The 107,420-nt window shown below is 55.5% G+C and overlaps 5 protein-coding genes, 1 long non-coding RNA gene and 1 pseudogene across 13 annotated transcripts; 2 read left to right on the top strand and 5 right to left on the bottom strand.

The window, feature by feature from the left end:
- The first annotated feature begins 2,398 nt into the window (after positions 1 to 2,398).
- LOC133054727 (uncharacterized) lies at positions 2,399 to 3,907 on the top strand. The gene is made up of 2 exons (XR_009692499.1): positions 2,399 to 2,879; positions 3,045 to 3,907. It is a non-coding gene; the product is annotated as an uncharacterized LOC133054727 (long non-coding RNA).
- A 2,787-nt stretch (positions 3,908 to 6,694) lies between these two features.
- Positions 6,695 to 12,900, bottom strand: EMC10 (ER membrane protein complex subunit 10). Of its 4 annotated transcripts, none has more exons than XM_061139962.1 (8): positions 12,688 to 12,900; positions 11,680 to 11,752; positions 10,649 to 10,758; positions 9,732 to 9,836; positions 9,167 to 9,348; positions 8,918 to 9,011; positions 8,023 to 8,109; positions 7,690 to 7,809 (listed from the first exon to the last, which is right to left on the bottom strand). In XM_061139962.1, exons 1-7 carry the CDS (start codon positions 12,826 to 12,828, stop codon positions 8,023 to 8,025), a joined length of 792 nt encoding a protein of 263 aa, XP_060995945.1. In that variant the 5' UTR covers positions 12,829 to 12,900; the 3' UTR covers positions 7,690 to 7,809. The 4 variants fall into 4 exon arrangements, with proteins under 4 accessions (XP_060995944.1, XP_060995946.1, XP_060995945.1 ...); XM_061139964.1 differs by having other exon boundaries at positions 12,715 to 12,900; XM_061139961.1 differs by lacking the exon at positions 8,023 to 8,109 and having other exon boundaries at positions 6,695 to 7,809.
- A 112-nt stretch (positions 12,901 to 13,012) lies between these two features.
- GARIN5A (golgi associated RAB2 interactor 5A) lies at positions 13,013 to 18,593 on the top strand. Of its 2 annotated transcripts, none has more exons than XM_061139982.1 (5): positions 13,013 to 13,203; positions 13,415 to 13,533; positions 13,889 to 14,019; positions 17,615 to 17,870; positions 18,393 to 18,593. In XM_061139982.1, the coding sequence occupies exons 1-5, from the start codon at positions 13,161 to 13,163 to the stop codon at positions 18,447 to 18,449; spliced, it is 606 nt and encodes a 201-aa protein (XP_060995965.1). In that variant the 5' UTR covers positions 13,013 to 13,160; the 3' UTR covers positions 18,450 to 18,593. The 2 variants fall into 2 exon arrangements, with proteins under 2 accessions (XP_060995965.1, XP_060995964.1); XM_061139981.1 differs by having other exon boundaries at positions 13,013 to 13,230; positions 18,393 to 18,589.
- A 659-nt stretch (positions 18,594 to 19,252) lies between these two features.
- On the bottom strand, positions 19,253 to 54,451 carry LOC133054670 (myosin-binding protein C, fast-type). 4 transcript variants are annotated; one of them, XM_061139885.1, is made up of 33 exons: positions 54,322 to 54,434; positions 53,304 to 53,331; positions 51,703 to 51,775; positions 51,205 to 51,416; positions 50,689 to 50,839; positions 45,769 to 45,838; positions 44,562 to 44,642; positions 43,955 to 44,041; positions 43,651 to 43,799; positions 43,237 to 43,354; positions 42,152 to 42,200; positions 41,905 to 41,964; positions 39,755 to 39,948; positions 39,374 to 39,506; positions 37,726 to 37,850; positions 37,196 to 37,301; positions 35,909 to 36,081; positions 33,709 to 33,874; positions 32,406 to 32,512; positions 32,128 to 32,157; positions 31,040 to 31,179; positions 29,801 to 29,960; positions 29,601 to 29,705; positions 28,985 to 29,173; positions 28,374 to 28,508; positions 26,639 to 26,806; positions 26,395 to 26,483; positions 26,079 to 26,274; positions 25,705 to 25,844; positions 24,337 to 24,496; positions 23,896 to 24,032; positions 20,692 to 20,878; positions 19,253 to 19,381 (listed from the first exon to the last, which is right to left on the bottom strand). In XM_061139885.1, the coding sequence occupies exons 3-33, from the start codon at positions 51,766 to 51,768 to the stop codon at positions 19,371 to 19,373; spliced, it is 3,894 nt and encodes a 1,297-aa protein (XP_060995868.1). In that variant the 5' UTR covers positions 51,769 to 51,775; positions 53,304 to 53,331; positions 54,322 to 54,434; the 3' UTR covers positions 19,253 to 19,370. The 4 variants fall into 4 exon arrangements, with proteins under 4 accessions (XP_060995868.1, XP_060995869.1, XP_060995870.1 ...); XM_061139886.1 differs by lacking the exons at positions 50,689 to 50,839; positions 51,205 to 51,416; positions 51,703 to 51,775; positions 53,304 to 53,331; positions 54,322 to 54,434 and adding an exon at positions 46,055 to 46,445; XM_061139887.1 differs by lacking the exons at positions 19,253 to 19,381; positions 20,692 to 20,878; positions 23,896 to 24,032; ... (23 more) ...; positions 44,562 to 44,642; positions 45,769 to 45,838 and adding an exon at positions 47,486 to 49,435 and having other exon boundaries at positions 54,322 to 54,451.
- Positions 54,452 to 55,152: 701 nt separating this feature from the next.
- POLD1 (DNA polymerase delta 1, catalytic subunit) lies at positions 55,153 to 77,765 on the bottom strand. The gene is made up of 27 exons (XM_061139890.1): positions 77,673 to 77,765; positions 71,175 to 71,380; positions 70,708 to 70,821; positions 68,558 to 68,704; positions 68,348 to 68,473; positions 68,094 to 68,262; positions 67,937 to 68,018; positions 67,723 to 67,852; positions 67,086 to 67,252; positions 66,454 to 66,558; positions 64,611 to 64,751; positions 64,421 to 64,531; positions 63,241 to 63,432; positions 63,055 to 63,143; positions 62,855 to 62,971; positions 62,554 to 62,667; positions 62,103 to 62,250; positions 59,405 to 59,500; positions 59,152 to 59,289; positions 58,080 to 58,255; positions 57,698 to 57,850; positions 57,458 to 57,560; positions 56,596 to 56,728; positions 56,402 to 56,515; positions 56,045 to 56,097; positions 55,867 to 55,964; positions 55,153 to 55,336 (listed from the first exon to the last, which is right to left on the bottom strand). The coding sequence occupies exons 2-27, from the start codon at positions 71,377 to 71,379 to the stop codon at positions 55,231 to 55,233; spliced, it is 3,327 nt and encodes a 1,108-aa protein (XP_060995873.1). The 5' UTR covers position 71,380; positions 77,673 to 77,765; the 3' UTR covers positions 55,153 to 55,230.
- Positions 77,766 to 80,474: 2,709 nt separating this feature from the next.
- On the bottom strand, positions 80,475 to 86,811 carry NR1H2 (nuclear receptor subfamily 1 group H member 2). Its single transcript, XM_061139925.1, has 10 exons — positions 86,654 to 86,811; positions 86,403 to 86,541; positions 85,827 to 85,888; positions 85,624 to 85,746; positions 85,014 to 85,304; positions 84,660 to 84,931; positions 84,298 to 84,477; positions 83,533 to 83,632; positions 81,012 to 81,220; positions 80,475 to 80,764 (listed from the first exon to the last, which is right to left on the bottom strand). Exons 3-10 carry the CDS (start codon positions 85,867 to 85,869, stop codon positions 80,618 to 80,620), a joined length of 1,365 nt encoding a protein of 454 aa, XP_060995908.1. The 5' UTR covers positions 85,870 to 85,888; positions 86,403 to 86,541; positions 86,654 to 86,811; the 3' UTR covers positions 80,475 to 80,617.
- A 1,289-nt stretch (positions 86,812 to 88,100) lies between these two features.
- LOC133055131 (aurora kinase C-like) lies at positions 88,101 to 91,621 on the bottom strand (annotated as a pseudogene).
- Between the last annotated feature and the right edge of the window lie 15,799 nt (positions 91,622 to 107,420).

The raw sequence follows: 107,420 nt of genomic DNA, 5'->3' as shown, positions 1-107,420 counted from the left end.
TTCTCTGACACACACACACGTTCCTGGATGAATCTCCCCCACACTGGTTTCCGTTGCTCACACCTTCTTGATAAGGCCTTTCTCTTCAACCTCTCTTCCTCCGGCCTCTCCTCCCCCGTCCCCATCCTGACCATCTCTACCTCCTGTCCGTTTGTCTGTCTCTCCCCACAGACCCGCCCCCAGGCTCCTCTCACCCCTGTCTTGCACCCTGATCCTCAGTTTCCCCCTCTTGAATTCTCTCTCTCTGTCTCTCTCTCTCTCTCTCTCTCTCACACACACACACACACACACACACATGCTGCTTCCCCACCGGCCCTTGTTTCTCTTCCTTAAACCGTGTTCCTGTCCTTCTTTGGGCTCCCCTGGTGGCCCAGATGGTAAAGAGTCGGCCTGCGATGCAGGAGACCCGAGTTCAACCCCTGGGTCAGGGAGATCCCCTGGAGGGGAGCGCGGCAACCCACTCCAGTGCTCCTGCCTGGAGAATCCCAGGGACAGAGGAGCCTGGCGGGCTAAGTCCGTGGGGTCGCGAAGAGTTGGACAGGACTGAGCGGCCCTCTCACCTCTCACTGAAGCCTCTCCTGCTCTCCCCTCTCTCCCCACAAGGCTCCTGCTGCCTTCCCGTCCTGTCCTCGCTCTTGCTCCCACTCGGTTTTCCCTGCATCTTCTTGTTTATTTGGCTGCAGCACGCAGGACCCTTAGTTGTGGCGTGGGAACTCAGCTGCAGCAGGTGGGATTGGTTCCCTGATCGGGGATTGAACCTGCGCCCCCTACACTGAGAGCTCAGAGCCTCAACCACTGGACGCCCGGGGAGGTCCCTCCCCGTGTCCTCTTTTCACTGGTCTAGTCCTCCGCTTTCCTCCCCCCTTCTCCCCCCTCCCCACCCCGCTCCTGGCATTGCCCTTCCTGCCACCCTGTCCGCACTCACGCCCTCCTTTCCCTGGGGACAGCTGCCCACAGCCCCCTCCCGAGCCCCTCAGCTGTCCCTCCTGGTCTCTCCCTCCCACACCTGCTCCCGCACATCTGGGGTTGGCAGCCTCTCCTCCCTGCCCCGCCCCGGCTCCTTCCGACTCCCACAGCGGGGGAGGCCCCTCTGCTGACCGCGTGTCCCCACGTGCTGGTGGTATTTTTATCCTGTCTCGGAACACACGGTCCTATGATGAATGTTTCACAGTTTACGGAATTCATTTCATGTCCTGCCAGGTCCCAGACCGTCAGCTGCACGTGTTCATCCGTCTGCAGCTCAGCGTTAACCAGGACGCGGGACACACGAGGTCCCCTGACCTGGCGCCTTATCGCTCGCGGTCGGGGAAGTGGCAAAGCTTCCCTTCCTCCCTGTCCCTCTCTCTCTCTCTCCCTGTCTCTCTCCCCATCTCTCCCCTTCTCTCTCTCTCTCCCCATCTCTCCCCTTCTCTCTCTCTCTCCCCATCTCTCCCTGTCTCTCTCTCCCCATCTCTCTCCTTGTCCATCCCTATCTCTCTCTCTCCCTGTCTCTCTCTCTCCCTTTCTCCCCATCTCTCCCCCCCCCCGTCTCTCTCTCTCTCCCTCTCTCTCTCCCCCTGTCTCTCTCTCTCTCCCCCCATCTCTCTCTTTCTCTCCCTGTCTCTCTGTCACTCCCCCTGTCTCTTTCTCCCTCTCCCCCATCTCTCTCTTTCTCCCTCTCTCTCTTCCCCCATCTCTCTCTCTCTCTCTCTCCCTCTCTCTCTCCCTCTCTCTCTCCCCCCTCCCCATCTCTCTTTCTCTCCCTGTCTGTCTCTCCCCGTCTCTCTCTTTCTCCCTCTCCCCCATCTCTCTTTCTCCCTCTCTCCCATCTCTCTTTCTCCCTCTATCTCTCTCCCCCCATCTCTCTCTTTCTCCCCCTCTCTTTCTCTTTCCCTGTCTCTCTCTCTGTCTCCCTGTCTCTCTCTCCCCCCATCTCTCTCTTTCTCTCCCTCTCTCTCTCTCCTTCCTACTTTCTACTTGCTCCCTTCACCCTCTCCCTTTGCTCTCTTCCTCTCCTAGTCCTCACCGTCTCTCTCTCCCTTCCCTCTCGGGTCTGACCTCCTCCTCCCCCTGCTTCTCCTCTTTGTCTCCCCTCCCCCCGTCCCTCCTCCTCACCCTGTCCCTCCCTCCCTTCCTCCCCCCTCCTCTCCTCCTACCCCCTCCTCTCCCCGCCCCCCCACGGCTCCCTCCCCACCTGTCTTCCCCTCTCTTCCCGCCTTCCCTCAGGCCTCGCTCAGTCCCCGTTCCCCCCACCCCACACCCCCCTGCTGTCCCCTCTGAGCGGCCCCCCCTCTCCTGCATTTCCTCCCCTCCCCCTCTCCCCGCTTCCTTCTCCCCCCGCCCCCCCCCCGGCTGTCTCCCCTCCTGTCTCCATCCCTCCTCCCCGTTGCCCCTCTGAGCGGCCCCCCTCCTGCACTTCCTCCCCTCCTCTCCCCTCTCTCTCCTTCTCCCTTCCCGCCTCCATCTCTCCTCTCCTGGCTCAGTCGCCTTCCCCACCCGTCCTCTTTCGCTCTCTGCCCAGTGGCTCTTCCCTACCCCTCCCACCTTCCCTTCTCCTTCCTCTCCCCTTTCCGGATCTGTCGTCTCTCTCTCCGTCTTGGGAGGCCCCTCCCAGCCCCGCGTCCTCACCCCGCGGGCTCCCAGGGCCGCCCTCCCGCCCTCCCGTCCCAAGGTTCCCAAGTTCTGAGCTGACGGCCGAGTCTCCAACCCAGGGATCCGGGGGCAGGGCTGTCAAGCCGGAGCCCCCGAGCTGGAAGCACCTACGTGACACCCATTTTCTCTCTCTTTCCTGTCCGCCCCGGACTCTGGAGGCTGCCTGGAGGGATCAAGTCGGCCCCCCGTGAGGGGAACGAGGAACGGGCTCAGAGGCTGGAAGCGAGCTGCCTAAAGACACCCAGCACGTAGGTGGCGGGGCGGGGGCCGGGTGGGAGGCCCTGCAGTTGACGGGGAAATCGGCGCCTTGACTCTGCTGAGCCGTGGACCCGGGCCTGAGCTTGGTGAGGACGGGGCGGCCTCCTTCCCGCGCCGTTCTCCTCCCCAACCCTCCACCGTCGTCCCTTCCTCAGGCGGCGTGGAGCACACCGGCAGCTGGGAGGACTTCGCCCACCGCCGACTCCACCGATGAGGAAACAGGCGCCAGGCGTGCCTGAAGACCAGCATCCGCCAGGACGGAGACCTCAAGGGAGCCCCGACGGCGTTTCCAGAGGACCGACGGCGCCCCCCGCAGGGCCCTTCTCTCCGCCAAGACGGCCCAAGTGGGTCGGCGAGAGGCCCCAGGATCGATCACCGGAGAGGCTCTCTCGGACTGCGGTCGTCCATCGCCACCTACCGGCGGAAGACAAAACTGCAACCCAGCTCTAACAGACACTAGGACTGGTCGCCCCAGAGGAGGACAGTGCCTGGGGGTGAGGGGGGGCCTGGAGCGGGCGGAGAGAGGATTTGCACAATTCTGTAAAAATAACTCTTCTACGCCTAACCAATGTATAAACATCATACTCAGCAAGCTTCTTGGTATGCCAGCTTAGAGCTCCAACTGCATGTGTGTTTCCAAGTCATGGGTGGTGGGTTCTCTCCTGCATTGCCATGGAGACGCAGGTGTCAGGGCTTTGCGAAACGCAGGAGTGGGATTCAGTTTATACAATGTGCTGGGGAGCCTATTTCTAGGAATTGGAATAAAATTGAGTTTGATTCCTCTACCATGAACTCACTGAATGCAAGGTGGCTGCAAGGAAAAGTGAATGGCTGACAGCCAGCCAAACATTGGTCCCTGATCCTCACCTGGAGTCTCTCTGGCTAAATAAATAAACCTCTAGAGTTGTTTGCAGATACCACCTGCTTCAATGCACAACTTGGGGTGGCAAACATTCTTTAAAAACACTAAAAATCAACCTTATATTAATGTATTTTAAAAGAATACTTGCCAAACAACTATCTTGTGTGTGTGCTCAGTCACGTCCAATTCTTTGCAACTTCACGGAGCCTGCTGGGCTCCTCTGTCCATGGGCTTTCCCAGGCAAGAATACTGGAGTGGGTTGCCATTTCCTTCTCCAGGGGCTCTTCCCCACCTAGGGATCAAACCCATGTCTCTTTCATCTCCGGCACTGGCAGGCAGGCTCTTTATGGCTGAGCCAGCTCTTCTCAATAACCCAGATGACAGTATGAAGGCCTAGGTGGGGGGAGGGGTTTCCCCAGTGCCAGGGAACAGGTGGCATTCTGTGGGGCAGGAAATTGGGGAGAGGCCTTCCCTCCACTGAGTATTCACCTTGTGGGTGCTCGCCTGTTTTAGACCAGACCTCAGGAGGCTGGGGTGAGGAAGCCAGAGAGAGAGTGAGGGCTGAGCTCGTGGGGGACCGAGAGGAAGGCATGAGGCAGGAGGAGGAGGGGTGGGGGCGTGGGGGTGGGAGAGGAGGGAAGGTGTCTGCAATCTGGCCTGGGGGCATCTAAGTGAATCAGGAACCAAGGCTGGGGTAGTGATTCACGAGGCGGAAGAGGAGACCAGAGGACCTCACAGGCCAGGCTGAGGGCTGGGACTCTGTCCTGAAGGTGCTGGTGAGCCAGGGAGCAGAGGCGGCTCTGGGTCGAAAAGCCCTCCATGAGGGGGAGGGCCTGGAGGGGGCACACTGGAGGCTGGGGAGGGGGTCCGGGTGCAGGAGGAAGAGGCCAGGGCTGGGGCCACAGGTGAAGGGAGGAGGCAGGGAAGAACAATGGGTAGGTGGTCCAGCCCTCTGGGCTGAGGCTGGGGGTGGGCGTGTCCAACTCTGCGCATGCGTGCTAAGTCGCTTCAGTCGTGTCTGACTGTGTGACCCATGGACTGAAGCCCGCCAGGCTCCCCTGTCCAGGGGATTCTCCAGGCAAGAAGACTGACATGGGTTGCCATGCCTGCCTCCAAGGGATCTTCCCAATCCAGGAATCAAACTTATATCTCTTTATGTCTCCTGCATCTGCAGGCGGGTTCTTTACCTCTAGGGCCACCCAGATTCCTGGGTGACACGGACTCCCTCATTGGTCTCCGGGGCACAAGGGGGAGGGGCCTGGGGTCTGGAAAACCTGGAGGGGAGTCGGGGCTGGAGACGGGCTTGGGAGCCATCAGGAAGGGTTGCTCCCAACCTCCAATGTGAACGGGCGGCTGGTCTATGGAGGTGGGGCTTGGGGGGGTCCCACACACGAGTGGGGAATCAAGCAGGCACACTGGGATCCCTGCAGCACCCAAAGGTCCATCGACAGGAGACCAGTAGGATCCACTCAGAGCCAGCCATGAGGTGCAAGGAGAACCACTCTGTATCAGACATGGAAACCTCCCTGACTTGTCAGGTGGTGGGGTGGGGGTGGGGAGCTGGGGTAACGTAGTTTTGCAAAAACTGTGTACATAGACTTGCTTATTTCTCAAAGGAGTTTCTACAGAGTCAGGAGCAGGAGACTGAAAGCTCGGGCTGCCCTCCAGAGCAGGGAAGAGGTGCTGGGCTGGGGTGAGCAGAAGGCTCTGTGCATTGGATGCTACAGAATCCTTTGGGTTTCGTTTGATATCCCCAGATACCCTGATCAATCAAAAGAAAACTGACTGCACTCTCCAGGGACTGGCAAGACCGAGAAGAGAAGTTTAACCGGGACAGAGCCCCAGGGAGCCAGCACCAGCTCGGACACTGACTAGAACATGCCACAGAGTAACTGCCTGCTTGAGAGTGGCTGAAAAAGTCTAAGAAGGAAGTAATCAGATAAAGACCTCAGATCTCAGGTTACTTAAAAAAAATAACAAAATGGTCCAGCAAATGACTGGCAGGAGATCACAGCTGAGAACTAAAGGATCAAGAGCTCTTCATTTGTGAGCACTGCCCATGAAAGCGTCAGTGACAGAATTCACATGGAGCAGGAGAGATATCGGGGCAGTGTCTCCTACCGGTGGAGAAAGAAACGCCAGTTAGAGCAACTCGGGGATGCTTTCAGCACTTAAAGCTACCAAAAAAGTGGGCAAACCAATAACCCCCAATGTTGGCAGGTGTCCCAACCGTCACACTTGAAAACACAGGGGCAGTGTTTCTCAGGCCTCTTGTCACTGGGCAGAGGGGTGGCTGGGCAGGGTGGTGGGCTCTGAGCTCCTGGAGCCGGGGGGAGCCGCAGCAGGATCAGAATCCAAGGGCATCAGAAGACAGAGGGCACACGGAGGTCTCGGCATCATCAGATGAGTCACAAGAGGAACTCAAAGACATAAACACCGCCATGGAGCAAAGGACGAGCTTGGCTCTCAAAAACACCAACTGCGCCGCCACGGTCTGCAGTCCTGTGTTTCGGTCAAGTGTAAATTTTGTGAAAAAAGTAGGTGGAGGGCGGGCTGAGTGAGCTCAGTGTCCCTTTCTGGTGGCACATGGAGGACAGGGCCACTCTCTGGACACAGACCTGGAGCACAATGGCAAGGAGAGGTCAGTGTACAATCCCCAACTTACTACTCTGGTTACAGAGAGCGGCCAACAGCCTTCCCCGCTGGCTGGTGCCGGCAGTCACTCCAGGAGGGAAAATTACCTGATCGAGTCATCAGGGACACTCCACCAGGCATCTTCCTTGGCCATTTGGTCTGCTCACAGAATGTCTCTAACCTATTGTAATTCTACTTTGAGTCATGCGTCCGCGGGAAGTCAAATTCACACCAGGGACAGGCAGGTGACAGCCTTCGATGTCACGCTATTTATAACCACATAAAGCAGGAGGCAAGCTGAACGCTGAATATTTAGGGCTCGCTTTAATAAACTGCTACACACACACACCCCGTGGAGCCTGATGTCACTGTTACCATGACAACGGCGGCCATTTTTTTGGCATTTCTGAATCACACACCTAGCCACCCGCAGAATTCAGTAGCGCCTGTACATCCTGACAGTCTCTTAGCCTAGTTAACAACTGCACTTGCCTGTTAAGTTGCAAGCTGCAACTTTCCCAGACGTTTACCTATTTCAATTATGTTGTCGATGTTTTTAAATAGACAGAAGGAGAAAGGGAGATAAATGGCAAGGACCCAGCAAAGTCCCAGGGCAGCGACCAGCCGGGAAAGGGGTTCTCTACATCATCTGGGCCCTGACTCCGCTGCACGGTAGTCCGCTCTGTTTTGACTTCCAGCATCACTGGTTCAAGCCCCAGAGCCTCTGGAGGGCCTGGCGTCCTAATAGCAGGAATTCCCAACTCCCACTAGAGCCGTGGGCAGATACAGGCCAGAGCAGGGGGAGCAGGGCTGTGTAGACAGAGTGAAAAGGGGGCGCCAGGGCCAGCCCATCCCTGCTCTGTGCCAGCTCTGGGCTTTGGGGAGCCCCAGGGTGCCCTCAAGACCACAGAGAGGAGGCTGGTGTCCCAATCCAGTGTCAGACAAGTGAGGGGGACCCCCTGGCCTGGCGGGGTGAGACCAGATAAAGGCACAGAGGCCGGAGAGAACCAGGCATGTTCCCACCACACAGGGCTTGGGGTGCGGGATCAGGGGACCGGGAGCGTGGGCTCTACACTTCGGTGGGGCCAGGGGGAAAGGTGGGGTGCAGCAGGGCCCAGAACCCAGCCACCCCCCACAGTAACTCCAAGCACAAGAGGGGAGGGACACATGGGGAGGGGGCGCCCTCCGACCCCCACGGGACGGGGAGATGGTCGGGTGGAGAGTCCCTCCTAAGATGACCAAGGGAGCGGGCACGCTGGGCAGGAAGGGTGTGCTCCGGGAGGAAGAGGGCGGGCGGCACCTCGGCCCCGCGCCCCTCACCGGCCGCTGCCTCCGCCACCGCCGCCACCGCCACCGCCCTGGCCCCCCGCGTCCGGTGCTCCCGACATCATGAGGAAGAGGACGACTGGGACGATGTACATCCACTGTGAGCCGGCGGCATGGGATGGATGGACGGGCGGACAGAGAGACAGAGAAGAAAGGTGAGGTCAGCGGTGGCCTGGCCACCGTGGGGGAGGTGGGCGTGGCGTGAGGGGAGGCGTGGGGGGAGCGGGCCCGGGTCCCCTACTGCACTACGGGCTGGGGGAGGGCTGGGGGGCTGCGGGGAGCGGGGAGGCGGGAGGGGGTTGGGTCCTCACTCAGGCCTCGTGCGGCGGCGGTGCGGGCCCGGGGGCAGCAGGACGCAGGGCTGTGAGCAACACGGCCCCCCCCAGGATGAGGTGCCACTGAGGAGGGCGGGGACGCAGGTCAGGGCCAGCGGCGGCTGCGGCGTCCGGCGGCCGTCAGGGAGAGCGGGCCGGCCGGGCGCGCCCGCGGAGGCCACGTTTGCCCGCAGCTCAGTGGGTTGGCTCTCCTGACCCCAGGAGCGACCAGTACGCTACCTGAGGCCCTGCAGACTTGACACCCGAGGCCCGGAGGCCCCAACCTCGCTGGCTTCCGCGGCCCCCTGCCCTGGCCTGGGGTGGGACGGCCTCCTCCAGCCCCAGCGTCACCAGCACCAAGGACCCTCGGCTCGCAGGCTCCCAGGCCCCTCCCCGGCCTGCCTGGAGGACACCTCCCCAACTCCCTCCTTTCTAAACCTGTCCCCTTAGATCTCGGCCTTCCACCCCGCAGCCCCCACCCCCAGCCCAGCTCAGGCCCCCTCTCCTGTCCTCTGTTGGCATGGACCCCGCCCCTCCCCGACCACGCCCCCCTCTGCACTCCCTCCAAACGGGACAGACTGACACTCCCTGTCCCTGGTCTGAGCCCGGCCCAGGCACCCAGGGAGCTGGCCCCGGCTCCCCTCACTGCCCAGCTCCGGGGCAGGCTGTTTTCTGAGACCGGATGCCCCGTGACCACCGCCACGAGCGGACAGAGGAGGGCGGGTGCGGGGCTCCAGCGTTCAGCCCAGGGGCCAGGGAGACGAGCACAGAGACCAAGCCGGCCCTGCATAGAGGAGGGGAGCCGAGCAGGACGAAGCGGGGCTCAGGATGGGAGGGAGAGGGCCCTTCCCCAGTGGGGAAGGGCCCCAGGGGCATGCAGAACCCCACTCACATATTTAGCGAAGAAGGACTTCTGCTCCTGGGGGTTCTTGGCCTTCTGGGCCTGCTCCATCTCCAGGCGCTCAATGAAAGCTGCTGTCTCAGGCCTGGGAAGGTAGGAGTAGAAGCAGAAGATGGGATGAGGCGCCCGCACCTCCCCCACCCCCCAGAGGGCCCAGAAGGGTGGCGGGAGGGGCGGGGTGGGAGGCTGGCCCGGCCCAGAGGGGCCTGGTTCTGTCCCCTTCCCTCACCCCCTCCTCACCCAGGCGCCGTGACCGGTGGCTGCAGCTGCACGGAAGTGTTGAACAGCTCCAGGTCCACGTCCTCCACCTCGTGGCCCCGGCAGCCCCCAGGGTACGTCACCACCGACACGCCCACCACGTTGCCGGCCACATCCACGTGCAGGGTCAGCTGGTCCGAGAGATGAGACTCTACCAGGGAGCACTGTGGGCAGAGGGGAGGGGGCTGAGAGGAGGAGGGCCAGCAGGGGCTGCTGCCCAGGCTTCGCCCACACCAGCATGCCCCCGCATCCCACGGGGCCCCGGACACATCTTTCAAAGTCCTCCACGCAACCCCCTCCCACCCCACCAACCTCAGGTGGAATCAGCAGCCTCTCCAGCGCCCACAAGGCCCTGAGCTGCCCCATTGGAGCCCCCGCCAACCGGACTGCCCCTCTCCAGCCCAGGAGACCCTCAAAGGCAAAACCAGGTCCGAGCCTTCCCCATCCTTAAATGCTGGGCCACAGACAATGGAGGCCGAATGGTAGGACCTAGGCTGGAGCGGTTGGGCGAAGCAAGGATGGGGCCCAGTCCTCGTTGCTGACTCACCGCGGGGACAAAGGAGGAGACGTAGCCCCCGGCTTCTGGGCCATCAGGGGCCCCAGGCCGCCGCGGGACCCGGACACGGTATAGGCCGTTCAGCGCTGCCACGTCCTGCAAGGGCGGAGAGGAGGAGGTGGTGGTGGGTGAGGCAGCGCCCAGCCCCCACCAAGTCTGCACCCGCCACGGAGCCCCCAGCCAGGAAAGCCCCTCCCCGATACCTGGCCCAGCCAAGCCCAAGACTCCTCCCACTGGCCTGCCCCACTAGGCAAGGGGGGAGCCGGAGGGAAGACCACCAGGAGGAGAGCAGAGCCAGGCCCAGCGAGGGAACAAGTCCCCAAGAATGCTGCCCCCAGGTCTGGGTCCAGTCCCACACCCAGACTCCTGTTAATCCTTTTCTTCTTTCTTTTTTGGGGTCACGCCAGGTGGCTTTTAGGATCTTAGTTCCCCAACAGCGGATGGAACCTGGGCCCACTGCAGTGAAAGCGTGGAGTCCTAACCACTGACGCACCAGGGAAGGCCAGGGACTCCCCAGTTCTATGAGCTGCAAATTCCCTCTGGGGGTGACAGGAATCACATGGGCACCGTGCTGGTCCAGGCGGACGTCACCCTGCTATCTCCCACAGGGAGGGCACCCAGGGGCCCGCAGCGGCCCAAAAGAAGCCTGTATCCCCCACCACCCCCACGGCTCCATCTGTCCAAAGGGGCAGAGCAGCAGTGGCCTGTGGCAGCTTTTGTGAGCTTCCCCCCAAAGTCAGCTAGCTGGCCCCTCGCCTCTCCTTCCTCCCTTTCTCCACCCTGCTGTCCAGAGCCCCACCTGACCCCGGTACCTCCCCACACCCTCCCCAAGGAGGACCCGGAAGTACGCATGCTGTGCTCCGAGGCACGTGCCCCCCATTCCAGCAAATCCAGGGTCCCCTCCTCACCCGGAGCCGGCCCCTTTCCTCCTCATTGAGCTGCCGCTGTGATAAAGACAAGGTGCCGTCTTGCTGGTTCCAGAGCAGCGAGCCCCGCTTCCGGAAGTGGGCACTGTCATCTGGAGGGGGGGAGAGGCACACCTGGACTCAGCGACCTCCGGCCACCACATCTGTCAACCTCGCTGTGACCAGGTCACCTCCCCACCCTGAGCCCTCATTGTTCCACCTAAAAACTGGGGACACCACCACCTTGTCTTGCCCTCCTGCATCCCGGGGCAACCCACAATAGGTGCCCAGACCCCACAGCTCCTAAACCTGGCCTCCAACTTGCCAGGTGACCCAGGGTCGCTCACATAACCTATCTGGCCCTCAGCTTCCCCAGCTGCAGATCACAGGGTACAGAGCTTGGGCACTCCCAAGGCCAGGCTTTCTTGGGCAGATGGCAGGCTCTGACTGGAGAGGTCTGCAGAGGGTCCCAGCTTCAATGGTTATCATGAACGCCCCTCACCCCAGAGTCTGGGGCCTCAGACTGGATTATGAACCCCTGGGCCGCACTGACATATCTGGGAGTCTGGATGCATTAGTGCATTAATGCAGTTTAAGCTGGGCTTTAGAGCAGGTCCTGGCTCTGCCATTCACTTGTAAAAGGACCCTGTCTGGTGTCCCTCTGCACCTCGGTTTGCTCTTCTGGGAAATGGGGCTATCCCTACCACCTCCTACTTTGCATGACTATTCTGAAGATGTCTGAGTTAATACAGGAGGAGCATCTACCAGGGCAGGGCACGGGACAAGTGGTCAGGAAAGTCTGCTCTGAGCTTATTACCACCACAGTGACCTTTCTGACACGGGCATTTGTCTTACCAGTATAGAGGTATTCAAAAGCAGAGCTTCTATTCTTCCCCCATCCAACTCCCCCGTGTTAATGCAAACACACTCCCAAGTGCAAAGCTGTGAGTGAACGGATGACGTGTATCACATGGGGAGGCACCTGAATTCACAGGGCAGTGACTAAGTGTCCAGGTCAGGACGCTGTGACTCACCAATCTCAAATGAGTGCTCCAGTAGCAGCCCCACGGTGCCGCAGCCCTCGCCTTCTCGACCTTCCACCCCCACCTGTGCGTGACAGAAAGGGACCCACTTAAGGACCATCAGAGTCCTCAGTCCAGCAGGATCCAGGAACCCCAGGACACACAGACCCGTAAGCTGCTGGAAGAGCCTTATTTTCATACCCATATCCAAACACTGATGCATGCTCACGATTCCACCGGAATCTGACCATTTCATGAAAATTCATGATCTGGACGGGCCTCAGAAAACCAGAGCCTGCAAACCAGTTGCCTCATTTTCAAGGCACCTACCTCCTGGCCACTTTCACGCCTAGCATCATAAATATTCATGAGTTAAAGGATATCCTTCCCAAGCTAATATCCAAGTGACCTCGGTGTCACCTTAAGCCTCAACAGTCACGATGCCGCCATCAAGCAAATTTAAGATTTCAGGCCTTCCTTTTCTCCAACTCTCCAAATTTCTCCAACTTCTGCATACTCCACTCTCCACCCTCAAGCCTGCGCTACCTCGTTCCAGATTTTAATCCTCGAGCTCAACATTCCGCCCACCCCACGTGTATGCGGGAGACGGAGCTCCTCCACTCTCTCGAGAACCCCCTCGCCATTTTCATTTTAGCCGCCCCGACGTCTGATTTGCCAAGATTCCACCCGGGCCACACATCCTCAAGCATATTCATGACTGCGGATCCCAAGCGTTCGAAAGTTGAAGTTCTTGCCCGATCTCCTCTTTGGGTGCAGCCGAGTTTTCACCTCACCGATAGCCTAGGGGCCAAAAAACCCATCCGAGCCCCGCCCCCTTATGCATATTCATGAGTTAGGGCCTCTCTAACCTCACGCTTTCTCCCAGGCCTCATGCACGCGCAGGACTGCAGCCTCGCTTTGCACGGTTTTCATCTCGCCTTCCCTCCCCGGCCCTGCGCAGCCCCGTTCCCACCTTAACCGACCCAAAGACCCAAGACCGCGATCTCCGGCGGCCCTGACCTCTGTGCAAAGCGAATAAGTACTCACTCCCCGCACAGCGGCGCCGGACCGGCAGCCACTACCCCGCGCCCGGCTGGGCGCTGCTGCCGCCACCAGCAACAGGAGGAGCACTCGAGTCGCACCAGCGGCGGGGACAGACATCTCGGGCCCTTCCCTCCAGCCCAGAGGCTGGAGTCAGGCGGGCGCCGCGGAGCACGCCGGGAGCAACGGGCCGCATCCCGTCGCCCGTGCGCCTGCGCCAGCTTCTTGCGTCTGCGCACTAGCGCCCACCCGCTACCGGTGCCTGATGTCGCTGGGCGACCGCTGCTCCCTCTGGGCGTCCGGGTACCGCCCCCTCTGGTGACGTCACAACCGCGGACTTCGACGTATCGACGCCGTCCGCCTCGCTGTGACGTCACAGAGCCCGCGGCCCCGCCCTCCCGTTTTCTCCATGGGCACCGCCCTCCGCTCCACCCAAGGGGCGGGGCGTTGCGATGAAACGGGGGCACGAGCCTAAGCCGGCCTTCGGTGGAGCAGGTGAGGCGGGACCGGGCGTGATGGCAGGTGAGAAGCGGAACAGGGCCTGGAGGGGTTGGACCAGGTGCGGGAACCAGGTGAGGGATGGGGCCTGCGATGCGGAGACCGGTAGCCGGGAACCCCCTACCCTCCGCGCGGGGCTGTCCGCCCTGGGTAGGGGACCCCTACCCAGCCTCTTGGAATATATCTGCGAACTTCGCCGCTTCTGTAGAACGCCCCCTGGTTCCACCCTGTCCCACGGGCCGGCCCGGACGGCTCCAGCGCCATCTCCTCAGCGGCGAATTCGACCAGCTGCGAGACTTCCCCATCTTTGAGAGCAACTTCGTGCAGGTGCGGAGCCCCAGAACCCTCTGCGCCCAAGCCTGGGCCCCGACCTCCTGACGTAGGGAACCTCTGCTCACCTTACCGCCCATCTCCTGACCTCCACACCCCACGCCCGCCAATACCTCCAAACCTTTAGTTTCTCTATGACTGCTAACCTTTGATTCCCTCAGTCCATGTCCCTGACTTCATACCCAGGTGACTCGACCTTTGACCCCAAGATATCTGATCCTCTTCTTGATGGTTAACTTTCTTGGTTCATGCCCCTTAATCCTACCAAAATTCCTGACCTCTGATCCCTCCCCAACCCTGCTCCCCATTTATCCAGCTTCTAACCTCTGTCGCCACCCCTCCCCCGGCCCAGGTGACCCGGTTAGGAGAAGTTGCCAACAAGGTCACCATGGGAGTGGCAGCCTCCAGTCCAGCCCTGGAACTCCCAGACCTGTTGCTTCTGGCGGGCCCTGCCAAGGAGAACGGACACCTGCAGCTCTTCGGGTGACTGCCCCCACCCCCAGCCTACACTGCCTTCCTCCCCAGTTCTGGGCACCCTAGGTCCCCTGAAGCACCTCCTTTCACCCGGATGACCCCCAGGGCCAGGAGCCATGGATGGCTGCCGGCCCTCTCTGGGCTACTGGTCCACCCAGGAGAACAAACACAGGGCCACCCACAGGGATCAGCAATCAGGGATAGATGGACATGAGGGGGACAGCCCATGGCCACGCCCTGGTAGGGGTCAGGAGAGCGACCATTTATGCAGCACCTACTGCATGGGCTTCCTTGGTGGCTCAGATGGTAAAGTGACTGCCTGCAATGCAGGAGACCCGGGTCTGATCTCTAGGTTGGGAAGATCCCCTGGAGAAGGACATGGCAACCCACTCCAGTACTCTGGCCTGGAAAATCCCATGGATGGAGGAGCCTGGTAGGCTACAGTCCATGGGGTTGCAGAGTCAGACACAACTGAGCGACTTCACTTTCACTGCATGGTATGCTGGGGCCCTTTAACCCCATCCTCAAAAAGAAAAACTGAGGCCCAGAGAGGGGAGCCGTTTGGCCAGGGTCCTAGTGTGAGTCAGGGGTGGCCTGGATTGGAACCACCTGCTCTTCATGACCAGCCCCCTGGATTCTGGAGCTCTCAGGCCACTCTCTCCACACTGCCCCTGCAGGTCTTTGTGTTTTGTTTTGATTTTTCATTGAAAAAGTAATGCAAAAACACTCTAAGGTACAAGACACACACAGCACAGAATACATCTTTCTCCCATCCTAGGCTCCTGCCTCCAATTCCAGCTGCAAATACCAAAGCATTTACATGAGTAGAGTATATTTACAGAAACATTCTGCCCGTGGCTTTCTTTTTTTTTTTTTTGATTGCATGTGTGCTAAGTCATTTCAGTAATGTCTGACTCTGCAACGCTGTGGACTGTAGCCCACCAAGTTCTTCTGTCCATGGGATTCTCCAGGCAAGAATACTGGAGTGGATTGCCATGCCTTCCTTCAGGGTATCTTCCCGACCTAGGAATTGAACCTGTGACTCTTATGTCTCCTAGCACCACCTGCATCTCATAGTTAATGAAAGAAACGGGGCAGGGAAAGGGAGGGGAGGAAGGAAGGAAGAATGGAGTCACATTATCACAAACACACACACAGACACACAATCCTTTGTTTGCAATTCTGAAATCCAAAAAGATTTTTTTTTTTTTTTTTTTTTTTGCAACTCATTCAGTGGTATAATCTGATTCTGACCTGAACGAACTTGAAGCTACGTACAGCCTTTATTTATCCTCCCTGGATAAGTTGAAAACATTTCACAAAGCAGTATTCTGTTGTCAGAACCCTGTACTGAGACATTCTCTACCACACCTCCCTTTTCTTTTCAATATTAATTGTATCCCACCACTTGAGTCACAACTTGCAGTTGGAAGAATATCAAGGTTGGTGCTGAGAAGGGGTCTTTGATCTCCTTGTAACCTCCTTCAGCACTCTGCCTTCTCCCACCATAAAACATACCACGGAAGTAACATCATTGAGCCTGCTCTGCCAACTCAGCCTCTAGATTCACCCCCCAGCCCCTCACTTCTAACCAGCTTCCAGCCCTGGGTGATTCTGTGCTGGGATGGACAGGTCCTCTTTTGGACACACCATTCAACAAACTCCACCCCCTTGGACACCAAGCTTGCATCTGCCTCTTGCTGAGATAACCTAATAAGGAATGCCCTTGAAGGAATGGCTGCCTTCAGACAGCTTGGGTTCAAATCCTGGCTTCACCCCTTCTTCTCTGCCTTTGGCCAAGTTTCCTACCTGTCTGGGTCTCAGTTTCCTCACCTGCAACATGGGGATAAGAGGAGAACCCACTTTCCAGGACTGTCAGGGGATAAACTGAGTAAATGTTTGGGAAACACTTGGAACAGCACCTGGCACAGAGTATGAGCTCTGAAAATGTCAGCTGTTATTCTTCCATTTGGGGAACGTAATAACAGATTGAGTTGCCTATGAGGGACACGGATGTGTCCTGTGCCTGGGGGTGACCACCAGTGCAGCAGGCAGGGGACATCCATGCACAGCCGGGAGGGTGTGAAGTCAGTTTCTGGAGATACATTGCTGGGCCTGAGGAGGGTGGTGTGTAGCTACCCAGTGTTGTTAAGAACCTTGGTAAGACTGGGGTTCAAATTCTTGCTGTGTGATCTCTGCCAAATTACCCATCCTGTCTGGATTGTTTCCTCTGCTGCCTTTTTTGGACATTGAATTAGGCTGGGGGCCTAAGTGATTCATGTATTCGTTACTCAGTGAGCATTCATTGAGCACGGACCGTGGGTCAGCTCTGGATATGAAGGAAACAGCAGTGAAAAAAACTGGACCAAACTCTCTGCCCTCAAGCTCACCTTCTACTAGGAAGGCAGACAGAATAGATGTCAATTTGTCCAGTGGCTGAGGTCTGTGGAGACAGATCAGAAGGGGGTGAGGGGTGGGCATGGGGAGGTCAGCAAGGGCAGATGTGGTTGTAAATAAGCAGGAGGTTGTAAACAGATCTTCTCCCTGAGAAGATGCCTCTTGAGAAAAAGGGGCACCCCTTCCCTTGAGATGAAGAGGCCAAGCCATGGGGATGGTTGGAGGAAGAAGATTTTGGGCAGAGGAAACAGCCTGTGCAAAGGTCCTGGGGTAGGACCAAACCTGGCAGGTTTATGGACCAGTAGGACCAGTATGGCTGGAGACGTTAAACCGGGAGAAAGGGCGGGAGGGGAGGACAGAGAAGGCACAAAGTGGAACAGAGCCTGCAGAACCCAGCGGTCAAGACCAGGACTCTGTTTCCTGTGAGCCCTGGGAGCAATTTGAGCTAACTCTGGTGTTGATTTGACTCTGAGGTAAAGAATCCACCTGTAATGCAGGAGACGCTGGAAACACGGGTTTGATCCCTGGGTCAGGAAGATCCCCTGGAGGACGCAATGGCAATCCATTCCAGTATTCTTGCCTGGACAACCCCGCGGACCGAGGAGCCCGGCGGGCTACAGTCCATGGGTCACAAAGAATCGGACACAGCTGAGCACGCCCCCATTTCACCCGGGTGTTGATTGGCGCCCTCTGGCGGCAGTGTAGGAACAGACTGGGGTGAAAGCGGGAAATTGTGGAGACTTAGAAATGGTCGGATTTTGAGTATTAATATTAGTACATTTTAACGGTGGAGCCATCAGGACTTGGTAAGATCGGTTAAAAATATCAAAAAGACGGATCAGGAGCGACTCGCACAATTTCTGGCTGAGCAAGTGGGAAGATATAGCTAAGACGAAGACGAAGAGGAGCAGGTTTTGGGTTGGGCTTAGGTCAGGAATTCAGCTGTTGGAAGTTGTTTCCGATGTCGATCCAACATCTAAATGTTAATTTCAAGTAAGCAGCTATCCGAGTCTCGCGTTTAGGAGGAGGAGGACCAGCGGGAGACACAGATGGGCTCCGTGTCTGGACGAAAGTTTGAGATGGATGAAATGCAAAAGGCAGAGAAAGTGACAAAGGACTCCTTCCGGGGGCGGAGAGGGGCGCTGGGGTGGGCGCTGCTGGCGCCTGGGAGGGTCAGATGCTGAAGCCGCCCCTTCCGCCTGCCCAGGCTGTTCCCCTTGCAGTTCGTCCAGCTCTTCGTCCACGACGAAAGCCGCTGGCAGCTCAAGGTCAAGTTCCGCACCGGCCGTGCCTTCTACCTGCAGCTGCGGGCCCCGCCCGAGAGCCGCGACCGAGAGTTCGGCCAGTGGGTGCGGCTGCTCTACCGCCTGCGCTTCCACTCGGCCCAGGGAGCCGTGCCTTTCACCCAGGACTACTCGGCGCTGGAGGACGAGGACGAGGACGAGGATCTGACGGCGGGAGAGGCAAGGAGGGGGAGGGGCGTGGGCGGGGCTGGGGGCGGGACTCCTGGCTCGGAGGAGGAGGAGGGAGTTGAGGGGCTGGATCTGGGATCTGAGAGTGGAGGTGACCCGGGGCCCAGACTCCTGAGTTCTGAAAGGGTGTGCTGTCTCTGCTCAGACTTCAGGAGGCTCTCAAAACAGAGCAAGGTCCGCAGGGCCTTGATGCGCCAGCAGAGGTGGCGATGGTTTCCAAAAGGGGCATTCCCTACCCAGCTTCCCTCCCCTTGACCTAACATGCTGGGATCTGGAGAGGGAATGCCTAGGCCTTGAAGAGTTGGCCAGGCCAGGGACCAGTTCCCCGGAAGGCCTGGGGAGGGGAAAGACACCGGTCTTCGAAGGTGGGGTCACTGGAACCTATGGGGCCCCTTCCTTGAGAATCCCCTGCTCCCCACGTCTTCCCAGAAAGTACCAAACGCCCACTCACCCATCCCCCGAACAGCAGATACATCCACAAAGCATCTGAGACCAACTCTCTCTTGTACCCAGCTTCAAGACATGGAAGCCAGACTTGACCCACAGATGTCTGAACTCTGGGGACTCTGACTCCTCCAACGTTCTTTGAGGTCACCAAAAGACCAGAGATCAAAGTGTCCCCTACCTTGGGGCCGGACAGATGAATTAATATTAAAGTTACTAGAGATCGGCCACTTAAGAACCAAGAAAACCGGGTCATGAGCACTTTCCCCATCGTCACCAATTCAACATGGCGGAAGCAGCTCTTTCAGTAATGGCTGCCTTAGCGTGGTCTCGGGTTCATGGTGTCTGGCTCCGTGGGCCCCGCACGCACCATTCCAGCATGTCTACTCCATAAGGGTAGCCCCCCAAGTCAGTCCTTGGCTTCCTCTTTGACCTACTATGGCTGCCACTGCAGCCGGCCCGCCTCCTCCCGGCTCACAGTGGCTCCTCCCAAGAGGGCTGCCTCCACAGGGCCTTGGGTCCCCGGTGACTGTGCAGTTGCCATGGCAACGTGGTGAAAGTGAAAGTCGCTAAGTCGTGTCGGGCTCTTTGCGACCCCATGGACTTAGTCCATGGAATTCTCCAGGCCAGAATACTGGAGTGGGTAGCCTTTCCCCTCTCCAAGGGATCTTCCCAACCCAGGGTTCGAACCCAGGTCTCCCGCATCGCAGGCAGGTTCTTTACCAGCTGAGCCACAGGGTCAGCAACACGGTAGCCTCCCTAAAGTAGCTGTTCCAAGATGGCGGCCTCGACATGGTCCCCTTCACCAGGGCTGCCTCGCGGTAGTGGTTGCCGCTCCAACCTGGCTGCCCCACCGCCCACCCCCGGGAGACTAAACCTACAGGAGGAGGAAGGCGGGACCACAGACTCAAGAAGGACAGACACACGGGTGTCAAGACAAGACTACCATCTTCTCACTTATAATTCGGGAAAGGGAAATGTCTCTGGGGAAGTCTGGGTTAGGACTCAGCAGCCAGTTAGTTATCTTGTTAGGTGGAGGACAGAACTTCACTGCGGCACTGTGGGGGGTGGAAGAGAAGAGGGTGGTAAAAATTCCTGTGCCCCCTGCCCTGCCTCAGCCTCTGCCCTTTAGATTCACTTGGCCAGCAGCAGGGGGTCAAATTTTCCCTTCCCCACCCAGCGGACACCAGGTTAACCCAACTGCATCGAGCCCTTGATTCCTGTAGTTTTGAACTCCAAGCTGGCATGTTCTGACTTCCGAGCAGCTGCTAGAGGCCAGCCCCCACTGGAATCCTGAAGAAGCCATATTTCTGAGTGGATTCAATAGTTGATAAGGGGACAGCAGAACACTAGGAAGTGGGTCAGCCCGGCAGAGCGGTGCTTTAAAATGACAGGCAGGAGGTGCATGAAGAGTGGTCCCTTGTCTGCTGGGCTGTCATCAGAGCCGGGGGCGTCACGGCCGGGGACGGACCCTGGAGGCCCATGTGAATGGCGGCCGCCTCCGAGGGACGTGGTGAGCAGCCTCCCCACCAAGTCTTGACTGGTGGGTGTTTGTTGGACCAAAGCCGGAGACGGGAGAGGGAACGGCATGTGCAAAGTCCCAGGGGCAGGAGACAGCACAGCTGGTTTGTCCAACCCCAAGCTGTTCGGTGTGGCTGGAAAATGGGGGGCGCGAGGGGGGACCTGAGGCTGGAGAGGGGCTGGGGGTGGCAGATTCAGGACCATGACACCAGGATGAAGGGTCCCAGGGCCGCTGGGGGAGCCCTAGGAGGGCAGTGCGCAGGTCAGCTGTGGTACAGAGCGCCCGCTAGGGCCGGGAGGTGGAACTGGAAAGACAAGGCTGGGGCGGAATTCGGGAAGAAGAGGGCAAAGGAGGCTGAGGCTGTGGGGCAGAGAGGCAGGGGCCGGAGGCACAGAGCCTGGGGACAGGCCGTGGAAGGGGGCTGTCTTCCGGACTCTCCCGGCCACCCCGGCCCCGGCCCTCTGCCACTGTCCATGACAGACGGTTTCGATGCTGTGTCCACACACCTCCCCAGCTGCACTCAAAGCCTTAGTGATCATTTGCTAAGCTCTTCTCATCCTCATTCACCTCTTATTTGTCCTTCAGCTCCTCTGGAGAACCTCAGACTCCCGCCCAGGCGGGGTCAGGTGCTACCCGCCACCCCCCCCCCCCCGCCAACACCCTGTGCTGCCTCTGTCCCCCGCACATGACTGTGTCCCTGCTGGGGTCTGAATCGGCTTCCCAGTCGTCCTCCTAGAGGGCCCAGGTCTGCCCCGCACCGTCAGCTTTGTAACGGCCGTGGATGAGGGTCAGGCGGGTGGAGTATAAGGGTACCACTGCCCCCCCCCCCCACGCCCCCAGGCTCACCTCGGACTTCCAGCTTGCACTCGGCCAGGGCCTCCCCCAGCTCGTTGACGGCCCGACACGAGTAAGTCCCCGAGTCGAAGGGGGACGGGCGGCGGATGTTCAGCGTCAGGACCCCCTGGTGGTTAGTCATCACGAACTTGGGATCTTCGCGGATCTCCATCTTGTTCTTCATCCAGACCACCTTGGGCTGTTGAGCGGAGCAGACAAGGAAGCCACGTGACGGAGGGTCCCCTGCGCGTTGGCACGACGGGGCCTCGGAGGCAGCGCGGAGCCTCCCTTTGGCTCTCCCAGCCCCTCATTTTGACTGGCGGATCGTGGATGAGTCCCTCCTCTCTGACCCTCAGTCTCCCCTTCGGTAAGAGCAAGAGCTCCCCCTTGTGGTGGCACAGGGCCCTATGTGATTTGGCCCCATCGGTCCTCTGCCCTCACCTCCCGCCCCTCCCTCTCTGTCCAACCCGGGGGCGGCCTTGCTGTTCCTCAGATCGGTCAGGCCCCCTGAACAGCACCTGCCTGTCTTTGAGGTCTCCGCTCCCAGGTCACTTCCGGGTCCTAGACTGGTACAGGAATGCCTGCTTTACACTCTCACAACCGCCTGCGTTTCCCTAGCAGACCCTCCACCCTTTCTAATTTTCTTAAGTAACTGATTGATTGGGCTGCCTCGGGTCTTAGTTGTATCACGCGGGATCTTTTGCTGTGATGCGGGTACTCTGATTTCGGAGCGCAGGCTCGGTTCCTCCTTGGCAGGTGGGACCTTAGTCCCCCAACCGGGGATCGAATCCGAATCCTCGTACCCTGAATTGTAAGGTGGATTCTTAGCCCACTGGACCACCAGGGTAGTCCCCACCCTTTATAATTTCATTGTCAACCAGGTGGCACTGGTGATAAAGGACCCGCCTGCCAGCTCAGATGTAAGAGACCTGGGTTCCGTGCCTGGGTTGGCAAGATTCCCCTGGAAGAGGGCACAGCAACCCACTCCAGTATTCTTTACCATCCAAGCCCCCAGGGAAGCCCCCATTCCTGTATTCTTGCTTGGAGAATCCCATGGACAGAGGAACCTAGCAGGCTACAGTCCATAAGGTTGCAAAGAGTCAGAAATGACTAAAGCGACTTAGTACGCACGCACGTGTGATTTCAGAGGAATGGCCATCTTCCCCAATATAAAGGAACTCCTTGTTCAATTCACCAGTACATAGAGAGTCTCTGAAATATGTGTGTTGAAAGAATGAAAGAATGATGTAAATAAGCAAATGAAGTGAATGAATGAACTGAATAAATAAATGAATTGGTAGGGGAATAAATGAATGGAATGAATGAACAAATGGAGTTAGTGAATAAAATAGTAAACAGCAGTGATGGAATCCACAGTAGTCCTACCGGGGCTGATGCTAAAAATTGGAGTTAGACCAGAAGACAGCAAAATGTGTGAAAAGGGTCAGGCAGTCAATGATTTAGGCTTCCTGAGCTCTATGGAAAGAGATGGGAATATCAGACCACCTGACCTGCCTCTTGAGAAACCTGTATGCAGGTCAGGAAGCAACAGTTAGAATTGGACATGGAACAACAGACTGGTTCCAAATAAGAAAAGGAGTACGTTAAGGCTGTATATTGTCACCATGCTTATTTAACTTATATGCAGGGTACATCATGAGAAATGCTGGGCTGGAAGAAGCACAAGCTGGAATCAAGATTGCTGGGAGAAATATCAGTAACCTCAGATATGCAGATGACACCACCCTTATGGCAGAAAGTGAAGAAGAACTAAAGAGCCTCTTGATGAAAGTGAAACAGGAGAGTGAAAAAGTTGGCTTAAAGCTCAACATTCAGAAAACTAAGATCATGGCATCCGGTCCCATCGCTTCATGGCAAATAGATGGGGAAACAATGGAAACAGTGGCTGACTATTTTTCTGGGCTCCAAAATCACTGCAGATGGTGATTGCAGCCATGAAATTAAAAGATGCTTACACCTTGGAAGGAAAGTTTTGACCAACTTAGACAGCATATGAAAAAGCAGAGACATTACTTTGTCAACAAAGGTCCATCTACTCAAGGCTATGGTTTTTCCAGTGGTCATGTATGGATGTGAGACTATACATTTGGACTATAAAGAAAGCTGAGCACTGAAGAATTGATGCTTTTGAACTGTGGTGTTGGAGAAGACTCTTGAGAGTCCCTTGGACTGCAAGGAGATCCAACCAGTGCATCCTAAAGGAGATCAGTCCTGAGTGTTCATTGGTAGGACTGATTTTGAAGCTGAAACTCCAATACTTTGGCCACCTGATGTGAAGAGCTGACTCATTTGAAAAAACCCTGATGCTGGGAAAGATTGAGGGCAGGAGAAGGGGATGACAGAGGATGAGATGGTTGGATGGCATCACCGACTCAATGAACATGGGTTTGGGTGAACTCCAGGGGTTGGTGATGGACAGGGGGGCCTGGCAGGCTGCAGTTCATGGGGTCGCAGAGAGTCAGACACGACTGAGCGAATGACCTGAACTGAGCTCTATGGTCTCTGGGCCAGAGACAACACACAAACTAGTGTGAACAGCTGTGTTCCAGTAGAATCTTATTTAGTAATGTGAAAGCAAAAGAAAAAAGAAAAAAAAGCAAAGAAAAAGAAAAAAAGGATTAAAAAATCTTATTTTGAGAAACCAGTGGCAGACAGATTTGGCCTGAGGGCCGTAGTTTGCAGCCCCTGGTCTAGGTGGGCCCTTGGGAGTTCAAGACTGCAAGTATCTGCATTCCCAGACAGCAGCCTGGAGATTGGATGGGGCAGGAAGATAACAGGGAGCCTTGAAGTGTTAGACCCCCTCCACCCCAAAGATTCCTGTTTTTGAGGGAAGTCGAAGTGTAATGAGCTGAGACTTGCACTCTGGCTAGAGGAGAGAGACAGGAAGTGGGTTAAAAGCAAGCAAATCCTGGGGCTTCCCTGGTGATCCAGTGGTTAAGACTCCGCACTACCACTGCAAGGGGCACAGGTTCAATTCCTGGTTTGGGAAGCTAGGATGCCCCATGCCACGTGGCTCAGACCAAATTAAATACAAATAAAGGAAACACTTTTCACTAAAAGTGAATCCCATGAGCAGAGGAGAGAGAACTCAGGGAGGAGGAGCCCATGCAGTGGGAAGGCAAGAGGGCTTCACCTTGGAAGGTGAAGATGTTCCCCAGGGTTACACACACACACACACACACACACACACGGCACCTTTGGGTGGCCTCTCACGGCACAGTTGAGAGCTGCAGCGTAACCAGCCACCACCACCCGGTCTAATAGAGGCGTCAGGAACTTGGGGGCCGTTCGGAAGTCGTGCTCCTTGAACTCGGGCAACTTGAGGGTCATACCTGGGGGAGGGGAGATGCACCTGTGAGGGACTGACCCGGACCGTCCCCGACCGCCTCTCCAGCACCAGGCGCCACCAACTCTGAATCCAGGAGGAGAATCAGAGGAGTCAACAGTCTGTAATAACCAGCATGGGAAAAGACTGAAAAATGATGAGTATACATATATGTAGAACTGAATCACTTGGCTGTACCCCTGAAACTAACACAACATCGTAAATCAGTGACACTTCAAAAAAAAACCAAACAAACCCAGAGATAGATGGGGGACGCAGGCTGGACCCTGAGTGGGTGGGGGTGGCCAGACCTGTCTTGAGGATCCGGGCTGTGTTCTTGGAGACGCCAGGCAAGTCACTGAGCCCACAGATGTTTTCGGTGTAAACTCGGAAATAGTACTCATTGCCCATGATGAGATCGGACACGGTGCAGGAGGTGTGCCGGCTGCGCTCATAAACCGTGAACCACTCCTGCAGCGTGGGGGACAGGGGAGGGCCGGGAGAGTCAGGGACACAGACCCAGGAAGGGCGTCAGGAAAGCAGACGCCTCGCTCACAACCTGCCCTTCCCAGCAGTGCTGTTCACAATGACCGGGAGGCAGGAGCAGCCCAGGTGCCCATCAGCGGCTGAACAGACAAGCAAAACGTGGTCCATTCCAGCCAGGGACTGGTCGGGGAATCCCCTGGAGGTCCAGTGGTTGGGACTCTGTGCTTCCACTGCAGTGGGCGACAGGTTCCATCCCTAGCTGGGGAAGCAAAATTCTGCAAGCCAAGTGGTGTGGCCAAAACTAACCAAACAAACAAGGGAATAGCACCCAGCCATGAAAAGCACGGAAGCACGGATACCAGCTACAATGTGGATGAACCTGGAAAACATGATGCTGAGTGAAAAGAGCCAGACACAAAAGCTCACAGCATGTGACTGTGTCCAGACGTAATGCCCGGGATGGGCAAATCCACAGTCAGGATGCAGATGGGGGGCCGCCAGGGGCTGGGGGGGGTGGAAGGGGAGGGACTGCTCGATGGACACGGGGTATCCGTTCCAGGTGATGAAAATGTCTTGGAATGAAATAGAGGGGGTGGTTGCACAACATGGGGAAGATGGGAAATCCCACTTAAAAATGTATGTGTGCTAAGTTGCTTCAGTCATGTCCGATTCTTTGCGACCCCATGGACTGTAGCCCACCAGGCTCCACTGTCCAAGGGGATTCTCCTGGAGTGGGTTGTCATGCCCTTCTCCAGGGGATCTTCCCAACCCAGGGACTGAACCCAAATCTCTTGCATCTCCTGCATTGGCAGGCGGGTTCTTTACCACTAGCACCACCTAGGAATTTTTGCTAGGTGAATTTTACCTCAATAAAAAGAAACAGAAAACCTATTAAGAGTCCAGGCTTTCACTGCTGTGGCCCAAGTTCAATCTCTGGTCAGGAAAATAAGATCCCACAAGCCACACGGTGCAGCCAAAAAGGAAAAACCTATTATGCACCAAATCTCAGCCAAAAGTCTTCCCTCGCGGCCCCGGCCCATTCTCCCGGATCTCTCAGTGCCTCAGTTTTCCGCAGCTGGGAAATGGGAACAGCACACCTGCTGTGACTATCTCCCTAGCTTTTCTCCCCTTTTCCTCAAGCCACCCCCCCCACCCCCCCCACCCCCACCCCCCCGCCCGGGCCCCACGCTCACCATGGTTTTCTTGTCGGCTTTCTGGACCAAATACCCGGTGACCTCACTGTTGCCGTCATCCCTGGGGGGCTGCCACTCCACCAGCGCGTTGGTGCCCCACACCTCCTTCACCATCACGTTCTCCGGGGGCCCTGCCTTTTCTGGAAGGTGGGTGGGCTGTTAGAAGCCAGCCCAGGCATCTCTAAATGTCCAGCGCCTCACCTCCTCTGGCCCGCCCGCCCATCCCCACCCCTGGGGGGTCTCGGGTTCCCCGCCCTGGCGTCCCGTTTGCATTTCTTCCCCTTCTGCCCCACCCTCCTCCATTCCAGCCTCTCCCCTTCCCAGCGTCCGGGCTCTCTCTCCTCCCCTCCCCTCCCCGCCCGCGGGCCGCGCACCCACAACGCGGATGCGGATGGTGGCCGTGTCCTTCATGTTCTCGATCTGCACCGTGAGCTCGTACTCCCCGGAGTCGGAGCGGGCCGCCTGGCGTACGAAGAACACCGTGTCGAAGTCGCTGGTGCGCACGTGAACGTGGGAGGTGTCGAGGGGCGCCCCGCCCTTGGTCCACACCACCTGCGGCCGCGGCTTTCCCTGCCCGGGGAGGTGCGGGGGTGGGGGGGCGTGTTGGTCAGCCTGGGTCCGACCCGCGGGAGCTGACCCCTCCTCACCCCTGCGCCCCGCTCCCCGCCCCCGACCCGCAGCTCAACGCACCTGGAAGGGGATGACCAGGTTGAGATGCTCCCCGACTTTGCGGACGTAAGTCTGGCGAAGGTGGCGGGGTAGCCGGATTTTGGGTTGTTCTGAGGGTACAAACCCAGGGAGGGGCTCAGCGCCGGGCAGGGGTGCGGGGGGACCTCCCACGGAGGCAGAGAAGGGCCGACCAGGGGGCGGCCCTAGTGGCCACACCAGCTTGGTCTTTCGAAGAGCAGGGCCGGGGGGGTCAGGAGCTGCTCACCCACAATCTCCCGGATGGTGACCGGTTGGGTCAAGGTGGCCGGCTGGCTGCGGCCCGCGATGTTGACCCCGACCACGCGGAAGGTGATTTTGGCTCCTGTGGGGAGATTCTTGACGGTGAAGCCACAGCGCTCCACGGGTTCCGTGTTAGCAGGGATCCACTCGTCAGCTATGAGAGAGGAGCCAGGCTGGGGAGCTTCCTTCAGGACCTTCCTAGGGGCCCCCTCTGGCCTGTGTCCCTTCAGTGCCTCAGGCCCCCACTGCGAGGCCCCCACTGCAAGGCCTAGCTGCAGCTGACATTTCTTGAGTTTGTCTCAGGACCAAGTTGGAGCTGATTAATGTTCGTTCATTAATTCCTGCCTCCACAGTTATCCCCATTTTAGAGGTGAGCAAATGGAGGGTCAGAGAGGGTAAAGACGTGGGAATGGTAGAGAGGGCCCCTCGGATTTCCTGCCTCTATAATAGGTGACTTTCCATCTTGGTTTCTTTGCCACGGGTTGGTGAGCTAATATGGATCAGACCAAGAGTTGACAGGGTGAACTCTAACAAAAGTAGATTCTGAAACACAGATTGGGGAGGGGAGGGCAATGGGAGGAGTGCAGCAAAGAGTGCTGGGACAAGAAAGGGAAGAAACTGGCCAGAGCCCAAGCATCCATCATTTGCTTGCATCCCCGGATGTGGTCATCACCGCATCCCATCAAGGCGGGAACTGTCTTCGCCATTTTTAGATGAGGAAGCGGAGGCTGAGGGACTTGCCCAAGGTCACATAGTTAAAAAGTGTAGGGCAGGGCCAGGACTGGAACCCACATCTGTCTGACTTAAGGCCTGGGATATGGCACCCCTGTCTTCCCTGTGAGAGGACCACATGGGAGGCATCCCCAGGGCCCGGGCACTGGGCCTGTCGTGGAGTCACGGAGCCGCTGACGGCAAAGTCGGCCCAGTTTGCTCAGTGAAGGATGGAGGGCGAGATGTGTGGAAATATGCATGGATGGACAGATAGACAACAGATTGTTAGACGGTTAAATGGTCCTGTAGGCAAACAGAGGGATGGAAGGCAGGGAGGGAGAGAAGAAAGCAGTGAAGAGATAGATACAAGGATGAAAAAAATGTTATTGGTTGGGTGGATAATTGGATGATCCAAACAGTTTTCAGATGGATAGAGAGATGGCTGGATGGATGACTGGGTGGGCAAGAGGAAGGAAAGAAGGAAGGAGAGAAAGAAAGGAGAGGGAGAGAGAGAAGGAAAGGAAGGAGGGAGAAGTAAGGGAGGAAAAGAAGGAAGGAAGGATGAAAGATTGGTGGGATGGGTAGATGAATGGATAAATGGATAGAACAGAAGAGAAGCAAGTGTAGGGAGTAGATAAGTACTTGGATAGATGGATGGATGGATGGATGGATGGATGGATGGATAAATGGAAGGTTGAGTGGGTAGGTGAATGGATAAATAGAATTGAGGAAGGGCAATAAATACTTGGAGGATGCGTAAAAGGTATTGCTGTATGGAGGAAGTATGCAGGAGAGGAAGGAAGGAAGTGGGTAAGGAGAGAGGGAGAGACAGAGGACAAGCTGGTCACTCGGGGCCTGGCTTGACCCATCCCATCCCAGACTGGAGCAAGCACAAACAGAAGGGCAGCTCACTACGCCAGAGACCTGCCCCATGAGCAGTCCCCGGACTGGATGCCCACTGGGGCTCTGCGTGCGTCAGTCTCCCCCACCAGGCCAGACGGGTGACTCACAGCCCTCCACGCAGTACTCGATCAGGTACCCATCGATGCCACCCGCCCCGATCTTATCCGGGGGCCGCCACTTGAGGGTGGTGGTGGTGTCAGTCACGTCCTCCACAGTCAGGTGCTGCGGTTCACTCGTGGGCGCTGTAAGATTCCAGGGAAAGGGGGGGTGGTCAGTGAGGGCTCAGGGGTCAGAGCTGGAGTCTCTGGTCAGGAAAGGGATCCATATGGTGAGTCAGAGGTCAGCAAGCAAGGATGTGGCATTGCCAGTCTTGGGCAATGGGATCCAGGGATCGTGAGGTCTCCAAGGGCAGGGATAGGTGTTAGCGTGGTAGGTCAGAGGTCAAGGACACATTAAGGAGACAGCACAGAGTGGGATCATAAAGGTGAGTGGCAGATGTACTGGGTGGGGAAGAGGTCAGAAGGGTGCATGGTGCTGGAGGGGGTCAAAGTCTTGAGTTGTTTGATGAGAGGGGACAGAAGTCGGCAGAGTTGATAGAGTGCAAGGCCAGGGTGTGCAGAGAGAGTGCAAGGCCAGGGTGTAGGGTCCAAGATCAGTGACAGATGGGGCATGGGTCAGAGCAGGGCAGGGGCTCGGGGAGGGTGCAGAGAGGCATCACCAATAGGCATGAAGGGCTTGGTGTTCATGCTGGGCTGGGAGACCCCGATGGCGTTGACGGCAAAGACCCGCATCTCGTAGAGGATGCCCTCGATCATGTTGGTGGACTCGTAGGTGGTCTCCGTGAAGACCTCGAAGTTCAGCTTCATCCAGCGCTGGGAGCCCTTCTTCTTCCGCTCCAGGAGGTATCCTGGCAGCCCCCCATGGCAGAGAGAAGTGGAGGCAGTCACGGGGAGGCCTGGGGTCACAGGTCAGTCAGGGGGCAGTCGAGGGCACAGCAGGTCACATGACCCAGAGAGGTCTGAGGCCATGAATCTTAGGGTCACAGAGCAGTTAGAGGTCACCCAGGTGGGGCCAGGGATCGGGAAGGGTCACAGATCATGAATCAGGGAGTCAGGGGTCACGGAAAATTCTCGGCTGTTAGTGAAAGCCAGGATCCTCAGGTCACTGGGGAGGAAAGAATGACAGAAAGGCAGAGGGGATGGTGAGATGCTGAAGACAGAAAACCATGTCTCCGAGGGCGGTCACTGAGGATGCTGAGGACTCTTGAAGGTCAAGGAGAAGTCGGGGGGCGAGGGAGGTCAGTGGTCATGGCCCCCTGGCAGACAGGCACTCACCGGTGACTGGCCGTCCCCCGTCGTACTTGGGGGGCTCCCAGACCAGGATGGCCCAGTCCTCTCCAACCGATGTGACTCGCACTGCCTCCGGGGGGTCTGGGACATCTGGGCAGGGGGGGTTCAGGCAGGATGGTCAGAGGACCCCTCGAGGCCTTGGAGGACCACCCCCTGGCTCAGCCCCCGGGGTCCCCCGCGCTTACCCACAACCTTCAGGAAGATGGAGGCCACGTCCTCACCCACAGGATTGGTGACCTTGATGGTGTAGCGACTCTCGTCACCTCGCTCCGCGCTCTCGATCACGAAGCTGCTGATGTCACCTCGCTCCTCGATGCGGACCCTGCCCTCGGTGCCCGTGAACACCTGAACACGACCACCGGGTGGCCTCTGTCAGCTTCTCTCCAAACCCAGACCGGCCTCTGCCTCTGCACTGCTCAGCAGTTGCCAGCGGTTCCCCATGGCCCCAGCCGCAGAGGACCTGGTGGGTCCGCCCCCAGCCTCATCACCACCACCACTGCCCTCCTCACCCTCCAGCAAACAGCACCCTTCATTAAACACACCAGACCATCTCATCCCCAAGATGTTACAAAGCTGATCCCTGGGGCGTGCGATGCCTTGACCCACTTCTCGATCTGTTATATCGTTATACCTGCTATACCCTGCTATATCAGTACCCATCGTTAGCCAGAAGAAGTCACCTCTTCTGGGAATCACTCTTGGATACCCTCAGGAAGGGGTGGCCCCAGCCCCTGAATCCTCACAGTTTCTGGTACCTCCCCTTATCTCAGCCCCGATCACCCTGGACTGTGACTCTTGGGGCACCGGTCTGCCTCTCTCCACAAGTGAGGCTCCAGGAAGGCAGGGGTTGCATGTGATTCCTGGCTGCATCCTCTGCATGAGCAGAGAACCCAGCATAGAGGGAACCTCGGGGCGGGGGGGCTGCTTTGCTCAGTGAAGGAATGAATGAAGAATGAGTCAAGTCTCCCCATTTTACAGAAAAGGAAACCGAAGCCCAGAGGAGAGAAGAAAAACTGAACTGTCTCAGGGCCTGGAACATACAAGATGAAAATATTTGTTGGATGGATGGGTGGATGGATGGATAAGTGGACTAATTCATGGATAGATGGGTTGATTGTTGAATGAATCGACTAATGAATTGATGAAGGGAAAGATAGTTAGATGGATGAGTTGATGGACGGCTGGACTGACTAATGGATTAACAGGTTAATGGATGGAGGGATAGATGGAGTACCCATCATGGGCTGGGCCAGTGCCACGTGATGAACAAATGTAATCTCCAGTCTTCATCTCTCTGAGGAAGGTATCATACTCCTCCTTTTACAGACAATGAGAGTGAAGCTCAGAGAGGGGAACCAGCTTGCCTAAAGCCACCCAGCAGGGCTGAGAGGGAGAGGTCAAGGCACGGGGAGGCCACACCATACCTGATCCTCCTTCATCCAGGTGGCAACAGGCCGGGGCTCCCCGGTGATGGACACGTCCAGCCTCAGCTTGTTTCCGGCCACAACCACAATGCAATTTTCTGAGGTCTGCCCGGAGCAGTCAAGGTGGATTTTGGGTGGCTCTGGTGGCAGAAGAGAGAGTCTGGGCAACTTGGGAGTGGACAGCTTGGCCTCCTAACCCCTCCAGAGGATCTCCTGGGAAGCTGGGTTCCAACAGCCATAGAGAACCAGCGGTCCAGGCCCCCAGCCCCTCCTCCCTCAGACCCGGGAGTCCAAACCCCCAGCACCCCCTCCATCAGACCCAGGGGTCCAGGCCCCAGCCCCTCCCCCCTCAGACCTGGGGCCCCCGGGCCCTCCCCCTTCAGACCCAGGGGTCCAGGCCCCCAGCCCCTCCTCCATCAGACCCGGGGGTCCAGGCCCCCGGCCCCTCCTTCCTCGGACCAGGGAGTCCAGACCCCCAGCCCCCCCTCCATCAGACCCAGGGGTCCAGGCCCCCGGCCCCTCCCCCCTCAGACCCGGGGCCCCCAGACCCTCCCCCTTCAGAGCCGGGGGTCCAGGCCTCCAGCCCCTCCTGACTCAGACCCAGGGGTCCAGGCCTCCAGCCCCTCCTTCATCAGACCCGGGGGTCCAGGCCCCCATCCTCTCCTCCATCAGACCCAGGGGTCCAGGCCTTCAGCCCCTCCTTCATCAGACCCAGGGGTCCAGGCCCCCATCCTCTCCTCCATCAGACCCGGGGATCCAGGCCCCCGGCCCCTCCCCCATCAGACCCGGGGCCCCCGGCCCCTCCCCCTTCAGACCCAGGGGTCCAGGCCCCCGGCCCCTCCTGACTCAGACCTGGGGGTTCAGGCCTCCAGCCCCTCCCCCCCTCAGACCCGGGGGTGCAGGCCCCCATCCCCTCCTCCCTCAGACCCGGGGGTTTAGGCCCCCATCCCCTCCTCCCTCAGACCCGGGGGTCCAGGCCCCCATCCCCTCCTCCCTCAGACCTGGGGGTCCAGACCCCCATCCCCTCCTCCCTCAGACCCGGGGGTCCTGCCTCCCGCTTACAGACCACAGCAGCCCCTGGTCCTTACCCTGTTTGGGGACGTACTCCACTTTGATTTCTGGAGGATGAAGAAGACCAGATGGTTAGGTCTATGGGCCCCTTATCCCACCCTCACACCCTGGAGGCAGAGGGGAGGGCCTGGCGTCACCCTGGGACCTGGGGAGTGGGGGTGGATTCAGGCCCACGACATCCCACCTCCCGCAAACACCCGCTGTCACCCCCCCAGTGTACAGTTAGGGCAACTCAGTCCTGAAGGGGGGCATCTGAGCCCCCCGGGGGAGGTGGGAAACCCAGAGGCACCCGCACCCAGGAAGTTGAGCTTGGCCGAGAGGGACAGGGCATAGCCGTCAGGCACAAACGTGTAGTCTCCCTCGTCCTCAGGCCGGACGTCATCGATCACCAGCTTGTGGAACCTAAGGGGCGGGCAGGGTAGAGGTCAGCCTAGGTCGTCCTGGGGACCACCATGGAGAAACATGCCGCGGTGCAATCTACGTGCCCAATGCAATGCTAGTAACTGGAACCCAATCCCACTCTGCTCCTTAGTAGCTGTGTGACCTTGGGCAAGTCACTTAACCTCTCTGTGCCCCCGATTCTTCACCTATGAAGCAGGGGTAATGTTGACAGTCTACGAGGGGGTTGTTGTAAAGCATTTAGAAGACTCCCCAGCACACGGTAACACATTAGCGTTGACTCTCGCCCTTACTGACACCACCAGCCTGCAGGGGCCCTTATACAGAACCCAGAGAAAGGCTACATTCTGCCGAAAGCTGCTGTCAGGAGACCCACACGGACACAGTGTTCCATGGGCGTCACAGCGGCACTCAGAATCCTACAGATTACCAGGTGTTGATGTCAGGCGTCCACGTGCTATGCTTTGAATTCCAGTCCCTTGTTTCCCTAGCTAGACACCCTCCCCTCCAAAGTAGTTCCCTTTTTTTTTTTTTTTTTTTTCTTTTAATGTTTTCACCGCATCACACGGCATGTGGGATCTTAGTTCCCCAACCAGGGATCAAACCTGTGTCTCCTGCATTGGAAGCACAGAGTCTTAACCACTGGACCACCAGGGAAGTTCCCTCCCCGCCGAAGCCGACTGCAAATATGGCCACAGATGTCCCTCCCTGGAGCGGTGACTCCTGCAAGGAGACCTCGCAGGTTGTGACCTCTTTTGTCCCATAGGACGTGGTAGAAGTGACACAGGGACAGCACACGGCACTCAGAGGCCCTGGTCGCTTCTGCTCTCTCTTGGGACGCCTGTGTGGGCCACAGGAATATGCCAGGACCAGCCTCCTGGGGGATGAGAGGTCCCACGGGCCAGACGGGAGCAGCCCAGCTATTCTAGCGAGGCTCTGAGGGAGTCCAGCATGATGGCCATCAGAGATCAGCTAGCCTCCAACCACCTCTGAGACTCACAATGAAATAAACCCTTGTTCTTTTTTTTTTTGGCCACACCACGCAACCTGCCGGATCTCAGTACCCCAACCAGGGACTGAATCCAAGCCACCGCAGGGAAAGCACCAGGTCTTGACCGCTGGACCACCGGGGAATTCCCTAAACCTTTGTTCTCTGAAACCCCGAGGTCTGCGGGCCACATGCACAGCGCACTCCGTACCTCCCCACGTGGGAGATGGTGATCCGTTTGCTGGGCCGCACCTCCACCCCGTTCTTGTACCACTTGCCCGTGACCTTCTCGTCGGACACCTCACACTTGAACACGGCCTGTTCCGAGGCCTTGACGGTCAGGTCCGCGATGTCCTGCAGGACTTCCAGCTGTTTCTCTGGACGGGGAGGGAAGGAGACGGGGTCATCAAGGTCCGGCCTGTCCGCGGGGATCGGCCAGCACCCACTATGGGCCAAGCACAGTCCCTGGCTCCGGGGATCCAGCCATGAAACAACCCAGAAAAAAAAAAAAAACCTGTAAGTTTCACAAGCTCACGTTCTAGTGGGGAGACAGATACTGAACGGAACACATAGACCAAAAACTAGAGGGAGCGATGGTTGGTTGGATGGCATCACCGACTCAATGGACCTGAGTTTGAGCAAACTCCGGAGATACTGGAGGACAGGGGAGCCTGGCATGCTCAGGTCGGACATGACTTAGTGACTGAACAACAAGAGGGAGTGACGAGGCCTGGGGGAAGGCGGGGAGGCTGCAGAAGGCCCCCAGGTAAAGGGCGCGGCATGTGCAAGGACCTGGCACAGGAAAGCAGGCTTATTGACTTGGAAAACAGCCAGCAGGCTGGTGCAGAGTGAGGGAGGCAGATGTGGGAGATAACGCAGGCTGGGGCAGACCCCGCAGGCCACAGAGAAGGCTCTGCATTGGCTCAGGGTGGTGGAACGTGTTGCGAAGATGGCTGGGGTCTGACTTACATTTTTTTTTTAATTTTAATTTTTTAAATAAAACAATGCATTTGTATGGCTTAAAAATAAAATGATAAAAAAAAAAAAATGATAGGGGCTTCCCTGGTGGCTGAGTGGTAGGGAGGCCACCTGCCAATGCAGGGGACACGGGTTCGATCCCCAGTCTGGGAGGATCCCACGTGCCGTGGAGCAACCAAGCCCCACAGCTACTGAGCCTGTGCTCTAGAGCCTGGGAACCACAACCACCGAGCTCGTGAGCCACGACTGCTGATGCCCATCTGTCCCTGAGCCTGTGCAACAGGAAAAGCCACGGTGAGAAGCCCGCGCACTGCAAGTAGAGAAGAGCCCACGCAGCAATGCAGACCCGCACAGCCAAAAATAAATAAATAAATACAATTATGAAAAAAACAAAATGATAAGAGGATGTAGATATAGAAGGGGAGATCGCTCATCTCCCCACTGCCAACTATACAGGTCTCTATCCAATCTCCAGATACATTATAGCCAGTTCACAGCCATAAAAGCAAAGATGTACATACAGTTTCTCTTCTCCTTCCTTCCCTTCCCTCTTTTCTTTCTTCCTTCCTTTCCTTCTTTCTTTTCTTTCCTCCCTCCTTCCCTCTTTCCCTTCCTTCCTCTTTCCCTTCCATACAAATAGTGGCATATTTGCTTCTTCACCTAACAATATATGTTGGAAACCCTTCCAAATCAATAGAGTAAAAAATTGGTTTTTTATGGCTACAGATGGATATATCGTCATTTATCTGGCCCACCAATGACTCAAGCTTTTTTTTTTTTTTTTTTTAAATATTTACAGGGCATGCCCCTGGTGACTCAGTGGCTAAGACTCCATGCTTCCAATTCAGGGGACCCATGTCAGGAAACTAGATCCCACATGCTGCAACTGGAGTTCACATGCCACAACTAAAGATCCCACATGTGACCACGAAGACCCAGTGCAACCGAATAAATATATTTTTAAAGAAAGAATTACAGGCTCACAGGAGTGGGGGGGTGGGGGTGGTGACATCTCTGGTAAATGTAGTCAGCTGCACCAGAAATTGACATGGGTCCTATCCCCTGAGCTAGACGACAGAGTGTGTCCCATATCCATCGTGGACATTTCACAAGGATTGCTCTGGTTGGCATGGGGGTGGGGGCACAAGTGTAGAAATAGAGGGAGCAGTGTAGAGACTGCACCCATTCAGGCATAAAGGGATGGAGACGTGGGCCAGGTGTGGGCAATGGGGGTGGAAGGAAATTGTCAGATTCAGAATATCCTTTGAAGGTGGAGCCCCCAGGAGCTGCTGGTGAATCGCATGTAGGGCAGGAGGCAAAGAAGGAGTCAGGGAGAGCGCCAAGCCTGGGGGGCTTGGGCACCTCGGAGCTGTGTGCTGAAGCACGCGCAGTGCGGCCCCGGCCCCGGCCCCGGCCCCCGGGAGACCCCGTACCCTCCACGATGAGCTCCGCCTCACACTGGCCGCCGTTGGTCATGACCTGGTAGTGCCCCTTATCCTCCATGGTCACTTCCGAGAAGATGAGGATGTGACGCTTCCCATCCTTCTTGAGGCGGTACCTGGCCTTGAAGGAATCCTCCCGAGTCAGTTCCACGCCATCTTTCAGCCTGGGGGGAGGGGGAAGTGAGGAATCCGTTTGGCCCGGAGTCTGGATGTCAGAGGTGAGTCAGGGGTCAGACAATCCTGAGCAAGAATCAGGGATCAGAAGGGAAATCAAGAAAAGGAGGAGAGAGAAATGTTGACAGAGGTGTCTAGAGTAGATAGGTCACAGGTCAGAGGAGAAAAACAGGACGAAGTGGTCACAGGCCACAGGACTCCATTGGAAGTCAGGAGACACAATGAGATCATGGGGGAGAGGTCAGAGCATAGAGGAAGTTCAGGGTCACCGAGATATGGCAGATATTATGGCCTCAGAAAATGGTGCTTCCCTGCCTCGGCCACTCCTCACACTTCATTCTACTTCCTCATCATTTGAATATCAGCTCAATTGTCACCTCCTCCAGGAAGCCTTCCCTGACATCCTGAGTCCTTCTCTCTTATTAAAAAATGGTTACAGCATCAGTTATTGCTCCTCTGATATACTTGTCAAAATAGAACTTCGATATTTATTTGTGTGATGACTTGATTAATACCTCTATCTGTCTCCAGTACACACACACAGACACACATACACACCATGCCCCAGCAATTTGCCAGATCATAAACTGCATAAGGGCAGAAGCCATGTTGATATATTTTCTCCCCATTTTATCTCTAGTATTTTGAAGTGTGCCACCACACAGTAGGTGCTCAATAAATACTTGTTGGATGGGGGAATAGATGTAAGAATGGATAAATGGATGGATAGATGGGTGAGTGGGTAGATGGATAGATGCGGGATGACAAATGGACAGATAGATGGATAAATGGATACATGAGTGAATGGACCAAACGATGGATAATTGGTTGAATGGGTGAATAAATAATTTAATGAGTCAGAAATAGCAGGGGAAAAAAAAAAAAAAGAAATAGCAGGTATCCAGAAAAAGACCTGGAAGAGTAGAGGTCAGAAGTTTCAGGAAGAGGTCATAAACGAAGAACAGGATTTATTGGGAAAGGCTGAGGTCTCCCAGAAACTACTGGGGAAAGGTCTGAAGTCTTCAAGAGAGATCCTACAGACCGAGGCTGAGGCAAAGACACTGTGGGAATCCATGTGGAGATTGGGGGTCAAGAGTCACTCACCACATGACTTGGGCACCCTCTTCTGACACTTCCACTGCCATTTCTACCCGATCACCCACAAACACCTGCTGGTCCTCCAGGGGTGTGACAATCAAGACTGGGGGTTCTGGAAAGAAACTCACAGACTTAGCGAACAAACGCACGGTTCCCAGGGGGAAGGATGGGGAGAAGGAATAGTTAGGGATTTGGGGATGGACATGTCCACACTGCTATATTTAAAATGAATAACCAACAAGAACATACTGAATAGTCCATGGAACTCTGCTCAACGTTATGTGGCATCCTGGATGGGAGGGGAGTTTGGGGGAGAATGGATACATGTACATGTATGACTGAGTCCCTTCATGTTCACCTGAAACTATCACAACATCATTTGTTAATCTGCCATACCTCAATACAAAATAAAATGTTTTTTTAAAGACTGGGGATTCTGTGGGGCATCTGGAGAGGGGAGGTCAGTAGTCTCCCGGTAGCCCCACAGGAGGTCAGTAGCCCCACTCCCCAAGCTCACGCCCAAATCTCGGCCTCACCTTTGACAAAGAGCTCGGTGAAACACTTCTCGTCTTTGACGGCAACCTCATAAGCAGCATCGTCCGCCAGCGTGCACTTGTTGATGGTGAGGATTCGCTTCTTACCAACATTCTCAAACACGTATCTGGTGCAAAAGTCTCAGCTCAACCCAGGGCACACAGGGGATCCTGCATGCACCCATCTATTCTCAGGACAAACCACTCCCTCTCAGAGCCAAGTTGTGTGGGAAAGGGGTCGATGGTCCAAGTTCTAGTATTTAAAAAACCACAGCGGAAATTCTAACTGTCCACCCATATCCACCTTCTTCCATTTAGCAGCAGCACACAGCAACCCACCTAAAGAACTACGTTTCCCAGATGTCTTTGCAGCTAGGATGGCCACGCCGCTGAGCTTGGACCAATAGAATGTGAGTGGAGGAGATGGGCGTAACTGCTAGGTCATCTCTAATTTTGTGATGCTTGCTCTAGACTTCTCTCCTTCCCTCTTCCTGTCTGATAGATACAGTTGTGCCCATGGCCTAGTTTCAATCATGTAGATGAGGATAATGCCATAAGAAATTGTGTAGCCAAAAATGAGGAACCTGGATCTAGATCAATCATCTAGAAACATCTTTCTTTCTAAACTACCGTGTTCTGGGGACGCTTTGTTATAGCAAGTTAACCTGTATCTTAATTACCATAACTTTTCATCACATCCCAAATGCTCATGATGAGAAATCTAGAAAACACAGCCAAGGGAAAAATACTAAAAGTAGAAGCCATCCAGAATTGTTCTGCTGAGAGATAACTGCTACAAACATTTTGACCTCTGTCTTTTCAATCTTTTTATATAAAATCTATACGTAGATTAACATTTTGTGTAGCAGAAATGAGAACTCTTCTGCACATAACACTAATCTTCAACAGCTTCCCATGGTAGTGTAAATTTTAGAATATCTTTTTTAGCGACAGCACAGCACCTTAGTATGGAATTGTATGCTTTGGTTGTTTTCCATTTTTTGTTACAGCAGCAAATGATCCAGTGAACATCCTTGCAGCTAAATATGCATAACCATGATTAGGCCCTTATGAAAAACACCTAGCATTGAACAATCTAAAAGCTTTTGAATACACTACCCTTTTGGAGATTTGCCAATATACATTCCCACCGCCAACATCTGTGGACCCATTTTCCTATGTCTTCTCCAGCACTAGGGTTTATCATTTTCTAAAGTCTTTGTCCAATTGGAGAGCAGAAAGACCATTGTTTTGTTTTGTTTTCTGGTTTCCTAGCCCTGAGGCATGTGGGAACTTAGCTCCCCTACCAGGGAGCTGAACCCACACCCCTTGTAGTAGAAGGTGAAATCTTAACCCCTAAACCACCAGGGAAGTCCGAAGACCTCTGTTTTCATTTGTGTTATTATTGGTGATGGTGGTTGTGTTTGCAAGGTTGAATATGTACTTAGTGTACTGGCCATTTGGGTTTCTTCTAACTGAATTCCTGTTCATTGCCTTTGTCTATTTTTCTACTCAGGTATCACTATCTGTACTTTTCATATGGATGAGGGAGTGCCCTTTCTGGGTTAAGAGTAGCCTGTCTTATTTCTGGACTCTCCCTGTCTCTGGGACTTGGATTCCCCCCAACCCGAGCTCTACCCCCGACACATACTTGCTACTTGGTTTGATTTCCTGGCCATTCTTGAACCACTTGAGGGGAAGGTCTGGATCGCTGATCTCTACCACCAGCTTGATCTTGTTGCCTCTGTCCACTTGGTAGGCTGGATCCAGCTTCTTTGTGAAGGCTGGAGATGGAGGGATGTGAGTGGGATGGAGCTGAGATGTTCTCAGTGCTCTGAGCCATCAAGGCTCCCTCCCCAGGCCACTAAGGTCAGAAAGCCTCTTATGGCTTTGGAGGACCCCTGAGAACAGGGCTGTCTGTTACTCCTCAGAGTGGGACCTCCCAAAGATAAGTCCAGGGTCCGACCACTGGCTGCCCATGATGCTGGAGTCCCCGTGGGCAGGGCCTTTCTCCCCTCAGACCAGCACTGACCTGCGCTCTTCTTGACCTCGACCTTGGCCTTCTTGAGCCGCTTCAGCATGCCCCGGAGGTCGGTGATGCCGTACTGGAAGGCGATCCTCTCATACTCGCTCTTCTTTGCCCCTTTCAGGAGCTCCCAAATCTCTGGCGGGATGCCAAGGTCATCGTCATCTTTCTTCTTTTTCTTCTCCTCCTCAACCACCTGCCTGAAGGTGGGGAGAACAGGCCGGGGGCACCAGGCAGTGAGGAGCTGAGGGTCTCCCCCTGCCTCCTCCTCCCACTTTCTGTGTCACTTTCCCTCTCTGGGCCTGTTATTCCTTACCCTGTCCCACCTGGTCCATTGCCCAGCCTCCTTCCTCCCTGGCCTGCTGACCTCATCCCATCTCTTCCCCTCCAGTCTGTTCCCTCTTTGACCCCTGAAGGCTATTTCTGAACCCCTACATCAGATGCCATCCCTTCCCTGTTCAAAACTCCTCCATGGCTCCCCACCGCTCTAAGGAGGAAGCCCTAGCAGCTCAGCCTGGCCATTACAACCTCACGCTCTGACCCATCCCCACTCTCCCCACTACCCAAACCACCCTACTTTCCTTTTCCTGAATGCTCCGGGCTTGCTCCTGCCTCCCCGAGCCTTTGCACAAAATGTTTCCCTGCCTGGATGACCTCTCTCCACCTACTCTTCATCCTACAAGACCTAGCACCAGAGTTCCTCCTCCATGAGGCACTCCCTACACTCCCAGCATAGCAGTTGCCCTCACTCTGGGCTTTCACAAGGCCCTTATGGGACCTCTCTCTGACCACACTAAACAGTCCTGGTCTGTGTCCGTGTCTGCTGGACCAGACCCATCTTCCCAAGGCAATGAGCGACCCAACGTCAGGGAACCAGTCAAACTTCTCTCTCTCCCCTGATCTCAGCTCAGGGTAGACAGGAGGGCTCAGAAGATGTTTGATGAGTGAGAGAGTGAGTGGATCTCTGGAAAGAAGGAAGGAAGGGAAGGGAACAAAGGAAGGATAGATGAGTGGGTGAATTTGGGGACATGTGACTATCTGGATTGATGTACAGAGCATTAAGTGGGGGACTGATACAGGGGTGGAGGGGTCCATGGACGGTTAGGCCCATGGATGATTGGGTCAATGGATGGGTGGATTGGTAGGGAATGGATGGCATTAAGATAGGTGGATGGGTTGGTGGAGAATGGCTGAGTGAGCTGGGAGGAGCTGGCTGGGTGAACATATTGATGGAAGATGGCTGGGAAGATGGATGGCTGGAAAAGACAAACAGATGAATCTATTAGTAGGTAGAATTGTTGGGGATTTCATTATGCAGATTGATGCGTAAATGGAAGGATGAATATATGGACCAGCAGATAATGAATAACTGAGTGACTGGACAAGCATCATGTTGACTCATATAAAATGGCCAATATTCAATCTTTTTTTTACCTACACAATAGCAATTGCATATAGATGAGTCTTGGAGAAGGAAATGGCAACCCACTCCAGTATTCCTGCCTGGGAAAATCCCATGGACAGAGGAGCCTGGTGGGCTACAGTCCATGGGGTCGCAAAGAGTCAGACACGACTGAGCGACTAAGCACAGAGCACGTAGATGAGTCTAACAGAACAATCTGGAGGATGGGTGTGCCATTGAAGAGGTGAACAGTTGATAGAGGGAGGCCTGGCTACATGAGGAGGTAGATGAGTTAGGATGGGTGGGTAAGATGTTGGACTCAGTTGAAAGAGAGATGCAGGTGCAGATAGAGTCACAAATGGGAAGGTGGATGCAGGGCAGACGATGGATGGTGGAAAGGTGGATGGATGGATGCCTCGGTTGGTGGGGAAGTAGAGGATGGAGTTGGTGGGTGCAGGATGAATGAATGGATCAATGAATGGGGGGCTGAGTGTAATGGCCAATGCATGGGTGGACAGATGGGAAGATGGTGAGTAGATGAATGGATATGTGGGCAGAGGGATGGGCAATGGGTAAGTGGATATGTAGGTGGATGGACAGGTGGCAGGGTGGGTGGGGGGTGGGCCGATGGAGGGGTGCTGGGGGTCCCAGGAGAGCAGTGGGGAAGCAGTGGGGGGCAGGGGGACCTCACCCACCATCTTTCTCCTCCTTGAGTCCCCATCTCCCCTTTCCATGCCAGGCAGAGTGGACTCACCTCTTCTTCAACAGCCCGCTGAAATCCAGCTCACCCGCGGTGTCTGACTTCGCTTCACCCCTGTAGCCATCAAAAGGGAGTGTGAACCCCATTAAGGTCCCGACTCTCAGGCTCACCCTGGATCCCCACTCCTAGGCTTCCCTGATCCTCCCCTTCTCCCGCAGCTACCCCTCCCAAGGGAGACCTTCCCATGGCCCTTGGCACCAGGTCAACCCCCTGTGGCTCCCCAGGGTCCAGGGTCACTTACGATCGCTTGAAGCTTTCTAGACTCTGTCCAGCGGAGTCCTGACGGGGCGCTGGGGAGGGGTGATGGGGAAGAGAAGATGAGCTTGGAGGCAAAGCCTGATCTAAGACCAAGAGTGCCCCTCCCTCCAGGCCTGCACAGCCTCCTCCAGGCCTGCACAACCTCACCCAGGTCCCTTTCCCTCCATCTTGTGAGCCAGCACACCCTCTCTCTCAGACCTGGACACCCTCTGCTTGTAGACTCATTTCCCTGCCATGTACCACCCTCTCTCAGCAGCCTACATCCCCCAGCTAAGCCTTCTCCGTAGGCAGGAGCAACCTCAGCACCTGTGTCCTCCATATTTAAGCTCCCATACCTCCTGGGCTGCAGACTTCTCAAAAATCTGTACACCCTCAGAGTTCCACACACATGCCCCCAAATCTGTGTAACCTCCCATCAATCCTGTACACTCCCACCCTCAACCCACTCACCCTTAGATTCACCTGAAATAAACAATAGACAATAAAACGGAAAGTATATTTAAAAAAAAAACTTCGGACACCCTCACTTCTCAAACCCTTACTGCCACTCTCTCAAGCCTGTATGCTGTGACCCTGGAATCTACATAACTCACCTCCTAAGCCTCACATGCACACCTCCAAACCCTGAACCTTTTCACCCCCAAATCTACACCTCAATAGGCTCTAAAATGGTAGACCCTCTCCCCAATTTTGAATGGCTTCCTTGGTGGCTCAGGTGGTGAAGAGTCTGCCTGCAATGCAGAAGACTCAGGTACGATCCCTCAATCGGGAAGATCCCCTGGAGAAGGAAATGGCAACCCACTCCAGTATTCCTACTTGGAGAAGCCCATGGACAGAGGAGACTGGTGGGCTACAGTCCATGAAGTCACAAAGTCAGACACGACTGAGCAACTAACACTTTCACTTCGCTTCCAGGTTTGAATACCCTGATCCCTGCCTCTGTGCTCCATCCTCCAAAAACCTGTGCCCACCTCACCCCCACCTCTATATTCTATCCCTACACCTGGCTGGCAGATCTGACCCCCCACCCAGACCCAAGACCCTTGGCCCCCACCCCCACCAGCATACCCTCCACATCGATGTTAAAGGCACAGCTATCACATAAGTCCTTGGCTTTGACCTCGATGCGGTAATCCCCGCGGTCCCCCAGTACCACCTTCGCGATGTGCAGCTCCACAGTGTACACCTGGGGGCCCGGCCAGGGGTGCGGGTGCATGTAATGACCCCCAGTGCCACCCCACACCCCTACAGCCCACCTCACCACTCTCCAAGTTCCCCCAGGAAGGGCCAGCTCCCATGTCTCCTCCCATGCCTGGGCAATCTTGATCTCTGGGGGCCCACATCCCTGACCCTGAGAGCTCCTGGGGGCATGCACACCCCATGCCCAAATGCAGCCTGCTCTGACCGGGACATTCTCCCGTCCTGCCCCACACAACCTCCAGTTCTGCCCCGCAGGCCCTCGCCTCCCCATGGGGTCCTCACATTGCTGGCGGCGTCGTGGGACTCCTTGAAGGAGAATCGGGCACCACTCTTGCTGCCCAGCTCCAACCACTTCCCCTTGAACCACTTGATGTCGGGTTTGGCCGGCAGCTCTTTCCCATTCAACTTGGCCACGATCACAGTATCCTTTCCTAAGAGGAGGGGGGAAAGGGGTGGCAAAGGAGGGTCGGGCAGGAACCATAAGACCCTATAAAGAGGACTGGGACGTTGGGAGCCTCCGGCCCCACCTCCCTCAGGCCCAGGAGCCCCCAGACCCCCACCCCCTCCTCGCCCAGGCGCCCCTCACCAGTCTCCACCGACACGGAGTCTGGCTTCTTCAGGAAAACGCCGGTGGGCTCCTCCGCGGTGGGAGACTGGTCTTCGGGTGGGGCTTCTGCTCAGGAGATAAGATCGGGGGTCGAGGTGGGCCGGGGAGGGTGGCGGCAGGCCACTTTGGGGGCGGGGTTTAGAGCGAATGACGGGACCTTCTTCTGGTGGGCATCATAAAGACCTTGGAGGCAAAATGGCTTTTCCTGACCTGGGAGAGACCAATGTGTCATCCAGGTGTGTGGGTGTCCAGGGTCCCCCACCCCTTCGGGCCTCAATTTCCCCATGTGAGATCCGGATGGTCTTAACGGGGGCTTTTTTAAAAGGGTAGGAGAGGTGTCAGGACGGGCTGGGGCGTTCAGAGCTGGGCGGGACTTGCGGACGGATCCGCCAGTTGCTGGAGGCTTGACGGCCAGGCTGAGGGGCTAGGCTCCGCCTTGGAGGCGCTGGGGAGCCCTGGAGGGCTGTGAGTAGGGGAGGGCGGTCAGTCGCGGAGCTGTGGGGAGGACGGACCGAAGGAGAGAGCCGGGAGGCTGGGGATGAGCCGCCAGGTTCCGCTCGGCCCGCGGGAGCGCCATCTATCTCACCTGTAGGGGGCGCTTCCTTGGGAGCCGGCTTGGCAGCAGCATCTTTGCCCGCGTCTTTGCCCGCAGGGGCCTTTTTGGCCGCTGTGAGGCAGAAGACATTCCGGGTTGAGCACGCGCTCCGTCTTCTCTTCCAGAACCCCGGAGTGCAGGCCCCCGGGCCCCGCCTCCTTCAGATCCTGGAGTCCAGCCGTCCAGGTGTAAATTTATCTCTAATCCGAGAGTCTGTGGATCCGGTTTCTCCTTCCCCTCCCCGGGGAAGGCCTTGCCTCATCCACCCGGGCCACCGGGCTCTGACCTTTTAGGTCTTGACGGTATAATTAGCTCTTCCCCTGGGCTGGAAATCGGACACTGGTGCTGACCACAGCATCTTTCACACGCCCTGCCTGCTGGCGCCTGGCCCGCCAGGACCCCAGCTGTAGCGAGGGGCTGGACACCCACCCTTCAGCCTGGTTGGCCTGGTACGAGCCAACTGGACATCCCAAGAGGAAGGGTCCTCTCTCGGGACTTGTGTCTCCTCCGTTCACTGCTTCATAGAGAGGAAGCCCCATCCCATCCGCAAATTTAAAAATGCCCCCCAGTTCCATTCAAAGGACCCTGAAACTGTACACAGAGAAAGGCTCTCCAGCCTCTGTATGAAGAAGGTCCCCTAATTCCTACACCAGGAATCCCCAAACCCCATCCAAAGGAGGTGCCCTCATCTTTGTACAGAGAACTCGCCTTACCACCCAGACAGGGACCCTAATAACTAGACATGCAAGGACCAGACCTCATCTCGCTGCAGAGAAAGGTCCCAATCCTCACTCACAGAAGTGACCCAGGTCCTTTCCCAGAAGACCGCATCCTCAAATGTAAAGGACCCGATCACCCCGCCAAAACCCTGCAGTCTCCAACTGCAGGACTTCCATCCCCGTGGAGGAAGAGGGACACTGATTCACAGAGAATCTCCACGTGCACCCAGAGATAAACCCCCAGCTCCCTGCAGAGAAAGGAAGCCCCACCACCACCACAGAGGGAAAGGGAATCACCCCCCCTCACACACACACACACACCTAACACAGGTATGGGACCCTCCTCTCCCACACAAGGAAGGGAGTCCCTCCCCAATGGGAGAAGACACCCCATTCTCCCAACCCCACGGAGGGAGGAGTCCCCAGTGAAAACAGGACTGCATCTCCACAGAGGGAGGAAGTGAGTTCCCCCAAGCCACCTGGTTTTGCCTCAGGCATGTCGTCGGACCTCCTCCCGCTCCTCCGACCGCAGCAGTGTCCCGATGGGCCCTAGGAAGGACAGGTGGGCCCCCCCGGGGGGGCCCTTTAAAGAGTCGGGAGACTCCCAGGAGGCTCCGGGAGGCATAGACGCGCCTCCCCACCCCACCCTCCCCTGCCGCCCCACATTCCGCCTGTGTGTTCTAAAAGGCGAGAAATAACAGCTGGACAAGGAGAGGTGGCCAAATGCCAGGTCCCCAGGGAGGAGGGGGGCTGGGCTTCCGACACCTGGGTCTAAGGGAGGATGTGCGGCAGGCGGGGACTCCTGGGTCTGAAGGAGGTGGGGGCCTGGACTCCGGAATCCGGGTGCGGAATCGGCCTGGAGTCCAGATTCTTGGATCCCAGAGAAAGGAGAAGGATGAGGGCCTGGACTCTTGGCTCCTAGGCGGAGGGACAGGAAGGGACTGGGGTTTGAAGTGGACTAGGGCTCTGAGCCAGGATTCTGGCATGGGGAGCGGGGGGTAGGGATGGTGGGGAAGACAGGGTCTAGAAAACCATTCTTAGCATCTGCAAGTCAGGCGTTTTCGGGAAACCAGAGCCGGGAGGGAGAGTCCGGTTTCCCAGCGTAGGCAGGGTGGCCGCAGAGGAGGCGTGGGGGGGAGGGCAACGAGGCTCGGGGACTCCAGAGTCCCACCCTCCCGGCGCGGGCCTACAAGCAGACTTGGGGCCCCGGCCACCTGGGACCCCTCCTGGGGCCGCGCCCTGCCGGCTCCCCGCCGTGGTTCCCGGAGCGGGCGCGGCGGGCACCGGACGCGGGGGAGGGGGCGGGTGCCCCAGCGGGGGCGGGTGGGGAGACCGGGAAGGCCCTGGAGGGCTGCCCGGACGTTGGCGGCCTTCCCGGCAGGGGGACCTGCGGCTTTTTGCATGGGGGTGGTGGTAGCTGGACGCCGGGCAGGGGGAGGCGAAGGAGACGAGGAGGGGACCGCTGGAGGGGAGCGTCTTGGGACGCCAGGTGTTTGGGGGGAGGAAGGCGAGGTGGGCGCGCGAGAGAAGAGGGGAAGGGTATGGAGGCTTGAGCTTAAGGCCGAGGACAGGCGGGCAAATAACTCCGGCGGAAAGACCCTGGAGTAAGGGAAGGCTAGTCGGTCCCGGCTTTTTTCCTGCCCATCGTCACCTCCCGCCCGCAATCCTTTTCCAAAACCCCCTAAGAGCCGGAAACGTCCCGCCTCCTCGGAGCTCCTAGCCAACCCAGAGGCAGCTTCCGGGTGACGCCACGGGTTGCCAGGCAAACTGCTATGCGGCTCCTGCGGGCCCCGCGGGTGGGTGGAGCGCACGAAGCCTGGAGGGCATCTCCGCCAGCCCGAGGGCTGTATCCAGCGAGACCGGGACAGAGATACAGAGGAAGAGGGCAAAAGTTCAGAACGCGGGCGGGGCCGGGGGGGGGGGGGAGGACAGAAACCCAGACGGAAAGGGAACCACGGAGAAGGTGGGGAAGAATTCCGATCATTAAAAAGAGTCGGAGACAAAAATTGAATCGAACCACCAGTGCCTGCATTTCAAGCCCTTGCCGCGGCCTTCAAGGCTGTCTGGTCTGGCTCTAATTGCTTCTTGCATCTCCTCTCATCTCCCCCGACGCTGCCCCAGTGTCTCTGAGGGTCAGCAGGCCTGGGTGGATGGGCAGCATCGCAGTCCCTGACAAAGGGTCCCAGGAGGTCTGTCTACCTCGATGTATTTTATTTTATACCACACTTGGGGTAACGATAGTTTTTGCAAAAGGTACCTCATTTGCAAGAGGAGGCCCCCAAAAGACACGTTGTCCGTGACAACGCCCCTCCCACCCAACCTCACCCCTCCCCGGAGCGGGGGCTCCCCGCCAGGGCTCTGCTATCAGCTGCTATGTACTCCCTTCAAGGACCTCTTCCCTCTCTGGGTCCCTGATGCTCCTTCATGTCTTCCTTCTGGCCATCAGTGGGTGGATGGTAGATTTCAGGTGATAAGTCAAAGGCTTGACAGGGCTGCAAAGGACTTCCGAGATCTTCCTTCTCTCCCCTTCCATAGAAGGGCCAAACTGGCCCAGAAGCAGCAAGTCTTTCTGGTCACCCTAGATCCCCCAGTCGCTCAGGCTCTAGTTCCTTAGCCCACAGCCTCTGACACCCCCGTGGGTTCCAATCAGAGCTCATCTGGGATTCAGCTCAATGCTGGATTCACACAAAAATGGTTGGGGTCAATGGACAACTGAAACAAGCCACCGGGGTATGACAGCCAGGGGCAATGGGGACTTGAGATTGGAAAACAGATTCCCCATTAGACGTGGCCACCACCCTGTTCCAGCCTCTCCACACAGAAAAGGGGTCCACCTGTTGATGGACTGCACAAAGTCTCTGGTTAGAACCGACATAGCGGGGTTTGCCAAGGTCACACAGAAATCAAGGAGTGGCCAGAATGGTCCCCGGCACCGCCCTAAGGAGGGTATTCCCGGAGAGGGAGGGTCCCCATGAGAACTCAGGGGCTGTTGGTGGGGTCCCCAAAGGGGCGTATCAGATGAGGATCCCAGGAGGGCCTCAGAGGTGATCGGAGGATTCCAGACAAACAAGGGCATCCCAGACTACATGGCCCAGACACAAGGTTCACTGAGGTCCACCTCCCCCCAAACCTGACAATGGTGTTTTCAGACATGACAAAAGGATCCCAGAGGCACCCATTATGTGATTGGAGATTTTCAGACATTGAAAAGTGACAGCAGGGTGGTTCCAGAGAATTAGGGGATCTCAAAGATGACAAAAGAATTTGGAGGCACAGATAGAACGAGAGAGTCACAGATGGGCATAGAGACACGCATGCAAACGGTCCCCCACTCTACCCCAGGGACCCAGACATAACTAGGAGATCCCAGATTTGACAAGAGGGACTCAGACATGAGAGGGGATCCCAGAGAGACCCTGGATAGGGCTTAGGGTTGCAGGCAGAGCCCTCCTTCTGGTGTGATGATCTCTAGGTTCACCCGCCCCTAGATGAGATTTGAGGGATCGCAGGCATCACAAGGGGATCCCAGAGAAGTTCCTGGGATTCTGGAAGCACTTTGCCCTGCCCCGCCCCTCTACACAGACACGTAGCATAGTCGTCTCCAGGTCTTCTGACCCAAGACAGGAAGATCTTGGGGCCCCTGGACATGACAAGGGACTCCCAAAGAGGCCCCAGACACGATGGGGGGGGATCCCGGAGGGGCCCCGGGCTGGGCTTAGGGATTGTGGCAGCAGCCCGCCCCCCGCACCAGTGTGGGGGGTCCATGGGCCCTATGACCCAGGGTGCGGGGACGCCCACGAGACACAGGCGTGGAGCCCCTGAGGGCCCCCGAGAGGCCGCCCTGGGCTCAGGCCCGGCGGGCGGCGGGCAGCAGCGCACTGTCAAACTGGTAGGTGAGCTTGCGCTTGACCTTGCGGATCTCGCCGGTCTTGGCGTAGTTGCGCAGGGCGCGCGCCAGCTTCTGGTAGGTCATGCGCTTGCGGTTGCCCTTCTGCTGGCCCCAGCGGCGCGCCAGGAGCTCCTTGTGCTTCGAGGAGAATTGGAAGACCCCGGCGCCCGGCTCCACCCACCACACGCACTCGCGCATGTCTCCGCGCGTCAGCAGCCCCAGCAGGAACTGGTACAGGCGCAGCTTCTTGCGGGCCCCTGCGGCGGGTGCGGGGCGGTTAACGGAAGCATCCTTCGGGGCCCCACCCCGCGCCCTCCCCGGTCCGGAACCGCCAAGCCCCTGCCTCCCCATCAAGAGAAGTGGGGTGAGGGAGGTGGCTGCTGGGTAACCGTGCCTGGCTTCCTCTGTGCCACCCCTCCCATCCAGGGTAAGTTGCTCCCCCTTCCTGAAGGTGTCACCCCGGAAGACCCATCTCCCATCCCTGCTTTATTTTTCAGGCTGTGTGCCTATCCTGTGCCTGTTTGGTGGCCAGAATGTATCTGTGGAGCGCACGGGATGAATCTGCCAAATGGGTTGGCAGTGCTCCTCAAAGGCTTCTAACAGCTGACTAGTGAAGAGATCTGGAGTTGGTTTGAATCTGCCTGGCCATTTCTTCAGCTTCAGGCCTCCCAGCACGTCAGCTCAAGGGACTGGGATCCTGGGAGAGGCCGAGGGGTCTAACTCCTGGGCTTCTAGAAGCAGCAAGGGGCCGCAGAGCTGGCCGTGGGGAGATGGGGGGCTGTGGCGGTTCATAGCAGGCATTAGATACAAGAACCCCACCTCTGCCATTTCCAGCTGTGTGATGTTGGGGTGGTGACCTAACCTCTCTGAGCTGGTGTTTCCTCAGTTATATAAATGAGGCTTGTGTGTGTATGTGTTTTACCAGTCTTCGTGAAGCACTTGGTACCCACGTGCTGTGCCATGCACAGTACAATTACGAGCTCATTTAATTTTCATCAAAACCCCACAATACAGGGATGATGATAACAAAGCCCATTTTACAGACGGGAAACTGAGGCCCAGATAAGGAAAGTGACTAATAATTCCAACTTCCAGGGGTTGAGAGTAATGGAGGTCAGGCACTGGGGCAGAAGCAGAGGTTGACTAGGCGGGAGTTGATATTATGATGGTTTCTGTTGCTCTTGTGTCCATAATGATGGTGAAGATTTATTGAGTACTGACTCTGTGCCAAGCATTGCTATCTTGTTGACACTTATGATCCCCCGAACCCTCCCAGCCGCCAGGAACAGACACTATTAGTGTTTTCGCCCCATTGTACAGATAGGAGACCAAGGCACAGAGAGGTAGACGCAGTTGCCCAAGGCAGCACAGCCAGCAGATGGCAGATCTAGAAAGTGCCCTCAGTGCTGGAGTATATACAGTAGGTGCTTGGGCAGACATGGTTCCCTTAACCCTCCCTCTACCCCCACCAACAGTTGGAGTCCCCCCCACCTCATCGGCTCCCACATACCTGCCTCAGATCCCCTGCCTTCGGGGCCAGCCACGAGGACCTCATCCGACTCGCTGTCCGAGACCTCCAGGGCAGGACTGTCCAACAGGAGGTCCTCCTCCTCTGAGAGCACGGGGCTGGGGTAGGGGGCGTACGCCGGGGGGCCCAGGGTCTGCAGAAGGTCAGGGTTACCCATGGCCTGCAGGGGGGCACCCTTCTCTGCTTCCCTCTGCTTCGGTCCCTTCGCTTCTTCCCGGGCCGTGGCTCTGGGCTCCCTGCTCCGCTCACAGCCTGCACTCGGGCTCAGTTCCGATCTCCATGGCGGGGCCAGGGACCCCCGGGCCACCTCCGTGAGAGCCTCCTGCCCCTTGACGCCCGTCTGCGCCTCTGGTGGCTGGCTCGTGTGATGGAGTAATAATGCCATTTAACCCCAGAGTCGTCAGAGGGGTGAAGGGTTCCCTATGTGCTTAGGTTCTGACGCGGTGCCGGGCACCTCAATCAAAGGATGGGAACTTCCATGGTCTCCCTGGCCCTTACCTGGCTCGTGAAGTCTTCCGTGGGGTACGCTGGAAAGCCGGGTCCCGGGGCCTCCAGGCTGGGGGCCGGGTCCAGGTTCCCCACGGGGCTGTAGGTTGAGGGGCCGTAGCAGAGCTGGACACCCTGGGGGTGGCCAAAGGTGGCCACAGCCGGGTCAAAGGTTTCATAGGAGGCGGCTGGGACTGCGGGGCTGAGGCCGTAGCTCCACAGGTCTGGGGGGAAGGGCGCGGGATTAGAAGCCGAGAGGTCTGGCCTTGGGCCCCTCCCCCTCGAAGCCCCTGCCAGCACAGAGGGGCTATTGTGGGCTGTGCAAATCTGTGACCCCAGGATTTGCATGGGCGAGTGGGTGCGTGGGAGAGGAAAGGGGAGGAGGTCTGGAGGCCGGGACTAACCTTGTCCTGCTGGCCCAGCTGACAGCTCCCCTGGGCCTCAGCTCCCCCATCTGTGAAACGGGCCCAAGGGGCAGTGGGGGAGGGGGGCTGGGCCGGGGTCACTCACCAGGCGCCCCCTCTGAGTCGGGGTAGCTGGAGTGTTTGCAGCTGTCCAGATCGTAGAAGACCCCATCCGGGTACTGATAGGGGTGGGGGAGGAAGAGGGGTCACCCAGGCTGCCGGGAGACCCCACCCACCCTGGACCAGTGGGGAGACTCTGACAGGCTGGGAGAGGGAGAGAAAGAGAGGCCCAAGGACTAGGCATCAGAGATAGGGGCACAGAGATGGGAGGTAGGCATAGCACAGCAGAAACACACAAAGACCTAGACACACACATACACTCACACACAACGAGAGACACAGGCAGAGACACGTAGAAACACAGAGACCATGGTCTCTGACAGACATGGCAGCCAGCTCCCACTAAGAGTGTAGGCTTCTGGGAACCCCAGCACCTCGCCAGTACACAGTCATAGCAGCTGAGGAGGGTGGAGAATTCCCCCAGCCTTTCCTGCCTCAGGGCTGGGGGCACAGGGGATGAAGGGTAAGAGGCACAGAAGTGTTTCTAACAGAGGGAAAGAAGCTCTCGACCCTTCTTTTATCCACCTCGATATCACTTAAATTCGCCCCCAAGAGCTGAGCGTTGCTTTAGCAGTGAAAATCTATAACTAGAGATATGTCATCCTGGTCTTAGGGCTGGGTATTTACCCACCAGATCTGGAAACCTAAGTCCACAAAAATAGCTTTGTTCAAGAACAATCAGGGCAGCTTTAGTAACAGCCCCAAACGGGAAACAGCCTGAGTGCCCAGGGATGGGAGAACACACAGAACTGTGGGCTTGTCCTCGGAGTACTATACAGCAAAGAAAAAGGAACAGTCTCTGACACACACTTGAGGTCACATGAAGGAAGCCAGACCCAAAGGGGGCCACTGGACATAAAGCTCAGAACCAAACAAAACTAATCTGTGGTGGAAAGTATCAGAGGGGGCTACTGATTGGGAAGGGACATGACAGAATCTTCTAGAGTAACGGCAATGTTCTCTATCTTCATACGGTCCGTGGTTACACAGGTGTGCACATAAGTGAAAACCTCAGTGAGCTGTCCACAAGACTTGTCACTTTTCTGACTTGTAAGACAAACCTCAATTTTTTTTTTTTTTAAAGCAAAACTCTTTAAGCCAGAGAAGGGTGGGATGCCTTGGGGAAAGGGGCACCCGCAGGGGTTTCTTTCAAGCATATGTGTGGGGTTTTATTTCTTGGACTAGGCTGTGGGTTTATGGGGGGTGGGGTGTAGTATTCTGCATGTCTGAAATAGTTTCGACTCAATTTTTGAAAATATATAAAGTCAAGCAGAGAAGGGAAGGAGGAAGAAGTAGATTTACTGAACGTGGGATGCATGGAGGAAGAGACGCAAAGTCAAAGACACAAAGACCTACTCCTCCCCATTGGAGGAAGTGGACCAGGCTCTGAGAGAAGGAAAGAGATGTTAGAAAAATACTCTGTGATGGCAGCGGGTGGGGGAAAGGGGGCTTGGGGATAGCAGTGAAAAGTCAGAAAGACAAAGGGACAGGAAGAAGCAGAGGGGGAAACTGAGGCAGGGAGGCCGCGATGGGCCACGTGGGTCTCCCCCACCCCAGCCCTTGCTGACCCCCAGGACCCCGACTTACCAGACAGCTGAAGTGTGGCCCGTCGAGCCTGGAGGGGGAGAGACACAAGGGCATGTCAGGGGCGTCTTCAGCCTCCTGGCTCTCGAAGTGGTTGGGGGATGGATGAGAGGCAGGTGGCTGCAGCTGTGACCACCGCAGCCGGTCCGTGGCTGCGTGTCTCGCTGTGGGACCAGCCCCACCACACTCACCCCCACTCTCCCACCGGGACAGGAAGTGGGGCGCGGAGGCCAGGCAAATGTTCCCCCCTCCCCTGGGATTTGCATAGACGGAGACCGGGCGGGGGCAGGGAAAGTGAAGGAGAGAAAGTCCCCGGAGAGAAGATGTGGGTGCCTGAGGGCGGGTGGGGGTGGGGAGGGGCCCTCGGTGAGCAAGTCCGTTCAATGGGTCCATCCTGGACCAGAGGGGAGAGACGATGGGAGAACACAGAAGATGGGGAAACACAGAAGAGGCTCCGCCAGGGCGAAGGGAGGAGAGGAGGGAAGGGAGAAAGGTGTGGAGAGACGTTTGCGCTTGGGCTGCAGGAGGTATTTATTAAGCCCCAGAAATGGGTGGGGAATAGACGGGCAGACAGATGGAGAGATGAAACAGAAAGACTGGAGACAGACACAGCGAAGGAGCAAGAGGCAGCGAGAGACCCACCAACAGAAATGTGGCCCGCAGCACAGGCTGCAGACAGAGTCAGGGATGCAGTGAGACCCAGGGGAAGACAGGGACAGAGGCCAAGGGCCACTCGGCAGGACACCGGGGTGGAGGGAAGAAAGCGCCCCAAGAGAGAGATCCTTTCTGTTTTCTCTCCCCAGGGGTCCAGGGGAGACACAGGTGGGATGCAGGAAGGAATCGAAGAAGTGGCAGAGGCAAAGAGACCCAGGAGGGGGAGTGGACCCCAGCCCCTCCCACCCACCTGCCCCCTGGGTGGGACAGAGACCACCGCCCCGCGGGGGGGCCTGGTGGCAGAGGGGTCAAAGGTGAGGGGCAGGGCGGGGGTTCTGGGTCCCGGGTTCGGAGGGTCCCCACTTACTGTGCAGCCTCTAGGGTGAGCATGGTGGTGCTTGCTGCCGCCTGCAGCCACCACCCCTATTTATACCTTGGCCCAGCCCCCGGGGTGGGGGGGGCAGGGGTGCCGGCTGGCTGTGAGCTCAGCCCTCCTCGAAAATCCCCTCGGGGAGGGGGTCGGGGAGGGGGCTGGATTGCACAACCCCTTGGTCACGTGGCAGAGAGGGTGGGCCCAGGGGCTCTCTGGATTTGGGGATCCCCAGGGTTGGGGTGGGGGGGCTGGCCCTGAGGAGTGGAGATGGGAGAAGCATTGGCTTTGGCGGAACCCTGAGAAAGTAAAGGAGTCAGGGGTCTTGTGGTCAGGGTGTGTGTGTGGGGGGGGTCTCTGGACAGAGGAGCCGGGGGGAGTGGGTTCCTGGGGGGCACGCAGAGACCGACAACAGGTGAGAGCACTGGGGTGTCAGAGGCGGGGGAGCAGGGGTCCCTGAGGAAGAAACCCAGTCCTGAAGCTGGTGGGGACCCCAAGGTGGAAACACTGTGGGTGTGTGACCTGAGGGGGGGGTCCCCTGGTCGTTCCGGGGAGCAGGAGCCTCCTGCCGGGGGCTGCCCCAGGCCTGGAGGAAGCAGGTCAGCACCTGGAGGGCGGGGCCCACAGAGGCTCTGCTGGCTGGGGCCTGGGGGGAGCGCTCAGGAGGGGCAGGGAGATCCGATCCGACCCAGGGGTCTTGCAAGGGAGGGTGAAGGGGCCAGTGGGGGCCTCCTGGGGGTCGGGGCATCCCACTCAGTGAAGCGAGGCCACCTGGGCCAGGGCTCGTGACGGTGGACCACGACCCCCCAGAGACCACGAGACACCATGGAACAAAAGGCCTGAGCTTTATTAATTCCCCGCCTGTCCCCCCGCCCCCCAAGGTGGGAAGTCCACTGAGGTCAGAGGTCACCAGGCCTCGGGGCCAGGGGGCCCGAAGCGCCGCAGCAGCCGCTCCTGGTCCTCCAGGTCCTTCCGCACCTTCTTGCGCATATAGAAGATGGGACAGTCCCGGCTGCGGGCCGGGCGGCCGTCAGGGCCAGAGGCAGGGCAGGGGCCGTTCCCAGGACTTTGGCCCCTGTGTGCTGCCCACCCGACACCCACCCACCAGGGGCTGTTTGCTCAGCAAGCTGAGGGGGGGGGAGCCGATAACAGAGGGTGCTCGCTCAGGCGCTGGGCCACCAGCCGTATATCACCTGGCACCTGGCACCTGGCGTGGGAACCCGCCCCGCCCACCCGTTCCCTGGGGAAAGCCTGGCCCGCCCTGGGGGAGGGGGCTGGGACCCTGCATGTGCCTCTGTGTGATGGTGTGTGTGGCCATTTCCTGGGCAGATACTGGGTGCCCGGCCCTGCCCGCTCAGCAGCCCCCCACGCCCACCCCAGGGAGGCCAGGACACCAAGGGTCGGGGAGACCCTCACAGCCAGAGGGGGATGTGGCAGGGAGGGCGCAGGCACTTGAGCCTGAGAGCTGGGAACCGGGCTTTTGAGCCAGGCCTGGGCAGTGGTGGGGTGGGGGGGGCTGTGCTGGCCCGGCCGGCCGCCCACCTGGTGCAGATGACGTCCTCGTGCAGGCTGCCTTGGCAGCGCTGACACTGGGTCCACAGGCGTGAGAAGCGCTCCTCCAGGGCGCTCAGGTGGGACACCTGGGGACGGCAGGGGCTGAGCGGGCAGCCTGACCCCGCCTGAGCCCCAGCTGCCCGGCCCGCCTCCCCTGACCCCTCACCTCCTTCTGGTACAGCTCCGACTCCCGGGGCTGGCAGAACTTGCACACGGCTCCTGGGATTGGGGGGGGGGGGGGGGGCGGTCAGCACAGGGGAGCTGGGGCTGAGCCAGGGCCTGGGCCGACCCATCCCCGCCCGCTGCCCATCCCGGCTTCTGAAAGTCCCCACAGAGAACAAGGGAGCAAGTGTGTAGAGAAAACTCCCTGGGGAACCCCCGGGGGGAGGGGGCCCGGGACCCTCACGGCGGCGCCTGCAGACGGGAGCCCCACCCAGGGGCCACGCCAGCCTGTGGGGCTGGTGCCGGAGACCTCGGGTGATGGCAGAGGCGGGAAGGCCGGGGGCTGGGGTCCCGCACTCACCCTGGTGGCTGAGGACAGTGCGACAGCCAATGCAGCAGTTCCGGCGTTTGGCGAAGGCCAGGAGGCCGCCCACCTTGCCCGTGAGCACCGTCTTGCAGCGAGTGTGGTCCCCGCCTGCAGGTGAGGGCAGGCGGTGAGCCGGGTGCCAGACCGGGCCCCCAGTACCCCCACCCGCCCCAGGGGGCCCCCCGTACGCAGCAGCACAGCCTCCGCGCGGCCCTCGCCCAGGATGGGCTCGAAGATGCGCAGGAGCGGCTTGGCGAGCTGTTGCTCCAGGTAGTACTGCGTGTCGATGGGCAGGCTGTGCTCCAGCACGAACAGGGGGTCCTGTGGGCAGAGCAGGGCGCCATCACACCGGGGAACGGAGCGGCGGGGCCTGGGAGGGGCTGAGGGGCCGGGGTCCCTGGAGCCGCAGAGGTTGAGGGGGGGGTTCTTCAATCATGAGTGGGGGCAATGCTGAGTGGCAGTCGCTAGCCCAGACTAGGATGGGGTCAGAGGTCATGGGGGTCCCTGGTCACAGGCTCCGTGATTCATAGGTAGACGCCCTCAGGTCCCCAAGGAAGGGTCAGAGAGCACAGTGGGGGCAGGAGGTTCAAAGATAAGAGCTGGAGGCTGGAAGCCCAGATCTAAGGTGATGGGGCAGGAACTGGGGACTGCAGAGGGGATTGTGGGGTCAGGGGTCACTAGACATCCAGATAGGATGCAGGAGGGTGTGAATCCCAGGGAAGTACAAGTTGGAGAGCCGGGACCAAGAAGCCGGAGCCACAGAAACAGACGGTGCGACAGGCACTCTCGCCCTCTGCAGGGAAGCTGTGCCCCCTTCTACAGGAGGGGTCCGAATGGGGGGGGGGGGGGGGGAAGGCGCCCTTTCCAGAGGGTGCGGGAAGCCTGAGAGCAAAGCATCACGGAGCCAACTCCCAGGGGTGTGTTGATGTGTTGGGGGCGGTTCTCAAGGTCCCCGCGGGGCCGCGGAGAGGAACACCCTCCCGCCGGGCCTGGAAAGCAGAAGTGAGAGCTGGAGAGCTGGGCGGAGCGCGCAGCCCAGGTGGGCCTGACCTCGGACTTCATGTAGGCGGCCACGCCCTTGGCGGCGCTGATGATCACGTAGGGGACGCGGTCGCCCAGACTGGGCGCGCTCCCGGGGTCCCGCTTCCTCATCCTGCGGGGAGACCGGGGTGGCGGCCCGGGTGAGGGCAGGTGGGCCGGGTGGGGGCGGGCGGGCGGGAAGTGGCGGGCCCAGCTGGCTGGTGAGGGGCTATTTCTGGCCGCCCCCACCCCCTCCCGGGCTGGGCGCACCTCTCGGCCAGCTCCACGTGGGCCTGCTTGCCCGCGTAGTCGGCGGCTGCGCGGGTCAGCTCCTTGGTGATGACCAGCTGCGAGATGTCAATGCGATTACACAGCAAGTCGGAGATGACGTCCTGCGCATGCGCCACGGCGCCCGCGGGGTCTCTGCAGAGGGGCGGCCGTGAGCGGGACTCGGGGTGCGCGCCACGGGCGGGGAGGGGCCCTGCCCGGCCGCCGGCTGCCAGGGGGCAGAAACCGGGCCGGAACCTGCAGCTGTCCGACCCCACACTCTTTCCACAGCGCCGCCACCGAAGGGCTGGGCCTGACACCTGTGTCCCCAGGGGAGGAGGGGCTGGGGGCCGGGCCCCAGGGCCGGGTGGGGGTCCCCACGCACCGGTCGATGAGCAGGCGGCGCAGCGAGGCGGTGACGAGGTTAGCCACCAGGGGGCAGTTGTCCCTGCGTACGGCCTCCAGGCCCTTGCAGTCCATGCGGTCGTGGGCGTCGGGCCGGGAGGAGAAGAGCAGGCCCGCATACCGCTTCTTGCTGATGAGCAGGTAGGGAAAGTAGACCTGGGGGAAAGCCGCCGCGGGTTGAGCCCCTGGGACTGTGGGCGCCGGCGCCCCATCCTGAGACTTCCCTAGAAACGGGACAGTCAGGGATGGTCCCCGGGGATGTGGGCTAGGGTCACTGGGGAAGGTGGACCCTAAGACCCCAGCGTCCCAGCTCCGAGGGGCTGCGTGGGGGACTCAGCATTCCAGGGACTGCCCCCCGAAATCAGAAACGGACTGGAATAAACCTAGACCCTAATACCCAAGATCCAGACACCAGGGTGAAGTCTGGAGGGCCCCAAATGGAGGCTTGAGACAGACCAGAGGCAGACAGGGGAGCCAGGCAGCACCCCCTCAAAAAGAGGAGACTATAGGCAGGGAGTGAGCCTAAGGCAGGGCCTCCATGGACGGACAGGCTCCAAATCTGAGAGCAAGTGCACCCCAAGGCCTGACCCCAGCTGTGAATACTGGGGACTGAGTATGACGTGAGGGCTCCCAGACCCAAGCCTGTCTCACTCTGGGAGAACTGGAAAGCAGTGCCCCAATCCAGGCATCGCCTGGTCAGGGGGCCCCCAATGGACAGGGCTGCCCCCCCACACACCTAAAAACCGGAGATGCTCTAAGACTGACAGCATCTTTAGGAAACACTGTCTTGCAGAGCAAAGACCAAGATCCTGAACTCAGGAGGATCCAGGCAGCAAACAAAATACCTCAAAAGTGGGGCTTATGAACTCAAAGAATGGGACACCCAGTTCAGGGCGCCCCGAAATGGAGACCTGAGCAACATAGGGTGCCCAGACGTTGACACAGCAGGAGAATCTCACACAAATGCAGACATACCCGAGACTCAGAGACCCTCCCCAAAAAGTGGCAAGGTGCACGTCTGTCCACTCCAAGCACTAGGGGCCCCCACTTACTTTCTCAAACTCTAGCCGGATGGGCGAGGGGAAGTGGCCGGACACCCAGTCTGCAGCCTCCCGTCCCAGAGCCATCGCCTCAGCCACGGAGGAGACGCCGAAGCGGCACATGACCGAGTCTGTGTCACCATACACCACCTGGGGAGGGGCGCGTGTGACCCGGGGGGCGGGGAGATGCTGGGCGGCCCCTGCACTTCCCACGCCAGCCCCGGGCCCGTCTCAGGCAGCAGCGGGCAGGCAGGAGGCCCCTGACCTTGGCGCTGGTGCTATAGCCGTTCTCCACCGTGTACTTGGACTCCACGAGCTGCTTCGTCTTCTCAATCATCTGGCGCCCGAACCCGGTGACACTCTGTTGGGGAGAGAATCATGCAACCTGAGAGCCCAGAGGCCATCCGAGGGAACACGGGCTTGGGCTCCCACCTCTGCTGCTCCTCCAGGTATGAGCATGGGTGAGCTGCTGTCTCTCTGGGCCTCAGCTTCCAAATCTGCAAAATGGGCTACTGAGCTGCTCCTTAATGGAGGTCCTTAGAGGAGGGCCTGACGGCAGCAAATAGTGGCGGAAAGGCCAGTGCCAGAAGAGGCCATCAGCTCAGTGTCTCTCCACACAGGTACTGAGACATCTGGTGACATTCCTGGTCCCACTGCCCCATCCTTGGGCAATCAGAAATGTCCCCCCCAAAGATAGGGGGCTGTAACAGGGCCAGGGGGAGACCATTTTTTTCCAAATAAGGAAACTGAATCTGGGAAAGGAGGAGGGACACACTAAGGAGAAACACATGTGACTACTGTTTTTGTTTGGATCCAGCCAGAAAACCTTTGTCTTTAACTCAAGCATTTAGGCCATTTATGTTTAGTGTAATTATTGATTATATCTGAGCTTAAATCTACCATCCAACCGTCTTCTATTTGTCCCACCCATTCGATGGTCCTTTTTCTTTCGAACTTTTTTCTGAAACAACTCAGTACTTTTTTTTTGTTCCACCCTTAGGCCTTCATAAGCTTAAGGAATAGAAATAGGAAAAGAGGCCAACAAACAGACATACCTGAGACAGAGAGAAGGGGCTGAGAGGAAAATGACAAGAGAGACAAGGCCAGGAAGCGGCAGCAGTGATGAGGAAGCGCCAGGGGAAGCCCAGCCACACCCTCCTGCCTGGCCTCCCCCCCTTGGGAGCTGCAACCTGATGCCCAAGCACCCACTGCTTTCCACCGAGGAGGTTGGGAGAGGCCCCAGGGATTAGGAAGGGCCAGAAAGAGTGGTAAGGGTGATCTACCACAAGAGATTAACCTCGCCCAAAGAGAGGTCTGGCTCTTGGCTGGCTCCTGGGAGGGAACCTCTAAGCCCTTGGCATGTCCTGCCTGACAAATGTCTTTGTTCATCTGGGACCTTGGGTCACACCAAGTGATGTGATTTATGGTGGGGGCCTTGGGCCACACCGTATCACCTTGACCTCTGGAGGGACTAGAGACTGAGTAACTGAGGTCAGTCACATGGTGTACTCCATGCACCTGATCCTCAATAAAAACCCAGGCCACCAAGGCTGGGGTGAACTTCCTTGATGGGCAGTACCACAAGTGCATCAATGCGGGGAGGAAGGAGAGCTGTCTGCAGGACTCCCCTGGGAAAGGCAAGTGGAAGCTTCCGCCTGGTCCTCCCCTGGACTCTGCCCCATGTGCCTTTCCCTTGGCTGGCTTTAACCCCTATCCTTTCACTGTAATAAATCATAACCATAACAGCTTTTCTGAGTTCTGAATCCTTCTAGTGAATCACTGGATCTGAGGGTGGCTTGGGGGCCCCTGAACTACAAGTGGGTAGGTGGATGGGGGTGCACAGGCCCCTCCCAGCAGAATGCCCAGTCCCTTCTACCCAGAGCCATGTGAGGACTGACACAATGTTCAGGAAGGGAGCTCCCTGTGGCTGGAGGGAACCAACTCTGGAATGTGCAGGGACCCAAACCCCAGGGTAAGGGACTAGAGAGAAGACCTTTCTAAGAATCTCTTAGGCCATGAGCTGAGGCACTGATCCCAGCATGGCAGAACCTCAGTGAGTCAGGCCCGCTATGGTCTTGCCGTGGGTGTGTTTCTGTCTGAGCAGTAAACAGCCCCCACAGGATGCTGCTTGTGAGCACTTCTGCCTACATTTCCTCTCGGAGCAGAGCACTGTCCTAGTGCCAGCCGAGCATCCTCGCCGGGGTCCTCACTCAGGCACAGGACGGGGGACCTGCGCGCCTGACAGTGAGTCAAGTGCCCGAGCCTGACAGTGCTGCTGGGTGACCCCCGGCCCTGCCCCAGGGTGACCCCCAGCCTTGGTGGTCTGGGGTTTTACTGGGGGTCAGGTGCCTGGAGCACCATGTGACTGACCTCAGTTACTCAGTCTCCAGGCCCTCCAGAGGTCAAGGGGATATGGTGTGGCCCAAGGCCCCTGACAGAGACATGGCCCTGTGCTCCCATCAGGAGGAGGAAGGGAAAATGCTCTCTACTCTGCCACCCCGATGGGGACCAGGGGAGGAGGTGGGCTGGGGTGGCAACTGCCAGGGACACGAGGCTGCCAGGTGACTGTAGGACAGGTGGAAAGAAGGGGCCAAACTGGGTCCCTCCCTTCATTCCTCGGCCTCTGCCTGCCCTGCCCTGCCCTACCCCACCCATCCTTCCCCGACTTTGTCTACCGAGCACCAACTGCTTTCCTGTACACATTTACTACTGTCGCCATATGTGCCCCCACAAGGCTAGACACTAGGGCAGGAACTCTCACCATGTCACCGGCTGGACCCACAGGGCACAAGGCCCAGCCCACAGTGAAAGGTCAGCAAGTGTTTTGCTGAACCAATCACGTAGGCATCCACTCTCCAAAAGGCCAGTGGGTTGGGACGATCCAGGCTCTGACCTCCACCACACTGAGCCCTGGTTCTCCCCAAGAGGCGGTGTCTGCCCTCCATCTGCCACTGTGCACTTACCTGTGAGATTTCCAGGCATGGCAGCTTGCCCACCTGGGCGCCAGTGAAGCCATATACAGAGTTGGCGCTCACTTTTAGCGCCAGCTGGCGCCCGTCCAACACTTGCCGCCGTAGGGGGTCTGTCTCCTTGGCCAGCTCGGCCTTGGCCCTGGGAAGAGAAAGGAGGACGTGGGGACCAAAGGCCACTCGAATGGCATCCCAGGCCTCACAAGGAGACGAGAGGGCTGGGTCCGGGTGCCTTTCTGGAAAGGAGTGCCACGTACAGTTGTGCAGGTTGCACACTGCATGGAGTTGCCTAGCAGAGGGGATGGAGGAAGCTGCCTGCAGTGGGTGACTTGTTCTAACTGAGACACAGCTGCAGCAACATGTGCTGGTGAGGAACAGGGATTCCAGGCCGCTTCAATAAGCCTGAGCTCAGAACAGGGTGGGCGGGGGGAGCTCAAGGGCCCACCTCTTCCGGGCGCTGAGCAGGTTCTCCAGGATCTGGGGGAGCAGCCCCTTCCGCACTGATGTCTTCACAAACTCATCCCCTGTGGGTGTCTTGATGAACTGATCCTCAGTCAGGCTGGATGAGAGACGGTGGGGGTGACACCTGGCATCCCCCCCCCCCCACCAGCTCCTCCTCTTCATCCCTCAGGACATCTCTACCTCTCGTCAGTCCCCTCCCCTCCCCACTAGCTCTGGGTCTCTGGCCCCACTCTGGCCGGTTCCTGGGCAGTCTCAGGGTACATGTGCTGAGAGAGGCGCTGTACCCTAGTTTCTGGGCAGCCCCAGGCCGCAGGAGCGTGGTATAGCACAGGTTGTGGGCCATCATGATGGATGGGTACAGCGAGGAGAAGTCCAGGGTGGCGATGGGGACGTCGTAGTACCTGGGGGTGCGAGGGCGAGTCAGGGCCGGGCACCCCCTTGCACCCACCACCCCTGGCCCCCTGCTCCCTCTGCCGGGCCTCACCCTTTCAGGGGCTCGATGACCGTGGCCCCGGTATAGTCCTCGCCGCCCTCCGTCTTTACCACGGGCATCAGCAGCCCCTGGCGCATGGCCTGGGAAAGGAGAAGGCGGGACCCAAGGGCGGGGGGTGAGCAGGGCCCCTCAGTGGGGAGCGCGGTGGCCGGGCCGCCCGAGGCTCTGCCTGCTGACCTGCCGCAGCAGCTGGGACACGACCTTGACCTGTTGGCCGCGGCTCAGCAGGTAGCCGAGGGGCACGCCGGTGACGCGCGCCATCTCCATGGCGTTCACCAGCACCATGAGCCGCTCCAGCAGCCGCAGGGGCAGGAAGGCGTCCTTGAGGCAGTACACGGCCAGGCGGCGGCGCGTCTGGTCGTTCCCGTTCTGGGGACAGGGGCAGGGGTCAGGCAGGCGACAGGGTGGAAGGGAGGAGGGTGCGGACTGAGGGGCTAGTGTGGACTAGGAGGGGCGGGGCAGCGGAACAGAGGTCGCCACTCCAGAGGTCACAGGAATGGCTAGGGATACAGTTCCCATCTGCGGAGGGAGGTCAGAGGTCAAGGGCAGGAGGTGAAGGGGAAGGTCAGGAGAACAGGCACGGGATGTCCAAGACCAGGAAGGTAGGCAGGCGACTGAGGGCCGCCAGCGTGGGGAGATGAAGGGGCGGGAGGCGGGGGTCTGAGGGGATGAGGGGCGGGGTCTGAGGGCTTGGGAGGTGGGGTCTGAGGGCACGAGTGGCGGGGTCTGAGGGGATGAGGGGCGGGGTCTGAGGGCTCGGGAGGTGGAGTCTTAGGGGACAAGAGGCGGGGTCTGAGGGCACGAGGGGCGGGATCTGAGGGGATGAGGGGCGGGGTCTGAGGGCTCGGGAGGTGGAGTCTGAGGGCTCGGGAGGTGGAGTCTGAGGGGACGAGAGGCGGGGTCTGAGGGGATGAGGGGCGGGGTCTGAGGGCTCGGGAGGTGGAGTCTTAGGGGACAAGAGGCGGGGTCTGAGGGCACGAGGGGCGGGATCTGAGGTCTCTGGAGGCGGAGTCTGAGGGGATGAGAGGCGGGGTCTGAGGGCTCAGGAGGTGGAGTCTGAGGGCTCGGGAGGTGGAGTCTGAGGGGACGAGAAGCGGGGTCTGAGGGGATGAGGGGCGGGGTCTGAGGGCTCGGGAGGTGGAGTCTGAGGGCTCGGGAGGTGGAGTCTGAGGGGACGAGAGGCGGGGTCTGAGGGGATGAGGGGCGGGGTCTGAGGGCTCGGGAGGTGGAGTCTTAGGGGACAAGAGGCGGGGTCTGAGGGCACGAGGGGCGGGATCTGAGGTCTCTGGAGGCGGAGTCTGAGGGGATGAGAGGCGGGGTCTGAGGGCTCAGGAGGTGGAGTCAGGGGCACATGCACCTGCAGGTCTGTGATGATGCTGTGCTGCACGTCCTCCTTCTGCTCGCCCAGGAAGTGGAAGCTCACGGCGTTGAGCGTGTAGGACCGGAGCTTGTACTCCCGCAGCAGCACCTGCAGCAGGCGGGGCAGGTTGGATGGCAGCCCCGGGGAAGTGAGCCCGCAAGGGCTGCCCCTCCTGGCCTGGCCATACCTGCAGCATGTCCATCTGCACGCGGCCCACCATGCTGACCACCTTGCTGTCCCTCCGGCCGGTCTGCCTGGACTGGAAGGACGAGTCCCGGATGTTGGAGCGGAGGCCGATCACACGGCCCAGAAAGGGGAAGCTCGGCACCTGGGGGCACAGCACATAGGGAGGGCGGAGGCTGGGGGGGGGTCTGCAGGGCTGAGCCACAGAAGCAGTGACCACATCACCCATAACAACCACTGTGGTGCCGCCCTCTGCCTGCTGAGAGCCCTGTGGACTAGGGAAGCTCTGGGACAGAAGAACCTCAGGGATGGGCAGGCACGAACTGGAGGCTGCACAGACAGAGTCAGGAGCCTAGGACTATGGGGGTAAAGGGGGCAAGGATGGTGCCCAGGGGCTGAGGGGCTGCACCCAGACGGGGAGCTGCAGGAAGAGGCTTGGGGACAATGCTGAGCTTGCTGGGAAAGCAGTGGGTGCAGGGGGTGGGGGGCCTGGGGGTCGACCAGTTGAAAGCATAAGCAGGGGCCTGCATGGAGAGCTAGGTCTATATCGGAGACAGTGGACTGGGGAGACCAGGCATGGAGGACAGGCATGAGCTGGGGTGGAAGCGGTGAAGCTGGGGCAGAGGGCAAGGCAGGGGAGCGGAGGCTGGAGTATAAACACCAGGCTGACAGGGGTGGGCTTCTCCCGAATGTGGTTGTTTGCTCTATTATGAAACTGGCCAAATGTATAGAAAAGGAAGAAAACAAGAAATCAACCCTGAATATCCACTGGAAGGACTGATGATTAAGCTGAAATTCCAATAATTTGGCCACCCGATGTGAAGAGCCGACTCACTGGAAAACACCCTGATGCTGAGAAAGATTGAGGGCAGGAGGAGAAGGGGGCGACAGAGGACGAGATGGTTGGATGGCATCACCAACTCAATGGACATGAGTTTGAGCAAACACCGGGAGACAGTGAAGGACAGGAAAGCCTGGTGTGCTGCAGTCCATGGGGTCGCAAAGAGTCTGACACGACTGAGTGACTGAACAACACAATACACCTGTTAGGAGCTGAAGTGTATTTGTCTAAAAGATGCTGAAGTCGTAACTCCTGGACCTCTGAATGTGACCTCATTTGGAAACTGAGTCTTTGCCGGTGAGCAAGTTAAGATGAGGTCATTAGGGTGGCCCTGATCCAATGTGACTGTGGTCTTTAAAAAAAGGGGACGCTGGCGCACAGAGGGGAGAGCTGGGGAGAGAGCCAGGTACACCCCACAATGTCTGAGGAGACAGGAAGCTAGGAGAGAGGCCTCAGAAGGAACCAGCCCTGTGACACTCTGACTGGCCTTCCAGCCTCCAGACTGAGAGACCACACACGACTGTGAGCCTCAGACCCTGCAAACCCACACTCCCCCATGCCCACACCAGATTCAAGCATCAAAGTTTTGCCAGCAACTTCCTTTTTTCCTTAGTTTTTGCTGACATACGTTAAAGCCTAGAGAACGAGGCACTGCACTCGTGGTTCAGTCTGCCCTTCCAAACACCCAAGCCTTTTCTTTTCTTTTTGGCCGCACCACTCAGCATGAGGGATCCTAGTCCCCTGACCGCGTACTGAACCCACGCCCACTGCAGTGGAAGTGCAGACTCTTAACCACTGGCCCTCCAGGGCAGTCTCACATGAGCCTTTCCTAACTTAACCACGAATGCTTCCTTGCCTCTGCGAAAGCCACAGGAACCTTCAGGCTTTCAGCAGGCCAGGGACAGGGCCAGAGCCGGGGTTTCCAGGAGGCCTCTGGAGCTGCTGGGCAGGGGCCCACAGCCTGAGCCCCCATGTCAGGGCAGCACCCCGCCCCAACCTGCCGTACCTTGAGGGTCTGGGCCCGGGAGATGAGGTAGGGAAGGTCGAAATTCTGGATGTTGTAGCCGGTGATCACGTCGGGGTCCATGACGCGGATGAAAGTCGACCAGGCCTGAGGCGGGAGCACGCAGGGTCACCCAGGCTGACATCTTGGTCAACCCCCTGCCGTAGGTCCTCCCCAGTCCTGGGACGTGCTGGAAGCCCCCAGGAGCAGTCCTAGAGCCCTCCCACCTATGGAAGGAAGACTGGGCAGGTGCTCTGAAAATAAGGAATCCAGAGGGGCAAGTGGCTCAGGAAACAGCCTCAGGGTGGGGTGGGGGTAGGGGTGTGTGTGTGTGTGTGTGTGTGTGTGTGTGTGTGTGTGTGTGTGTGTGTGTTGGGGAGGGGTGGGGACAGAGGGAGCTGCGGGGTGGGGGTGGGGGTAGGTGTGTGTGTGTGTGTGTGTGTGTGTGTGTGTGTGTGTGTGTGTGTGTTGGGGAGGGGTGGGGGCAGAGGGAGCTGCGGGGTGGGGGTGGGGGTGGGGGTAGGGGTGTGTGTGTGTGTGTGTGTGTGTGTGTGTGTGTGTGTGTGTGTGTGGTGGGGAGGGGTGGGGGCACAGGGAGCTGAGGAAAATGAGAAGGGGCGTGGAACGAGAGCCACCTGCAGCAAGTCCTCCTCCCGCTCGTAGCTCTGCACCTTGGCGCCCAGGATGGGGGCGCAGGGCCGCAGGGTGAGCGCCAGGCGCAGGAAGGGCTCCGGCTCGCCCCAGCGCAGGCCCAGCGAGCAGATCTGGATCACAGGGTCCCGCTCGGGCTCCGGGAAGATGCCTGCACAGGGGAGGAGGGAGGCAGGGCACCGACTCCTGACGCTCCCTCGTGATTCACCGGGTGGGCACACCTCTGCATCCCACCAGGTCTGACCGATGTGGTCCCACTGCTCGCAGACCCTGCAGGATCCACTCTGGCTCCCTCACTGCCCGTCTCTCCCAGCCCTCACAGACCAGGCCGGTTCTGCCCCAGGACCTTTGCACTGGCTGCTCTCGCCGCCCGGAATGCTCTCCCCACCCCCATACCCCACCCGTCCCTCTTCATCAAGGCCTGTCCCTCACCCTGGAGGCCTCCCCTGCCCAGCAGCCCTTTCCCTCTCCACCACCGCCCTCCTTTGTGGTGTGTCCATTTGTGTCTTTACTCTCTTCTCCCTGAGTGAGCTCAAGAAGTGCAGGGACTCCTGGAGTGAGACTGGCCCATCACTGATGTCTGGAAGGAGGGAGGGAGGACCCCAGGCCCCAGGGACAGACCTTTGCGGCCAGCGCATTCAATGTCGAAGCTGAGCACGCGCAGAGGGGCAATTCGCTGCCACTCTCCTTCCGGTGGGTGGCTGATCACGTCTGACCACAGCACGTCGACCTCCAGCTGACACAGCGTGGCCTGTGGGGAAGAAGTGGGTCAGCGGTTACAGGGTCCCGGCTCTGTGTCCCCCCGGCCCAAACTCAGCCCCAGAGACCCCCATACCTTCCCCTCCGGCCTCAGGATGTATTTCCCAGGTGGGAGCTCCAGCCAGTTGCAGCCCACAATGTCCGTGTCCACCATGAACCTTCAGGGGGATGAGGGTCAGTGGGCAGAGGCAGGTGGAGGGGACAAGGTGGGAGAAGAGAGGCGGGGGACATACCGGATCTCAAAGTCAACATTGGCCTCATACGGTGCGAAGCTGGGGGTGCCCAGGCCGGCCAGGCGGATGCCCTGCTCCAGGAGGCGGCGGGCGGGCGCCATGAGGCGGGGCAGTGCCAGGGTGATGCGCAGAAACGGGGAGGGGCCATGCCCGTGATACCCGAACATACCTGTGGGCAGAGGATGCTGGCACCGGCCCAGGGGGACCCCTGCCTGCCCAGGACCTTCACCCTTGACCCCTGGGGCGGTGCTCACTCTCCCGGGAGCACAGCTCCACTGCCAGCACGGCCGGCCCGGTGAGCTCCTTGCCCCCACGCTGGTCCCGGCTGATGGCCGCACTCAGCTCCCGCTGCAGCTCGCTCAGGTGCTCAGGTCCAAAACCTGGGTGTGGAAGGGCTGGTCAGACGTGCAGGGGATCCCCGGGTGGCCGGGTGAGGAGGGGTCTTTGGGGTCAAGGTCACTCACCAGGGGGCGCTGGGGTGTAGAAGTAGGGTGCAAAGCCGTGGATGTGGCAGCAGACAGAGACCCCCTCGTCGGTGACCCCGAAGGCGCGGAGAATGGGAACCGAGCCCTGGGATGGCGGGGGCGCCCCAGGCAGGGGCCGTGCAGGGGCTGGGGGAGAGGGGGAAACACAGGGTAAGGGGAGGCTGCCCCCTTGGACTCCTAAAAGTGTGCCTGCCTCCCTCCTGGTTTCTGGTCCCATCCTTTCCCCCCACACAGCTAGAGGGAGCACCCGCCTTTCTTTTGTGAATCAAATGTTTCCTTTTCAAAAGTAGAACCAACTTTGCGTGGGCAGCGTTATGAGCTTTAACACTGGGGTAGAGTCGTGTAACCACCGCCAAAACTGGGGTACAAACGGTCCGGTCACTCCAAACAGCTCCCTCGAGCTGCCCCTTGTTAATCACACCCACCTCCGGCCCGCCCCCTGGCACCATCGGTCTGTGCCCTGTCGTCCTGCTTTTGTCTTTTTGAGACCATGCACAGAATGAAGTCATTCAGTACGTAACCCTCCCGGGCCAGCTTCTCCCGCTCGGCCTGACATCCCTGGCACCCGTCCACGCCAAGCTTGTCAGTGGTTTGTCTCCTTTACTGCGGAGAAGCACTGCACGGTGGGCTATCCATTCACCTGCCCCAGGACGTGTGAGGTGTTCCCAGTTTTGGGTGGTTAAGAAAAGAGCATCAACACCCATGGTTTTTGTTTGAATGTGGTTGTTTGCTTCCCTCGGGTAAATATCTTGCGAGCGGAATTGCCGGGCCCTATGGTAAGAGTAGGTTTAAGTCTGATCTCTCAATGAAGCTCATGGCAAAAACCAAAAACTTAATTACCAGCGGAAACACTGTAAAAGGCTAGGTTGAAGCCTCTGAGAAACGTGCAGGCTGCTGCCCAGAGCGCTGTGCCAGGCCATGGCCCACTGGGCACACGGGTTACCGACCCCAAACCCTCGCCTGCACGTGGTGCTGTGGGTGTATTTCACTTTAGCGTCTCTCACAGGTGTGCGTCCGTGTCTCACGGTGCCTGTCATTTACATTCGCCCGACAGCCGATGACACAGTATCATCTCATGTGCTCATTTGCCACTGTAGATCCTCTAGCGAACTGTCCAAGAATTTTGCCCACTTTTGAACTGAATTCTTTCTGAATGTTCTTTATTTGCAGCACTGGTCCTGTCAGACATACAGACTGCAAATGTTTCCTTCCGGCCTGTAGCTTGCCTTTGCTTTCTCCTTCAGGGGAGCCTTCGAAATGCAAGCTGGAGCTTGGACGTGGGTGTGTGCCGCGTGCTCAGTCACTTCAGTTGTGTCCGACCCTTTGCGACCCCATGGACTGTAGCCCACCAGGCTCCTCTGTCCGTGGGATCTCCCAGGCAAGAATACTGGAGTGGGTTGCCATTCCCTTCTCCAGGGGATCTTCTGGACCTAGGGATTGAACCTGCATCTCCTGCATTGGCAGGTGCGTTCTTTACCACTAGTGAGTGCCCCTGGAGCTTAGATGGGGTCTCTCCATTGCCCAGGACAGGCCAGCTCACTCAGAGCGGAGTGCTAAGGTCCTCACTGGCCCCTCACTGCCTCACTGCCTTCCTGGCTGCTCCCTAAACGTACCAGCCCTGCTCCCTCCTTAGGGCCCCCTGCCCAGAGTCCCACTTTCCCAGACAACCCCATGACTCCTTGTCACCTCCTCAGAGGGGCCTTCCAGAAGCTCCAAGAGGCGAGGTCCAGCACCCCCTCCCTACCTGACGCTCCTCTGTGACCCTCACCACCGCTGTTCCACTTCCTTTCTTGTTCTGCCTCTCCTTCTAGAATGGGAGCCTTGGGGAGCAGGGACCTGGTCTGCCTGGTACCTGGCCTGCCTCAGTGCGCATGCTCGGTTGTTCCCAACTGACCGGATGAATGAATGGAAACCACACCACACGCCTCGCCCCTCTGCGAGGAGCCAGCCCCTTCAGGCCTCAGTTAGAAGACCTCTCCTCCTCCAGGACGCCCCCCTCCCGGGCCCCACCTGTCCCCCCTGCTCAGAGCCCTGGGTGGGGCCCCTCTGTGTCCATCTCTTCCCACAGAGCCAGAGCGGCTGACCCAGCCCCTCCCCCCACCCACCAGGCCTCTGATCCCCAAACTCACCCACGTAATGGTCGATCTCCAGCTGCTGGAAGATGAGGGGCTCTGTCTGGGGGTCCAAGGTGGGTGGGGTGGGCCGAAGCCAGCGGGCATCTGTGGCCGTTGGGGAGAACTGCCCTGGATGGGGGGAGGGAAGCGGGGTCCATGGAGTCCTGGTCCTGCTTCGGAAACAAGTAACTGCCTTCCCCACCCTGCTCCTGACCCCTCAAGCGGCATCCCATTTGGGAAAGAAAGTCAGGTGGAGGCGGTGGTCTGCATCAGGCGGGACACTCCAGGGGGATCGAGGGGTCAAGGGTCAAGGTTAGAAGCGACAGGAAACAGAGGTGGCCTACTGACATGACAGCCAAAGATCAGCCCCTTGTGGAGCTCAAAGCAAGCCAGGGGCTGAGAGTTAAAGGTTGCAGGTCAGCTCCATGGTTTGGAGGTGTCACAAGGGTGGGGTGCAGGGGGGCTCCTGCTCTGAGTCTCACCATCTGCCGCCCCCTCCAGGGCTGACTGCAGCTCCTCCTCCTCCTCCTGCTCCTGCAGCCTGCGCTCTGCTTCCATCTCCTCCATCAGTGCCAGCTCCTCCTCAAACTGCGAGGGCCGATATGCCTCATCCTCATCCCAGAGGCCCCCACGGGCCCGCTTTGCGGGCACCCCAGGCCCCGGGCCTGGTCGCCGCTTACCATCCATCCTGTGGGGCAGGTTGGGGTGAGGTGAGGGTTGCTGTCTTCTCCATGGCCTCCCATGCACCCACCATGACCGTGAGCCTTTTAAAAAATCTCCAGAGTACGGAATCCCCTGGCGGTCCAGTGGTTAGGGCTCCATACTTGCACTGCTAAGGGTGGGGGTTCAATCCCTGGTCAGAGAACTGAGATCCTGCAAGCTGTGCGGTACAGCCAAAAAATTTTTAAAAAGAATAGACTATGCTCATCTGTGATGATAAAAGTCTGGCTAGTGGCTGCTCCTGGGGTGGGGGAGATTGACTGGGAAGGGGCATGAGGTTGTTCTGCAGGGTGGTAGAAATGTACTGTACGGCCAGCTGTACACTTCAGACCTATGCATTTCACCACATGTAAATTGCACCTCAAGTAAAAGCATAAAAAGTGGGGAGGCTGCAATTCAACATCCAGGGGTTTATGCTACAGATATACTATCACCTAATGAAAAACTGCATTTATGAGGTTATTTCCGGCAGCATTGTTTGCAGTCCGAAAAGACTGGAAACCACCTAAATGTCCTCCCCTGGGGGACTGTTTAAATAAGTTACATGAATTCTGTTCCCTGGAATATTATGCAGCTATATAAAGGAATGAGGAAGCTCTCTATGAACTGACAGAGGACTCTCAAAGACCCATTGTTAGGTAGAGAAAGCAAAGTACAGAATGGTGTACTTAAGAGAGCTTTTGTATTTAAAAAAAAAAAAAAAATTTCTAAGAAAATGAAAATGTTTACCCTGACTCTAATCAGTAGGAAATAATCAAACCAAAGTAAAGACTGGCCTGCGAGATGGAATCTTCAAAAAATGTCCAAGTCATGAAGGAGGAGGAAAAAAGATCAGGAAACTGTTTGAGATTAAAGGAGAGACTATGTCGTCATGACAACTAGATGACAGGTGTGATCCCAGGTCAGATCTTAGATTTAAAAAGTAGAAATAGCACTGAAGGGTATCGCTGGAACTGCACAAACTGAGCAATTGTCTGAGATAATAGTATCGTTTCATAGAGAATGGCCTGATTCCCATTATCCTGTAGTATCATGATGGCTACAACTTGTACATAGTTCAGCCAAAAAAAAAGTGTACGTGCATCAAGATAAAGCAAATGAGGCAGCACATTCACAACTGACAAATCCAGGCAAAGGGTTCATGGGTGTTCATTGTACTTGTTTTCGGGATGTCTCTGCAGACTTGGAATTTTTTTTAATTAAAAGTTGGAGGAAGGGAATCCCAGGTCAGAAACTATGATCCACAGTTGGGGCCATGAGTTGGGGCCAAAAAAAGAAAAAGCTGGAGAGAAACACATAAAATAAAAATAACATTTACACAAGGTGGTGGGAAAATATATCTAAAGATGTTGCTTTTTCACCGAATAATTGTGGCAGGGTAGGTAATAAACTGGCAACACTGGCTTTCTGGGGGGCTGTGGTGGGGAGATACTTTGACCAAGATCTCATTCACATACCATACGATTCATGCATTTTAAGTGTACAGTTTGGTGGTTTTTAGTATATTCAGAACTTGGGCAACCTTGACCACAGTCCATCTTAGAACACCGTCATCACCTGAAAAAGACCCTCTCCACTCAGTGCATCTCCCACCCTCCCCCAAAGCACCACTGATCTACTTCGTCTAGATGGACTGGCCTATTCTGCGCCATTCCATTTCCTAGAAATGGAATCCTGTGTCTGGCTTCTTTCTCTGTGAATGTTTTCAGGGTCCACCATGTTCTAGCACGGATCCACGCTTCTTTCCTTTTCATGCCTGAGTACTTCCCCACTGCGTGGCTATCTCACGTTGCGTTCACCTGTGAGGGTCGTCTGCATGTTTGGGCTCTTGTGAATGGTGCTGCTGTGACCGTGCAAACACGGTTTTTCGATGAGGAGAAAGAATCTGAACCGACTCTCCTTCTGTGCCCCACCCCATGTAACTGTGCAGACAGGTGGTCTGATCTCAGAAGGAACAAGCCTGGAGGCCTTTGCTCCGGCCATGCGAGTAGCCAGAGAGATGCAGAGAGTTAGGACCCCGGGGAGAGGCCCGGGTGAGGCAGAGGAAGCTGAGGGGTTGCCAGGAGCCCCGCGGAGTGGCCAGACCTGGCCTGGAAGGGGGAGGAAGAAGAGGGCCAACTGGTTGCCCTGGGTCACTGGGCTGTGGCCATGGGGTACGATGGGGGGCAGCTGTCACCGGAGCCAAACTTAGGGTCCTGGACTAGTCTCCCATCCCAGACACTGTCAGGCAAGCCAGCATGAGAAGAAAGGGGCCCCTGGGTGCCCCCTCTCAGGGGTGCAGGGCAGAGCTTGGCACCTTTCTGGGTGCTTCAGCAGCAAATACTGAACGGCAAGTGAATCCAGCATTAACCACAAGTGCTTGCTCTAAGTCACACACCTGTTTCTCTGTGACACTCACTCCCTGGAGGTTGTCATCGCATCCCACCCAACCTCACCGCTTTTTTTTTGCTATACCACAAAGCATATGGGATCTTAGTTCCCTGACCTGGGATTGAACCCGCGACTCCCTGCGTTGGAAGAGCAGAATCTTAACCACCAGACCACCAGGGGATGGCTTTAAATAACATCTCTTAGCTTTTGTGTCTCCCACCCAGACCTCAGCTGGGGCTCCAGGCTGACAGATCTGAGTGCCCACTGTGGCGACGTCCCTTCAGGCACCCCAGACTCCAAAGCCAAGCTCCTGATCTCCCCCCAGACCTGATCCTTGCACCCCAAAATCTCCCGATTCGGTACAGCTCCCGGCAAGTCGACAACCTTGGAGTCACCCCAACTTCTCTCTTCCCTTCAGACCACATGCTCACTCCATCAGCAAATTTATTTATCAGCTCTGCCTTTCAATGGACAGGCATTGCACTGTTCTCGACAACCGCCCCCCCCCCCAACCCCGCCCCGCGCTGCCCCAGCTCCCAGGCTGGTCCCTCTGGCTCCCTAAGATGGTTGGCCTCTATTTGGTGCATTGCTGTTTGTCTGGCTCCCCCTGCTGGAAAATAAGCTCAGCTCGGGCTAGGATGCAGTATCCTTCACTGAAGAATCACGGGTGTCAGTAACAGTGTCTGGCCCATAGCGGACACCCAAGGAATATCATGAATGAATAGCCTTGCCCGCTCCCCATCTCCCTCCTTCCACCTGGCCCCGCTCAGGGTTTTCTCCACTCAGCAACCAAAGAGATTGTATAAGTACGTCAGATCGTCCCACCCCTGCTCTGTTCACAGCCTGTCCCTGGCTCTTGCTTCATGCAGTTAAAAGTCCTCATCGTGGCCCACAAGACCCTGCACAACTGCCCCCACCTTCTCTTTCAGGGACACCATCTCCGCCCTCTCCCTTGCTCATTCCAGCCACTTGCCGCCTCTCTGTTTCTCAAACACTCCAGGCTTGCTCCTACCCCCGGACCTTTGCACAAGATGTTCCTGCTGCCCACCCAAATGCTCTTTTCCAGACATCCCCATGGCTGTCTCCTCCCCGCCTTCAGGTCTTTGTTCCAATTTCACCTTCTCAGTGAGGCCGGCTTCAAAATACAGCCCCTGGGACCTCCCCAGCAGTCCAGTGGTTAAAGACTCTGCACTTCTGGGACTTCCCTGGTAGTCCAGTGGTTAAGACTTCACCTTCCAATGCAGGGGGGTGTCGGTTCAATCCCTGGTTAGGGAACTAAGACCCCACATGGCTTGCCACCAAACAAAGAAAAAATAACTCCATAAAACAGATGTGATGTTGTAATAAATTCAATAAAGACTTTCAAAAATGGCTCACATTAAAAAAAAAAAAAAAAAGACTGCACTTCTACTTCAGGGGGCATGAGTTCAATTCCTGTTCATGGAACTCCCACATGCCAAGGTGCGACCAGAAAAATAGATACATAAAAATTTGAAAAGACAGCCCCACTGCCCCCTCCTGACACTCTCCAACTCGTTCCCTAGCTTTATTTTTCTTGCTGGCCTTTGTCACTGTCTGCTGCGATGTATCAGATCGTTAAGAGTTCTCAAAGTGTGGTGCCCTGCACCTGCAGCTTCTGGTGGGAATTGGTGGGAATGGAAGCTGTCAGGCCCCACCCCAGACCTACTGAGTCAGGGCCTCTGGAGGTGGGCCCAGCCACCCGCATAGGATCGAGCCCTCCAGGGCCTCTGAAGCAGCTCAAGCCTGAGCACCACTGCCTGTTCATTGTTTACTGTCTCTTCCCCGAGAGGAGAATGGAAATGCTGCAAGAGCGAGGATTTCACCTTCTGTTCCTGCCACATCTCATGTCCCCAGGAGAGAGGCTGAGGCTGAGTACACACCCAATAAATAACGTTCTGCTGCTGCTGCTGCTAAGTCGTTTCAGTCGTGTCCGACTCTGTGCGACCCCATAGAGGGCAGCCTGCCTACCAGGCTCCTCCGTCCGTGGGATTTTCCAGGCAAGAGTACTGGAGTGGGGTGCTATTGCCTTCTCCGAATACGTTCTGAATGCAGCACAAAGGAAGGAACTCAGAACTTTCACCAAAGCTTCTGAGGCAGGTGCTGCTATTAACTCTCCAACACAGTGCCTGGCACGGAGGCCCAGAGACGGGAAGCCACCTTCAAGGCTGAGGTGACATGGCTCACTCAGAGGAGCAGAACCAGGGTTCAACCCAAGCAGACTGGCTCCAGGGCCCCATTGGTGATCAGCACTCCAGGCTGTCGGCCTCCGGGGTGCCAGGAGAGATATGGGGGTGAACTGCCCTCTGCCCAGCGGGGGAGACAGGAGGACAGACTCATCTGCTTGCTCACCCCCTATCCTGGCTCACGAACCTCTGTCAAGTGATCAATTAAACAATGACAAATGGATCTATTCACTCCTGCGCCCCCAAAAACTCCACACCTTTCATGCTTTGGCCAGATCCCACCTCTGGGCCTCCTGATTCCTGCTGCCCTCATCCTGGGCTGTGGATCACCTGGGCTTGTGTCTGGCTCCCTCACCAGACAGGGAACTCTTGAGGGCGGGGCAGGGCTGAGGCTGCTCTGGGTCCCCAGAGTCACCCAGCATGGGGCCTGGTCTTGGGAGGTGTTTACGGGATGAACTCTTCCTTTTTCTTGGCCACCTAACTCCTCTGCACCCTCTGAAACTCAGTTCTGGTTCAGTTCCTCCACACTGATCAGCGGCCCCTAGGGGCTCCCACAGCACCTTGGGGGCATTTCCATTACTGCACAAGCTATGACAACTTCCAGCTGAGAGGTCCTCAAAAAACAGGGGTCTGGGTCTGGGTCCCCAGCATCACCTAGCAGAGTGCCTGCAAGGCAGGCCACTTCAAGTTGTGTCGGTTTAGATTCTTCTCTGGTGTCACCAACTCCATGAGTCCACCCTGAACCCTGAATTTCTTCTCTTAACTCTCAAAGACTAGTGCCGCCTCTTTTTAGTTCAGAAAGCTCTGGCTTGAGATTCCCTGTCCTTCTTCCAACCAAACTGAATTATCACTAGCTCCCCAGTGCCCAGCAAAGGCCCTGAGTAGGACAGGAATGGCCTGGGTGGGGAAGTGCAGGAAGGAGGGGGAGAAAAGGCAACAGGAGGTTCCCGAAGTGGGTGGGGCCATGAACCTGAGACACTGACATCACCCTGCCCACTTGCTCCACCTAAGCTCTGCCCTCAGGGTGGCACCCCCAAACCCGCTCCCCCTCAGGTTCCCCTAATTGAAGGCAGGAGGAGAAGGGGACAACAGAGGACGAGATGGTTGGATGGCATCACTGACTCAACGGACATGAGTTTGAATAAACTCCGGGAGTTGGTGATGACAGGGAGGCCTGGCGAGCTGCAGTCAATGGGGTCGCAAAGAGACAAGACTGAGCAACTGAACTGAACTGAACTGAACTCTGTCTGCCCCTGGGAAAGAGGCTTTCTCTGACTTATTCGGGTTGTAGCCTCGACTCCTAGGGCTGCTGGGCACAGTGTACTCAGTATTTAGAGAATAAAAGATGACACCATGCCCTCACGTGCACCATCGAGTATCCAACGCCTCCGGGACCCGTTGCCCCAAAGACTTCGCAAGATGCGTCCCCCTAGTCCCCGGCGCCCAGCGCCAGCGCCCGCCGCAGGCCGAGGGGACGCCCCTACCCCGTCATCTGCCCCTGCGTAGGCGCCCAAGGCCACTGGCCTCTGCCCCTCCTCCGCGCGCCCCCTAGCCAAGGGGATCCCTCCCGCCGCCATGCCCCACGCGAGCTCTCACAACCCTCTCTCAGGCCCACGGACTCGGCTCCCCAAGCCTACTTCCCGGCCAGGCCAAGTCCCCTGCAATTCCCCTTCTCCCGAAACTCACCCGCTTCAAACAGTGTTTCCCGCCACAGCCCACGCCGCCGTGACCCCTGACTCCGGCGCGCGCAGGCCCAGAGGCGCGGCGCGCCGAGCCGGGCCACGCCCCTCCCGCCCAAATAGGGGAGGGCACGCCCCCTTTGCCCCCTCTCTTGGACACAGGCCACGCCCCCTCCTTCCAACTCGGACGGTGGTCTAGTCCCCTTGCTGACGTATCCTCGCCAGGCCACGCCTCCTCTGACGCATGTGGCTCAAAGCTACGCCCTCTTCCTTACCGCAGGGTTGAGACCCAGTGTTCTCTGCGCACGCGCAGCGGTTCTGGGCACCCGCCCTCCCTTCGACCCTGCCCGCTCTACGGTGCTGGGCGCACGTCATCCACCCCACCCGCTTCCTGGCCGAGGCCTTGTCGGGAGGACCGCCTGGGCAGTGTTCCTCCTTCAGCCCGCAACCTGACCTTTTCCCTCCCCGTAAAGGCTGGCCCATGCGCGCTCAGATCCTGGCCAGGTTGGTTCTCCTGTCTTGCGGCCTCGGCTTCCCCATCTGGACTCTGCGCAGGGCAGGCCCATCTCTAGAGCGAGAGGCACTTTGCTTGGAATAGGACGATCGCGTGTAACTACTCTCACTTCCTCCGTTCCCTCTCCCCTCTCTACAAAAATATATTTTTCAGTACCCCACCCACCCCTCCAGACAACACCCTCTTCACCCTGGACTGGGACTGTCCATTCAGCTCACCTCGGTGTCCCCTCACGGCCTGGCGCTGAAGAAATTAGGAGAAGTCCACTGCCTTTCCTTTGAACTCATCTGGGACTCTTTTGAGGCCTTGCCTGACTTCCTACTCATTTCCCACATTGTCCCATGCTGCCCCCATTAAAGCCCCCATTCGCTTACCTTCTGTCAGTCCCTGCTCAGCCCCCCATGACCAGCCCTGACTGGTGGTCAACTCCAAGGAGGGACTTTATCTTTTTATTTATTTGATTTGATTTGAGGTCGTGTGGCCTAGCTTGCAAAATCTCAGTTCCTGACCAGGTATTGAACTCAGTTCCTGGCAGTGAAAGCATAGAGTCCCAACGACTAGACCACCAGGGAACTCCCTAATACAATTTTTAAAAGGTCCATTTACAAGTATTACAAAATATTGGCTATTATTGTCCATGTTGTACAACACATCCTTGAGCCTACCTTACACCCACAGTTTTTACCTCCCATTCCTCCACCCGTTGTCCCTCCCCCCACTGGTAACCACTAGTTTGTTCAGTCTGTCAATCTGCTTTACTGTTATAGTCACTAGTTGTTGTATTTAGATTCCGTATGTAAATGATACACAGTATATGTGTTTCTCTGTCTTATTTCACTTAGCATAATGCCCTCCATGCAGAAGGAAATGGCAACCCACTCCAGTGTTTCTGCCTGGAGAATCCCAGGGACGGAGGAGCCTGGTGGGCTGCCGTCTATGGGGTCCCACAGAGTCGGACACGACTGAATCGACTTAGCAGCAGCAGCAGTGCCCTCCGTCCATCCATGTTGTTGCAGATAGCAAAATTTCACTCTTTCATGACTCTTTCTGTGTGTATGTATGACACCTTCCATTCATCTGTTGATGAACACTTAGGTCGCTTCCATATCTTGGCAATTGTAAATAATATTGTTACAAACATTGAGGTGCATGTATCCTTTCAAATTTAGTGTTTGGGGTTTTTTGGATATATATCTAGGAGTGGGATTGCTGGGTCCTGTGACGGAGTTCTAGTTTTAGCTTTTTTTTTTTTGACCCCAATGAATGGCGTATGGAATCTTAGTTCCCCAACCAGGCACTGAACCCAGACCCTGAGTCCTAACCACTGGACTGCCAGGGAATTCCCCTAGTTTTAGTGTTTTGAGAAACCTCCATACTGTTTTCCATGGTGTCTGCAAAGAGAGAGACTTTATCGTGTTCACTGATGTTTCCAGTGCCAAAGAGTGTATTTGGCACATAGTAAACGCTCCATGGGACTTCCCTGGTGGCTCAGATGGTAAAGAATCCGCCTGCAATGTGTGGAGAACCTGGGTTCTTCCTGGGTTAGGAAGATCCCCTGGAGGAGGGCATGGCAACCCACTCCAGTATGCTTGCCTGGAGAATCCCCTTGGACAGAGGTGCCTGGCGGGCTACAGTCCATGAGGTCACAGAGTCAGACATGACTCAGCAACTAACCACAGCACAGCACAAATGCTCCAAACCTATCTGTTGAATGAATGACATCTGTGTCCTGAGAATAACCAGCACAGTGCCTGGCCCACAAATCAGCCTCAGCCAATACTTGCTGATTGAATGAAAGCCCCAAGCCCTCCTCCACTTAAACTCTCCCTGACCTGCAGGAGTGGGCTCCAACAACCAGATGACCCTGAGATTGTCAGGGCCTCTCCTGGGCCCCCAGAGCTCCTAGTTACATCACCCTGAACCCTCCCTAGTCCAGCACCAGGTCTAGGGGTTTGGTGTTCACGAAGACCCTGGTAGCCCATCCCCATCTCAGACTCATTCTGAATCAGAGCAAGTTTCTAGTCATACTTTATTTTCCTGTTTTTGTTTTTTTTTTTTTTAGTTTTTATTAAATAAAAGGAGCAGAGGGGGGAGCCTGTGGTCTCCGGGCTGTGGGAGAGCCACAGGCCCTCCTGCCTCCGTTCAAGGTGCACTGCATGGTAGGCTTGAGGTGTAAGCTGGGCGGGGAGGGCAGCTGGGAGTGCTGGAGAGGTCAGAGGTCAGGACCTATGACCCCAGCCAGCCCTCCCAGGAAGACTCAGTGGGCAGGCAGGGAGGGCTCCTGGACCCCAACTGGGGCTCATCCTGAGGGCTGGCAGGGGGCCAAGGCCTGAGCTCCAAGCTGCAGAGCGGGAGTCCAGACCCGGCCGGGTTCCTTCCCACCCCAGTGTCCAGTCATTGGGGGTGTGCAGGGCGGTGGGGCAGGGTGCCCGGGCCCCTCACTCATGGACGTCCCAGATCTCAGACAGCAAAGGCGGCAGCTTCTTGTCCTGGAGCCGCAGGGCAAAGACCTGCTCCGAGTGCACAGAGCTGAGCGTGCGCAGGCTCACAAGCTTCATCAGCATGCGGGGGAAGCGCAGCTGGTCCTGCGAGGGGACAGGAGCGGGTGGGCGCAGGGCGGCCCACCAGCAGGGCCCCCCCCCGCCCCTGGAGAGGCAGTGTGGGGCCCCTGGGCGTGGACTTGGCCTGACTCCTTGATGAGGGGACAGGGGCCTGGAGGACCAGCTTTTGAAAGGACACTGATCAGAACTCAGCTGCTGGGGGGCGCCAGGGACGTAGGAAGCTGACCCTACACGGGTCTAGATTTCCTCGGGAGGGTCTGGGCTCCGGTACCTGTGGCCTCTTGATGCGGGTGTAAGACAATAGCGCGTCCACGTAGGGCTGCTGCAGGGCCTCCACTCGGCTGGGCTCCTGCACGTTGGGCCGGTCGGCTGAGAAGATGTTGATGGCGATGAGGAGGGCGTACTCGGCATCGTCCAGGCCCAGGCGCCTCATGGCCCGCGAGAACTCGAAGATGGGGTTGATGAATTCCACCTGCAGGCCTGCGGAGGCAGGAGACCGGTTCTGATGACCACTCTGACCCTAAAACTGGCCCCCATGCCTGGCCACTGGCACTGCCCACTGTCAGCAGAGCGGGGGAAACGACAGCAGGTAGACAGCCGGTCACCCTGTAACCCCACTGCCCACCAAGGGCTTGGCACGTCATAGGTGTGCCATACATCTTGCCTGAATGGAGGAATGAGTAATGAGTGCGAACATTTATTCAGAAGCTTCTACTACCCCGTCACCCCCTTCGCTTCCTTCCTGGTACCTCTCCTCTGGAAAAGGAAAGATGTTTAATCCCAGGTCACCTTACATCACCCCGAGGTGGCGTCCCCTGCTCTCGCAGTGAAGCAGAACTCATTTCCAGCTGTGACTCATTCATTCATCAAACCTGATTGAGCACCCACTGCATGTCAGGTCCTGGGCAGAGATTTGTAAGACAAAGCCCCCTGCTCCGGTGGAACTTGCATTTGGGGCTTGAAGGGACAGATAACAGACAAGCCTATAAGTAGGCCATCCACCCTGTGAGATGATTCTAATGGATCGAGGTAATGCAGGGGAGGGTAATGGGGGCCAATGAAAATCACATCCACATCTTAGACATGAGGGTCACCACAAGGTGACAGTGTTGGAAGGCCTCCCTAGCTGCAGGGTGTATGGCTCCAAAGAGGGGAGGGAGGGAGTTAACAGGATGTGCTAGTGTTCCCTGGAGGGTGCCACCAGTCTGTTTGGCCTGGGACTAGGCTACCTAGGCCCTGGGACTTTGAGTATTAAAGCTCAGAAGGAGACGTGCCTGGTGGCAGAGTGGGTAAGAATCCGCATGCCAATGCAGGTGACTCAGGTTAGATCCCTGGTCCAGGAAGATACCACAAGCTGCAGGGCAACTAAACCCATGCACTGCAACTACCGAGGCTACCTGCCTAGAGCCCGTCACACACACGAGAAGCCCGCGCACGGCAACTAGAGAGAAGAGCCCACTTGCCGCAACTAGAGGAAGCTCCCGAAAAGCAACGAAGACCCAGTGCAGCTAAAAACAAATTAATTAAAAAAAAAGAAAAAAAAGCTTGGAAGGTCCCAGGCAAACTAGGACAAGATGGTCATCCTAGTTCTGGAAAGAGGGACCAGCAAACGAAGAAGCTGTGAGGCGACAGCACGTTTGGTGGGTTCAAATAACAGGGAGGCCACCGTGGCTGGAGGAGGGTGAGTGAGGGGAGGGTGGGAGATGAGGGCAGGGGAGAATGAGGCCACGCCCTACAGGGCCTGTGGGCCAGGTGAGGACTCTGGCTTTTCTCCCAGTGTGACGGGAGCCACGGATGGTGCTGAGCACAGGAGGAACGTGAGCTAAAGTGGTTGTTAACTGGATCCTTCCAATGACTGTGTGAACAAACACACCTGGCTGGGGTGGAGGTAGAAGCCCAGCAAGGGGCCCTGCAATGTTCCCAGAAGGGCAAACTGAGGCCTGGACTGTGACAATGGCAGAGGATGGGGCGGTAGGGGAAACCAACCCCCGCTCCAGCCCCATCTCACTGTGCTGCAGCTGCCCAAACCGCCCTGTGGTTCCTTAAAACCACCCGCTCTTCCCCACACCAAGACCTTTGCACATGCTGAGACCCCTGCCAGCAACACCCTCCCAACCCCCAGTGCTCCCCTGCCAAGATTATACTCAAAGGGTTACTGGGACGGCCCTGGGTATTGGGAGAGCCAGGAATTAAGAGGAAGGAAAGATGGGGTGAGGAGCAGATGTCCAGGAGTACAGAGAAGTGCCCCACAGAGAGATGACGGGAGAGAGCAGGACTCACTGAGCATGCCCAGAGGCGGAGAGAGTGAGGCCCTGCACTTGTGTTTCCTGGTAGCTAACACTACTCCCCACCTCCCTTGTCCTCTGGTCCCACTGAGCCACACTATCTCCAGAAGCCCATCGCCTCAGTTACATCCCCAGGGAAGTGCTCTTGGAGGGCAGGGACCAGGGCTGCCCTGTACAGTTGGGGAGGTTGTGCATTTTCCAATGGACTGAGATCCAGCCTCTCTCACATGAGACCAGGGCTGGGGAGGAAATAGTGTCTTTCCTTAATTCCTACCAAGATGCCCTATATGACAGCACATACCCCTCTGTCGCATCCTGCTCTATGTGCCCCATGTGCAGAGTCAGGGCTCAATAACCTCACTGTGCTCTTAGCTCTCACTGTGAGGTGGGTGCGCTCAGCTCTCACCCTATCTGGGATGTGAACAGATGGAAGCTCAGACAGGGATGAGAGGCCCTGGGTCTCCTGGCCAGCAGGGACCCCACTGCCCAGCCTGCACTTGGCCATACCCGCGCGGTGGAAGTCATCCTTGCTGTAGGTGAAATCCTTTAGGAAGGTGATGCACTCGGTCTCGTGGTTGTAGCGTCTGGCCGTCTCCAGTAGCATGATCTGAGGGTGGCGGAGGGGAGGGGGGTGGGAAGGGGCTGGGCAGGGGCTGGAGGAGCCCTGTGACCCTTCAGCCACTGTCCTTCCTCTACTGGCCTGAATGGACGAGCCCAATCTTGCTGGGATCATCCCTTGCCCACCCCACCATTCTCTCAGCCACAGGGCCCACAGCCAGCATGCTGAACACTCCAAGCTCTCTCCCTTCCCCAGGTTCGGCACCCCCAGCCTTCTCCACTCAGGACACTCTCCCTAAGTGCTTATTAGACACAGGGAAGAGCTTTCAGTCTGTTCTGTTCACCACCACGCCCCCAGCACGTGGAATAGGGCCTGGCATACACTAGACACTCAGCACTTACTCATTACCATGGTTTTGGTTCAAACATCAACTGCCTGAACAAGCCTTGTCAGCATGTTCCCTGAAGTGTGGCCCTCCAGCCCAACCCTCAATTATTCTCCATCTTAGGCCATTTCCTTTCCTCGCCATCACAGGAAGCTCTGATGACTTGTTTAGCATTTAACGTTCTCCTAGAGAATACCACCCACACCAGGGCAAGGCCTAGAGTCTGCTTTGTTCCTATGCTCCAGGCATCTCTCCTGGGGTTTATCTCAGGACTTCCTCAAGGGCAGGATGGAATGGACTCCCCGAGACTGGGCAGGCTGGCCGTTACCTCAATGGTAGAGGCCTTCAGGAGGGCGATCTGGTCTTCGCGACCCAGCTGCAGGAAGCCAGGCACCTGTTTAGCGAAGTCCACGATCTCCTGCACGGAGATGATGGCCAGCTCCGTGAAGTGGGCGAAACGCTGCTGGCGAGCATCACGGGACTGAGGGTCTGCACCCAAGGGCCAGGGCTGGGGACACAGGGTGGGAGGGGTAGGTTACTATTAGCATGTCTCCCGTGAGCCCAAGCCTACCCCATCTCAAAGCGCCTGTTCTCTGGAGCCTCATTCTCTCCCTGTGCCCTGGACTGTGGCCCTGTCGACTTGACCACGCTGGGCGCATCGTCCCTCGAGGCTGGTGGAAGGGGCCGTACCGTGACTTTGGGCTGGTCGGAGAAGGAGCGTTTATTGCACTGCAGCTGGGCCGCCACCAACTGCTGGATCATTAGTTCCTGAGCAGCTGTTAACTGGATACCTTCACCTTCTCCGGAGCCCTGGCCACCCCCGTCGGACCCTCCAGGGGAGGCCCCAGGCCCAGAAGCTGGGCTGCTGCTGCTGACTCCTGGCCCCGTGGGTGACGACTGTTGCTGCTGCTGCTGCTGTTTCCGAATCTTCTTCTTCCGGATCTGTTCTTTAGAGAGGACGCCTGGTGGGGAGACACAGGCCTCAGCAGAGGCTCCAGAGCTGGACAGGGGCCGGCCTGGCCCCACTCCCTCCCCAGCACTCACATTGCTCCCGCATCCCTGCCTCCTTGCATTTCCGCAGCCGGCACTGCTGGCACTTGCGCCGCATGAAGGCGTCCATCTGGCAGGTGCCACCGCCCCGGCAGGCATAGCGCCCGGCCCCGCCTCGGATCACACTTCGGCGGAAGAAGCCCTTGCAGCCTTCACAGCTGAGCACGTTGTAGTGGAAGCCGGAGGCTGTGTCCCCGCACACTTGGCACAGCTCGTCGCCCAGCATCTTTGGAGCTGGGCCCTTCTTTCGCTTGCGCTCCGGCTCCTCTGCTGTGTCTAGGATGACTGGCGTGGGTGGACAGAAGCCATGAGACAGAGCCACGGGATAAACAGCAGCCAGAGGGACAGGTCCATGAGAGATCATAGGCAACGAATCAGAGTGTGGAGGGGGGCCCACGGAGACGGTGATTCAGAGGGAAAGATGTGCATGTCAGTGAATCCCAAAGAATGGGTCATAATAAGAGGTACCAAGAACTAACAGAAGAAAAAAAAATCAGCAAGACGCTGGGGCTGGCCATCCCCATTTCTGATCTTTCTCTCTTTCTAGATTCCTCTCTGAGCCTCCATACCAACTCCCAACCCATGTCCCTGGACCCTGTCTCACCCACGACGGAGGCTGAGTCGGCCCCATCAGTGCTTGGGGCATCAGGATCCGCCCCTCCAGGGCATGGTTCAGGACCATCCTCCTTTCCCCCAGGTGAAGAAGAGGGGGTGCTGGGGCCATTTCCTGGGAGAGGGAGACAGTGAGTTTCGGCTGACAATAATCTGATGGGAGAATAGCTGTGTTGGGGAAGGGGGGCCACTCACCAGGCAAGGGGGTATCCACGGAATTCGTGGTAGGGGTGGACATGGTGGGGTCACGGAGCAGCCTGCAGGATACAGGGGGGCGGAGAGCCTTGTGGGGCCAGGGAAGGTCAGAGTAGGCCAGCCACAGGTCTTGATGAGGGTAACTCTCTTTCCTCCATCTCTCACACTCTTCCCCTACTTCGTACAGATCCCACCCCCAGTCTCTTCCAGCCTACAGACCCTCCTATTCCAGTTCTAATAGGGCCCGCCCCCTTTCTGCTCCAGGACAGCCTTCGGCTGGGTCTCAAGCCCTGCCCTCCCCTACTGTCAGCTCCCCTCTTTTAGGCTCCCTCCATCCACTCCAGACCTCGCCCACCGGATTTTTCCAGACACTATCCCTTCGGCTTCGAGGGCTCCGCCCTCACTTCCTCTTTCCCCTCCAGCTTCACCCCACCTCCGCCGAGGAAGCACCCCCATCTCTCCTTCGGACCCCTGCTCAGTCCATAATGCTCCGCCCACATTATTTCCTTCTAGGCCCCGCCCCATCTGCGCCCATCACGGCCCCCCGCCTCCTCCCATCATGCTCCGCCCTCACACCTCTCTCCAGGTCCCGCCCCTCTCCGAACAGCAGTGGGGGGCGGGGCTCATGGCTGCGCGCGAGGGTCTCGTGGGCGGCCTCTCTTACTGGGGGTCCACTACTCCCGTTGCCTTGGAAACAGCCGGGGGGCGGCGCGAACTAGGAGGGGAGAGGGTGCGAGGAGAGAAGGGGGCTGAGCCAAGCAGCGCAGGGAACGCCGGGAAGCCCCAGGCCCAGGGCTCCTCCCGCGCCGCCCCAAACTTGAGTGCACCTGCTTCTGTTCCCTTGCTCTGCCTTCTCTTCCTTCTTCTCCGTAGCCCCTGGCACGCCGCCGCGACTCAGGTCCCCTCAAAAGTAACTTCGCCACTTCTTCCGGCAACCCCACCATGCGTCACTTCCGGGAGTGGGCGGGTAGTCGCGATGACGAAATTCCGGCTCGTTCCGGGATAGCCTAATGGGCTGCCCAACGTGGAAGTCGTGGACCCGCCGGAAGTTTGCGTTTCCGGGTAACTAGGATGTGGGCCGGCAGAAGAGTTCCTGACCCATTCAATGAAATGTTGGGCAGTAGGGCGGCGTGAAGGTCAAAGTCGCTCAGTCGTGTCCCCACTCTTTGGGACCCCATGGACTGCAGCCCACCAGGCTCCTCTATCCATGGAATTCTCCAGGCCAGAATACTAGAGTAGATATCCGTTTTCTTCTCCGGGGGATCTTCCCAACCCAGAGATTGAACCCAGGTCTGACGCGTCGCAGGCGGGTTCTTTACCTGGTTCTTTACCAGGGCGGCGTGGTGAGTCCCAGATCTTCCCGCCCCTCCCTGTGTAGCCTTAAACTCTGTCTCTTGCTCAAGGGCCAAAGGTTTACTCGGCATCACCTCCCCAGCTGCGGCTCCTTTTGGCACACGGCTGATTAAAAGAATGTTTGTCCTTTTTAAGTTGTGGTAAGTTTTCTGATTTTGGAGGAGCGCTGCTTACTGGTTTCAAATAACTGAAATTACCAACCTAGACCTAGTAAAAGCATATTTTGAAAATAATTTGGTGGGACTTCTCTGGTGGTCCAGTGGCTAGGATTCCAGGCTCCTAATTCAGGGGGCCTGGGTTTGATCCCTTCTAGGGGAACCTGATCCCACACGCCACTAAGGCACAGGGCAGCCAAATAAATATATTAAAAATAAATCCAACTTGCAATGCAGGGAATGAGGGTCCCATCTCTGGTCAGGGAACAAGGATCCCAGTGTGGGGGGGCGGTTAGAGCAACTAAGCCCACGTGTTCCAGAGGCTTCCTGCCACCAGAGTGCACGGCCAGATCAAAAGATCCAGCATGATGTAGTGAAGATCTCAACTGAGACCCAACGCAGTCAAATAAATACTTTTTTTCTTTTAAGAAAGAGACCTGGTACAAGATGATTCAGCTTTGGGTTTCCCTGGTGTAAGGTACAGTTCTGGCGAGGCAGAAAAGGAAAGACGACCTCAACAGAAGTAGGTTACCTTTATTCAGGCAAGGAGGGGCGACAGTCGGCCTAACGACCAGGCTGAGCGCCGAAAGGGATCAGGGAGGCTTCATACTTATAGGGAGGTTTGTGGAAGCGATAAGGGAAATGCCAATCAGGCGGGATATTTTGAGTATTCTTTTGTTGAGATGACACTTGTAGTTGGGCAGGGGGTGATAAGTCTTCTGGGCGGGTGTAGGGGGTGGTAGGTTTCCAGACAGGGGGTGATAAGTCCCAGATAGATGCAACTGGCCTGGAGCATCAGGATGGAACTAAAGTTATGCTTTGTTTTCTCCGAAGTTAGATGATTCAGCAAGGGGCCTTTGAGACTGTTGTTCTCTTTTCTAGGCCCAAAAGACTGCTTCACCTGGTGGCACAGTGGATAAGAATCTGCCTGCCAGTGCAAGGCACACCGGTTCTATCCCTAGTCTGGGAAGATTCTATGCAGAGGAGCAACTAAGCTCATGGGCCCCAAATACTGAAGCCAGCACACCACATCAAGTGTAGCCCCTGCTCATGGAAACTAGAGAAAGCCCATCCTAAACAGCAATGACCCGGCACAGCCAAAAATAAATGATTTGGCCTTTATTAACAGTAAAAGTCGCTCAGTCCTGTCCAACTCTTTGCAATCCCATGGACGATACAGTCCATGGAATTCTCCAGGTCAGAATACTGGAGTGAGTAGCCTTTCCCTTCTCCAGGAAATCTTCCCAACCCAGGGATCGAACCCCGGTCTCCCACGTTGCAGGCGGATTCTTTACCAGCTGAGCCACAAGGGAAGCCCTTATTAACTAGCATGATGCATCTTACACGCGAAGAAACAAAAGACAGATGAGATACCACAGCCAGGGTGTTCCATAAGCAATCACAAAAGAATAGGGGTGGACAGGGCTAAGGAAGCCATTTGCGCAGCTGGGGGCAGCACCCTCCGAGAGTGAGCCCAGACCCATGGATGCTTCAAGACCTGGGCCAAGGGCAGCCGCTTCGAGGGCTGGTATTTGAGAAGCCTGGAGATCAGGTCCCGAGCCCCCAAAGGTATTGATGCAGGAAATCTTACACCTACCTGATGAGGCCAGAGAAGAAAGAAGTATGGTTAGTTTCCTTGGTCCATTCAAGGCACTGGCTGGGATCATAGCAGACCACCTTTGTGTGTGCCCCAGGCTCCCAGCCACCCCTTACCCCAGCCCCTGCATGAATGCCCAGAGTGTGGCCATCCCACCTTGAGGATGCCTCTGTAGGTCTCACTATGGGAGGTGCTCTCAAAGGGCGGATTTCCCACCAGCAGCTCATAGCAGAGCACCCCTAGGCACCATAGATCTATCTTCTCATTGTATGTCCTCCCCTCAATCATTTCTGGGGGCAAGTAGTCCAGTGTCCCACACATCGTCTTTCTCCTAGAGAAAGGAACATTAAGTGGAGGCTCAGTAGAAGGGACACTCTCCTTCCCCAGCATCTAATCCTGGGCAATCCCCTCTCAAGCACAGGAACTTGGAAAGACCAAGTTATCATATGAATTAAGGTTCAGAGAAGGCAAGTCCTGGGACCAACAATTCCATATTCTGATATTCTTCCTACATTATTTAGCTTATGATCTAGGAAGTTTTGGAACAAACTGATGGTCCACCAAGAGGGACCAAGTAAATTAATTATGGTTTATTGATAGAGTAAAATTCCTGGAATTATGGCACAATCATTCTTAATGTACTTACACGGAAACTTATTGGTATAATTTTATGTAAACATTAAAAATTAGAAGATATAGTTGAACCACATTCTTTCAGTCTACAAATACTTATTAAAATATGCATTTCAAAAGGCAGCATTGAAATACAAACCCAGGTTTGTAGCTGGGTCTTACATGTGAAATGAATTACGTTGGATCATTCTTAACTGGCACCCAGGGTGCCACCGCCTGTCCTACCTTAGAGAGGGTGTGTGCACAGACCAGCCAAAGTCTGCCATCTTCACCTCACCCATGAGCCCCAGCAGCAGGTTCTCTGGCTTAACATCCCTGTGAATCACCTTTTCGTGGCAGTATGTCAGAGCATCTGCCAACTCCTCCATTACCTGTGTGAACAGAGAAAAAGCAGTCTGGAAATGAAGCCGGCCATGAGGTGATGATGGCTGTCATTCCCACCTGGAGCCCAAAATCCAAAAATCCCTGGCTTTCTAAGTCAGTTTCATTCATTTATTCAGTGAACTCCCTCACAGCCTTTCATGTTTCTTTCCATAAGGTAATGCAGTTAGATTCTGTTGCTTAAAACCAAAGAATGCAAACTTATACACACTACTTATTAATGTCCCGGGGATAATTACTCAGTTCAGTTCAGTCGCTGAGTCATGTCCGACTCTTTGCGACCCCATGGACTGCAGCATGCCAGGCCTCCCTGTCCATCGCCAACTCCCAGTGTTTACTCAAGTTGAGTCAGTGATGCCATAGGGTATCCAAATGTAAAACTGATAGAAAAAAGCAATTCAGGACTTCCCTGGTGGTCCAGTGGTAAAGAATCCACCTGTCAATGCAGGGGACACAGGTTCAAGTCCTCATCTGGGAAGATTCCACATGTCACAGAGCAACTAAGCCAGTGCGCCACAACTGCTGAGCCTACGCACCCTGGAGCCCATGCTTCACAACAAGAGAAGCCACTGCAATGAGAAGCCAGTGCAAGTAGAGAAAGTCCCACATGTCTACAAAAACCCTGCACAGCCATAAATTAATTCATTAATTCATACAAGTTTGTTTTTTTTTTTTTAAAGAAGCAATTTGAACCCTCATGAAAGCCATAAGCAGTGACCCTTATGAACCCTAGCCCTCAGCCTCCTCTGCCTCACCGTGGCGGTACACTGTTCATCAAACGTGTGGCTCTTTTGTAGCTCCTTGTAGAGCTCACCCCTTGGAGCATATTCGAGAATCAAGTACACCCGGCGTGCATCATGGAATTAGTTGTACAGGCGAAGGATATTGTGGTGTCTAGGGGACAAAAGGAGGAAGGGTCAAGACTCCTCCCTGAGGGCCAATTTATGATGCTATTACAAATGACTGGTCACACAAAGGGGCAAATTGTGCTAGGGCCAGGAGAGTAACAGCTCCATCTGGAAGTCTGTGAGGGGGAAAAACGCACGGGAATCTCATTCATACAGAGACTGTCCTTACTGGAGGTGCACCTGGATTTCAATTTCCCTGCACGGCTGGTGTTGCAGTCCTTCCTTCTCTATCTGGGACTTGAAGAGGACTTTCAGGGCCACAATGAAATGGCTTTTCTTGAGGCGAGCCAGGTACACATTCCCAAATTTTCCCTTGCCGAGAGGACGCCCGATTTCAAAATCATCAATTGTGAAACGCCGCCTGAGAGGAGAGAAAGAAAAGAGCCTCAATTTAGGAGGTGGGTGGAGAGTCGGGGATCCTTCATGCTTGCCTATGTTCTTTCGCTTTTGCCTCCCCGGACCCCTTTTCCTTCTCAAAGGGCCCAGCCAGGGTGTCTGGTCAACAACTGTTCGTCCCGTGAGGCAACACTTGACACGTGCAGCTTGCTCTTCATTTCTGGGTCCCACCTCTCTTCCTCAGGGGTGCTGGGCCCTGTTTGACCTGTTGCAGCTACTAAAAAAAAAAGAAAAGAGAGGTCCATACTTTCTTCTGTGCACGCCCATCCCCAACAGCTGACACCAGACCTTTCCTCTAAAACCTCTCTCTCTGGTCCTTTCACCTGCGGGCTGACCCCTGCTCGACTTCCTAACAGCTTTTTGGTGGCTCATGACAAGAGATGGTGGTGAGAAGGGCGCCTTCCTCAGCCTTGTGGAGCTGGGTATCCAGGCAGAACACTCAGGATGAGCTTCTTCCGATCCCGACCTGCTCCCACACAGGGGTTCCAGTGGCTGAGCAGACACCACCTGGAGGTTCCCTTCCGGAGCACCAGCACACTCTTTATATTAAGTGCTCCAGCCCCATTGGCTGAATAGGTTGGCTTCCATTGGTTGAAGTATCTGAGGCTTAGGCAGTGTACCCAATGGAAGGGGTAGGAATAAAAGCTTCCGCCCCGCCCCAGTGATTTGGGGGCGGGACTGAGGGCGCTGGACCAATGAGAGGGCAGGGCGTGGAGACTGGAAGGCGGGCCCGAGGCACAAAGACAGGAGTGGAGAGAGTTGGAGAAAGCGAGGACCGGCTTGGAGAGGCTGTGATACCAACACGTTAGTCGCTCAGTCGTGTCCGACTCTTTGCGACCCCATGGAGTGTAGCCCGCCAGGCTTCTCTGTCCCTGGGGATTCTCCAGGCAAGAATACTAAAGTGAATACTGGAGTGGATCTCCGTTTCCCATCTTCCCGACCCAGGGATCGAACCCTCATCTCCTTCATTACAGGCAGATTCTTAACCATTTGAGCTACAAGGAAGTCTTTGTGATGTGACTAGACTGAATGAGTGAACAAATAGATAAATCCCTGAACGCCTAAGGGAACTCAGTGACGTAATGCAGGTGTGACTGGATATAAATCAACCGCAGGAAGCTGCCAGGGAAGGTTGTGCTGTCGACAAACCGCACAGCCACGTGCAGCCCATCCTGACCCAGCTTGAGCGTCTTGTCCTACTCAGGCCTCTCTCCAGGGAAGGTCCCCCTCCATCACTCACATACGTGAGCGTCACCACGGTGGAGCTCCCCGACATTTGTGCTTCTGTCCCCTAATATCCAGTGGCTTGTGTATTCTCCACCAATACACCTGCCTCCCCCAGCCCAGGAATGCCCAGGCCATTTGGTCTGGGAACAAGGACCCACAGATCACTCACTCTCTCCTCTCTCGTGTACTTACTACAGTACTGCTGACCTTTGAACAAGAGCGGGTGGGCGCTTTAGGGGCGCTGACCTTCAGCGCTATCAGAAATCCACACACACTGTTACAGGGTAGAACCAATTCTGAATCCCTGTTGGATCTGTTTCTTTGACTTTAACCTTTTCTTCGCCTTGCTTTTATTATTATAATCATACATAATGGCCTGCCTCAGGGAAAGCTGCCCTTTCTCAGACTATTAAAGTGCCTTTGTTCAACTCGCAGAGATACAATCTGACTTAGCCTACCTGTGAATGACTGCAGAAAAGGAGAAATTTAACACAACCCCTCCTGTTTTGCAAGATAAATAGTTTTTCTACTTGACTTCCTCACCTCCTCTACTTCTCTGTTCTCTAGAAGAACCTGGCATCCAGACCCCAGATGAAATGGTTATTAGACATTAGTATGCCTTGTTCTCGGTCTGCCAGCTTCCCCAATAAAGCCATATTCCTTGCCTCCACACCTGGGATTTATTGGCCTGTCCTGTGGGCTGCTGAGCGTGGAAGAATTGATGTTTTTAAGCTGTGGAGCTGGAGAAGACTCTTGAGAGTCCCTTGGACAGCAAGGAGATCAAGCAGGTCAATTCTAAAGGAAATCAACCCTGAATATTCATTGGAAGGACTGATCCTGAAGCTGAAGCTCCAATACTTTGGCCACCTGATGGGAAGAGTCGACTCCTTTGAAAAGAACCTGACACTGGGAAAGACTGAGCGCAGGAGGAAAAGGGGGCAACAGATGATGAGATGGTTGGACGGCATCATCGACTTGGTGGACATGAGTTTGAGCAAACTCCAGGAGATTGTTCAGGACAGAGAAGCTTGGCGTGCTGGGGTCGCAAAGAGTTGGACACGACAGGGCGACTGAACAACAACACTTTCAGCACTGTCAAAAATCCACACATAGGATTTCCCTGGTGGCTCAGTGGTTAAGACTCTGCACTTCTGATGCCAAGCAGGGCCTTTGGGGCTCCCAGGAACAGAGGTCTTTTTGTCTCCCATTTCTTTTTCTTTTTTGGCTGCACGAGGTCTTCGTTGCTGCGTGCAGGCTTTCTCTAGTTGTGGCAAGTGGGGCTACTCTTCCTTGCAGTGCAAGGGCTTCTCATCATGGTGACCTCTACAGGCTGTAGAGTGTAGGCTCAGTAGCTGGGGCTCACAACTGCACGAACCCCCTAGAGCGCAGGTTCAGTAGTTATGGCCCACAGGTTTAGTTAATCTGCAGTTAATCTGTGGAATCTTCCTGGACCAGGGGTCAAACCCATGTCCCCTGAATTGGCAGACAGATTCTTAGCCACTGAGCCACCAGGAAAGTCTGCCTCCTATTTCTTAACAGGCAAGACTCCAGCCTCTGTGACCTCTGAGTTCCAAAGGGCAGAACAGTTGCTAATTAAGGGAGGAGCAGCCCTGAAACCACCTGAGGCAAGATTAAAGGGGCGAATGAGGCTCATCAAGATTAGGAGACTGGACCACCTAAGGCCCTGGACACACCCTAGCCTTGTCAGTAGCCCCATCCTGTTGAAACTTTGCAGAAGAAAGAAGAATTCAAGACTGTTCAGTTCAGTGGCTCAGTGGTGTCCTATTCTTTTCGAGTCTCAAGTCTCTATGTGAGTCTCAAGACTGTTACTGCTTTTTAAAAAATATACATACTTATTTATGGCTGTACTGGGTCTTCCTTGCTGCGTGCAGGCTTTCTCTAGTTATGGAGATTGGGAGCTAGTCTCTTGTTGTGGAGCACAGGCTTAGTTGCCTCATTACTGTGGGATCTTTTCAAACCAGGGATCGAACCTGTACCGCCTATATTGGCAGGCAGATTCTTAACCACAACCAACAGGGAAGGCTGTTACTGCCTTGATCCTTAACATATCCCCTTGCCTGATTAACCTCTCTATTCACCAGGAAGCAGGGCACAGTTCTTGAGGCTCTAGCCTACTGTATTCCCCTGTTGCCTGGCAAAGAAGTACAGCAACTCTTTCTTTCTCCTCCATAACTCTGTCTCTATTTCTGTTTGGCACTGATGCACAGAGAGCCAAGATTTTGGCATCAAGTCCCAGTGTATGGGTTCAAGTCCCAACCTGAGTTACAAAACTTGACTTTCACTGCTGTGGCCCAGGTTCGACCCCTGGTGGGGAAACTAAGATCCTGCAAGCCGAGCAGTGGGACAAAAACGAAAAATTCAGAATACTTGAACAGGTAGAAGGTGGAAATTATTCCAAAGTCTTTCCCCCATGATAATCAGATCTATATTGTGTGTATATGATCTATATTGAGTGTATATGTATTTTTTTTTAATGGGAATACATGCTCCATGCTCTTTTGCAGATTGTTTCCTCCATTTCAGCTTGGGCTTCAAGTTGTGGAATTTCCCATCCCAGGAGGTTTGCCAGTAAAAGGAGTGGCTAACTGGGATATGGGGGAGGGGAGTGACTGAATGGGTGTTTCTGCCACTTCCTCAGGGTGTAATGTTGAGCCAAGTTATTCACTATTCCTGCGCCCCAGTTTCCTCATCTGTAAATTGCAACCAACGAGAGTTGGCTGTTGCATTGTCATTATGAAAATGGGTGGCCTCATGCTGTATAGGGCCACCTAAGATGGACTGGTCATGGTGGAGAGCTCTGACAAAAAGTGGTCCACTGGAGAAGGGAATGGCAAACCACTTCGTATTCTTACCTTGAGAACCCCATGAACAGTCAGTCAGTTCAGTCGCTCAGTCATGTCCAACTCTCTGTGACCACATGGACTGCAGCACGCCAGGCCTCCCTGTCCATCACCAACTCTCGGGGCTTGCCCAAACTCATGTCCATTGAATCAGTGATGCCATCCAACCATCTCATCCTCTGTCATCCCCTTGTCTTTCTGCTTTCAATCTTTCCCAACATCAAGGTCTTTTCCAAGTAGTCAGTTCTTCGTATCAGGTGGCCAAAGGATTGCAGCTTCAGCTTCAGCATCAGTCCTTCCAATGAAAATTTGGGACTGATTTCCTTTAGGAATGACTGGTTTGATCTCCTTGCAGTCCAAGGGACTCTCAAGAGTCTTCTCCAGCACCACAGTTCAAAAGTTCATTTCTTCGGCACTCAGTTTTTATAATCCAACTCTCACATCCATGTGTGACTACTGGAAAATCCATAGCTTTGACCAGATGGACCTTTGTTGGCAAAGCAATGTCTCTGCTTTTCAATATGCTCTCTAGGTTGGTAATAGCTTTTCTTCCAAGGAGCAAGGGTCTTTTAATTTCATGGCTGCAATCATCATCTGCAGTGATTTTGGAGCCCAAGAAAATAAAGTCTGTCACTGTTTCCGTTGTTAACCCATCTATTTGCCATGAAGTATGGGACTAGATGCCATGATCTTAGTTTTCTGAATGTTGAGTTTCAAGCCAGCTTTTTCACTCTCCTCTTCCACTTTCATCAAGAGGCTCTTTAGTTCCTCACTTTCTGCCATAAGGGTGGTGTCATCTGCATATATGAGGTTATTGATATTTCTCCCAGCAATCTTGAATCCAGCTTGTGTTTCCTCCAGCCCAGAGTTTCTCATGATTTTCTCTGCATGTAAGTTAAATAAGCAGGGTGACAATATACAGCCTTGAACTACTCCTTTTCCTATTTGGAACCAGTCTGTTGTTCCATGTCCAGTTCTAATTGTTGCTTCCTGACCTGCATACAGATTTCTCAGGAGGCAGGTCAGGTGGTCTGGTGTTCCCATCTCTTGTAGAATTTTCCACAGTTTGTTGTGATCCACCTAGTCAAAGGCTTTGGCATAGTCAATAAAGCAGAAGTAGATGTTTTTCTGGAACTCTCTTGCTTTTTCAATGATCCAGCAGATGTTGGCAATTTGATCTCTGATTCCTCTGCCTTTTCTAACTCCAGCTTCAATATCTGGAAGTTCTTGAACATCTGGAAGACAGTTTTCATTCTGTCTGCCTCTGACAGATAAGGATAAGAGGCTTATGGAAGCTTCCTGTTGGGAGAGACTGACTGTGGGGGAAACCGGGTCTTGTTCTGATCCAATTTTCTGTTGATGGGAGGGGCTGTGTTCCCTCAGGTTGTTTGACCTGTGACCAAACTATGGTGGAGGTAATGAAGATAATGGCGACCTCCTTCAAAGGGTTCTGCACTGCCTCATCAATGCCCCCGACACCTGCCTCTGCTGGAGACTCCTGGTCACTCACAGGCAAGTTTGTGGGGTCACTGCTCCTTTCTCCTGGGTCCCGGTGCACACAAGCTTTGTTTGTGCCCTCCAAGAGTCTCTCTCCCCAGTCTTGTGTAAGTTTTGTCATCAAATCCCACTGGCCTCCAGAGTCAAATTCCCCTGGGGGTTCTCAGTCCCTTTGCCAGATCTCCTTTGGGAGATCTGTTGTGGATCCTAGAACTTTCTTAACAGTGTGATAATTTCTTTGGTATAATTATTCTGCAGTTTGTGGGTCATCTGCTCGGTGGCTTGATGGTGGAGTTAATGGAGACCTCCTCCAAGAGGGCTTATGCCACAGGCTGTGTGACCAGTCTCCTGCACCCAGAGCCCCTGGCCCTGCGGCAGGCCACTGGTGACCCAAACCTCCACAGGAGACACTCACACGCGGTTCTGACTCAGTCTCTGCGGGGTCTCTGGGTCCTGGTGCGCACAAGGTTTTGTTTGAACCCTCCGAGTGTCTCTGGGGGCAGGGGGTTTGATTTTAAATGAGACTTCACCCCTTCTACTGTCTTGCTGGACAGTATGAAAAGGCAAAAAGATATGACACTGAAAGATGAACTCCGCAGGTTGGTAGGTGCCCAGTATACTACTGAAGAGTGGAGAAATAACTCCCAAAAGAATGAAGAGACGGAGCCAAAGCGAAAACAACGCCCAGTTGTGGATGTGACTAGCGATGGAAGTAAAGTCCAATGTTGTAAAGAACAATATTACATAGAAACCTGGAATCTAAGGTCCATGAATCAAGGTAAATTGGAAGTGGTCAAACAGGAGATGGCAAGAGTGAACCTCAACATGTTTGGAATCAGTGAACTAAGATGGACTGGAATGGGCGAATTTAATTCAGATGACCATGATATCTACTACTGTGGGCAAGAATCCCTTAGAAGAAATGGAGTAGCCCTCATAGTCAACAAAAGAGTCTGAAATGCAGTACTTGGGTGCAATCTCAAAAATGACAGAATGATCTTGGTTTATTTCCAAGGCAAGCCATTCAATATCACAGTAATCCAAGTCTATGCCCCAAGCAGTAATGCTGAAGAAGCTGAAATTGAATGGCTCTATGAAGACCTACAAGACCTTCTAGAAGAAATGTTGCAGAAACCAGTACTCGAGAAGCCAAGTATGGCACTTGAAGAGGTGGAGAACTCAGGCTTATTATGCCGTCGGGCCCAGGGGACTTAACACTCCAAGCTCTGAGCCCCGGACAAAGGGGTTACAGTGTTTTTATACACTGACAGGCATGATTAAGCAGGTTTGCGGGTTTGCAGAGGCTAGGGTGAATGCAAAGAGCAGGACAAGGGTGAGTGAGATAAGCTCCAGTTCCTAGTATTGTGAGTCCCCACTTTCTGAGACCAACCTGCTCTAGACTTTGCAAGGAGCAAGCTGAGTTACAGAGGCAGAAAGAGCAGGAGGTTATGTAAAAATTTTAAATTTTCCTCTTCACTAACACCCAAAATAGATGTCCTTTTCATCATAGGGGACTGGAATGCAAAAGTAGGAAGTCGAGATATACCTGGAGTAACAGGCATTTGGCCTTGGAGTACAGAATGAAGCAGGTCAAAGGCTAATAGAGTTTTGCCAAGAGAACGCACTGGTCATAGCAAACACCCTCTTCCAACAACACAAGAGATGACTCTACACATGGACATCACCAGATGGTCAATACTGAAATCAGATTGATTATACTCTTTGCAGCCAAAGATGGAGAAGCTCTATACAGTCACCAAAAACAAGATCAGGAGCTGACTGTGGCTCAGATCATGAACTCCTTATTGCAAAATTCAGGCTTAAATTGAAGAAAGCAGGAAAAACCACTAGACCATTCAGGTATGACCTAAATTAAATCCCTTACAATTATACAGTGGATGTGACAAATAGATTCAAAGGATTAGATCTGATAGATGGAGAGCCTGAAGAACTATGGATGGAGCTTCATGACATTGCACAGGAGGCAGTGATCAAGACCATCTCCAAGAAAAAGACCTGCAAAAAGGCAAAACGGTTGTCTGAGGAGGCCTTACAAATAGCTGAGAAAAGAAGAGAAGGGAAAGGCAAAGGAGAAAAGGAAAGATATACCCATTTGAATGTACAGTTCCAAAGAATAGCAAGGAGAGATAAGAAAGCCTTCCTCAACTAGATCTGAAAGAGACACATGCACCCCAATGTTCATTGCAGCACTGTTTATAATTCCCAGGACATGGAAGCAACCTAGATGCCCATCAGCAGACAAATGGATAAGGAAGCTATGGTACATATACACAATGGAATATTACTCAGCCATTAAAAAGAATTCATTTGAATCAGTTCTAATGAGATGGATGAAACTGGAGCCCATTATACAGAGTGAAGTAAGCCAGAAAGATAAAGACCAATACAGTATACTAATGCATATATATGGAATTTTAAAAGATGGTAACGATAACCCAATATGCAAAACAGAAAAAGAGACACAGATATACAGAACAGACTTTGGGACTCTGTGGGAGAAGGTGAGGGTGGGATATTCTGAGAGAATAGCATTGAAACAAGTATACTATCAAGGGTGAAATGGATCACCAGCCCAGGTTGGATGCATGAGACAAGTGCTCAGGGCTGGTGCACTGGGAAGTCTCAGAGGGATAGGATGGGGAGGGAGGTGGGAGGGGGAATCAGAATGGGGAACACATGTAAATCCATGGCTGATTCATGTCAATGTATGGCAAAAACCACTACAATATTGTAAAGTAATTAGCCTCCAACTAATAGACATAAATGAAAAAAAAAATAAAATAAAATAAAAAAGAAAGCCTTCCTCAGTGATCAATGCAAAGAATAGAGGAAAATAGTAGAATCGGAAAGGCTAGAGATCTCTTCAAGAAAATTAGAGATACCAAGGGAACATTTCATGCAAAGATGGGCTCAATAAAGGACAGAAATGGTATGGACCTAACAGAAGCAGAAGATATTAAGAAGAGGTGGCAAGAATACACAGACAAACTATACAGAAAAGATCTTCATGACACAGATAACCATGATGGTGTGATCACTCATCTAGAGCCAGACACCCTGGAGTCTAAAGTCAAGTGGGCCTTAGGAAGCATCACTATGAACAAGCAAGTGGAGGTGATGCAATTCCAGTTGAGCTATTTCAAATCCTAAAAGATAATGTTATTAAAATGCTGCACTGCGTATGCCAGCAAATTTGGAAAGCTCAGCAGTGGCCACAAGACTGGGAAAGTCAGTTTTCATTCCAATGCCAAAGAAGGGCAATGCCAAAGAATGTTCAAACTGCCGCACAATTGCACTCATCTCACATGCTAGTAAAGTAATGTTCAAAGTTCTCCAAGCCAGGCTTCAACAGTATGTGAACCGTGAACTTCCAGATGTTGAAGCTGGGTTTAGAAAAGACAGAGGAACCAGAGATCAAACTGTCAACATCCACTGGATCATCGAAAAAGCAAGAGAATTCCGGAAAAACATCTACTTCTGCTTTATTGATTACACCAACGCCTTTGACTGTGTGGATCACAACAAACTTGAAGATTCTTCAAGAGATGGGCATACCAAACCACCTTACTGGCCTCTTGAGAAATCTGTATGCATGTCAAGAAGGAACAGTTAGAACTGGACATGGGACAACAGACTGGTTCCAAATAAGGAAAGGAGTACGTCAAGGTTGTATATTGTCAACCTGCTTATTTAACTTATGTGCAGAGTAGTACATCATGCGAAATGCCAGACTGGATGAAGCACAAGCTGGAATCAAGATTGCCAGGAGAAATATCAATAACCTCAGATATGTAGATGACACCACCCTTATAGCAGAAAGTGAAGAGGAACTGAAGAGCCTCTTGATGAAAATTAAAGAGGAGAGTGAAAAAACTGGGTTAAAACTCAACATTGAAAAAATGAAGATCATGGCATCTGGTCCCATCTCTTCATGGCAAACAGATGGGGAAACAATGGAAACAGTGACAGACTTTATTTTCTTGGGCTCCAAAATCACTGCAGATGGTGACTGCAGCCATGAAATTAAGGAGCCTTGCTCCTTGAAAGAAAAGCTATGACCAACCTAGACAGCATATTAAAAAGCAGAGACATTACTTTGCCAACAAAAGTCCGTCTAGTCAAAGCTATGGTTTTTCCAGTAGTCATGTATGATGGGAGAGTTGAACCATAAAGAAAGCTGAGCGCCGAAGAATTGATGCTTTTGAACTGTGGTGTTGGAGAAGACTCTTGAGAGTCCCTTGGACTATGAGGAGACTGAACCAGTCAATTCTAAAGGAAATCATTCCTGAATATTCATTGGAAGGACTGATGCTGAAGCTGAAACTCCAATACTTTGGCCACCTAATGTGAAAAACTAACTCCCTGAAAAAGACTCTGATGCTGGGAAAGATTGAAGGCAGGAGGAGAAGGGGACGACAGAGGATGAGATGGTTGGATGGCATCACCACTGATGGACATGAGTTTGAGCAGGCTCCGGGAATTGGTGATAGACCGGGAAGCCTGGCATGCTGCAGTCCATGGGGTCTCAAAGTGTTGGACATGACTGAGCGACTGAACTGAACTGAACTGAACTTGTCATTATGATTAAATGAGATAAAAAGTGGTGAACATTGCCAGGTTCAAATAAGGAGGTCAGTATGTGTGCACGCTAAGTCACTTCAGTTGTGTCTGACTCTGTGCGACGCTATGGACGGCAGCCCACCAGGCTCCTCTCTCCATGGGATTTCCCAGGCAGGAATACTGTGGTGGGCTGCCATTTTCTTCTCCAGGGGATCTTCCAGACCCAGGGATCAAACTGGAGTCTCTTAAGTATACCTGCATTAGCAAGTGGGTTCTTTCCCACTAGAGCCACCCGGGACGACTTATTACCTGTGAGCTATGTTTATGCTGGTGAAATTGTTTTTAACTTTTCACTCTTAGAAAAGTGTCAAAGGCTGAAATGGTCTGAAGATGGACAACAATTTTGGGGCAAGTCACTCGGTCTCTGTAACCATTCAGGACTGTGGCGGGACTTCCTGTGACAGACCCCTCCCACATATTCTCTGCTGCAGAGTCTCTCTGAAATACCCAGAGAATAGTATCTCATGTGTATTTCCTGAGTTTTTCAGATGTTAAAAACCACCACCACCACATGTAAGAAATTAACTACTTGATGATTGCAGACTGTTAGCCTGAGGAGACTGTTAACTGAGACTGTGAACTATCCCATCACCTGAATAGCAACCAAGCAGAGAACTGTGCATGAACTGATCACATACCCTGGGACAGCCTTCCCTCACCTTGCCTTTAAAAATGCTTTGCTAAGGCAAGGGGGATGGATTGGAAGTTTGGGATTGACATGTAATATTGCTATCTTTAGTTTATTTTTTAAATTAGTAATTAATTAACTTTTGGTTGCACTGGGTCTTTGCGACTGCACACGGCTTTTTCTCGTTGCGGGGAATACAGGCTTCTCATCGTGGTGGCGTCTTTTGTTGCAGAGCACGGGCTGTAGGGCTCGCAGGCTTCAGTAGTTGCAGGACATGGGCTCGGTGGCTGAGGCTCTCGGGCTCTAGAGCGCAGGTTCAGTAGTTGTGGCCCCCGGGCTTAGTTGCTCCAAGGCATGTGGGATCTTCCCGGATCAGGGATCAAACCCACGTCTCCTTCATTGGCGGGTGGATTCTCTACCACTGAGCCATCAAGGAAGCTCCCCTCCTACTGCTTTGGAGCATCTATCCACAGACAATGAACTCTAACTGCTCAGCCTGGAGCCCACCTGTCTCCTGTTTCGTTAGGAGTATAATTCTTAGAGTTTGAGAAAATCATAAACTAGAACTCAAAAAGAAACTGAGGTGTCAGGTAGCGGGTAGAGCGAATCTTGACTGAGAAAATAGGCCCACATCACCACCTTGTGACCATTTATGGAGTTACAGGCAAGTCCTTTCAGTTCATTTCAGTTCAGTAGCTCAGTCGGGTCCGACTCTTTGTGACCCCATGGACTGTAGCACACCAGGCTTCCCTGTCCATCACCAACTCCCGGAACTTGCTCAAACTCATGTCCATCGAGTCAGTGATACCACCCAACCATCTCATCCTCGTTGTCCCCTTCTCCTCCTGTCTTTTCTGACATCAGGGCCTTTTCCAAGGAGTCAGTTCTTCACATCAGGTGGCCAAAATATTGGAATTTCAGCTTCCGCATCAGTCCTTCCAATCAATATTCAGGACTGATTTCCTTCAGGATTGACTGGTTTGATCTCCTTGCAGTCCAAGGGACTCTCAAGAGTTTTCTCCATGCTGTGCTAAGTCACTTCCGTCGTGTCCGACTCTTTGCCACCCCATGGACTGTAGCCCACCAGGCTCCTCTGTCCATGGGGATTCTCCAGGCAGGAATACTGGAGTGGGTTGCCAGGCCCTTCTCCAGGAGATTCTCCCGATTCCCTGGATGGAACCGATGTCTCTCACATCTCCTGGTTTTTACCACTAGCGCCACCTAAGAATTGGGAATGGAAGATGCTAAATCTGGGTGAGGGGACTCTGAGGTGTCAAGACTGAGTATTCTTGCTGCTTGTTGTAAGAGTTGTTGTAGAGAAACTGGCCCTCCACTCTGCTGTGTCAGGGAAATCTCTCAGCGTAACCAGTGCTCAAGGTGGATCGTTAAACATATTTATTGAGTCTTTGTAAGATGCTAGGCACTGTCCTAGGTGCTGTGGAGAGAGTGACAAGGGAAATAGACCAAGATCCCTGCCCTTGTGGAGATCAGATTGTAATTGGGAAACACGTGTTGAAGATAATAAGTCAATTACCAGTGTAGAGTGTATCACTGATTCGAAGAAGCATGTGGCTTACTACTGATAACATTAGTTATGTTGTGTTAATTGCAGTTAATGAAATGTTAGAAGATGTCAAATGCTATGGGGACAAATTCCCTCATGGTCCAGTGGTTAAGAATCTGTCTGCCAATGCAGGGGACATGGGCTCGATCCCTGGTCCGGGAATACTCCACATGCGTCGGGGCAGGAAAGTACAGGTGCCACAACTACTGAAGCCTGTGCGTCTAGAGCCCATGTTCCACAAGAGAAGACACCCCAATGCAATGAAGAGTAGCCCCCATTATGCCGTAACTAGAGAAAGCCATGCACAGCCATGAAAGACCCAGAACAGCCAAAAATAAATACGTAAACTTCAAGGGAAAGGTATATATTTAAAAAAAAAAAAGCTATTGGGGGGGAAAGATCTGGGTAAAAAAGGTTGGAAATTCTGGGAGAGGATGGTTTCCATATTCAATAGGGTAGACAGGGTAAACATCACTAAGAAGGTGGAATTTAAGCAAAGATTTGAAGGAAGAGAGTGAGTGAGTAAGATTTTTCTGGAGGGAAACCACAAGGACAGAACAGCCTGTGAAAAGGCCCTGAGGCAGGAGCATGTCTAGGGTGTTTGAGGAATAGCCAGGAGTCAGGGTCGGGGGGATGAGAACAGACAATGTCAGGGAGGTTGTTCTTCACTCAGTTGTGTCCGATTCTTTGTGACCCCATGGGCTGTAGCATGCCAGGCTTCCCTGTCCTTTAAATATCTCCTGGAGTTTGCTCAAATTCATGTCTATTGAGTTGATATTGCCGTCCAACCATCTCATCCTCTGTCTCCCCCTTCTCTTCCTGCCCTCAATCTCTCCCAGCATCAGGGTCTTTTCCAATGAGTAGGCTTTTCATATCAGGTGGCCAAAGTATTGGAGTTTCAACTTCAGCATCAGTCCTTCCAATGATGATTCGGAACTGATTTCCTTTAGGACTGACTGGTTTGCTTTTCGAGGGACTCTCAAGAGTCTTCTCTAGCATCACAGTTCAAAAGTATCAATTGTTTGGCAGTTAGCCTTCTTTATGGTCCAGCTCTCACATCCATACATAACTGCTGGAAAAACCATAGCTTTAACTATGTGGACCTTTGTTGGCAAAGTGATGTCTCTACTTTTGAACATTCTGTCTAGGTTTATCATAGCTTTCCTTCCAAGAAACATGCATCTTATTATTTCATGGCTGTAGTCACCGACTGCAGGGATTTTGGAGCCCAAGAAAAGAAAATCCATCACTGTTTCCACTTTGTCCTCTTGTATTTGCAAAAAGTGATGGGACTGGATGCCGTGGTCTTAATTTTTTGAATGTTGAGTTTTAAGCCAGTTTTTTCACTCTTCTCTTTCACTCTCATCAAGAGCCTCTTTAAATTCCTCTTTGCTTTCTGCCATCAGGGTGGTATCATTTCCATGTTGTTGTCAGGCAGGGACTAGTGCCAAATCACATAAGGTCTTTCAATTCAGGAATGCCATTGGTACCTCTGATTCTTTGTTCCTACCTTCTTTTCACTCCTTGTTTCTCTCATCTCCTCCTGTGTCCTCCCTTCCTTAGACTGTATAGATTCTGTGGTCAACCACCATAATCATGCCCTTGCACAAATGACATGATCTCCCTTACTCTTTCTCCCTCAGTCATACTTGCCTGGCAAAACCCCAACCCTGGTTAAAATGAACTCACTGCCTTCTCTGCGCCTGCTCCCACCCAGCTGAACTCGGGAGGGAACACATTTCAGATGTGTGGCTGCAAATACTCAGAACCAAACTGCAAGGCTGCCACAGTTTTCTTCTCCAGTCCCTAAGAAATCATTTTCTCTTCTCTTCTCTCTAAACCTCCAGCCGTTCTCCCCGCTCTTCATTCTCACTTCTTCTTTTGCTGAAAAAAATAGAAACATTCAGAAAGAAACTTCCTGAAGCTGGCCCCAGGGACACTACCAGCTCACTTGCAGAGGTGCACTCTTGCCTCTCCCATGAGCATGTTTGGACGACCTGTAAGAGGCCAACCGCTCCACTTCAGCACTGCGTCTCCTCTCCTCCCCTACTCAAACATTTCCCTCTTGCAGTGTTTCCTTCTCTCTTGCATCATTATTTGTGCAACACTTGAGCCTTTGCTCCTTTAGGATACCTCTTCACTGAATGCCCCCACTTCCTCATGGTGCTGTTGAGAATGCTTTCTGAAACTCGGGGGTCCTAGGCCCTCCCACTTTGTAATCTCACCCTTGACAATCCCTTTCCTCCACCATTCACCTAAGCTACAACACCCTAAAGGAAACCCAAGTTCCAGAGTCGGGGTCCCAGCAAGATTTTGAAAGCAGATCTTCTGGCCTCACAGAAGCCTTCTGATGTTGGCCGCCTCAGCTGACATCTGCCTGCAACCCCACGAACCAGAACTGCATGGTCAAGTTGCTTTCAAATTTCGAACCCAGAAAGCTTATCAAAAAAGTAATAAATGATTTTTTTTCAAATTTTCAACCTTTTATTTTGTACTGGGGTATAACCGATTAACATTGTTGTGATAGTTTCAAATGAACAGTGAAGGGACGCAGCCATATATATACATGTATTCGTTGTTTCCCAACCCCCTCCCATCCAGGCTGGCACATAGCATTGAGTTCCACGTGCTTTATAGCAGGTCCTTGTGATTATCCTTTTTGACTATAGCAGTGTGTACATGACCTTCCCAAACTCCCTGACTATACTCCTCCCCCAAGGAACTATTAGTTTGTTTTCTAAGTCTGAGTCTCTTTCTGTTTCATAAGTAAGTTCATTTGTATCATTTCTTTTTAGATTCCACACCCAAGGGAAGTCATACAATACTTTGCCTTCCCTGTCTGGCTTACTTCACTCAGTATGACTCTCTAGGTCCATCCATGTGGCTGCAAATAGCATTATTTCATTCTTTTAATGGCTGAGTAATATTCCAGTGTATATACGTGCCACATCTTCTTTATCCAGTCTTCCGTAGATGGACATTCAGGCTGCTTCTGTGTCCTGGCCGCTGTAAACAGTGCTGTTTCTGTCTTAAACCACTCAGTTTTGGAGTGATTTATTGCATAGCACTGACAAGTACGCCCTCCCCAGTTTGCTTTTCTCTAGTTCTGTCCAACCCTTGTAAATGGAAATAGCATTAACACCGTTGTAATAATGTAAATGAATTGTTTTTTTCCTTACAGATTCTTGGGCTGTATCTTGGGCCTTTGGAATCAGAAACTCTGAGGGTGATATCCAGAAATCTAGGGTACTTTCCAGTTGGATTTTTGGATGCTCCTCAATATTTGAAGTGAAGTGAGTCGCTCAGTCATGTCCGACTCTTTGCAACCCCATGGACTGTAACCTAACAGGATCCTCAGTCCATGGGATTTTCCAGGCAAGAATACTGGAGTGGGTTGTCATTTCCTTCTCCAGGGGATCTTCCCGACCCAGGGATTGAACCCGGGTCTCCCGCATTGTAGGCAGACGCTTTACCATCTGAGCTACCAGGGAAGCCCAATCTGCCATCAAAAACAAATAAATATTTGAATATTAAAAGACAGGCTCCCCATTTCCTACCTCTTCCCCAATCCTGGTACTAAGTGGCCAAAAACTTTTAAATTAAAATGCCATGTGATAACAGATTTTGCTAACTGTTCTGGGAGTAACTTACAAGTTGGGAATACCTATGCAGGACCTTCTTAATAGTCACTGCTCTGGGTTACCGATTTCCTTCTATGAAATAAGTTGTAACTAAAAGTCAACCTAGTTTACA

The sequence above is a fragment of the Dama dama genome, chromosome 4, assembly GCF_033118175.1.
Source record: "Dama dama isolate Ldn47 chromosome 4, ASM3311817v1, whole genome shotgun sequence".
Taxonomy (NCBI): domain Eukaryota; kingdom Metazoa; phylum Chordata; class Mammalia; order Artiodactyla; family Cervidae; genus Dama; species Dama dama.
This window is presented reverse-complemented; position numbering and strand designations above follow the sequence as displayed.

Bases quoted from the DNA above. Each gene is read 5' to 3' on its own strand.
- NR1H2 (XM_061139925.1), bottom strand. From the start codon at position 85,869: ATGTCCACCCCTACCACGAATTCCGTGGATACCCCCTTGCCTG. The intron at 85,305-85,623 runs GTGAGACAGGGT...CACCCACGCCAG, and splicing joins CGACTCAGCCTCCGTCGTGG to TCATCCTAGACACAGCAGAG. The intron at 84,932-85,013 runs GTGAGTGCTGGG...TCTCCCCACCAG, and splicing joins GGCAGGGATGCGGGAGCAAT to GCGTCCTCTCTAAAGAACAG.
- POLD1 (XM_061139890.1), bottom strand. From the start codon at position 71,379: ATGGATGGTAAGCGGCGACCAGGCCCGGGGCCTGGGGTGCCCGCAAAG. The intron at 70,822-71,174 runs GTGAGACTCAGA...CCCCCCATCCAG, and splicing joins CCTGGAGGGGGCGGCAGATG to GGCAGTTCTCCCCAACGGCC. The intron at 55,965-56,044 runs GTGAGGGGTCAG...TGCCGTCCCCAG, and splicing joins CGGAGCTGTACCAGAAGGAG to GTGTCCCACCTGAGCGCCCT.
- LOC133054670 (XM_061139885.1), bottom strand. From the start codon at position 51,768: ATGGGGTCTTCTACGATCTGGACAGCTGCAAACACTCCAGCTACCCCG. The intron at 26,484-26,638 runs GTGAGCAGCTCC...TTGTACCCTCAG, and splicing joins CACCATCCGGGAGATTGTGG to AACAACCCAAAATCCGGCTA. The intron at 26,275-26,394 runs GTGCGTTGAGCT...CTCCCCGGGCAG, and splicing joins ACCTGGTCATCCCCTTCCAG to GGAAAGCCGCGGCCGCAGGT.
- GARIN5A (XM_061139981.1), top strand. From the start codon at position 13,161: ATGAAACGGGGGCACGAGCCTAAGCCGGCCTTCGGTGGAGCAGGTGAG. The intron at 13,231-13,414 runs GTGAGAAGCGGA...CCGCTTCTGTAG, and splicing joins GGGACCGGGCGTGATGGCAG to AACGCCCCCTGGTTCCACCC. The intron at 14,020-17,614 runs GTGACTGCCCCC...CCGCCTGCCCAG, and splicing joins GGACACCTGCAGCTCTTCGG to GCTGTTCCCCTTGCAGTTCG.
- EMC10 (XM_061139961.1), bottom strand. From the start codon at position 12,828: ATGTCTGTCCCCGCCGCTGGTGCGACTCGAGTGCTCCTCCTGTTGCTG. The intron at 9,349-9,731 runs GTGAGTCAGCAA...CTCTGCCCACAG, and splicing joins TCTCCTCCTTTGTCCCCGCG to TGCTCCCTGGTAGAGTCTCA. The intron at 9,012-9,166 runs GTGAGGAGGGGG...CTACCTTCCCAG, and splicing joins CCACCGGTCACGGCGCCTGG to GCCTGAGACAGCAGCTTTCA.